At 40.2% G+C, this 135,436-nt stretch overlaps 1 protein-coding gene across 2 annotated transcripts; it reads left to right on the forward strand.

The window, feature by feature from the left end:
- Positions 1-3,594: 3,594 nt before the first annotated feature.
- On the forward strand, positions 3,595-109,933 carry arhgap44a (Rho GTPase activating protein 44a). 2 transcript variants are annotated; one of them, XM_057861254.1, is made up of 22 exons: positions 3,595-3,891; positions 45,771-45,810; positions 45,893-46,012; positions 46,088-46,164; positions 49,301-49,412; positions 49,475-49,551; positions 58,291-58,405; positions 58,488-58,556; positions 58,639-58,720; positions 62,427-62,554; positions 64,421-64,532; positions 67,666-67,747; positions 67,835-67,915; positions 68,154-68,267; positions 68,331-68,422; positions 72,817-73,003; positions 82,112-82,129; positions 82,233-82,418; positions 85,955-86,458; positions 93,204-93,349; positions 94,165-94,581; positions 108,790-109,933. In XM_057861254.1, the coding sequence occupies exons 1-22, from the start codon at positions 3,839-3,841 to the stop codon at positions 108,933-108,935; spliced, it is 2,958 nt and encodes a 985-aa protein (XP_057717237.1). In that variant the 5' UTR covers positions 3,595-3,838; the 3' UTR covers positions 108,936-109,933. The 2 variants fall into 2 exon arrangements, with proteins under 2 accessions (XP_057717237.1, XP_057717238.1); XM_057861255.1 differs by lacking the exon at positions 85,955-86,458 and having other exon boundaries at positions 3,596-3,891.
- The last annotated feature ends 25,503 nt before the right edge of the window (positions 109,934-135,436 follow it).

Here is a 135,436-nt window from a genome sequence, read left to right on the forward strand (position 1 = left end):
AAACTGGTGTGGACATCAACTTCCGTATTTTCAAACGAGAGCAACCAGGGGCGCGTGGGTGACGTAATTACAGCGTTACGAGGCTTCAAAGATGATATGCGTAAACGTGTCGCATCCGACACGTTCGGTGTTAAAGGGTTAAAATACTGTACAAACACACACAACAAATATTTACTATCGTATCGTTTTTACTCTATCGAACCGTATCGTTCTTACACTGTATCGAATCGCTCGGCCTTAAAAATGTATCGTTTTTTAATCGAATCGTAATGTATCTAGATACATATCAAATCGGCTTCATGCCAGAGATTCCCAACCCTAACTAAAACATCTTTGCTTGACAGTATCAAGCAAAGATGAATCAGCGGAGTTTACCTCAGTGAAGTAGGACCCCCATCAGATGCAAATATGTATTTCCAATAGATGCCAATAGTTTGTGCTACTATCGTTTTAAAGTGCGTACGACAGGAGGAAAAAAAAGTCTTTAAAAAATTATGTGAATTAGAATCATATTTTGAGACGATTCAACTATACAGTAATTTGGCAAAGCGCAGATGACTGGAAATTAGTCTTTTAATCTACCGGTTAGCCACGCCTACCATTATAGGGCTCTAGCATACCCAACAGGAGGATGACGTCGGCAGGGTCATGGTTTCACCTGATTTACAATTCAGCCCATTGAGGGGGAATTATTCAGAACGAGGAAAATGCGACGAAGAGAGCCGCAAAATGTCATTGTTTCAATCTCTTTACTCCAATATTTTTACAGGATATTCTTTTTATCCAAGTATTTTCCCCAATAGCTAAATAAATGGTATGGTCATGACAAATACGTCTTGTGCTAAATGCAATATGAAATAATAAAAATGCATTTATTCTGTACGACATGGCAAAATTACTCCATAATGGTCAAAACTGTCGACTTCACCCTTACTTCCGCACCTCCTGAACGATATTTTATGCCACCATAGTTAGTCGGGCTTTTGTCATTTCCCTGGCCCCGCTTTGGAGAATGTAAACGAACCAATTAGGAGGGGTGACAGCTAGCCGACATGCTAACCCGAACCGAGTGATGTTTCAAACTCTTCGAAACGAAAAATCACACATTACTAGCCCGGATTATTTCACATGGCGGCGGGGTTGTCGATTGTGTTTGCCGATTGGCAACCCGCCCGGCGGTGAGCAAGTTAGAGCTCGTCGTTCCCCTGCTGAGGGCAGAGGGCTCGTTTGCGGGGAAGCAGCTGGACAATGACCACCGGACAAACCGGCCGATGTCGAAGGAGCGCGTAGCTGCCACATGGACAACACGAATATGGCGTAAAATAATGCTTTACTGCACGGCGAAGACAGTGAGAGAGTCATAGGAGAGTGGCTGCAGTTGTTGTGCAGCTAACATGGCAAAATGTGTCTGAGGAGAGCTTTTCTACATTTGTCCAAGATCAAACGTAAGTAAATAATCCTTTATTTAAAGAAAGTTTGTAGTGTTTACTTTGTAATCGCTGTATTCGCAGCCATTTTTACCATAAAGTTGCTATTTCTAATTGAGTCGAAAATTTGACAGTACACCGGGCTCACGAAGATGGCAATAAGCCGAGTATAGTGCTCTCCCGGCGGGGGGATGTGGGACAAGCCGCCGGTAGTCGGCCGAGTGGACAAGGAGCATGTCAGCCACAAATGCAAGCCACCTCCGTATTAAAACGTGTGCCATGATCCCAGTATTTGACATAATACAAAATACGATGTTTACTCACTTCCTTGTAAGTCCAATGGTCCCACAGTTGTCAGACACTTGTTTTGGCCAATCTCAGGGAGAACAGGAACTTTCTGAAACCCCAAAAGGCTCACACGCCTCTCCCTGGTGCAGCCACAAAAGCCTGCAGCCGTTTAAATAAACAAATTTATCTGCAAAATCAGCAGTCCATCTGCATGCTATTATGTAATGCTGTATTGTGAGATGCTGACCCGGGTGACGTCACATTCGCATTCATCCTAAACCCGAGACATGCTTTTTGGTGTCATACGCACTTTAAAGATAGTTACAATTCTATTATAGGTTAATCTGAGGTCAACCAGCACCCTATTTTGATTAAAAATAGCCAAAAAAGGTGTCAATCTTTTGTGCTGTAAACATTGTTGTTTGCGTAATGGCGGAACTGACCCGCAGTGATGCCATTCATTTGTGCTTGGTTTGTGCTCATTTGTGCGGTAAAAAAATCATTTGTTCTGCTATCGCGACAGTAATACGAGTAAAAGCAAGATTAAGCAGGAGAACAACATATTGACAGATAAAAACTAGGATTGTTCCGATCATGTTTTTTTGCTCCCGATCCGATCCCGATCGTTTTAGGTTGAGTATCTGCCGATCCCGATATTTCCCGATCTGATTGCTTTTTTTTTTGCTCCCGATTCAGTTCCAATCATTCCCGATCATATACATTTTGGCAATGCATTAAGAAAAAAATGAATAAAACTCGGACGAATATATACATTCAACATACAGTACATAAGTACTGTATTTGTTTATTATGACAATAAATCCTCAAGATGGCATTTACATTACTAACATTCTTTCTGTGAGAGGGATCCACGGATAGAAAGACTTGTGACTTTGTATATTGTGACTAAATATTGCCATTTAGTGTATTTGTTGAGCTTTCAGTAAATGATACTGTAGCCATGCCCAAATGCATTATGGGAAGTGGAACCATGACTGTGCGTAGTGCTACCAATTGATATATCTTCTCTACGTTGGGAAATAACATAAGGTGTTAAGAAAAAGATCAATTGCGACCTTTCTTCCCCACATGATTCCATGATATTTCTAATCGTAGGGAGAGGGATTGTAAGGCTTTAGCCAATTAAAAAAAGGCTCCAAAGGCTGCCAAAACTCACTCTACTCATTTTACACTGCCTTTTATCTCTCCATATAGGTAAAACGGCGCCATTACAGATTGAGCGCGACAATGTGTGAGTGGGTCATGCAGCGCATGCATTAATTGTGTTAAATATTTTAATGTGATACATTTTTTTAAAAAATTCATTACCGCCGTTATCGGGATAAATTTGATAACCCTATCTTAAGCCTAAACTAAAATACTCTGGATGAGTGTAACATATTATGTCTGTAACGTTAAATACAATTAGAAAACGATTTAATTAAAAAATATATATATTGAAAAAAGGCATGGCCGATATTTTTTTGCCGATTCCGATACTTTGAAAATGACGTGATCTGACCTGATCGATCGGGACATCTCTAATAAAAACCAACAGTAAGAGCAGCGCGCTTTCAGACGGGTGCTGCACACTCTTGTACAGTAGGTACACACATTTTTGCATCAGTCGAAAACACTTTTACTTTTTACATGTAAATTTTAAAACGAGTACTTTTGTATTTTTTACTTGAGTACATTTTCTTTTGTACTTAGCTAATGTTTTCCCCGTGTATCTGTAGTTTTACATAATTAAAAAAAAAAAAAAAAGAAGAAGAAGAAGAATTGAGTACTTCATCCACCACTGTGCAAAACTCACTCTTGTTCACAGACTCCCAGACTCCATTTCCCACAATGCATTGTCGCGCAGCCTCTTGCGCTCGCTCGCTCTTTCTGTGTGTGGCGGAGCAGCTCCGGCATCCTTTGCACGGCGGCGTGTGAGCTCGAACATGTAAACGCGAAGCGCGAGTTCCGAGCGGGGCAGCATGAGGCGATGAGGACGGCAAATGACGTGTTTGGATTTCGGGGCCGCTGCACCCGCTTTTGTCGCTTTCTTTTTTGCATCATTTTTTTGGGGAGTGTGCAGTAATGCGGAATAGTGGGCGTTGACCGTGGGACGATTCAAGATGAAGAAGCAGTTCAATCGAATGAGGCAGCTCGCCAACCAAACGGTGGGAAGGTAAGAAGCGCGCAGGAGTGTGCGCAGCTCATGTGCGCCATTCCGCACCTTTTGCCGCTAATTCCCAATTTCCACAAACGACGCGATGGTGTTTTTAAATGCAAGTATAATGCACGTGCGTGCGCGTGAATGAGCCACCGGAACGTGCTACCGCAGCGTGTGGGAGGCGCATCGCCCCCCACGCAGCCTGCATGCCCACGGAGATGCACAACACGCCGCATCTCCAAGCTCGGATCGTATTGAACGGACGCCGCGTGCGTGTGTTTTATAGCTGATGCATTAAGAGGATGGCGCAATGTTTTCATTAGGCAGTCAGCTGTTTGGAGGGGAACCACCCCCGCACTCCCACTGCCACCCTGCATGCGTGGGATGGCAGGATTCCTGAAGGTCGACATTTGCGTCAGTCTCGCACTTAAGTTCAATAAAATGCAAAGGTGGACAACCTAAGGTGGGTGGTCTCCAAACAAACGCAATCCTCAGCCCGTGTAGCCCCGCATTAGAGCTTTTGCAACCAGCAGGTGTGGCTCAACGTTTATGACGGTGACTTGCGAAACACATCACAGACGTTTGCAATTCAGGCTGCCGCTTTTACCCCTTTTATAGGGCAAGTGAGTGTGTTTAATTATTCAATAAATACATGAATAAATAGCTTAATAATTAATGACCTGGCCTCCACATTCGTTGCCTCCTATTTGAGGTCATGTAGGTAAGAGGTGTCAACGCTCCGGCCCGCGGGCAGGAAACGGCCCACCAGCGGGCTCCGTCTGGCCCACCAGGTTGTTCTGCCTGACAGGTGTAGTTCATTCATATCCAGCATGGGTGTAGGTGTGGGGGTGGGGGGGGAGCTACAATGCTCAACTGGTCGAAATCCAGCGTAGGGCTACTGCACCTTAAAACATGTTTTGTTTTCTCCTTGAGATAACCGTTGTTGTGATGTGGTCTAAACAAATAAAAGTCGATTTAATTTTATTTGACTTAGAACCAGGGGTGAAAGTGGCTAGAGTTTCTTGCCGGAACTCCCCGGCGTGAAGGTCGCCACGGAGCCAGAAATTTTTTTATATTCATCATATTATCATTTATCATAAGGAAATGAATAAGTAGCATAAGTCAAAAGTGCACAATGACAGCTCCCCATCAGAGTAAATAAAACTTAATATGATAAATAAGCCTCCTCAACTCTTTCGTTGCTCTTAAAGATTTGATCCATTTAATGTTGCATTTCCCTTTTTTTGTCGCATCAATTCAACTAGATTTTTTTCCCCTTTGCTGTTCCAGAAAACATGCACATTTGAACCAATCAGAGCAAACCATCTCTGCTGATCACATGTCAGTATGTCAGCAAATTTCGGAATCAAAGCACCGTGTACCAGAACAGCATTCCGGCCCTGAATCTTACACCGGAACTGCGTTCTGGCCATGAATCTTATACCGGAACTGCGTTCCTGACTGTTCTGGCCCACTTTCACCCCTGCTTAGAACACATCCATAACTGAAGAGTATGGACATGCAGGTGACAATGGTTTTTTTGGGGGGGTAACCTATTGTGGTTCCTCAGTTTTATTATTATTAGGGCCCGAGCACCAACTGGTGCGAAGGCCCTATTGTTCTGCAAAGGATTATTATTATTCTTTTTTCATGGCAAATGAAAATGGCCAATCGGGAGGTCTTAACATGCTCAAAAACTCACCAAAATTTGCAATAACATGCGGCTTCGCCAAAATTCGATAATTTGGCAACGTAGAGAAAAAGCACCTCCTCGAATTTTTAAAAAAAGGCCTCTCCAAATAAGGTTTTTTCAACGTAGAGCGATGAAATTTGCAGAGATGATACCTTGTGCAAAAATGCTTCAAAAAGTCTCTTGCACCCATATTCCAGACCAAACATGAACATTGAATGTTGAAAAACATGCCATTTTTGTCGAAAACCAGGGTGCACATTTGAGACCATTACGCCGAGGCAGTTAGTTGGATCCTCCTCAAAATTGGTGACACTCTTCATGAGACATATGAGATGTCAAGATATCAAAATGGTGAGTTTTCATTCATGGGCCTGACCTGGGCGGAGTACCAAACTCGGGTTTATTTGGGGATTAGGGTTAGGGTTTAGGGTTGGGGCTTCTTCAGGGCAAATGAAAACGGCCAATTTGAAGTTCTGAACATGCTTAAAAACTTAACAAAATTTGCACACATCCAAATGGTGAGTTTTCATTCACGGGCCTGACCTGTGCGGGGTACAAAAGTTGGGTGCTTTTTGGTGTTCACGGTTAGGGCTTAGGGTTAGGGCTTCTTCATAGTAAATGAAAATGGCCAATTTATTCATTAATTATTATTATTATTAGGTGGTTGTCATTACTTTTTCATGGCAAATGGAATGGCCAATTTGAAGGTCTTACCATATTAAAAAAAACACCGAAAAGAAATTGGAGGAATCTGTAACGAAGCATTGAATGATCCAGTTGGATTAAAAAAAACTTAAATCCAAATAGATATGTTTAGACGTAGTAACGGGAAATACACCGGAAATATTTATTTGAAAAGCATAATAAACATATTTAAAAGACATTTTGCAAACACATATAATGTATTATTTTCTTGCTTTTTTGACATTACATCGAAGAGTAAGCCAAATGTATTTAGCATCCCAAAAAAAATCATAGAAAAGAATTTGGATAAATCGATACGTTCCCCGAGGGCCCGTTGAGTCCTGCTTGCAGGGCTAGTTATTATAGTTATTCTTTGTTCCGCAGCCCCTTTGAGCTCGATTTAACCCCCTGAGAATGCTTCAAAATGCACCAAAATCGGCAGGCAGGTCAAGACAGGTGCGAGCTTTGATACCGTGTAAAGACAAATTCCAAATACACTATATAGCGCCCCCTATCAGTCATTATTTGTCCCGCCGACGCTTTGAGCCCTACTTTGACCCGCTCAGAATGCTTCAAAACTCACCAAACTCAACAACCAGGTGAACACTGGTGCAAACTTTGATAAAATGTATAAAAAAAAAATAAAATCAAATATGCGTAAATGTGTGTAGCGCCCCCTAGGAACAAAACCAACATTTCATTTCATTTTTTTTTTTTCTGTGTGTAAAGGTGAAAGAGGAGGTAACAACCTAAAGGTCAAAACTTAGAACACATCAGTACTATAGATTGGGATACCATACACAGACTTCCGTTAGTACGACATCCAGTTTTCTATGGGTGGACAGAGCATGTCCGTGGGTGGGCGCTGCACTTGTACTAACTTTCACACTGCAAATTTTACAATATAACGTGTTAATCTGATAATTTTTCTTAAATCTAGTCAAATAATTTTTTTCTTCAAGTTTTGAGTTTTAAAGGCTACTAAACAGATAAATGCGTCAGATTGTTCCACTTATTTTTAGTAAATATTATGTGTTTTTATTAGGCCCATGTATCTAAAAGTCAGTTTTTTTTACCTAAATCAAGAAAAAAATGCTTTGAAATAATGTTTTGAACAATATCTATTCTTGAATTAAGAACATTTCTGACAAATACGTTTTTTTAAGATTAAATATACAATTTTTGGTTTCAAATAAGTTATTATTAGCTCGCAATTTTTATTTCAAGAAATCTGAGTAAAATTTACATGAAGCACTGGCATATAATTTCACTTATTACTTGTAGATTTACACTGAAAACAAGGGAATTTAAGTTTTTTTTCCAGTTGTAAGGATTTTTGCAGTGCATATGTATTGGTGCAGGTGATACACCATTTGATTGTACCTTTTGTTTTCATAAACCACTAACGACACTGTTTTGTGAAATTTCCGGGTTCGCGGTGAGTCAGCAACCAGCACACTTTTGCTCAATAGACGATGTTTATTGATTAGAAAATGCAGAATAAATGAGATTTATTGATTACAATCCCACAAGAGCAGGCGACAAGTATCAAGAACAAGCATAACAAGTGGTAACGATGACGTTAGATCTAGTTTGTCAATCCCAGTATCCCCGCGTTACCGTTACAGCACAACAAACTTTTCCTTCACAACTAAAATCGCTTACCGTTGACAAATGAGCGGGGAGCCAACGCTCTGGCAAAGCGGCAAAGGAACAAAGCCATGCGACCCGTACGTAATCCTCTCGCAGACTTCGGGGGGGTTGGGGAATCTCCCGACTCTTATAGGCACGTCTGACACGGGGACGCGGGTGGCCACTCCACGCCCCCACGAAAACGCACCACCCGAACTCGTGAGACCCCCCCCCCCAGGGTATGATATTCCCCCCCAGTTGAGGCCCCCAGCGGTTAAAGTAGAATTTTTATTTAAGTTATCTCGTGAGATTCCCCTACTAACTATGGAACTCAAGCGCGTACTATGGTGCAAAACAAGTTATCTCGTGAGTTTCCCTCCTAACTATGGAACCCAAGGTGAAAAACAATACCAAGTTGTTACAATCTAGGTCACAGAGGCAATCATACATCACAAAGGCAGAATGTGCTAATGTTAAGGCATCACATAATATTTTCTCCCATCATTCCGCCCTTTGACCTGGATTGAATTTATCATAAGGCATAATGTGCTAATTCACTTCGGGTCACATAATGTTTTCCCCATCAGACACATTTTGAAAACTTCCAGAATAAATGTCTATAATTAGCTAATTTAAATTGCATTTATTGAACACACATTGTACTAACATACGGAGGAAATTCAAATAAGTCTCATAAGTATACAGGAATGCAAAAAAAAAAAAAGACATTTTTCTTATTACCACTCATAATTGTCTTTCTAAATAAATTAAATATAACAAAAAAAAAAGTTTGTTGTCATGGAATAACAAAAATAAATAAAAATGGATCCTTCCTTCAGGATGACCATTACTGTTTTTGTCCACAAACACAGCCAAACTCCAAGCTTTCTTGGGCTGCTTTAAGACCACATATGTAAATAAGAAAAATGAAAAATGGGGAGGAGGGGATAAACCTTGGTTCACTACATTTGTCACAGTTAAATTAACACTAACAGTACAAAACACATACAGGAGGATATTTCTGTCAAAGCAGCTTCTTACTCGAGTTCGGGAAATTCACACAGATTAATGTAATGCTAACTCTGATGCAGGTCGGATTTTCAGTTGCAAAATTAGTGGTGTGTTCCCCACCTCCAAAACAGTGACGTCCTTCCTTACAGTGGCTGCTGCTAGCAGGAAAAAAAAAACTTATAATATTCCTCGTCTTCAAAGGGGGCGGAGGAGGCAGCATGTGATATTTGTGTTGGGGCTGTGATTGCGTTTGGCTGTCCTTGTGGTAAAAAGCAGTAGTGTTTTACCTGAAGGAAGGAAGGCTCCATTTTTATTTATTTTTGTTATACGCTAGTTTTTTAAGTTACATTTTATTTATTTATTTATTTAGCCAGACAATGTTGAGTGGACTTAACATAAATGTTTACTTGTTGCATTCCTGGATAGTTAAGAGATTATTAACAGGTTTCTATTTATTGTGTATGCTAATATAATTTATGTTCAAATATTGCTAATAAAATCCAGACATTTATTCTGGAAGTTTTCAAAATGTTTCTTTAGTGGCTTTTGAAAACTAAGGTTTGAATTGAACAGTGTCTCACCTGAACCAACACATACAGCAACACAATACAACAATACAACACTAAAGTATCTGAATCTTTTGGAATTTCTCACATTTCTGCATAAAATCTCCATCAAATGTGATCTGATCTTTGTCAAAATCACACAGATGAAAAAACAATGTCTGCTATAACTAACACCCAAACATTTATAGGTTTTCATATTGTAATGAGGATAGTATGCAGACAATGACAGAAGGAGGAAAAGTAAGTAAGTGAACCATCATTTAATATTTTTGTGCCCCCCCCCCCCCCCCCCTTTGGCAGCAATAACTTCAACCAGACGCTTCCTGTACCTGCAGATCAGTCTGGCACATCAATCAGGACTAATCTTGGCCCATTCTTCTCTACAAAACTGCTGTAGTTCCGTCAGATTCCTGGGACGTCCGGCATGAATCGCTGTCTTTAGGTCATGCCACAGCATCTTAATGGGGTTCAAGTTTGGGCATGGCCACTCCAGAACATGTATTTTGTTCTTCTGAAACCATTCTGAAGTTGATTTACTTCTGTGTTTTGGATCATTGTCTTGTTGCAGCATCCATCCTCTTTTTAGCTTTAACTGTCTGACAGACGGCCTCAGGTTTTCCTGCAAAACATCCTGATAATCTTTTGAATTCATTCTTCCATGAATGATTGCAAGTTGTCCAGGCCCTGAGGCAGCAAAACAGCCTTAAATCATGATGCTCCCTCCACCATGTTTCACGTTGGGGATGAGCTGTATCATTTTTCCTCCACACGTGGACGTTGTGTGTTACACCCGAACAGTTCAACTTTGGTTTCATCAGTCCACAAAATATTTTGCCAAAACTTCTGTGGAGTGTCCAAGTGCCTTTTTGCAAACATTAATCGAGCAACAGTGGGTTTTTTTAGACAGCAGTGGCTTCCTCCGTGGAGTCCTCCCTTGAACACCATTCTTGGCCATAGTTTTACATATAGTTAATGTGTACACAGATATATTAGACTGTGCCAGTGATTTCTGTAAGTCCTTAGCAGACACTCTAGGGTTCTTCTTTTTACCTCTCTGAGTATTCTGCGCTGAACTCATCTTTGGTGGACGGCCACTCCTTGGGAGACAAGCAACAGTGCCAAACTCTCTCCATTTGTAGACAACTTCTCTGACTGTCGATTGATGAACATCCAGACTTTTAGAGATGGGTTTTGTATCCTTTCCAGGTTTTGTACAAATCAACAATCCTTGATCGCAGGTCTTCAGACAGCTCTTTTGACCAAGCCATGATGCACATCAGAAAATGCTTCTCATCAAGACAATTCTTACCAGGTGTGTGTTTTATAGTGGGCAGGGCAGCTTTAAACCAGTCATCAGTAGGGATGGGAATTGATACGATTTTTACGATTCCGATTCCATTGTCGATATTGCTTATACCAACGTCTTCTGTATCGTCTTTTGGGAGTTTAGCTAGCTGTTTAGCCAGGACTAAGCCTTAGCGTCTCGGTGAGGACATTGCAGTCGTATTACCTCCCGATGCAGTTATCTCCACCTTGCAATGACTGCAAGTCGCTTTGTTGTAATTTTTTCTCAATAAGTGAAGACACACTTTCGAGCGTTTGAACCAACGTGCTGTCATTGTTGTTTACGGCTGCAATGCTCTTGCTAAACCATCGTAACCTTTAATTTTCACCCTCTTTCCAGGTGAAGTGTAGCCAAACTTTGGAACGAGTGGTTCTTGGCGCCATGGTAGTTTGATGTGTCTGGACAACAAGACACGTCATGACACAATATGCGTCTTGAGGAATCGTTAAAGGGATTGTTAAGGCTTTTTCATTGAGATGTCGAGGCCTCGAAAAACTAGGAACCGGTTCGGAATTGGAATCGGATTTCGATTCCCATCCCTAGTCATCAGTGATTAGGCGCACACCTGACTTAAGTAGTGTGGTAAAAATTGGTTTCAATTGCTCTTTAAGTTGCTTTGGCAGAGGGTTCATTTACTTATTTTTACCTCTTCAGTTATCGTTTGCATGCTATCCTCAATAAAATATGAAAACCTATAAATGTTTGGGTGGTTTTAGTTAAAGCAGACACTGTTTTTACATCTGTTTGATTTTGACAAAGATCAGATCACATATGATTGTGATTTTATGCAGAAATGTGAGAAATTTCAAAAGGTTCAGATACAGTGCCTTGCAAAAGTATTCGGCCCCCTTGAACCTTGCAACCTTTCGCCACATTTCAGGCTTCAAACATAAAGATATAAAATTTTAATTTTTTGTCAAGAATCCACAACAAGTGGGACACAATCGTGAAGTGGAACAAAATTTATTGGATAATTTAAACTTTTTTAACAAATAAAAAACTGAAAAGTGGGGCGTGCAATATTATTCGGCCCCCTTGCGTTAATACTTTGTAGCGCCACCTTTTGCTCCAATTACAGCTGCAAGTCGCTTGGGGTATGTTTCTATCAGTTTTGCACATGGAGAGACTGACATTCTTGCCCATTCTTCCTTGCAAAACAGCTCGAGCTCTGTGAGGTTGGATGGAGAGTGTTTGTGAACAGCAGTCTTCAGCTCTTTCCACAGATTCTCAATTGGATTCAGGTCTGGACTTTGACTTGGCCATTCTAACACCTGGATACGTTTATTTTTGAACCATTCCACTGTAGATTTGGCTTTATGTTTTGGATCATTGTCCTGTTGGAAGATAAATCTCCGTCCCAGTCTCAGGTCTTGTGCAGATACCAACAGGTTTTCTTCCAGAATGTTCCCGTATTTGGCTGAATCCATCTTCCCGTCAATTTTAACCATCTTCCCTGTCCCTGCTGAAGAAAAGCAGGCCCAAACCATGATGCTGCCACCACCATGTTTGACAGTGGGGATGGTGTGTTCAGGGTGATGAGCTGTGTTGCTTTTACGCCAAACATATCGTTTTGCATTGTGGCCAAAAAGTTCAATTTTGGTTTCATCTGACCAGAGCACCTTCTTCCACATGTTTGGTGTGTCTCCCAGGTGGCTTGTGGCAAACTTTAAACAAGACTTTTTATGGATATCTTTGAGAAATGGCTTTCTTCTTGCCACTCTTCCATAAAGGCAAGATTTGTGCAGTGTACGACTGATTGTTGTCCTATGGACAGACTCTTCCACCTCAGCTGTAGATCTCTGCAGTTCATCCAGAGTGATCATGGGTCTCTTGGCTGCATCTCTGATCAGTTTTCTCCTTGTTTGAGAAGAAAGTTTGGAAGGATGGCCGGGTCTTGGTAGATTTGCAGTGGTCTGATGCTCCTTCCATTTCAATATGATGGCTTGCACAGTGCTCCTTGAGATGTTTAAAGCTTGGGAAATCTTTTTGTATCCAAATCCGGCTTTAAACTTCTCCACAACAGTATCTCGGACCTGCCTGGTGTGTTCCTTGGTTTTCATAATGCTCTCTGCACTTTAAACAGAACCCTGAGACTATCACAGAGCAGGTGCATTTATACGGAGACTTGATTACACACAGGTGGATTCTATTTATCATCATCGGCCATTTAGGACAACATTGGATCATTCAGAGATCCTCACTGAACTTCTGGAGTGAGTTTGCTGCACTGAAAGTAAAGGGGCCGAATAATATTGCACGCCCCACTTTTCAGTTTTTTATTTGTTAAAAAAGTTTAAATTATCCAATAAATGTTGTTCCACTTCACGATTGTGTCCCACTTGTTGTTGATTCTTGACAAAAAAATGAAATTTCATATCTTTATGTTTGAAGCCTGAAATGTGGCGAAAGGTTGCAAGGTTCAAGGGGGCCGAATAGTTTTGCAAGGCACTGTACCTTTTCATACCACTGTATTAACTGCAAAAACAGACCTCCTTAAAACTAGTTAAATTACCTTGTTTTCAGTGTAAATCTACTAGAAATAAGTGAAATAATCTGCCAGTGCTTCAAGTAAATTTTACTCAGTTATAATTCTTGAAATACGGAAAAAAGCTCGCTGAAAATAAGCTCTACTCTGGTGCTGACTCGAGCTGTCATTGGAGAAGGAAACGCTTTTAACCTTCCTTCACCTCACAGCTATCTCGGTCGAGGCTCAACCTCTCTTCAAGCTTGCAAAAAAAAAAAAACTATCCTTTCTTGTTTAATGAGAGCACTTAAAGTGACATATGTGTGTTTAAGTGTTTCCAAATGGAATGATTAAGCCGGTATATTTCACTTTGCCATGGACTGGTGAGTCAGTGATATTGAAGGCCCTTTTAGTGTGTATGTCAGAAGGCATCAGGTGTGCTTCGTCAGCATCTCCGCGGCCGCCCGAGGCAACATCCGCGTCACGTGATCTCACACTTGACCAATGGCCTCCGTGCAGCAATGCTCGACGCCGGGGGACGTGCAGCCACGCGTGTGCGAGGCGCAGCGGCAAAGGGGTGAGACGCGTGAGAGGGCACAGTGGGAGACGGCCAGCTAGGGAACGTGGCCGACTTCTACCTCCTTGGCTTCCTAATTCAACTTTTACTAAGCTTTCCTCAAGAAGTTTACAGTAAAACTGACTCAAAATAAAAGAAAATGAAACTTTGTCTAGAGCAGTGTTGTTTTCGTCACCAATGACGATAACGAAAATATTTTCTCAACAAACAATTTTTTTAACTCATTCACGCCCAGCCATTTTCACCGGTGCAACCCCCTATGCTCCCGGCCGTTTTATTGGATTTTGACTGATTTTGCAAGGCCCACAGAAAATTCTGTTCTATTGCTATATAAAGATAGAACTAGGAGTGGGAACCTCTTGGTACCTCACGATACGATTCAATTTGCAATATAAAGCTCACGATAATGATGATCTGACGATATGGCGATACAGCGACTAGTGATACTTTGGTCAGGAAATCATTCTATGATATTCTACAAATGACCAATAAACAGAAAAACAAGGTTTTGCTGTGAATTGGAATGAGTTTATCACTAGTAGACGTCCAATCCATTTAAACTGGGAGGATGGCAGCGAATGAACGAATGTTCATTCGCTGCCATCCCTCCCACTTCAAACGGATTGAACGTCTATGGCCGTCAGTGGCAGCCAATGCCAGGCAATTAGGTAATTTTGGGTCTTTTAAAGGGTATGTCATGCCCTGGGAAAATGTTAATATTCCATCATTTATCCATAAACGCATGCCTTTTGTATTCATATCATGCCACTTCGTGTAATTACACACAAGAAAATGAGAGAAATATGGCTCGATCTTCAAGCTAAAACGACTGGCGCCCGAGATCTGGCAGATTTTGAGCGTGACGTCATGACAAGTGAAGAGAGTGCCACCGGCCACTAGGGGGGCGGCGCCTGTCTGCATCAATATAATTCCTTCTAGTGAGGGGAGAATTAGGGGTGTTTTGAGCTGTTTATGCTGATGCATTGTGTTCGTCCTGCACATATTCCAGGTTCCCTCATGAAGAAACACCCCTCTGTCAATAAAAGAGAATTCAGAATTGACAGTGAGGGGTGTTTCTTCAACAAGAAAAAGGCTTAGTGCTTTAATACTGAATGGCGGTGATGATGGCAGACAATTTCGTTTCTAGTTTCAGCGACGAATCCGACGTAGAAGGACGTAACGAATGTTCATCTAATGGTGACGAGGAGAGTTACGAAGCTTTAATCGGTGTTTTGGATTCCCAATTTGAGCCCAAACGAGCGCCAATGCAGCGTAATGAAACGGTCATTGAGGGGAGCAATGACACTGATGAAACATCGGCAGCAGATCGTGTGGGAAACACCAATGATTTGTTTTGCATTTCTTTTTGTGAAGCTGATACACCGTGGCTGCAAAATAAAGGAATGCATAGAATAATTATCATTTATTGCGCTATCATAGCTTTTTGCTCTGCCAACAGACACAAATATGAATGGGATCAGAGGATTTGATCTATATATTTTACGAACGATAATTTATACATGTGTCCAGTCCTGTATCCAATGCGTGACATTTTTTAATTATAAAAGAGTACTCACTCTGGCCATTTCGAGCTTGGCTGCTCCCCTCCTTTGCTTAGCCTTAGCTTCCCTTGCCAGTAATCGTCCTCTTTCTTGATATCTCGGGACATTTAGGTGGCTGCGCGTGTATGGTCGGCACCGCATCTTCTTTGAGCAGCAATCTTTTAGCAAAACCCGATTTCACTTGTCCATAGTTGGAGAAGCTTTCAGGTGGAAAATGCGCACCATAGAAAACCGTGCCGGAGGCTGTGACTAGAAAATTAGCCCTCTTTGCACGGACGAACTTTACCCATTGTCTGTGTAGTCCAGCTTTTCTTTTTTCGCGTTCAGGAACTCATGGATACTATATTCCGATAAATAGCTATTTGTACACCACATAGCACAGCAGTTTTGAACCATTCTAGTGATGTTTTGGTCAAACAAACCCGAACGCTACTCTCTCGTCGATAAAAAACAATGGCACCTGGCTCCGCCTCGACTTTCATTCACTTGTCGTGACGTCCCCGCCCCATTCAGCTGTTTCCGGAACACTTTCGGAAATGTTCGTCATTTTCGATCTATTTTCGATAATTGCTCATTAATGTGATTGATTTTTTTTGGTTAACTTTATCAATATTTGTTATCTTGGCACTTAACGGTTCTATTGATGTCTCACACCCCCTTTGCCGCAACATACTCTTTAAGGTCATTTATCTGTTGATTTTCAGTTACTTCCTGTAGATTTTGGGGTATTTTATGGGTCACTTCCTGTTTATTTTGAAGGAAGTAACCTGGGAATCACCCAAATGAATAGGGAATGACTCAAACTCAACTGGAAATGACCTAAAATGAACAGCAAGTGACCTGTAAATGCCCTGAAAATCGAACAGAATGACTGTGAATGCTCTGGTTAAGAATGAATGAACGTTTCTAGTCTAAATGGATTGGGCGTCAAGCACTGTCAATGCAGCCTTAGTTAACTGAGACACTACGTGACACATTATGTTGGAAGATTTTGGTAGCAACTTGTTGGTTCCATTTTATTCTTTTTTTTTTTTTAGACATTGACACCTTTTTGAAACGATATCTCGATTCTTGGCAGCAGCATATCGATAACCTTTGGGGATACAAAGTATCACCATTTCGATATTTTGTCACACCCCTAGATAGAACCCTCCAAAAGAAAGATTACACTCTTTTCTTTCAGCAGGAAAAAAAAGTTGGTTCATATCTTTTTCCATTCTTTAGATATCAGCATTGGAGAATAGCTTCGTTTGAGCAATTTTCCCATTTCTGATGAAAAAACAGAGAAATTGAGCTTTTTGTAAGAGCATACATTACAACTTTGACTTTAACACAGCTATTTTTTGCTTTTGTGACATCCCAAACATCTGAATAATGTTTTCCTTCTACAAAATAGCATAAACAACAAGACAAATAGAGCTTTTGATTGCAAAGTAACAATTTAGTTACACATAACTAAACTAAACTATTGAACTGAGAGATGACGCTGTTGTGCGCGTTTCCGGCTGAGTCACGAGACACTAGAGTCACGAGAGACACGAGCGGCCGAACACGGCAAAGCGAACTCTACTCAATGAGCAACACAGACTCAACAACATCATCCGCTACACTGGTGATCCCGATCGTTCTGCTCGGTCATCGAACGCCTGGCATCCCGGATGTGCTCCCGATTTTACTGTTCGGTCGTCCGCCGCTTGGCGTCCTGGACGTCCTCCTGGTCGTCGCGCTTGGTCGTTCATCGCCTGGCGTCCTGGAGTCCTCCTGGTCATCCGTTCGGTCGTCTACCACCGGCGCCCCGGCCGTGAGGCCCGACCTTTCATTCCGATAAATCGGGTTACGCCTGGCGTCCTGTGTGGGTGGATTCTGGGGGGGGGACCTGTGTGGTGACCGCTGCCTCATGGCAGAGTTCACCTGGCGAGCTTGTGTGGGGTATGTTATGTCCCATGCGCATTTCCGGCTGGGTCGTTCTCCACATTTTTCTCACGCTTCTTGCTTCTTGCGACTTCCGTTTCCTGACATATGACTTCTTACCAAATGCGCTACTGCCCTCCAGTGGCCAGTTTTATTGCTTTAAAATGAATTTGACCATTGTGCTTTGGAGCGAAGGTGCATCAGAACCTAGAGATGTTTCTTGTGAAAAAAAACATAAAAGACGTACAAATACATTTTTGGGACACTGTAACAATTAAAAGTAGAACGTATTTATACGTTTTTGGGAGCAAATGAGTTAACGACGTGACGACGAGCGAAAAACATAACAAGATGGACGCCAGTTGTCGTCTTAATAGACGAGAACGTGATGAAAATTTACCTCATAAGTTCAGAATGTGTCACATTTTCTCACCATATGTGTAGTTAGCACGCATCCCCCGCCCACACACACACCGCGCCGTTAACGTCAGCACTCGTACACGTCACATTGGGGTTGCGCAGCGGTGCTACTAAACATTAAAAACAGCGAATATGGCGGAATGTCGGCTTTAATTTACTGTTTTAATAATATTTTTATATTAAATATGTTGAACGTTTCAATTTTTGTGCCTTTTTGAACAAAAGAAAAATGCCATTGCTTCGAGTGGGCGGGCATATTTTTTTCCGGGCTGAGCGAGCTTGGTGGGTCAAAGTGCATCATTCTCTGTCGCCCTGTAAATCTGCACTGCCCCCTAGGGCCTGGCATGAATACTACATCGTTTTCATGCGGAATTGCGACATTGTTCAAATGGAAATGCAAATGCAAATTTGACATTTTTCGTATTCTCGGAGAGTCATCATGTAAACGGCCCCTAAGACAAAAATGAAAATGGCTGCGAAAAACAACACAGCTTTCCAGTTACAGTGCCCTCCATAATTATTGGCACCCCTGAAAAAGATGTGTTTTTTAGCTTCTAATATTTTTTTTAATTCAAATAATATGGGACCTTAATGGAAAAAAGGGAAAAATCCAACCTTCAATACAAGTGCATTCATTCAGTGGGGAAAAAATCCCACATAAAGAAAAAAATATTTGACATCAAATAATGTGTGTCACAATTATTAGCACCCCTGGTGTTAATACTTTGTACAACCCCCTTTTGCCAACAAAACAAGGTCTGGGGACTTAGATGGCCATGGGAGCAGCTTGATTTTGTGTCTGAGGAACCATTTCTGTGTAGATTTGGCCATATGTTTAGGGTCATTGTCTTGCTGAAAGACCCATTGACGACCCATCTTCAGCTTTCGGGCAGAGGGCAACAGATTTTGATTTCAAATGTCCTGGTATTTCAAAGCATTCATGATGCCATGCACCCTAACAAGGTTCCCAGGGGCTTTGTAAGCGAAACAGCCCCACAGCATCACTGACCCACCCCCATACTTCACAGTGGGTATGAGGTGCTTTTCAGCATGCGCATCTTTCGTGGCACGCCAGACCCACTTAGAGTGTTTTTTTGCCAAAAAGATCAATCTTGGTCTTATCTGACCAAAGCACAACTGGGACCGTGTGTATGTTTTGTGTGCCAAGTTGTCATTTTTTTTTTTTGAATGACAACTTGACTCGCCGAAATGCCGAAATTGCAAGAAAAGCACGTCAACTCAAGAAAGCTGGGAAAATAGCCAACACCTGGGTCTCGGATTGCAGGATCCTTGTCAAGATGCAATATATGAAGATTAAAGCTATCACGAGTCTTGACCAGCTGACGAAAATTAATGATGACATCTGAAACCACACTTTGGACCACAACTTCTACAATAGCTGGATAACTGTAAATACTACACAGCAGACCAGTATAACAACTCGTGGATGTGGACGGTAAACTGAAACTTATCAACGGCAGGAGTCTCTACAACAATCTTGAACACATTAAGGATTATCTACTAAAGATAACAAAGGCTCTAACTTTAATTTGCACGGATATAACATGACACGTAAAAACATAATTATCTGCTGTGTCTACCTAGCTCCTGATTCAAATGTCTAGTTTACTGAGTTTATGGAAAAGATACTGTATAAAAAGAATAATAAGCATGTTTTTCGCTGTGGAGACGCCATGTCTGATGAAATTGTTACAGTGATCTTTGTGTGCGCCAATTGTTGCCACCATGTACACCTTAGCAAGAGACTTAGAAGAAAAGCATTTTGAGTCGCTACTCCCAACAGCTGTGATAACACACAATCACTTTTGCCACACACATAGCCACAACAAAATGTTCCAACAGAAAACAGATGCAAAAATGTCAGTGACATGACAAGTTGACATGTACACCCTGAAATTAATCGTGCTGCTTGACTGGACGCTGAGTTACTAAACCCAGATTCTTTATTGTACAGTTTTGTGGCCATCTGATGTATGTACTATGTCTGAATGTGCATCTTTAGTTGTATTGGGGACGGGAAACTGATAAGCATATGCTTCTTCCCATCCGCCTTTGTCTTCTTCTTCGGGTCCTTCGGGCAAATCATATCACATTTTGTAATTGTCAATGATTGTCGATGATAGCGATGATGATGCTTTGAAATACCAGGACATTTTAAATCAAAATCTGTTGCCCTCTGCCCGAAAGCTGAAGATGGGTCGTCACTGGGTCTTTCAGCAAGACAATGACCCTAAACATATGGCCAAATCTACACAGAAATGGTTCACCAGGCACAAAATGAAGCTCCTCCCATGGCCATCTCAGTCCCCAGACCTTGTTTTGTTGGCAAAAGGGGGTTGTATAAAGTATTAACACCAAGGGTGCTAATAATTGTGACACACATTATTCGATGTCAAATATTTTTTTCTTTATGTGGGATTTTTTTCCCCACTGAATGAATGCACTTGTATTGAAGGTTGGATTTTTCTCTTTTTTCCATTAAGGTCCCATATTATTTGAATTTAAAAAAATTATTAGAAGCTAAAAAACACATCCTAGCCAGGGGTGCCAATAATTATGGAGGGCACTGTATATGACGGCAACACTAGCAATACCCTCCTTGGACAAGAGCTAGTGCTCACCACAGGCACTATTTTCAAATGCATTAATGGATTCAACCACAGCTCGCTGGCAAATGGCTGCCATTTTCTGATAACCGCATTTGTCGAGTGGTGAGCTGATGCCTAATCCTAAAGGCAAAAAGAGGAGGAGAACGAAAGCTATTTCCACGCAGTGGGGGAGCATCACACAGGTGAGTGCTCGGGGTGGGGGTTGGAGAGAGACAAAGTACCGACGGCCTCGGTGAAGACGGGAGGAAAACAATGGGGTTCATGCGTGCTAAGAAGAGGATTCGATTGTACAGTGCCACATGAGACCTAACTAGGGCGACGGGTTGGGACTGGAGAAATGGGTTACAATAAATGGTGTCAGCTCTTAGGTTTGCCTTGTAGGAGGGCAAAAATAACTCCATGGATTTTAAAGAAACCGCAACTAGAACAATGGGAGTTTAACCTGCATGAGCACAGACTGGTCAACAAGTTGTCCGAGTGCTTAACATCCTCTACACATACTGACCAGGAAAGCCAAGTGGCTCTGCTTTAGACTGGCCTGTGTTATAAGAAGACGCTCGCCATTCTGAAGCTAATGGCGCTGCGAATTAAGAGTGTGACAATATCTCAATACAGCGATATATCGCGATATTTTGCAACCCGATCGGTTATCCATATGCTCCTGCCAAGTATCGATACTTTTATTTAACATATTGGCCATACAATGGAGTCTTGATGCTGTAAACTGCTCAATGTTTGTTGAGCAATTCCTTGGCGGTCCACTAGGGGCGCTCGGGAGTGGCGGTGAAGGTAAAGTGCACACAAGTCGTCTAGAGAAGAAGAGAGGAAGCTCCAAAAAGCTTTGTGAGAACGGTGGAGGAAAAATGAGAAAAATATTGCTAAAATCACACATGGGGAAACACTTTAGATTTTACACCAACAAGAAAGGAAGTAAGGTGAACAAGGACTTTGCTGTATGCAAGAATTGTCTAACAAAAATAAGGTTCACTGGGAGCTGGTGACGAAGATCACACCGGATTTCTTCAATGTTTCGCAAACAGTATTTTTTCTTTTTTGAAATATCTTTTTTTTTTTTTTTCGTTTTAAACAGTTGTATCGTAGAATATCATGTATCCAATTTCTGACCAATATATCGATAATAGCTGTATCGTGATATCGTGAGATAATCGTTATCGTGAGCCTTGTATCGCGAATCGTATCGTATCGTGAGGTGCCCTGAGGTTCCCACTCCTACTGCGAACGCTATGCTAATGCTCGGATTACATTTAGCGTCTGATGATCACTCAACACAGCTAAAGCACATTGCATATTCTCTCTTCCAAGATAAGAAACACTCGCTCAATTTCATAGACGCTGCGTAGCTGTCCGTCTTCTTCTGGCGTGTGAGCGCTCTTCTTTACGTAAACAAGTGCGAGTGCGCCCCCACGTGGGCGTGAAAGCGCCACAAACTAAAAGGATGCATTTCAATATAAAAAAGTCAATAATACAATTGAACACACATTGCCAAAGGCACAACGCGAATGTGGCCATAGCTATTAAGTAGAGATGTCCCGATCATGCCGATCGATCGGGTCCGATCACGTCATTTTCAAAGTATCGGAATCGGCAAAAAAATATCGGACATGCCTTTTTTTAATATATATATATTAATTGAATCGTTTTTCTAATTGTATTTAACGTTACAGACATAATGTGTTACACTCATCCAGAGTCTTTAGTTTAGGCTTAAAGTAGGGTTATCAAATTTATCGCGTTAACGGCGGTAATTAATTTTTTCTAACGCAATTAACGCATGCGCTGCACGACCCACTCACGCATTGTCGCGTTCAATCTTTAATGGCGCCAATATACCTATATATAGAGCTAAAACGCAGCGTAAAATGAGTAGAGTGAATTTTGGCAGCGTTTGGAGACTTTTTTTAATTGGCTAAAGCTTTACAATCCCTCTCACAACGATTAGAAATATCGTGAGACGCAATGTGGGGAAGAAAGGTAGTAGTCGATCTTTTTCTAAACACCCTATGTTATTTCCCAATGCAGAGAAGATATATCAATTGGTACCACGATGCACAGTCATGGTTGCACTTCCCATCATGCATTTGGGCAGAACAGTAAATGGCTACAGTATAATTTACTGAAAGCTCAACAAATACACTAGATGGCAATATTTAGTCACAATATACAAAGTCACATTTATCCTTTAAGAATTACAAGTCTTTCTATCCGTGGATCCCTCTCACAGAAAGAATGTTAATAAAGTAAATGCCATCTTGAGGATTTATTGTCATAATAAACAAATACAGTAGTTATGTACTGTATGTTGAATGTATATATTCGTCCGAGTTGTATTTATTTTTTTCTTAATGCATTGCCAAAATGTATATGATGGGGAAAAATTATCGGGAATGATTGGAATTGAATAGGGAGCAAAAAAAAATACTCAGATACTCAAACTAAAACGATCGGGATCGGATCGGGAGCAAAAAAACATGATCGGAACAACCCTAATTAAGAGTTATTCAGATAACTATAGCATAAAGAAGATGCTAACAAGTTTACCAAACCATCAGTGTCCTCTCCAAAACACTAAAATAACATGTGAAATGATATAATAATGTGTTGATAATTTCACACATAAGTCGCTCCTGAGTATAAGTCGCACCCCCAGCCAAACTATGAAAAAAACTGCGACTTATAGTCTGAAAAGTACGTTAATGTTAACGAATGAGGCTAAACGAACACGTCACCTCACGGAATTAATGTGCAACACGAATATGAGTTAAACAATGCTTGCCAACTTGGCTCACTGACTACCTGCAACAGCAAAGCTACGAAACGCATGTAGAGGGTCCAATCTATCGCTGGAACCTTCCAGAATGAAAGAAAAATACGTTCATTCGTGGACATATACAGATCAACATTCCCTCACACATCTCACACGCCTTTCTCAGTCCCAAAACACTTGTCGCACGTGACTTGAGACAAAGACAGAAAGTAAGTGTGAGCGGTTACCATGGAAACAAACACGTAGCGGGAACTTTTCTCATATTTTCCATTCAAAATCAGGGGTGAAAGTGGCTAGAATTTCTTGCCGGAACTCACTGGCCTGAAGGTCGCCACGGAGCCAGAAATTTTGTTTATTTATTTTTTCTTTCTTTCTTTTTTTTTTTTGTCAAACCTCTTAAACTACTGAAATGCAAAGAAAACTGTTTTAGCACAGTTATTTATAAAACACATACAAAAACTGATTTTCATTCAAAGTTGTATTTTTTCAATGATTTGCAAAATAAAAGTTAACAAAAACAGCAATAACCCCAACCTCCCTCCAGCCCCTAAATTTTCCCTCATTTCCTCACATACTAAATGCCAAATCTCAATTTTAACTACTTAAGAACGTAGGATGTATATTAAAATTGAAGTCATGTAAAGTGATGTAAACATTCACTTTTTTTTTTTTTTTTTTTTAAATAATAAAAATATAAGTAACATACGTTCAGAAAAATAAGTACAAATGACTTATAACATTCAGAGTGAAATGGAATATATTTTGAAGATTGGAAATCATAAGGAAATTAATAAGTAGCCTAACATAAATAAACAAATATAAGTCCAAAGTGCACATTGACAGCTAAGATGTTCTAACTAATTATGATAAATAAGCCTCCTCAACTCTTTCGTTGCTCTTAAAGATTTGATCCTTTTTTTTTTTTTTTTTTTTTTTTTTTGCTGTTCCAAAAAACATGCAAATTTGAACCAATCAGAGCTAACCATCTCTGCTGATCACACGTCAGTATGTCAGCCAATTGAACTGATAAATGAGTCCAGGCGTTTTCCTTTGCTGCGTGCATTCGCACATTGACGTGACTCATCGTCAGACTCAGATAACTGCAGCAGCTGGAGAAACCTCCATGCCGTCCGGGGAATAAAATAAATAATAAATATCGGTGGAAATGGATTACGCTACACAAGCACTTTATTACACTTGTTGTTCACACTTGTGTATGTAAATCTGATGTTGGTAGATTGTTTTCTTCTTGGAGATAAAATGCATGTGTGGCATCTTAGCATTTTTTTGTTTTTTTTTAAAATAGCGTTTGACAGTTGCCGTCATATTTTCGGAACTAAAACACCGTGTACCAGAATAGCATTCCGGCTCTGAATCTTATACCGGAACAGCGTTCTGGCCCTGAATCTTATACTGGAACTGCGTTCCTGACCGTTCTGGCCCACTTTCACTCTTGTTCAAAATGCTCTTTGTACATGACTACAATATTCTTCATTCTACATACATTATGAGGCAATAACAAAATAATAACGCACATAGACTAAGAAAATTAACTTAAATCAAAGATTACTGGTTTGGAAAAATGAATGCGTTAGATTACTCGTTACTGAAGAAAGTAATCAGATTACAGTCACGTAACGCTTTAGTGACAACACTCATTATAAAGAGGTATCGCCGCGTTTCTGAGAAAAAAAAAGACAAAACAAAATAACAGGCTTTTCCAAGGTTTAAAAGTCCCAGACCGTGTGCGCACCCTGGGCTATTTTAATAGCATCCACAAAATGCTGTTATGTAAACTGTCCTTGCCTGCCTTCCCACCTCTTGGTATGCAAGTGTGTCACACTCTCAAGGAGCATATGGTCGCCGACAGCTAACATGAGCGTAGCTGGCCTTTGCTGAGGTAGCAAAAGCTGCTCACTTTTGTAGTCCTGTTCAGAAATTCATACATTTTCCCTGTGATTATTTGTTCTAGAACGCCATCGGTGCCTCTCAGAGAGTGACACATTAGCCATAAAGAGTCTTTGTTTTGGGTCGCCAAAGGACAGATGATGCCATGTCGGTCCCAATCGCCGTTTAACAGCTTCTTCCTCTCTTAAAGAGCCCACGCCCACTTGAAAATGAAAAAGAGGCGAAGTGAGAGGAGCAGCACAGCCAGGACAGATGGCGCTTTTGATTTGGTCTCGGCACACATTTCAAGCCTGTCGCAAACGATGCGAGTCGCAGGTGTCGAGGCCGACTTGTTGGCTGTGAGATCAACTCAAAAGGAAGTGTTGATGCGTAACATAGAACTTTGGCTTAAGAGTCAAAACCTTTAACTAAGTGAATGATCACACTATAAAATATACAATGGGGCAAATAAGTATTTAGTCAACCACCAATTGCGCAAGTTCTCCTAGTTGAAAAGATTAGAGAGGCCTGTAATTGTCAAAATGGGTCAGCATCAACCATGAGAGACAGAATGTGGAAAAAAAACAGAAAATCATATTGTTTGATTTTTACAGAATTTATTTCCAAATTGGAGTGGAAAATAAGTATTTGGTCACCTATGTTGAGGTAATTATCGAGGTTTGATTGATTAAATATTTGCTTGATTGATTGATTGAATATTTGCTTGTGCTCATATATACCATAGACACTACATATTGCCATATTTTTCTTACTAATATAACCAGTAAATGATTATTGCTTGCTATACCAGGTTGTAGTATAATGCTTAAGTGTTACAAAGAGTAAAAGAGGGTCAGGATGACAACTGCCTTGCTTCATGGCCGCATCATTGCGTAACTAGACCTTCCGAGGCATCTTCAGCACCTGGCGTCTGGACTTTCATCTAGACCTTCGAGGACGATTTTCCATCCGAGGACATCTTCCATGGCCGCAGCGTTACATAACTGAAGTGTCTGGGTCATTTTGACTGTTTACATGATTGTTTTGACTGTTTACATGATTGTTTACATGAGCTCTTGCTTACACACGTGTATTTACTTAGTTCCACCTACATGAACACACATATCCAATCGAAAACCACATGGGTGTCTCCAGCTTGCTCTCCCCTCCCTTAGGGCGACACCCCATTTTAGGACAAACCCCTAAATAAAATACCAAGGAGGATTTTTTTCTTTAGATCAATTTTGGTGACTGTCACTAGTCACTTTTTGCTCTCCTTGGCCAAGAAAACTGAGTGTCTTCTCTCCTAATTTTTGGGTAATTTTACAATGTCTACCTAAGGATCTATTTTTGAACTTGACAACCTACAAACAAGCAAGATTTCTGGCTGTCAAAGAGGTCTAACGAGGTCTAACGAGGCTCCACTCGTTACCTGTATTAATGGCACCTGTTTTTAACTCATTATCAGTGTAAACGACAGCTGTCCACAACTCAGTCAGTCACACTCCAAACTCCACTATGGCTAAGACCAAAGAGCTGTCGAAGGACACCAGAGAAAAAATTGTAGACCTGCACCAGGCTGGGAAGACTGAATCTGCAATAGGTAAAACATTTGGTGTAAAGAAATCAACTGTGGGAGCAATTATTAGAAAATGGAAGACATACAAGACCACTGATAATCTCCCTCGATCTGGGGCTCCATGCAAGATCTCACCCCGTGGCGTCAAAATGATAACAAGAACAGTGGGCAAAAATCCCAGAACCACACGGGGCGACCTAGTGAATGACCTACAGAGAGCTGGGACCACAGTAACAAAGGCTACCATCAGTAACACAATGCGCCGCCAGTGACTCAAATCCTGCACTGCCAGACGTGTCCCCCTGCTGAAGCCAGTTCACGTCCAGGCCCATTTGCGGTTCGCTAGAGAGCATTTGGATGATCCAGTGGAGGACTGGGAGAATGTGTTATGGTCAGATGAAACCAGAGTAGAACTTTTTGGTACAAACACAGGTTCTGGTGTTTGGAGGAGAAAGAATACTGAATTGCATCCGAAGAACACCATACCCTCTGTGAAGCATGGGGGTGGAAACATCATGCTTCCTGGCTGTTTTTCTGCAAAGGGACCAGGACTACTGATCTGTGTAAAGGTGAGAATGAATCGGGCCATGTATCGAGAGATTTTGAGTGAAAATCTCCTTCCATCAGCCAGGGCATTGAAGATGAGACGCGGCTGGGTCTTTAAGCATGACAATGATCCCAAACACACAGCCAGGGCAACAAAGGAGTGGCTTCGTAAGAAGCATTTCAAGGTCCTGGAGTGGCCTAGCCAGTCTCCAGATCTCAACCCCATAGAAAATCTTTGGAGGGAGTTGAAAGTCTGTGTTGCCCAACGACAGCCCCAAAACATCACTGCTCTAGAGGAGATCTGCATGGAGGAATGGGCCAAAATACCAGAAACAGTGTGTGGAAAGCTTATAAAGAGTTACAGAAAACGTTTGACCTCCGTTATTGCCAACAAAGGGTACATAACAATTTATTGAGATGAACTTTTGGTATTGAACAAATACTTATTTTCCACCACGATTTGCAAATAAATTCTTTAAAAATCAAACAATGTGATTTTCTGTTTTTTTTTTTCCATATTCTGTCTCTCATGGTTGAGGTTTACCCATGTTGACAATTACAGGCCTCCCTAATATTTTCAAGTGGGAGAACTTGCACAATTAGTGGTTGACTAAATACTTATTTGCCCCACTGTATACTGTATAGGGATCTAGGAGGCCATGTCTCGGCACACTTGCTGCTTTTATGAAGCAAAACAAAAGTTTACGTATTCAAAACAAACAACCGAGCAAAAAAACTATTGCATGTCACACTCAGCACTTTATTTGCTGAGTATATTATTTATTTATTTGATTAAACTCACCTGAGCGCCACGAAAGAATGTTTTCCAAGAGTTTAAGAAGACACCAAGTCACCGCGCTAAATGCTAATGCTAAAGCTATGCTAAATCTTATGTCTCAATCCAAAAATAAGTTGCTTCAAAAAATATACATATTTTCAAAAATAAAAATAAAACATAACTAAAATAAATAAAAATAACTTAAATTTTAAAATCTTTTAAAATATTTTAAAAATATATATATAATATATATATATATATATATATATATATATATATATATATATATATATATATATATATATATAAATTAAATATACATATTAATTTAAAATATTTTAAAAACAATTATTAAATTTGGATCTCACAGCACCACTAAATTTGCTTGTTATGTAACATATTTTTGTATTTGAAGTACATTTTTTTGTTCAATTTTCACACTACTCTCTGTAGGCGACAAAACTTTTGTCTTGCCAAAATTTGACCTTTATGTCTTCATTAAATCTAGGAGGCCATGTCTCGGCACACTTGCTGCTTTTATGAAGCAAAACAAAAGTTTACGTATTCAAAACAAACAACCGAGCAAAAAAACTATTGCATGTCACACTCAGCACTTTATTTGCTGAGTATATTATTTATTTATTTGATTAAACTCACCTGAGCGCCACGAAAAATGTTTTCCAAGAGTTTAAGAAGACACCAAGTCACCGCGCTAAATGCTAATGCTAACGCTATGCTAAAGCTACAAGTTAGTTTAGGGTGTAATGATCACTCAGCACAGACATTTAAAGGCTAAAGCAACATTACATAGCCAAGACAAGAAAACAAAACTTACCAAGCAGCACCTGACACGTTTCACAAATTAAGCCTGGAATGAGCACACGCCTGTGTGTGAGGCGCGTTATTAATTATAGTACTCACTGACAAAAATAACGCCATTAGTAACGCTGTTATACTCTAATGCCTTTATTAACAACACCGGGTGTAATGATAAACAGAAGTCCGTGGTTCGGTACTTAACTCGGTTAGGGGGTCACGGTTCAATACAATAGGAAAAACAGACTTTTTTAAAATCACATTTGTATTCCGTTGAAGGGTGCCAGGCCATTAGCAGTCAATAAAAGCCAAGAAAATGTTTGCTTTCTGCTACCATCTAGCGCTCGCATCTAGAGATCTCAATTATTCCGACGTAGAAGCGTGACCTACTTTTGCTGGACAGATACAGTAAAGTGGCTTTTTCTGTTTTGGTGGCCGCGAATCCCCTCTCCGGTTCGTCCGTGCGGCATCTCTCGGCACGCGTGTCTTTTTGTGTCTGCGTGCGCATTGTTGGCTCTAGATCTCATGCCAGTCGGTGCCCTGGGCTGTGGAACCCTGCTGAGGCCCAGGGCCATCATTCTGCTCCACTGCCCTCCTCCCCTTGAAGCGTAGGACCAAATTGGTGGGTGCTCAGGCCCGCCGAGGCCTTCTCTGCTGGCCTAAACACAAGAGGAGCTGACCTACATTGATGAGCTAAATTTTGATATTTCTTAGGCCACGTTTACACAAGAACGCAAAAGTGGCGTTTTGCCGTTATTTTAATTCCGTGTTTACACGACCGTTACGTGTGGGGAAAACTGCGTGCATACGGAAGTGCAAAAGTGCATGAAACCTCAAATTTGCCGATGTAGTACTCATTCCCAATGTGCAGGTGGCAGCATACGCGGAGTTTGGCTTTTGGGACAGGAGGGGCACAACATGTTAATGACCCCGAAACGCAGTGTCAGCAATAAAATTAACTTACAAGAATATTTATAATACCGAATTGGCCCGAATATAAGACGGTGTTTTTTGCATTAAAATAAGACTGAAAAAGTGGGAGTCGTCTTATATTTGCTGTCTAGACGTTATACCCATTCACGACGCTAGATGGCGCCAGATATCATTGACGCGATGTTCTGTCATGACCGATCTCAGCTACTCTCAAGTTTAACCCGTTTGCATTATTTTATTGCAATGTTTTTACTTATTCAGATTTGTTTCAAGACTACAGTTAGTTAGACTTCACTTTGATGGTTAATGCAGTTATTGCAATTTTTTGTTTTATCACAATAGATTGGTTTATTTACATTTCAAAAACCGGAAGCCATTCGTTTATGAATGTGATTACACTTTAGTTTACATATTTAAATGTTCAGATATTAAGATTTGAATGAGGCAAAATACCATGCTTTTTCTCTCAAATATATTGTTATAATCCTTTGTTTCAGATGTACTGTAATTATTTTCTCTTTGAAAATTAATTTGGTGTTCAAAAAGTCTTTTTCAAACTTTAGTCCTGAAAAGAGGGGGTCGTCTTATAAACAGGGCCGTCTTATATTCGGGCCAATACGGTATGTTCAATGAAAAAAAAAAGTCGCTTCAATCAACAACAACAACAAAAAAAATGTGTTTGAATGCAAAAATACATTTGAAACTCAAAAAAATGCTTTTTCTGCGATTTTTTTCTTTTTTATTGGAGTCAAGTTTTTTTTTTTTTTTTTTTTTTTTTTTTTTTTGATTGAAGCAACTTTTTTGATTGATTTGATTTGTTTTTGGGCCACATTTTGGCTGGGATGTTTTTATCTTAATCTTTTGTCTCAATCCAAAAATAAGTTGTTTCAAAAAATATATATATTTTCAAAAAGAAAAACAAAACATAACTAAAATAAATAAAAATAACTTAAATATTAAAATCTTTTAGAATATTAAAAAGAAAAAGAAAAAAAAAAATATATATATATATATATATGTAATAAATATATATATATGTCATAAATATAAATTAAATATATATATTAATTTAAAATATTTTTAAAACAAATATTAAATTTGGATCTCACAGCACCACTAAATTCGCTTATGTTATGTAACATATTTTTGGATTTGAAGTACATTTTTTGTTCAATTTTCACACTACTTTCTGTAGGCGACAAAACTTTTGTCTTGCCAAAATTTGACCTTTATGTCTTCATTAAATGATAAATCTTTTTTCAGTGAAACAAATATATTTTTGTACATTCAACATCATTTGGGAGGGTCTTAGCTTTCATGTGAGCCATTTCTGAAACCAATTAAATAAGTAAATGTCAGTTTTTTAGCAATTGTTTCCACAAAATGGATAAGCAACAAGACTTTTGTCAGGGACTGTATTGACAACTTTCACTAGGCAAGGCAAGGCAAATTTATTTATATAGCACAATTCACCATAAGGTAATTCAAAGTGCTTTACATCACATGAAGATCATAAAAATCACATTTAAATTAGGGCTGTCAAATTATCGCGTTAACGGGCGTTAATTATTATTTTTTTTATTAATCACGTTAAAATATTTGACGCAATTAACGCACTAGGCCCGCTCAGACAGATTTAAATGTCAGTACAGTGAAAGGCCAACTTGTTAATTGTGTTTTATGGAGTTTTTCCGCCCTCTGCTGGCGCTTGGGTGTGACTTGCATATGTTATGTGGCGTAATGTCGCCCTCTGCTGGCGATTCAGTGCAGCTGATTATTTGGGTTTCGACGCGCTTTTCTGACGTGATTATATGTCGACGCGAACTCACACTAATAGACAGTGCTATTCAGACCAGCTAACGTCCGCATCCAGTATTCAGTGGCAGTTCTCATAGCCCCATCACACTGTTTGTGTCTAATACATGCATCGCTTGTGAGTTATATTCCTCCTTTGTTTATATTCATGAGCATTAGATAGTTATTGATGATGTGTATTTGAATTTGTTCACATATATGGTGAAAAGCAGTTACATTGTTAGATGCTTGTGAGCTAATTGGCTATTGCTACTGCTCAAATGGACACGTGTGTGTACATTTTATGTTATTTTGTGATTTATGCAAGTTATTGACACATTGCCTTGTTATTTTCAGTTTTACAAAAATACAAGAAACATGCTCCTGTCAAAAAGAGATGACTTCAGTAAAGCCCATGCAACTTTGCCACACCGTCTGATTTCTTTTTGGAACTCATGTTCTTTATCTGTCAATTTGTGTACTCACACACTTTGAGGACAGAATAGGGCTACTAGTTTATTTTTTGATTGAAAATTTTACAAATTTTATTAAAACGAAACATTAAGAGGCGTTTTAATATAACATTTCTATAACTTGTACTAATATTCATCTTTTAAGAACTACAAGTCTTTCTATCCATGGATCACTTTAACAGAATGTTAATAATGTTAACGCCATCTTGTTGATTTATTGTTATAATACACAAATACAGTCCTTATGTACCGTATGTTGAATGTATATATCCATCTTGTCTTATCTTTCCATTCCAACAATAATTTACAGAAAAATATGGCATATTTTATAGATGGTTTGAATTGCGATTAATTGCGATTAATTACGATTAATTAATTTTAAAGCTGTAATTAACTCGATTAAAAATTTTAATCGTTTGACAGCCCTAATTTAAATCAATACAACGTAAAAACCAAGACAAAAGATCTCATTTAATCACCAATTGAATGGAAATAAATAAATAAAAATAAAACAAAAACTACTACTACTAATAATAATTGAAATCAGCAATGGAGAAAGCACAAGAGGAATAGAAAACAAGTAGATTGAAATATGTAGACAGTTATGAATATGCAGTGCTAAACAAAAGCGTTGTTAGCCCTGATTTAAAAGAGCTAACAGTTTGAGCATACTTCAGACGTTCAGGTAACTTGTTCCAGAGGTGAGGAGCATAATAACTAAATGCTGCCTCACCCTGCTTGGTTCTTGTCCTTGGAACATGCAGAAGAACGGTTCCAGACGACCTTAGGGGTCTAGATGTTTCATAGGAATCTAACAAGTCAAGCATGTATTTTGGTCCAAGGCCATTAAGTGTTTTGTAGACGAGCAGTAGTGTTTTATAGTCTATCCTTTGACTCACTGGAAGCCAGTGTAGCGATTTCAAAACCGGTGTAATGTGGTCCAGCTTCCTTGTATTTGTGAGGACTCTGGCTGCAGCATTCTGTACTAGCTGCAGCTTCCTGACTGATTTTTTATCAAGACCTGTAAATATACCGTTGCAATAGTCCAGTCTACTGAAAATGAATGCATGCAAAGTTTTTACATGTCTTGTTGAGTCAGAAGCCCCTTAATTCTGGTTATATTTTTTAGGTGGTAATAAGCGGATTTAGTGACAGACTTTAGATGGCTATCAAATTTTAGGTCTGAGTCAATAATTACGCCAAGGTTTCTGACTTGATTTGTAGCTGTAAGTGACATTGTGCTAAGGTGCCTGCTTATCTTTGACCTTTCCTTTTTTGGCCCAAAAATGATCACCTGTCTTCTCCACATTTAACTGGAGAAAATTCTGGCACATCCATTCATTGATTTGATGAATGCATTTACTCAGGGAGACTAAGGGACTACAATCATGTGGGGACACAGAAATGTACAGTTGTGTGTCATCTGCATAGGCGTGATAGGAGATGTCATACTGTTCCATTATCTGAGCTAACGGAAGCATATAGAAGTTAAATAAGAGTGGTCCACGAATTGACCCTTGAGGGACTCCACACGTGAATTTGGTTCGTTCTGACTGATAGTTTCCGATTGACACAAAGAAATCCCTATCATGTAAAAGGATGTGAACCACTGAAGAATAGGGGTGTACTCACTTTTGTTGCCAAGGGTTTAGATATTTATGGCTATATTTTGAGTTATCTAGAGGGGAAAATAAAATGAACTCTAATATATAAGCTGCACACAGATTACTTTTCATTGTGTCAAAGTGTCATTTTGTCAGTGTTTGCCCATGAAAAGATATACTTAAATATCTGCAGAAATGCGAGGGATGTAATCACTTTTGTGATACACTATATCTAATTAAGTTGGTAATATTGCATTTATTTGCTATCATACCTCCTTAATGTGGTCATTTAGGAGAGTCCCTCGTTATATAAACGGCCTGTTGTTGTTATGTTGACCTCTTTTAAGTTGGGGCCCAAGAAATTTTGTCTAACTTCTTTTGTGATTTGATTAAATTGAATATTTTTGAATCACTACAGTGGTCATGATAAAAATAGGACATTTTCAGAAGAACTCTGGTTCGTCAATGAGTTAAAAGGTGGAACAAGTCGCTTCTGAGCCCCCATATGGATTATTATGTGCGCTTTGGTGAAGTGTGAGCAGTGCTGCAGGGGCTGAGCAGGCAGCTGACCAACAGTAATTTATAGAGAGACATTCCTTACATAACAAGTGTCGCGCTTCGTGCGCGCATCGCTCAGATGCTCACTGGAAATGACTTACAGTGACTCGGAATGCGGAGCTGTTTGCCTCACGGTTCTGGGTTAGAATTGTCCTGTCACAGCTTTGACCTATTAGATCACAATCTATAAAATTACCCAGCAAATCGGTGGCATTCCTTGTGTACGTATCTTCTTATTGAACGGTTGCAGCCGGCGGGGGCTAGCTGGATTTCCTTGTGTAAATATTATCCCGACTAATTTGCTCATCGCGCCATTGATCGTTCGGTTGAGCTGTTCAACGCACTCCGAACGAGATTTTAATGCACTAATATAGACAAATGTGGGCACTCCAGAATCAATCAGGAGATATGGCTGAAATCCAACTCTTAATTCCTCAAGACATTTTGGACAATTTAGTGTTTCCAATTTGGTGGGAACACATTAGCAGGTCTGTATTGGTTTGCACTCTTACATTCTTAAAGGGAACCTCGGACTTAAAGACTTGCAGGCTCTAATAAGCCACAATTGTTCTCTTTTACTAAACTATGTTATGAGAAACACATAAACTATTGCCATTGATTTAAAAATCTATCATTTTTAGTACATTTTTTGACCTACGGAGGGCGGCATGTTTTATGTGCCTAATGGACGCTCGGGGTGATCACGTAGTTTGTCAGTTACTAGAGGAACAATACCGATCTTCTGTAATTCCTTCAATGCGGCAAGACGTCCAACACATACAGTGGGGAGAACAAGTATTTGATACACTGCCAAATTGGCACTGTATCAAATACTTGTTCTCCCCCACTGTACGTACATCAGTTAAAAGCGACAAGTACTCACTATTTGTGTTTTTATTGAAAAATACTTTTTGCATGTCTTTCCCTCTCTTACTTTTAAGGATTGTGTTTTCTTGTGGTAGCTTTAAAGCAGATTGTTGATCTGTTGACCACATTAGTCACGTAATGTGTTTAAACAACCCTTATTTGATATGACTACACTACCGTTCAAAAGTTTGGGGTCACTTAGAAATTTCCTCCTTTTTGAAAGAAAAAGAGTTTTTTTTCAATGGAAATAACTAGAGATGCCGATCGATCGGGTCCGATCACGTCATTTTCAAAGTATCGGAATCGGCAAAAAAATATCGGCCATGCCTTTTTTAAATATATATATATATATATATATATATATTTTTTTTTTTTTTAATTAAATCGTTTTCTAATTGTACACGTAAATTTTACAACGTTTTTAACGTTTCAAACATAATATGTTACACTCATCCAGAGTCTTTAGTTTAGGCTTAAGGTAGGGTTATCAAATTTATCCCGATAACGGCAGTAATTAATTTTTTAAAAAATGTATCACGTTAAAATATTTAACGCAATTAATGCATGCGCTGCAGGACCCACCCACGCATTGTCGCACTCAATCTGTCTTGGCGCCGTTTTACCTTTATAGAGAGATAAAAGGCAGTGTAAAATGAGTGGAGTGAATTTTGGCAGCCTTTGGAGCCTTTTTTTAAATTGGCTAAAGCCTTACTATCCCTCTCCCTACGATTAGAAATATCATGGGAAGCAATGTGCGGAAGCAAGGTAGCAAATGATCTTTTTCTTAACACCATATATTATTTCCCAATGCAGAGAAGATATATCAATTGATAGCACTACGCACAGTCATGGTTCCACTTCCCATCCTGCATTGGGCATGGCTACAGTATCATTTACTGAAAGCTCAACAAATACACTAGATGGCAATATTTAGTCACAGTATACAAAGTCACAAGTCTTTCTATCCGTGGATCCCTCTCACAGAATTAATGTTAATAATGTAAATACCATCTTGAGGATTTATTGTCATAATAAAAAAATACAGTACTTATGTATTGTATGTTGAATGTATATATTCGTCCGAGTTTTACTCATTTTTTTCTTAATGCATTGCCAAAATGTGTATGATCGGGAAAAATTATCAGGAATGATTGGAATTTAATCGGGAGCAAAAAAAAAGCAATCGGATCGGGAAATATCGGGATCGGCAGATACTCAAACTAAAACGATCGGGATCGGATCGGGAGCAAAAAAAACATGATCGGAACAACCCTAGAAATAACATTAAACTAATTAGAAACTGCAATTTCTGGAGAAATTACTCTGGGTCTTTGCTGTGTGGAGATACAGATCTTAGCCACACCCAAGTTGATTTGGGGACATTTGTGGGGCGTGGCCTGGTCATATCAGGTCATTTGGGGACATTTGTGGGGCGTGGCCTGGTCATACCTGGTCATTTGGGGGCGTGTCCTATTGATATCTGGTCATTTCCTGTTGATTTGGTGAGATTGATTTTTTTTGCCATTGAAAATGAAAGGGAAAAAATTTGGACGTCCATGGCCGTCAATGGCATCCAAGTACATTGGCATCAACAGAATGGACAAAAATGCCAGTCAATGGCATTAAACAAAGTAAATGCCATTAGAAATGAATGGGAAATTTGGACGTCCATGGGCGTCAATGGCAGAACCCTCTATGAGTGTCAGTGGAATTTGGGAAGTTTGGTGAACATGTCCTATTGATGTCTTGTCATTTCCTCTTGATTTGGGGACATTATTTTGTTTTTTTGCCTTTGAAAATGAATGGGAAGAAATTTGGACGTCCATGGCAGTCAATGGCATCGACTTACATAGGCGCCAATGAAATCCAAGTACACTGGCATCAACAGAATGGACAAACATGCTCATCAATGGCATTAAACAAAGTAAATGCCATTGGAAAAGAATGGGAAATTTGGACGTCTATGGCCGTCAATGGCAGCACCCTCTATGAGTGTCAATGGAATCGGGGAAGTTTGGGGGACACATCCTATTGATATCTGGTTATTTCGTGTTGATTTGGGGATTTTTTTTCCCATTGAAAATGAATGGGAAAAATTTTGGACATTCATAGCCGTCAATGGCATCGAGTTACATAGGGGTCAATGGAATCCAAGTACATTAGCATCAATAGAGTCGACATACATGGCCGTCATTGGCATCAATGCAATGTAAATTCCATTGGAAATTCCATTTGAATTGAATGGAAAAGTTCCCATTAAAAATGAATAGGAAAGTTTTGGGAAAATTTCCGGGGAACCGTAAATTTTTTCCAAATTCTGTATGCAACTTTTTTGCCCTTTTTGAAACTTTTTCTTTTTTTCGAAAAAAAAAAAAAAAATCACTAGTGTTTTGTCAAACTACAGAATTGCACATTAATTTCACAAAAGCAATAAATGCATTTAAAAATGAATGAAAATACCTGAACTTAACCCTAAACAGTAGGGGGAAAAAATTAGGATCTAAGTAAAACAAACAAACAATTGGCTAACTTGTATTGCAAAAACCGCTGGCTTAATTGCTATGAAATACTAGCGTTATTTTGTACAATGCCCTTAACAAATCGTTCAAACACATATTCCCAAAAAATGCAAAATATGCCTCTAAACTAAATAACGAATGCATAAACAAACATATTAGCTCAAACACAAACACACCTTATGTTGGTCTTAACAGGGAGCAGCTGGATCCAGCCATGTTAGATGAGTTACACCGTAATGGCCCGAATATAAGACGGTGTTTTTTGCAATGAAATAAGACTGAAAAAGTAGGGGTCGTCTTATATTCGGGGTCTAGACATTATACCCATTCACGATGCTAGATGGCGCCAGATATCATTGAAGCGATTTTCTGTCATGACAGATCTCAGCTACTCTCAAGTTTAACCAGTTTGCATTATTTTATTGCAATGTTTTTCCTTATTCAGATTTGTTTCAAGACTACAGTTACAGTTAGACTTCATTTGATGGTTAATGCAGTTATTGCAATTTTGTTGTTTTATCACAATAGATTGGTTTATTCACATTTCAAAAACCAGAAGCCATTCATCTACGAATGTGATTGCACTTTAGTTTACATATTTAATAGAGCTGTCAAAATTATCGCGTTAACGGGCGGTAATTAATTTTTTAAATTAATCACGTTAAAATATTTGACGCAATTAACGCACATGCCCCGCTCAAACAGATTAAAATGACAGCACAGGGTCTTAATGCACTTGTTACTTGTGTTTTTGGGAGTTTTATCGCCCTGTGCTGGCGCTTGGGTGCGACTGATTTTATGGGTTCAGCACCATGAGAATTGTGTAATTATTGACATCAACAATGGCGAGCTACTAGTTTATTATTTTTGATTGAAAATTTTACAAATTTTATTAAAACAAAAACACTAATAGGTGTTTTAATATAAAATTTCTATAACTTGTATTAACATTTATCTTTTAAGAACTACAAGTCTTTCTAACCATGGATCGCTTTAACAGAATGTTAAAGGTAATGCCATCTTGTTGATTTATTGTTAGAATAAACAAATACAATATTTATGTACAGTATGTTGAATGTATGTATCCGTCTTGTGTCTTATCTTTCCAATCCCACAATAATTTACTGAAAAATATTTTATAGATGGTTTGAATTGCGATTAATCACGATTAATTAATTTTAAAGCTATGATTAACTCGATTAAAAATTTTAATCGTTTGACAGCCCTAATATTTAAATGTTCAGATATTAAGATTTGAATGAGGCAAAATGACATGCTTTTTCTCTCAAATATATTGTCATAATCATTGGTTTCAGATGTACTGTAATTATTTTCTGTCAAAATTAATTTGGTGTTCAAAAAGTCTTTTTTCAAACTTGAGTCTTGAAACAGAGGGGGTCGTCTTATAATCTGGGCCGTCTTATATTCGGGCCAATGCGGTGTATATATATATTAGGGGTGTCAAACGATTAAAAATTTTAATCGAGTTAATTACAGCATAAAAATTAATCATAATTAAGCGCAATTAATCGCAATTCAAACCATCTATAAAATATGCCATATTTTTCTGTAAATTATTGTTGGAATGGAAAGATGAGACACAAGATGGATATATACATTCAACATATGGTACATAAGTACTGTATTTGTTTATTATAACAATAAATCAACAAGATGGCATTACCATTATTAACATTCTGTTAAAGCGATCCATGGATGGAAAGACTTGTTGTTCTTAAAAGATAAATGTTAATACAAGTTATAGAAATTTTATATTAAAACCCCTCTTCATGTTTTCGTTTTAATAAAATTTGTAAAATTTTCAATCCCGCCATTGTTGATGCCAATAATTACTTACACAATGCTCATGGGTGCTGAAAACCATAAAATCAGTCGCACCCAAGCGCCAGCAGAGGGCGACAAAACTCCGAAAAACAAAAGTACACATTTCACTGTGCTGTCATTTTAATGTTTGAGCGTGGCATGTGCGTCAAATATTTTAACGTGGGTGATTAAAAAAAATAATTACCGGCCGTTAACGCGATAATTTTGACAGCCCTAATACATACATATATATTTATATATATATATATATTTTTTTTTTTTTTAATACCCCCCAAAAATAATCACTTGCCCTAAAAGGGTTTAAACTGACACCTAGTCGAGACTATTTATCAAATACATCTTTCACGAGAGGTTCCCACTGTATTCTATGTACTGTAAAGCCTGGAAGCTTACGAATAATTCCAGCCCCACCCCCCATCCTAAATGTGTGCGCCTCTGTTGAGTCATCAGCAGCCTCAGGTAGAAGAATGGCAGATGGTTGGCGTTAATAATGAGCACACACTCGGCTGCTACGTCTCCCACATGTTTGCTTTCCTCCCAGGACTCATTCCGCGTTTGTATTGAGGTACTTCTCACTTCCAATAACAGAGACAAACACACTTCTGGAACTGTAATTGGATGCATTACCAGTGTCCTAAGAGGAATCACCATGCTAAGGTTGAAAGGCTTGTTCATTAAACGTCCCGACGCGTAGTAAGGCAAGTCAACGCCATTAAAAACCACGAACCACCTAAAGTATGTCTATAACCTAAAGTCTCATATTTTTTCAAGATTTTTTTTCTCTATGCCGTAGCGCTAAAATGATTCATCTGAACATGGAAAGGATTTTTTTGGCTTGCTCTTGGAACATTCCCCCAAAAGCAGCGTGCCAAATTTCTCTGATTTATTTTGGTCCCCCGCTCTTTTTCACAGCAATCTGCTGTCATTTTGTTTTCTCACACATTTCCTGCAGTGACCGAAGCAGCCTGGTTGTAGGTTGAGTCACTAATTTTGTAGCTCTACACTGTAAAAGTGTAATGTTCTATAAGTCAAGCAAATTTTTTAAAACTTTGAAGTAGGCTTAACTCAAATTCTTCAGTTTCCTTTTTAATATTCGTCTGAATCGGATAGACGATTATCAATGCATGAAATTGACGGCAAGAGACATCCAATCTATTTAAAAGTTATATTTTTCGGACATAGGTCTGAAGTAAAATATGCCGTGGCTGCAATGGTGTGTCAGCGCGACTTTTCTATTAGTGCGTTCAATGTGCCAATGCGATAAAAAAGAAATGTGACTTACCAAATCAAAATGCGACATACCAAATCAAAATGCCACATACCAAAATCCATTTTGCTACATAACAAAAAAAAAGTGCCCCCAACAAATAAAAAAGCCACATACCAAAATCCATTTTGCCACATAATAAAAATGCCACATATCAAAATCCATTTTGCCACATACCCAAAACAAAAAAAACCAAAAAAAAACAACAACAAAAAAGCCACATACCAAATAAAACTGCCACATACCAAAATCAATTTTGCCACATACCAAAAAAAAGCCAAATACCAAATAAAAAAGCCAAATACCAAAATCCATTTTGCCACATAATAAAAATGCCAAATATCAAAATCCATTTTGCCACATACCAAAAACGAAAAAAAAAAAAAAAAAAAAAAGCCACATTCCAAATAAAACTGCCACATACCAAAATCCATTTTGCCACATCACAAAAAAATGCTACATATCAAAAAAAGTGCCACATACCAAAAAAATGCCACATACTGTAAATAAAAATGCTACATACCAAAATCCATTTTGGCACATACCAAAAAAAAAAAAAAAAAAAAAAGCCACATACCAAATAAAAAACCCACATACCAAAATCCATTTTGCCACAAAAAGTGCCACATATCAAAATAAAAATAAAAGAAGCCACATACCAAAATCCATTTTGCCATGTCATAAAAATGCCACATAACAAAATAAAAAAAATGCTACATATCAAAATAAGTGCGACCCCCCCCCCCAAAAAAAATAGCCACATATCAAATAAAAATGCCACATACCAAATAAATTTTGCCACATCACAAAAAAAAAAAAAAAAAAATGCTACATATCAAAAAAAGTGCCACATACCAAAACAATGCCACATATATAAAAATGCTACATACCAAAATCCATTTTAGCACATACCAAAAAAAATGCCACATACCAAATAAAAACCCCACATACCAAAATCCATTTTGCCACATCACAAAAAAATGCTACATGTAAAAAAAAGTGCCACATACCAAAAAAATGCCACATACTGTAAATAAAAATGATACATACCAAAATCCATTTTGGCACATACCAAAAAAAAAAGCCAAAATCCATTTTGCCACATAACAAAAAAAAAAAAAAAAAAAAAAAACCAAAGTGCCACATATCAAAATACAAAAAAATGCCACATACCAAAATCCATTTTGCCATGTAATAAAAATGCCACATACCAAAATCCATTTTGCCACATAACAAAATTTTTAAAAAATGCTACATATCAAAAGAAGTGTAACATACCAAAAAAAAAAAATAATAATAACAAATAAATAAATAAATGCCGCATAACAAATAAAAAGGCCACATACCAAAAAAATGCCACATACCAAAATCCATTTTCCCACATACCAAATGCTCTGCTGCAATACTCAGAGCAAAATACACACAAGCGATTCGTACCATATTTTCCAGACTATAAGCAGGGGTGAAAGTGGGCTGGAACGGGTCGGAACACCGTTCCGGTATGAGATTCTGGGTCGGAACGCTGTTCCGGTATATGGTGCTTTGATCTCGGAAATATGACCTCAACTGTCAAAACCCTTTGTAAAAAAAAAAACAAAAAAAAACTGCAAGGCTGCCACACATGCAACTCATCCCTAAGAAGAAAACAATCTACCAATCAAACAAACCAAGCCAAACATGTTCATTCAAGTCTAGCCAACCCAGTTCAAATGCAATTGACGTTAAAGGAATCTGAAAAAGAATCTGACCTTTTAGCCAGATTGCCGGAATCACGCCAGCCGAACTGCCGCCACCACGCTAGCGCAATTCCACCGCCCCGGGGCGGCAAAACTCCGACAACCTTGCCAAAAGGCCAAACTCTGCACGTTCACCTTAACGCCGAGTTATGCTTCTGCGGCAGACCTGCGCCGTCAGAGCAGACCCGATTTACGACCCTTCGCCGTAGTCTCTCGTGTTCCTCCACAATTTTCTGACTTGTGCGGCGTCAACGCATGGTGACGTAGCGCAAATTGACTGTGATTGTTCCGCTCAGACTGTTGTTTCCGGTTCAGCACGAAATCACCGCCATTGTCAAACATTATTCTGCTACACACAAAAAATTGACCAAATTTTGACTGATTTTGCAAGGCCCATAGAAAATTCTGTTCTATTGCTATATAAACATGGAACCCACCAAAAGAAAGATTTTCTCTTCTTTCAGCAGGAAAAAAGTTAGTTCATATCTTTTTCCATTCTTTAGAAATTAGCATTAGAAAATAGCTTAGTTTGAGCAATTTTCCAATTTCCGATGAAAAAGGAGAAATTGAGCTTTTTGTGAAAGCATACATTTCAAACATAATTTTGACTTTAACACAGCTATTTTTTGGTTTACTTACATCCCAAAAATCTGAATGTTTTCCTTTTACAAAATAACATAAACAACAAGACAAATAGAGCTTTGATAGCAAAGTAACAATTTATTTACACATAACTAACTGAGAGATGACGCTGTTGTGGCCGCGACAGCGGGGCTAAACTTTTCCCTCATCGCCGCCTGTCTCTGCTCGGCAAGCAGCACGGACTCAACGGCATCGTCCACTGCACTGGTGGTCCTGGTCGTTCTGCTCGGTCACCCAGCGCCTGGCATCCCGGGCATCCTCCCGGTTGTTCTGCTCGGTCGTCCGCCGCCTGGCATTCTGGACGTCCATTCGGTCGTCTTCTGTCGGCGCCCCGGCCATGCGGCCCGGCCGTTCGTTCTGTTACATCAGGTTGTGGGTCTTACCAAAAGCGCTACTGCCCTCTAGTGGACAGTTTTATTGCTTTAAAATTGATTTTCTGCATTGTGCTTTGGAGCTAAGTTGAATCAGTACCTAGAGATATCGCTTGTGAAAAAAAAAACGTAAAAGACGTATAAATACTTCTTTGGGACACTGAAACAATTACAAATAGAACGTATTTATACGTTTTTGGGAGCAAATGAGTTAATGTGTGCATATGTCTGCAGTGAGTGTGACATGTCACACTTCAAGTATATGAAGAATAAAGCACAGGTTTGGTGTCAAAAGAGTTGTTTTGCTGTTTAATTTTCAACAAGACAGTTCACACACTTGATACATCATCACTGATTGAGAGTGCCTCTGTGCTTTTATGATAACGTGTTTACCATCAAGGCTTCCAACACAGTTTGGGAAGTTCCATAGCCGCCAGAAATCTGCTATGGCTTGCCACTGGCTGGTTGTAGGACACAGCAAAATAAAATCGGGCTGGAGTGCTGTCCGACACCAGTATGAAGCTAGCCGCCACAGCTTGCTAGCTTCCACCCGAGACTAGAAGTCTCTGTGCTGCATCAACAGTCGGACAGACCACCTCCGAAACCATCTTCTGCGTCACCTGCTCCTCAACATTTGTATGATCAACATTTGTTGTTCAATGTTGATAAGCTGGAGATCCACATTCAAGCGTTCCAGCTCCGTTTGCATTATTTTGTAAACGGAAGAAAACTAGAGGAAGTCGACAAGTGTCCCCCAAAACCCTACAAACACAACACCACACCCCTCTAGAGGCTAGGTGGTGAATTACAGAGCAATGCGTTCCCTTGCCGCAGAACTATCGACTGCTCATTGACACATAGTCGCTTTGCGGTCACCGCAACGCAGAAGCATAACTCAGGTTTTAGTCTTAACCACTTGAACTGACTCCATTTTCAAAGTTGGAAAAAGGCTTCGAAGCACAAGTTGACACTTTATTCATGACGACAGCGATCAAACGACAAAGCAAAAAACAGCAAAGAGACCCGGGCGTGGAGGCAAACTGGATCCAGGGCCACTATATCACAAGTCAACAAAAGGTTTCCGAGAAAAATGACAACGATTAGTTAAACATTCAGTCTTTTAAAAGCTCTGGTGAGGCGGGCTGTGGTCCGAAAGAAGGGTGTGTTTGGGCGTTGTTTAGCATTATTCTCTGTTGTGGATTGGGTGGGAGAGTTTCGGGGGTTACTGTATCAGGGCAACGAGAGTTGAGGATTTTGCCATCTTCAGCACCACGTGAGTGCTGAGTGTTCACTTCGTGGTTGTGGGTTCCTCCATATCAGATGATCCTCGTGGCAAGATGAGATTTCCCACCATTTGTTCTGGACTGTCCGGAAGAGCTTTTTGTGGGATTTGGTGGTGCAGACGTGGGCTTGTAGATGTCTTGCCTATCACCTGGTTGTCTTCCGTATCAGATAATCTTCGTGGCAAGACAAGATGTCCCACCATTTGTTCTGGACTGTCCGGAAGAGCTTGTTGCGGGATTTGATTGTGCAGACGTGGGCTTGTAGATGTCTTGCCTATCACCTGGTTGTCCTCCGTATCAGATGATCCTTGTGGCAAGACAAGATGTCCCACCGTTTGTTCTGGACTGTCCGGAAGAGCTTATAGCGGGATTTGGTGGTGCAGACGTTGGCTTTTAGATGTCTTGCCTATCACCTGGTTGTCACTGTCAATCTTGCTCAGTCAGCTGCATGACGCCCGTGTTGGGCTTCCCTGGTCAGAAGGCGTCCTGTATCTTTCTGTCTTTATCTGCCCGTTGTGTTGGTGCTGCCAGTTCTAATCGTTCCAAGTCTAATTGTTCTTGATATCAACTACATTCTTTTTTTCTTTAACTATGATATAAATGCTATTTATTTTAGAGTGGGTTAGAGTAATACAAACAGTTGAAGGAGATAGTACCTTTTCTCGTAGGCACTGTAAAAACTGTTTGCATGATTCTAACACACTTAATATAATTAATCAGGGAATAGTATTGTTTCTCGTATTTACTGTTTGACTGTTTATATTACTTTAACACACCCAATATAAAATAAATAGCACTTATACCATAGTTTAAGGAAATCAAGCTGAATATAGGGCATAAGAGATACATGACACCTTCTTATCACGGAAGCCCAACGTGTGCTTCATGCAACGCTGACGCTGACAAGCCCACGTCCGCACCACCAACTCTCGCAATCAGTTCTCCCAAACAGTCCAGATCAAATGGCGGGATGCCCTGTCTTTCACTTTCAATCGCTTTGAATGAGTTACAGTAGGTCAATGTGTCATTTAAGAATGTGGAAATGGGAAATGCTCAGAATCTAATCTCAAACCACTCAAGTAAAGTAAGTTAACTGCTTGACTTTTCTGTTTCCAGAGCCGAAAAAACAGAAGTGTTAAGTGAAGACCTCCTGCAGGTAAGGAGTGCAACGTGATCGCACGCTTATGTGAGGCGTCTGCACGTGGTCTGGGCGATTTTAAAAATGTGCGCTTTTGCAGGTGGAGAAACGTCTGGACCTGGTCAAGCAAGTGACGCACAGCACACACAAGAAGCTGACGGCTTGCTTGCAGGGTCAGCAGGGGGCCGACGTGGAGAAGAAATCGGTCAAGTCGCCTTCTGTGAGTACTGCGGATAGCAGAAAATTCTGAATTTGCCATGACTGTAAATTATTTTTTTTCCCTCTTCTATGACAGAAAAAGTTACCACTCACCATTCTAGCACAGTGCATGGTGGAGGGAGCGGCAGTATTGGGAGACGACTCCCTCTTGGGGTAGGGATTTTTTTTCAAGAGAATTTTCAGTTGGCCAGAAATACCTCCGTGAAGTTGGCCACCATAAGACACAAATTTTTATCAAAATTTTGTCAATTGTTTGTACTATGGTTGTGTTTGTTGGTGCTGCTATTGTTTTTAAGATATTTACAATTCAATCTGAGGTCAATCAGCCCCCAATTTTGGCTAAAAATGGTGTCAATCGTTTATGCTTAGTTTGTGCTGTCAAAATTTTCGTTTGTGCTGCTATCGTTTTTTAGATATTGCGATATAAATTTCAAGTGATGACGTCAGGCAGCTTCCATCTACGGAGGAATGATGCCATATGTTTGTGCTAGGTTTGTGCTCGTTTGTGCTGCTATCACGTTTGATAGATACAGGTAGTCCCCAGGATACGACGTACCCAACTTAAGTGATTTCGACTTTATGACACCAGAGTCCGCCGTCTTGTCGCCAGTCTTTTTTTTTTTTTAAAGTCGCGTAACAGTGTCTTTTCCGCCACCTCTCAGTATTGATGATAAGTACAGTACAGTGATCCATCATTTTTTCGCGGTTAATGGGGACCAGAACCCGCCGCGATAAGTGAAAAACCGAGAAGTAGCGCCCACCCTAAAAAAAAAAAAAAATTCTGTAAGTCACGTCATCACTCGAAATTAATATCTGAAGCTCCCAATTTACTGCAAAATGGACCTGAAGGGGTGCCATTTGTGTGCTACGCAAAGACTTCACTATCAGCTGACAGGACAGGCGGCCAATCTGTAGAGGGCCTAATTTCAAAGACTTAAAACTAAAATATTTTCAAAACCAAAGCCGCTAGCGACCTAAACCTGAAACAGACACCTTAGGCATATGTGAGTCTCCATGAGCAGCGACTTAAAACAATTCAAAGTCGTTCCCGAATAAAATCCCAATTAATTATTTTTTCATACAAGTATAACAAAACTTGAAATGGCTATAAAATGCTCAAACTTTATGGTAGATGCACAAAAATCCCCAAATGCAGAGATAATCACCCATATTTTAGGATCAATAGCAATATGTAACATATACAGTATAAGTTTTTGCTCAAAATAGCAACTTAAAGTTTTCAATAGCTAATAAATCACTCAATTTCCACATCAGAAACTTAAACCTTGAGGAAAGCATGCAGAATCGTCTTGATTTTACTCAACAAAAGCAAAATTAGCATTTTTCTATGTACAATCTCAATTTATTTAGGTTGAATTCCGCTATTGTGTTGAGTAGAGATACAAAATCCAACATGGCGGCCGTCACAAAACAAAGAGCTTCTTAAGTAGATAATTCTTTAAAATAAATGCATAAATCGCGGAATTTCAATAGATATGAACGTAAAACAGTCTAGATTCTTGGTTAAAAGCAAAAAAGAACGGGCAGTTATCGTTCACTTTACGTAAATATTTCAAGCCAAAGTTACGGTATTGTTTAATCCAACATGGCGGCCTTTACAAAATAAAGAGCTTTTTAAGTTGAAAATTCTTGCAAATAAACGTTTAAATCGGGGAATTTATCTAGCTATGAACGGAAAACTGTCTAGATTCTTGGTTAAAAGCAACAACAACAACAAAAAAAAACGGGCAGTTATCATTCATTTTACGTATATATTTCAAGCCAAAGTTAAGGTATTGTTTAATCCAAAATGGCGGACTTCACAAAACAACGAGATTTTTCAGTTGAAAATTCATGGAAATAAAATCTTAAATTGCCGAATTTCTGTAGAACGTGAAACAGTCTAGACTCTTGGTTAAAAGCAAAAAACGGGCAGTTATCGTTCATTTTACGTAAATATTTCAAGCCAAAGTTACGGTATTGTTTAATTCAACATGGCGGCTGCATGAAACAAATAGCTTTTTAAGTTGAAAATTCTTGCAAATAAATGCTTAACTCGCAGAATTTCTATAGATATGAACGTAAAACAGTCTAGATCTTTGGTTAAAAGCAAGTAAAATGGGCAGGTATCATTCATTTTACGTAAATACTTCTAGCTGAAGTTAGGCTAATTTTTTCCATTCATTTCATTGTATTCACAACATTTCACCAGCGCATGCATGGTGCGAAAAATATGTAGTATTTACCTTGAATCCTCGACCAAATTACTCTTAAGACACTCCTGGCTGCTTGTATGCAGTAAAACCTTCGTCCTAATTCCACCTAAATCTGGTATTAGAACGCAGCGTGTGTTTATCACAGTGAATAGTGAAAGCCACCTCAACGCTCAATGGGTCGGCCCCCTACGGGAAGGCGTGGTGCAAAGTCTGTGGGAGTTGTCTTGTCAACTGATGTTGGAGTCTACGGTGCTACGTTTGCGATAGCTGTTGGGACACCCCTCTGTTTTTGAGAGAGTTGGTACACTCAGTCAGCTTTTTTGTTTGTTTTGTAGCACAAACCAGCACAAACAAAGCGTAAACGATGGACACCATTTTTAATCCATTTTTAATCAAAATGGTGTCATGTCTCGTAGTTCTTGTTAATGTTTCGTTCTTGTTCATGTAGGATTTTCTGCTTTTATTTTGGTAGTTGCGTTCCTCCTTGTTTTAGCTTTACTTCCTGCTCTTTCCAATCATGCTGATCGTATCCACCTGTGACCCTGTGTATAAATAGTCTGAGTCTGCCCTTGCCCTTTGTCGGTTTGTCTGGTATCCTGCCATGTCCTATGCCACCACCTTATGTAAGCTTTTTTTGACTAAAGATTTATGTTTGAAATCAATGCCTTTTTGTTACTTTGTGGACTATACTCGGTTTTTGGTGTCCAGCAATTACTGTTATTTTTTGTTGTCTCCTGTTTTTTTCACCTTATGGACTGGGAAATAAAGATTTTTGTCTGAACTGAACATTCGTGCATTGGGTCCTTGGTGCAACCTTGTCAAATAGGGGGGTGGTTGACATCTGATTGACTTGTAAAAGAATTCGAAATATCTTAAAAATGATAGCAGCACAAAAGATTGACATCATTTTAATATACTGTAAATTTGCATCTGATGGGGCAGCGGGCAATTTCACAGAGGTGCCAGACATCCATCTACCGGTATTTGTGAATGTGAACAATTTTTTAATTTTTTTAACTGTGTCCCTTTTCATTGCATACCGTAAATTAATCCTGTTTTATTTGTCGCAACAGAAAGATGCTGAAAATGTGCGGAGAGACGGAGGAAAAGTTGGCCCAGGAACTTATCGATTTTGAGTTCCAGATTGAGCGAGATGTGGTAGAACCGCTCTACGTGCTAGCTGAGGTGCGCTGACAAGCCACACCTAGCTGGATTCTCAATTCTAATCACCTCATCTTCTTTCTAAGGTGGATATTCCAAATCTACAGAAACAAAGAAAGCACCTAGCTAAACTGGTTTTGGACATGGACTCATCTCGGACAAGGTGACACATTAACCTGACCCTGCTATTAACTCTTTGACTGCCACTGACGGCGGTAGACGTCCCATCCATTTGAACTTGGATGATCTTTCAATCGTTCACTGTCAGCCCCTCCCATTACAAGTGGACACTTCCATAGGACATCTATTGCTGTAAATAGCATTCAAAACATGATCAATTATGGGAGTGTAACGGTACACGCAAGTAACTCTCCGGTACGGGGGTCACGGTTTGGTATGGGTTCGGTACAACATGAAAAAAGTGAAAGTTTGTTATATTAGCTAAAACTAAAAAGGAGCTCTTATTAAAGTGCATAATCAATAGCGAAAAACTATTCAATTTCAATTCAATTTATTTGTATAGCCCTAAATCACAACAATGTTGTCTCAAAGGGCTTTGCAGAGGTAATATGATACAGTCAGAAACCGCAAATGAAGTATACAAAGATGAATAGATAAAGTTCAAGTCCTGGGCATCCCTCATCCTTGGACCCTCCATGTCGGCAAGGAAAAACTCCAAGCTCTTTGGGAGAAAATGAGAAACCTTGGGGAGTACCACAGTCAGGAGAGATCTACTTCCAGGACGGATAGGCGAAGTTACAGTCCGTAAAAATGCGGTGGAGTAAAGGAACAAGAAGAGGTCCATCTAGCCAGATGAGACGGGGGTGGCAACGAGGACGTCCATCCAGCCAGGGGTCCGGATAGTCAGAAGGCTGCAGCTGAAAAACAGCCCCTCCCCAGAAGGCAGGAGGAAAGGGGACACCGGGTGACTAGTGATGAAGAGACTAGTTAACTAGATAATAACACTGGAAAATAGAAATAAAGTAAGGCAAGTGGTAGGTAGAGTGAGAAAAAGGAGATAGCACTCAGTGGCTGTACTTCCCCCAGTATGATAGCTTCTAGTGCATCTTAGACTGAACTGTGAGTCTAATCCGACATCAACTAGCCTGACCATAAGCTTTGTCAAATAGGAACGTTTTTATCTAATCTTAAATGTGCAGACTGTCTCAGCTTCTTTAAAGAGCATACGACAGGATAAAAAAAGTCTTAAATGGCATTATTATGTGAATTAGAATCCTATTTTGAGACGATTCGACTATATACAACAATTTAGCAAAGCGCAGATGACGAGAAATTAGTCTTTTAATCTGCCGGTTAGCCACGCCTACCGTTATAGACCCTACTCACATGACGTCACAACCACGCCCCCGCGCCATATTGTCCGTCAACTCGTTGTTGTTGATGCATTACCGCTACGTAAATTCCTCCTATTATGGCGTGTTTTTCTGCTCGTTAACATTAATAATCAAAATGGTGAAGGCGTGTGTGGCGGTCGGTTGCAATAACAGAGTAGATAGACGGAGAGACTTGAGGTTCTACCGTATTCCGAGAGACCCGGAAAGGAGAGCGAGATGGACTGCTGCAATTCGACGAGAAAACTGGGCTCCAAACGATTTCCACAGATTACGTAGTGGTCATTTTATATCTGGTAAGATGCATTTAATATATATTTAGATGGTTTTGGGCTGACAACAACAATTAAGATCATTGCTAGGCTAATCGCCGACAACATACCGTTTCAAATTCTAGATGCTTATTTCTTCCACCATCTTTATTTTTTGAATAATATTTAGCTGGTAACAAGTGAAAGAAGCCGGCCTCGTCTACGGATCATCGGTTAAACAGGGGTGTCCAAACTTTTTGCAAAGGGGGCCAGATTTGGTGTGGTAAAAATGTGGGGGGCTACCTGGGCTGATTTACGTAGAACAATACATTTAAAGAAATTTTAGCAAGCCCTTCTGTGTGTCACATTTGCTTTATTATTATTTTTTTCATTCATAATTTCAACAATCTCGCCTTTGTGGCGTTCTTTTTCGACCCTCGGGCTCTTGCGAAATACTGCTGCTGTGAAATTAAATTAGCTTCAAGTTGCTATAATTTCTCGCTGCGTATCTTCCCTGTAATGTTATCATACATGTTAGCGTGTCTTGTTCGGTAATATTATCGCGTCACATCGAACTCTTTAAAAACAGCGACTGTCTCTTTGCAAATGAGGCAGACACAGTTGTTGCGTGTTTTATTGAAGAAATAGTCCAATATCCACCTATCCTTGAAGCGTCGGCCATTGCAGTCAACTTTTTTTTTTTTTATTGATTGTCGCCATTTTAGAAAATTGGGTCACATGGGATAATGTTGCTGAGAGTGCTGCTCTTAAAGTATTTCAAACTTTCGTGAGAATAGGCTGATTTTGTGTGGACAAGTTAGTTGTAGATATCAGGGTAGCAGATGTCAGGCAGAGAGGGCGAAGACAGCGGGTCGAAAAATATCGATTTAGGCATCAAATATGGATCTGGCGAATGGATAGACTGAAGCTTTTCCACATAACGCCTTTTATGCAACGCATCCAATGTGTTTACAGCGTCTGAAAGCACCGGGGCTTTCATGAATTGCTCTATAAACTGAACGACTAATTGAAACCATTAAGAATAGGCCTAAACAGAGACGGGCAATATGGCAGCCGGATACAGCGACACGTCATTCTGTGACGTTGGTGAGTAGGGTCTATATGGCTTTAGCGTCCCCCAACAGGTGGAGGACGTCAGCGGTAGACTGGGCTCATCGTTTTTACTATTCAACCCATTGAGGGGGAATTATTCAGAATGAGGAAACGCGAAGAAGAGAGCCGCAAAATGTCATTGTTTCAGTCTCTCTACTCCAATATTTTTACAGGATATTCTTTTTATCCAAGTATTTTTCCCCAATAGCTATATAAATGGCTTGAGAAGGACCAGTCAGCCCGTCGAGGGGGAACTATTCACAACGAGGAAAACGCGACAAAATGTCATTGTTTCTGTCTCTTTACGTCAATATTTTTACAGGATATGCTTTTTATCCAAGTATTTATCCCAATTGCTAAATAAATGCCATGGTCATGACAAATAAGTCTTGTGCTAAATGGAATATGAAATAATAAAAATGCATTTATTCAGGACGACATGGCAAAATTACTCCATAATGGTCAAAACTGTCGACTTCACCTTTACTGTCGCACCTCCCGAACGATATTTTATGACACCTAAATCGGACATATGTCATTTCCCTTCCCCGGCTTTGGGGACTGTAAACCAACCAAAAGGCGTGACAGCTAGCCGACATGCTAACCCGAACCGAGTGATGTTTCAAAGTCTTCAAAGCGGAAAATCACACATAACTAGCCCGGATTATTTGACATGACGACTGGGTTTTCGATTGTCTTCGCGGATCGGCAAACCGCTCGGCGGAGAGCAATTTACAGTTAGTTCCCCGGAGGAGGGTGGCTGCAGTTGTTGTGCAGCTAACGTGCAGCTAATGTGCATGAGGAGAGCTTTTTACATGCCTATCAATGATCAAACGTAAGTAGTCCTTTATTTAAAGAAAGTTTGTAGTGTTTACTTTGTAATAGCTGTATTAATATTTGACATAATACTAAACAAGATGTTTACTCACTTCCTCGTATGTCCAATGGTCCCACAGTAGTAGGGCTTGTTTTGGCCAATATCCACGGTGAATGGGAACCTTTTGAAACTCCAAAAAGGCGCATACGCCTCTCCCTCATACAGAATGATTTTTCTGCAGCCGTTTGGCTGGCGTGATGCGAAAAATAAACGTATTAATTCGCAAAATCAGCTGAATCCTTCATCCTCAACCACAACAGTACGCTGTATAGTGAAAAGGATGCCTTCTACCGTACACGTCACAGCGCCCTCCTCAATGCAAGACCGAAGCCGGAAGTCAGTCATTTTCATGGCGTGGGATTCAAAAAACTAAATAAATATAGCGATCGTTTCCACACACATCCAAGCGGTCCATATCATTCAGGAGCATTAAATACTGCGTTTATCATCAAATATGCTTTTTCGTGTCACATGCACTTTAATATTAGCTGGAAGCTGATTCCATAAAACAGGGGCCTGGTGGCTAAAGGCTCTAGCTCCGACAGTACTTTTAGAAACCCTGGGAACTACCAGTAGACCTGCATTCTGAGAGAGGAGTGTTCTGTTGGGGCGGTATGGAACCAGAGCATCGGTGAGATAAGATGGCCCCAACCCATTAATGGTCTTAAATGTAAGAAGGATTTTAAAGTTAATTCTAAACTCGACTGGAAGCCAGTGAAGGGCCTGGAGCACAGGGGTGAGGTGCTCTCTTCTATTAGTTCCTGTTAAAAGTCTTGCTGCTGCGTTTTGGACTAGCTGAAGACCTTTTAGAGAACTTTTAGGACAAGCTGCAAGTAGGGAGTTACAGTAATCCCATCTAGATGTAACGAATGCGTGAATTTTTCTGCATCGTTTTTAGATAAAATATTTCTAATTTTGGCTATGTTGCGCAGTCAAAACGTCAAAATTCTAAATGTGGCAAAAATAGACAACAACCCCTTATTTGTTGATATTGACTGAGGTAACAATTAAAGTCAGGGAGCACTCACCAGCTAAAAATAAGATACAGGTAGTCGAATAAACAGTACCTTATATATGATCTTTATTCAGGAGTCGCATAAGGTGTCCATAGCACACAAACCAACAGAAAAATGAGATAAGAAAACACAGTAACAGGAAAACCACGAAGTAGCGCGCCCGCCATTTTTGTGTGTGTGTGTGTGTGTGTGTGTGTGTGTGTGTATGTTCATTGTATTTATTTAGATGTCGAATTGGAAAGCGATGCATATAAGACATATTTTTCACTTTTTTCCCCCAAGTATAATTTTTAAAAAATGTATGTGTATATATGTATTAGGGCTGTCAAACAATTAAAATTTTTAATCGAGTTAATTACAGCTTAAAAATTAATCGCAATTCAAACATTTATAAAATATGCCATATTTTTCTGTAAATTATTGTTGGAATGGAAAGATAGACACAAGATGGATATATACATTCAACATACGGTACCTAAGTACGGCATTTGTTCATTATAACAAATCAACAAGATGGCATTAACATTATTAACATTCTGTTAAAGCGATCCATGGATAGAAAGACTTGCAGTTCTTAAAAGATAAATGTTAGTACAAGTTATAGAAATTTTATATTAAAACCCCTCTTAATGTTTTCGCTTTAATTAAATTTGTAAAAAATTCAATCAAAAAATAAACTACTAGCCCGCCATTGTTGATGTCAATAATTACACAATGCTTATGGGCAGGGGCGGACTGGGACTAAAAAGCAGCCCTGGACTTTGACTCAGCCCAGCCCACAAGAGTCACTATACGAAGGGAAACACAGACCCCCTAGGGGGGTCCGGGGGCATGCCCCCCAACCCCAAGGGGCGATTAAAAATTTTTTTTTTTAACATTTTATTGTAAAATGCATCAATTTCGTGCACTTTGAGAGAAAATGAAGAAAATGTGTCTAGCCTGTGACTCTCTGACTTAGGGCACTTAAAGTACTGCAAGGCTGAACTGGAGTTGGGTTAATTTTCTGGTCTAGCTCTATGGTCAACCTGAATAAACAAATGAAATAATTTTTTTCTTATAATTTAAGTTTTATGTATCCAATGGATTATAATATATCTCTATATATCTCTGTCTATAAAATGATTTCATTATGCCATAATTCAGTGGTCTCCAAACTATTCCACATAGGGCCGCAGCGCGCGCAGGATTTAATTCCTACATAACAAGACAACACCTATGCACCAATCTGGTGTCTTAAAAGTGTAATCAGTTGATTGCAGTCAGGTGCTGCTTGTTTTAGCAGAAACTTCATTGGTTAAACTGTTGGTACTCGATGGTTGAAACGAAAACCAGGGCCACAGCGGCCCTTGAGGACCGGTTTGGAGACCCCTGCTATAATTAATCTTGCCATACAAATAATAAATTTCAATGAAAATACAATAAACATTTCAAGACAAATCCTGTATACATAACCTTTATTGGAAAGTATTAACCAGAAAACAAAACGATATATAAATGATTAAAAATATATATCATATCAATTTAACTACCTAAACTTTAAAGTGAAACCATTCATTTTATTAATATTTTGTTATATTTCTTCTGAATTAATATTGCTGCTGCGTGTGCATACGTTGTTTTACATCTAAAATATTTTTTCTGAGGAGAATGATAGTAGGACTAGCTAACTTGACACGATTGCAAACGGGTACATGGACTCACTGGCACTAACCCTTTAATTGTCATTTATTTCATTTAAAATGTAGCTACCTGGTGGATAACAATTGCCAGTACACCGAGCAAGTGACCCTCTTCATCCCTTTTTACTTGCCCTGCGCTTGTCTGAGGAACTTCCACCAGCTTGTCATTGCCCCCTTCCTCTTCTTTTCTCTCTCCCTGTACCGGTTGCACGTCACAGAGCGGCTCCCGCTCCCCCTCTCACCATCGCCGGGGGCTGGGCTGCTTTTACCCGACCTGGCCGTTGCAGCCAGACTGCTGCTTGCGAAAATATTTGTCAACTTATGACATTTTAATGCTTCGCTCTCCAGTTTCTTTAATTTTTTTTCTCCCTAAACTTCTCCGCGCCACCCTTCTTTTTTTCTTTTTTGCCACCACCATCCATATTGTGCATTAACGCTCGTCGCTATTTTGCTTGCAGAAGGAACCAATAAAGGCTACTCAGTGCTTCCTTCGTTCTTCTAACAGCCAGGCGCATTGCTGCCACCTGTCGGATTGGATGCGAACTGTAGATAATCAGAGGCTAGGGGGGATAAAAACAGTGATGAATAATGAATGGCGGCCGCCGGCCGTCCAGTGCACCGGCCGTTCTGTGATCCTCCAGAACCCACAGATTACCAGTCCGCCCCTGCTTATGGGTGCTTAAGCCCATAAAATCAGTCGCACCCAAGCGACAGCAGAGGGCGACAAAACTAAAAAAAAAAAACACAAGTAACTAGTTGGCATTGCACTGTGCTGTCATTTTAATCTGTTTGAGCAGGGCATGTGTGTTAATTGCGTCAATATTTTAACGTGATTAATTAAAAAAAATATACATACTTTTTTTTTTTTTTTTTTTTTTTATAAATGGTTTTTAGGCAGTTCAAATGTCATAATTATGATGAGTTTCAAACATGTTACTGTCCCACCAAATTATTTTTAAACAAGAATAGCGTAGAAAAATAAGCGCTTGCCTTTATTAAATGCTTCATTGAGTGAGTCCACTTAAATCTGCTCACATTGCTCACTAACACACAATGAGTTGCCACAGCAAATGTTTAACAAACTAAACGATGATTGACACATGCAGCGCCTTCAAGTTTTGGCTTCCAAGCTTCCCTGGCAAGCTCAAACCTTACATCCTGTCAATCATTGTTAACTTTAACAAGCACCTCCAGTCTGCACAGCCTGACCAAGAAAAACAGCAGGGGGCAGAGTGAGAGACTACGTGATCGGATTGGGACAGCTCTGTAAAATACTGCATTTATTTATGTTTTAATTGAAAAAAAAAATCTGCGATGGACTGAGGGCACGAAGGTTGAAGCACGAAGTAGTGAGGGATCACTGTATTTGAAACGGATAGATTTGTTTTCAATTCTTGGTTGGAAGTGTCCCCCCCCCCTCCAGTAGAGGGCATCCAATGATTTTTTTTTTGGCCTAATATGGTCATGTAATAGGTTGTAGTGCAGTATTATAATAACAGTTCATATAGATGCTGTGCTGAAAAACAAAATGCCATTGTTTAAAAAATAAAAAAAAAATCAATCTGTAAGCATTTACTCACAAAGTTACTCATGACTTGAGTATTCTTTTCACCTGTTACTTTTTTAGTTGTACATTTTTGGGATGACTACTTTTACTTGAGTAATATTATTTTGAAGTAATGCTACCCTTGAGTACATTTTGGCCATTCTACCCAACACTGGTAACTCACTGACAGTGATAGACATCAAATCCATATTAACTGGAATGACTAGCATCAAATGATCATGTTTCACTATCATTAACTGGGAGCTGGCAGCGATCGAAAAATGTAAAAAATATATATACTGTATAAGAGTTGTCAATATTATCACGTTAACGGGCGGTAAATTTTTTCAATTAATCACGTCGAAATATTTGACGCAATTAACGCACAAATGCCCCGCTCAAACAGATTAAAATGACAGCAAACTGAAATGTGTACTTGTTGTGTTTTTCGGAGTTTTGTCGCCCACTGCTGGCGCTTGGGTGCGACTGATTTTATAGGCTTCAGCACCCATGAGCATTTTGTAAGTAATCATTGGCATCAACGATGGCGGCCTACTAGTTTATTTTTTGATTGAAAATTTTCCCAATTTTATTAAAACGAGAACATTAAAAGGGGTTTTAATATAAAATTTCTATAACTTGTACTAACATTTATCTTTTAAGAACTACAAGTCTTTCTATCCATGGATCGCTTTAACAGAATGTTAATAATGGTAATGCCATCTTGTTGATTTATTGTTATAATAAACAAATACACTACTTATGTATGTTGAATGTATATACGCATCTTGTGTCTCATCTTTCCATTCTAACAATAAATTACAGAAAAATATGGCATATTTTATAGATTGTTTGAATTGCGATTAATTACGATTCATTTTTAAGCTGTAATTAACTCGATTAAAAATTTTAATCGTTTGACACTGCTAATATATACATATATATTTTTTTTTTTTTTCTTTTTTTACCCAATTCCAATCCTCTGAAAATAACGCATTCTGTCCCGATTTCTGATCACGTGATCAAATCGGTGACATCCCTCGACTGAATTCTACCAAACTCCTCCAGATATCAGCAGTCGTCAAAGTCGTCCAGTCACCCGAGCAACCTTCAACCCGGCACAAAGTCTGAATCGCTCCGAGAGGAAATGGAAGAGGCGGCCACTCGGATGGAGATCTGCAGGGTCAGCTTCATCAAGCCTCCGTTTGTAATGTAGGACCTTTTTAAAACTCATTGCTTTTATGGCTTTTCCTGTTTTCTTTCAGGATCAGCTGTCTGCAGATATGTACAGTTTTGTGGCCAAGGAATTAGACTATGCAAATTACTTCCAGACAGTAAGTACAGCGTCGCATGTTGGCAGCTGCCATCGCGAGTACTATAACATTCTTATTTGTGTTTTGTTTAATCCATTCACAGCTCATAGAAACGCAAGCGGAATATCACAGGAAGTCATTGGAGATTCTAAATGGTATCCTGCCCCAAATTAAAGCACACCAAGGTCAGCATTGCATCGAGTGGGAGAGAGTGCGTGTGCTTATGCGTGTCAATATCTGCCCTGGTCGCGCACCAGAAGCAACATCTCATTGACGACTAATAGAATTAGCAGCCCGGATTTGCCAAACAACTGTCTCATTAAAATGAAATTCGAAACCCGCCCCCCTAATTAAAAAGACAAATAAGGATTAGGTTTCAGCTTTTCTCTAATTGTTTTTTGATGTGAAAGCAAAAACTCAGCTGATCAATTGTCAGTTGAGTTTTGCTCAGATGGCTCAAAAAATATTTTTACAGAGATTAGAACAAAGCTTCTTGGAACAAATGTTTCAAAACTTGTCTCCTTGCATTAGTCATATCTAAAGAGGATTTGACAGCATCATGCGAATCTAGATATAGGAAAAAACCGACATTGTGACTGGAGTTGTCGGATATTATCTACTGATCAAATGATATTGGAAGATGTTGATATTTTTCTTGAGAAAGAAAATTTGTGCAAGGTTGGTCACAGTAGCATAAAATAGCTAAATTAAGATGCTTGAGATTTGTTATGTGAGCAGACCAAAAAATAGTTGATTTCATTCACTCTCAGCCATTTTCACCGGTGCAACCCCCTTCGCTCCCGGCCGTTTTACTGGATTTTGACTGATTTTGCAAGGCCCACAGAAAATTCTGTTCGATTGCTATATAGACATGGAACCCACCAAAAAGAAAGATTAGACTCTCTTCTTTCAGCAGGGAAAAAAGTTAGTCCATATCTTTATTCATTCTTTAGGAATCAGCATTAGAAATTAGCTTAGTTTGAGCAATTTTCCAATTTCTATTGAAAAAACGGAGAAATTGAGCTTTTTGAAAAGCATACATTTCAAACATAACTATTTTTTAGCATAACTATAAACAGCTATTTTTTGCTTTTGTGACATCCCAAACATCTGAATAATGTTTTCCTTTTACAAAATAACATAAACAACAAGACAAATAGAGCTTTTGTTTGCAAAGTAACAATTTATTTACACATAACTAAACTATTGGACTGAGAGATGACGCTGTTGTGGCCACGACAGCCGGGGTAAACTTTTCCCTCACCGCCGCCTGTCTCATCAAGATGAATTTTTTGGAGTCTTTCTTTTGTGGTGACCACTGCCTCGTGGCGGAGTTTGCCTGGTGAGCTTGTGTGGGGTATGTTGTGTTTCTGGGGGGGAACTCTTTTGGCTTTGCGCGTTTCTGGCTGAGTCGCGGGACACTTAAGGGTAGCGGGGACACGAGCGGCCGAGCACGGGCTCTGCTTGGCGAGCAGCACGGACTCAACGGCATCGTCCGCTGCACTGGTGGTCCCGGTCGTTCTGCCCGGCCATTCATTCCATTGAATCGGGTTGCGGGTCTTACAAAATGGGCTACTGCCCTCCAGGGGCCAGTTTTATTGCTTTAAAATGAATTTTCAGCATTGTGCTTTGTAGCTAAGTTGCATCAGAACCTAGAGATGTCTCTTGAGAAAAAAAAAAACATAAAAGACGTATAAATATGACTTTGGGACACTGAAACTTTTAAAAATACAACCTATTTATACGTTTTTGATGAATAATAATGAAATATAAACTCATTACAATTCACTACTGCATTACCAGAAATAGTCGCTAAGAAAACTAGAAAAGTAATAAAATACAAACATTTCTTTGGCTAAGCCTAGTAAAATGAATCTTGGGAATTGTCATTTCATTGGCATGTAATATGATTGCTTGCCTGTATTTGTAATGCTTTGGTCGCCCCCTTGTGGGTGTTTGGGGCAAATTGTAAATGATTCCTTTTATCTAATGATGGACGTTTAGGCTCTTTTGGATTCATATTATTTATATGGGAGATGCATTTTCGATAACTTCAGTTGAAATTGCTTTTATTTTTCACAGAATGTTTTATTTGGAAAGCCTTGAAGTTGTTACATTTATCATGGTTAAAGTATCCAGTGGGGACAACTCTAGTTGGGACTTTTTGGAGGTTTGCCATATATTTACAAAAAAATTCAGCAGATGTGATGATGATGAAGACTGTGGTTGACTCACGCCGAGCCCGTTCCATTGACCGTTTCTCTGACTTCTTGAAATGTGAACTGGCATTCACCTCTGCTTCCCAATATAAAAGCAACGCTCACAACTAACACAAAATAACGCTGGCGTGACGTCAAACAAGTCCGAGTGCAACAAAGGAAAGCGGACTGCACTTATTCTGTAGTATAATGAAAGACCAAATATGCATAGAAATTACTGTGGAGATCAACCATTTAGACGAATTACACCTAATAAATAAACCTATTAAATAAATAATATACATAATATACTGTTCTTACCGTCAATGCTGAGAGGTGGCGGATGAAACACTGTTACGCGACAAACAAAAAAAAAGAAGGAAAAACAGCGGAAAAAACACGTGTCGTTAAGTCGAAATCACATAAGTCGGGTACATCGTAACCCGAGGACTACCTGTATTCCCTTCAAAAATAATATTTTATTATAGCTTCCTGACTTAACTGTACTGTAGTCTACAACTGTACTCTTTCAAGTACATAAAACTTAAAGTTTTAAATTTATTTTAATAAAGGTTCTGAGTATAAAACAAAAAATTCTCAGAAAAAAAGTACTGTTCGTTTAATTTTTTTTTTTTAAATGCTGCTGATTGTCTTCTTTTTTTTTTTTTTTACCTTGTGGGAAAACCGCTGATATAAATTGTGTAAATGACTCATTTATTTTCTTAAAACTAAACAAAATCGAATACGGAGGAGGCAGACTACTGAATTAGTTTTTTTTTTTTGGTCTTGTTTTTTTTCTGTGTGTAACAGTTGTTGATAAATACAATCCAAATCCAATTTCAAAGCACACTCTCTTGTATGACAATTTACAATTTGAGTTTGTGTTGAAAGGAGACTCTAAGCTGTTATATAAATGTTTATGTGTGTGGTTTCTTTATAAAAAGTAATGAGACAACTTTACTATCTAACAATAACTCAAATGCTAATATGCTTCTCAAAAACACAATACTGACACTTAAGACAGTAATTAGCATAATCGCTAACTAGCTTACAATACAAAGAATACAGTTGGTTTCATTTACTCACCTATTATTGATTTAACAACCCAACCTAATTGTAGCAGTGAACTCTCTCTCTCTCTTGCTCTAATGACTGGCGCTCGCTTAGCCTCACATTACACACAAACAAAGAGCCAAACGGGACTGCCCATAGCTGCCGGCAAAATCGATGATCAAATTAGTTGGCAGCTATTTAATTAATCGATTAGTTGTTAAGGTCTTATTAAACATATTTTCAATAACAAAACAAAAAAAAAAAAGAATAGGTGCTCCATAGTCCATACAGCCTAGTACACACTAAGACAGTTTTTACATACCCTAATCGTACAGATGCATGCTAAAAAAAAAAGTAAAAGGCAAACAAACTGAAAAAATAATTCTTGCGATGGGACAATTGCACATCCGCACATCGCCACCTACTCTTAATTTTGGATACCTGACACAAAATGCAGCCCAGGTGTTTTCAAGGCTTCACCAGCCTGACTGTTTTTTTTTTTTTTTTTTTTTTTTTTTTTGTATGTTGGTAAACTGACAAATTCAGCAGGGGATCCGATGATAATTTCCCCCGCGGTTCGAAAGTTACACTAGCACGCATTTGTTAATAACGTGACTGTTGACGCGGCTCTGCATTGCAGAGGCGTGGGTGGAGAAGCCGTCATACGGGAAGTCCCTGGAGGAGCACCTGAACATTAGCGGCAGGGAGATCGCCTTCCCCATCGAAGCGTGTGTCACCATGCTGCTGGAGTGCGGCATGCAAGAGGAGGTAAAGCATAATCTCCACCGATTGTCATTTGTCCACATCTGAACTTGTTCTGCCAAAAAAAAAAAAAAAAAAAAAAATGGATGCTGGAAAGAGATTGGGCTGAATTAAGGATGGGGCTTTTGTGTTTTCCGCCATATTTTTTTTTTCCCTATCATTTTTGGGGACCACATAAAGGTTTCGGTCTTAAAAAATCTGAATTTACTCTTCATTATTTCTTGTGTCTGGCATTATAAGGCCAAAAAAATATATCATTCATTATTTTAAATATTTTATAAATTATTTTTATTTGAAAGTTTTTATTGTCCATTGTTTTGTTTTTTTAATGTATGTGTTCATTTTCGTTTTTTATATATTACTTTTTTTGAAAGTGTGCACTGGAATAACACACCTCCTTAAAACTAGTTAAATTATTTTGTTTTCATTGTAAATTTAATAGAAATAAGTGAAATTATCTGCCAGTACATCAAGTAAATTTTACTCAGATTGCTTGAAATAAGAAGGTAGCGAGCTGAAAATAAGCCTCATAAACTTATTTTAAGCAATAAATTAGTATATTCAATCTTTAAAAACGCTGGTGTGTCAGAAATCACCTGAATTTAAGAATAAAAATCGTTCAAAACAATATTTGAATGCAAAATTTTCTTGATTTAGGTGAAAAATTACCAACTTTTACATGTATGCGCTTGATAAGAACATACTGTATAGTAATATTTACTTAAAGTGGAATAATCTGACGCATTAATCTGTTAACTAGTCTTTAACACTCAAAACAAGATGGACAAAATGATTAGGCTAGACTTAAGAAAAATAATCTGATTAAGACGTTATAAATTAAAATATAAAAAAAATTAGGGCTGTCAAACGATTAAAAATTTTAATCGAGTTAATTACAGCTTAAAAATTAATGAATCGTAATTAATCGCAAGTAATCGCAATTCAAACCATGTATAAAATATGCCATATTTTTCTGTAAATTATTATTGGAATTGAAAGATAAGACTCAAGATGGATATATACATTCAACATACGGTACATAAGGACTGTATTTGTTTATTATAGCAATAAATCAAGAAGATGGCATTACCATTATTAACATTCTGTTAAAGCGATCCATGGATAGAAAGACTTGTAGTTCTTAAAAGATAAATGTTAGTACAAGTTATAGAAATTTTATATTAAAACCCCTCTTCATGTTTTCGTTTTAATCAAATGTGTAAAATTTTCAATCAAAAAATAAACTAGTAGCCCGCCATTGTTGATGTCAATAATTACTTACACGATGCTCATGGGTGCTAAAGCCTATAAAATCAGTCGCACCCAAGCGCCAGCAGAGGGCGGCAAAACTCCATTAAACACAACAAGTGGGCATTGTACTGTCACTGTACTGTCATTTAAATCTGTCTGTGCGGGGCATGTGCGTTAATTGCGTCAAATATTTTAACATGATTAATTTAAAAAATTAATTACCGCCCGTTAACGCGATAATTTTGACAGCCCTAAAAAAATATATATATATATTTCAAATTATTATCTAAAATAATTTTTATGTTTATATTTTGCCAATGGTAAAATTCACATGGCCAAACTAATTCAACAACTTGAGTTTGAGACCCCTTCTGTAAAATGTCCATTTTGATTTTTATTTTCTATTTTGATTTTTGCCATTTTTTAGGTCATGGCTTTTTTGTCGATCTAATTATGAACAGACATGACAATCAATTTCATGTTGCTAAATGGTTACTCGGTGCAGGTTAAATGAGCGCATTTGTTAATTAAAATCACGTCATGTTGCTTTATTAACAAACAATTAGGTTTCATTTCACGTATAATAAGGTGCATTTTAATATGTGTGTGGGCTGCACGCAGGGCCTCTTCCGAGTGGCGCCGTCAGCCTCCAAACTGAAGAAACTGAAAGCCTCCCTGGACTGCGGCGTTCTGGATGTGCAAGAGTATTCCTCCGACCCGCACGCCATCGCAGGTTAACGCCTACGCTGACTCCAACGATCATCTCCATAGCGACGACAGCCCGTGCTTGCTTTTGAAAAAGATTTCTTTTTCCCCCAACAAATGAAAACAGTTATTAACCGTGAGGTCTGGCAGTGAATAATCATGTGTCATTGACAGCAATGGACATCCAGTCCATTTGAACTGGAAGGGCTGGCAGTGAATGATCATCGGAACGTTCATTGCCAACTAGTGCTGCAACGATTAATCGATTAACTCAAGTAATTCGATTCGAAAAAAGCTTCTAATCCAAATTTGATGGTTCGAGGATTCATTTGAGTAGCGTTGCAATGTTTTTTGTTGTTTTTTGTTTTTTTTAAAGTGTTTGCATTTACACTGCTGGCCAAAAGTATTGGCACCCCTGCAATTCTGTCAGATAATGCTCAATTTCTCCCAGAAAATGATTGCAGTTACAAATGCTTTGGTAGTAATAGATTCAAATTAGGGGTGCCAAATGATTAAAATTTTTAATCGAGTTAATTACAGCTTAAAATTGAATTAATCGTAATTAATCGTAATTCAAACCATCTATAAAATATGCCATATTCTTCTGTAAATTATTGTTGGAATGGAAAAATAAGACCGAGATGGATATATACATTCAACATACGGTACATAAGTACTGTATTTCTTTATTATAACAATAAATCAACAAGATGGCATTACCCATACCTGTTAAGTTGTAGAAATTGCAAATAGGGAGATTTCTGTTTGCCAACCCCGATGCGCGCGCACGCGACAATCGCTAAGACAAAATGCAACCATTTTTTTTCAAGTTCATTTTGGTCACAACACTTGTGTAAAAATTAACTACACTGTCAAAGAACCTCTTTTTGGTGGCATCAGAGATAGTCTTCAACTTGCTCCATGTATTCTCTGGCATCATGTGATACTGCTATGTTGCCTGTGTCATGCCAGTTCTCCTTGTTCCTGTAATCAACATCTAAGATATCCTCAGCTTTCCTGATCACATCCATTTGCACAAATTTGGACATCAGCTTCCTCAGCAGCCTCTTCATCTCATCAACCATCACTCCAATTAGGGTTTCGTCAGACTAAATCAGCAAGATTAAAAACATTAATTACATCATTTAGAAAATTAATCATATTTGTTTTTAAAAGTATCTTTGTCATGGCAGTTTTTTAATTGAATTGTAACCTAGAATTGAAACTTTATATATTTTTTTCAGCACAGTAATAATGATATAATGTAATAAAGTGTATAGTATACACTTTAGCATAATAGCGAATCTAAATGATTAAACTTCAAGTAAGTAACGATATGCTTTCTCACTTAAATTCATATATTGTGGGGGTAGGACCGCAGTGGTTTAATATTCCATGATGTTTGATCCACGAAAACACAGAGTAAAGCAGCGACTTCTTCCTCATCGTTCTCCCATCATTAGCTCTAATGCTATTAGCATTAGGCTAGTTAGCTATCGCTGGCAGGTAAGACTTACGGCAATTACGTTGACGAACGTCGTTTTTCCCGAATACTGGAGGCTGACCAGGGTCAGCTCCATCTCTTCCTTCCAAAATACAGACTTGAACCAGTCTAAAAGCCGGTTTATTAGTGCCAGCATCTTGGGAAGTCGGTGGTGCTTCGCCTCTTCCCTCCCTGTCAGATGATTGGTTGGGCTTTTCCAGCTCTGAAGGGGAGTGAGGGCGGGGAAGTCGGAGACGGCCAGGCTGTTCGTTGTTGGTCACTTTCCGAATCGGGCCGAATGGTATCGTTACAAAACGGTGACAAACAAAAACGTAAAAAAAAAAAAAAAAATTGACATTTTTGGAAAATCGGGAGATTTGGCTTTCTAATCGTGAGGCGTGAGCATTGGGGTCAAAATCGGGAGTCTCCCGACCAAATCGTGAAACTTAACAGGTCTGATTACTATTATTAACATTCTGTTAAAGCGATCCATGGATGGAAAGACTTGTCATTCTTAAAAGATAAATATTAGTACAAGTTATAGAAATGTTATGTTAAAACACCTCTTAATGTTTTTGTTTTAATAAAATTTGTAAAATTTTCAATCAAAAAATAAACTAGTGGTCCGCCTTTGTTGATGTCAATAATTACTTACACAATGCTCATGGGTGCTGAAGCCTATAAAATCAGTCGCACCCAAGCGCCAGCAGAGGGCGATATAACTCTGAAAAACACAACAAGTACACATTTCAGTTTGCTGTCATTTTAATCTGTTTGAGCGGGGCATTTGTGCGTTAATTGCGTCAAATATTTTAACGTGATTAATTTAAAAAATTAATTACAGCCCGTTAACACGATAATTATGACAGCCCTAGTTTTAATATAAAATTTCTATAACTTGTACTCACATTTATCTTTTAAGAACTACAAGTTTTTCCATCCATGGATCGCTTTAAGAGAATGTTAGTAATGTTAATGTCATCTTGTTGATTTATTGTTTTAATAAACAAATACAGCACTTATGTACCGTATGGTGAATGTATATATCCGTCTTGTCTTATTTTTTCATTCCAACAATAATTTACAGAAAAATATGGCATATTTTATAGATGGTTTGAATTGCGATTAATTACGATTACATTTTAAGCTGTAATGAACTCGATTAAAAATTGTAATGGTTTGACAGCCCTAATTTTAACGTGATTAATTTAAAATATTATTCACCGCCCATTAATGCAATAATTTTGACAGCCCTAATTATATTATTATTATTTTTTATTTTTATTTTTTTGCTTTTGTTCCGTGAAGAATCCAGAAAGGGTTATTTGATTGTGGTTTTCTGAAAAACAATATTTTTTTACATTTAGGCACACCTGCAATCGTCACACTTTTTCTGTTACACACTGACCCAGCCCCTCATCAGAGAAGGGAAAAGTTATGTGGCCCTCACAGGTATAAGTTTGGGGACCCCTGACTTAAATAATAGATAGTTGAGATTTTGGCCAAGGTGATTGTTAAAATTTGAGTTCGGATTCAAATCTCTCATAAGAAAGTCTTAAATTTTCCTTAATGAAACCTGTAAAAACCCTGAATGCTAGCATTGCATTTTCCAGAAAAAAAAACAAAAAAATAGTTCTGTTCTCAAAAACCTTTCCGATTATGCTTCTCTTGCCTGCAGGCGCTCTCAAATCGTACTTACGAGAACTCCCCGAGCCGCTGATGACGACGGAGCTTTACGACGAATGGATCCAGGCCTCCAAGTGAGTTTCGGAACTTTTCCCAGCTCACCCCAGACCGGTTGCTAGCTAAACGCTAATTTCCCAAATTACACATTTTCCTTGTCCCAGCATTCAAGATATGGACAAGCGACTCCAAGCATTAATGGCGGCGTGTGAGAAACTGCCCACAGACAATTTAAACAACTTCAGGTTAGTCACCTTCTTGCTTTTTCCCTGTTTGTACCGCCACAAGGGAGGACAATAAATTTGGATTAACTGCCCAAAGATAAAAGCAACATTATGTTTTAGTGTGCAGGATTAGCCTGCTTTTTCAGGCAGGGTGTTTCTGTGCGGTCGGGAGATAAGCCTTCTAAATGAACTGCAAGCTGCCCCCGTTGTGCCAGGAAAAACACGTTTTAAGATGTCCTTTTGTGTGTGAACACCGCAGATATCTGGTCAAATTCTTAGCCAAGCTGAGCGAGTACCAGGACGCCAACAAGATGACGCCCGGGAACATGGCCATCGTCCTCGGCCCTAACTTACTCTGGACGCACACCGAGCCGTACGTATCTGTAGCGACGACTACCTCGGAATCAGATGTCTTACCGTGCCGCTGTTTTGGCAGGGACATGACGGAGATGATGACAACGTTGTCGCTGCAGATTGTCGGAATCATCGAGCCCATTATCCAACATGCCGACTGGTTCTTCCCAGGAGGTGTGGGCTTCACACTGTCACACTATCCATTCTAGAAGTATTAATTCTGCTAAAGATGTCGGGTCTGATCACGTCATTTTCAAAGTATCGGAATCGGCAAAAAAATATCGGACATGCCTTTTTTAAATATATTTATATTTTTTAATTAAATCGTTTTCTAGTTGTATTTAACGTTACAGCCAAATGTCTTTACTTTTGGCTTAAAGTAGGGCTATCAAATTTATCGTGTAAACGACGGTACTACTAATTTTTTAAAAATTAATCACGTATAATTATTTAACGCAATTAACGCATGCGCTGCGCGACCCACTCACGCATTATCGCGTTCAATCAATAATGGCGCCGTTTTACTTACATATAGAGCTATAAGATAACGTAAAATGAGTAGAGTGAATTTAGGCAGTCTTTGGAGCCTTTTTATAATTGGCTAAAGCCTTAAAACTCTCCACAATTAGAAATGTCGTGGGACGCAATGTGGGGAAGAGAGGTAGTAATTGATCTTTTTCTTAACACCCTATGTTATTTCACAACGCAGAGAAGATATATCAATTGGTGCCACTACGCACAGTAATGGTTGCATTTCCCATCATGCATTCGGGCAGAACAGTTAAATGGCTACAGTATCATTTACTGAAAGCTCAACAAATACACTAGATGGCAATATTTAGTCACAATATACAAAGTCACATTTATCCTTTTTTTACAATTACAAGTCTTTCTATCCGTGGATCCCTCTCACAGAATGTTAATAATGTAAATGTCATCTTGAGGATTTATTTTCATAATAAACAAATACAGTACTTATGTACTGTATGTTAATTGTATATATTCGTCCGAGTTTTATTTAATTTTTTTCTTAATGCATTGCCAAAATGTATATGATCGGGAAAAATTATCGGGAATGATTGGAATTGAATCGGGAGCAAAAAAAAGCAATCGGATCGGGAAATATCGGGATCGGCAGATACTCAAACTAAAACGATCGGGATCGGATCGGGAGCAAAAAAACATGATCGGAACAACCCTAAATTCTGCATACGGAATTTTTCGGATTTCATACAGCGGTATGAAAAAGTATCTGAACCTTTTGGAATTTCTCACATTTCTGCATAAAATCTCCATGAAATGTGATCTGATCTTTGTTAAAATCACACAGATGAAAAAACAACATTGTCTGCTTTCACTAAAACCACCCAAACATTTATAGGTTTTCATATTTTAATGAGGATAGCATGCAAACAATGACAGAAGGGGGAAAAATAAGTGAACCCTCTGCCTAAGGAGACTTAGGCCATGTCCACACGTAGCAGGATATTTGGCAAAAAGAAGAAATTTTTCTACGGTTTGGCCTATCATCCACACGAACACGCACATGTAAACCAGGGTTCTTAAGAACGATGGGGAAAGTGAAGAAGTGCGAATTCTGCGTTTGTGGCCCCACCATGTGGACAATGATAACCGAAGATTTTTTGTCTTCACGTCACACATGAGACCAATGTTTAAAATTAGAGTAAATTAGACAGCCATTTTTTTGCTTCCATTTTTTTTACAAACTCTTGCTATGCCTCTTATTGAAGAATGGTATTATGGACAATTATTTTATTGTTATAAATGTACTTAAAAATGAATGAAAGCGGTTGGCTGTTGATTTTTACAAACGTGCAGAATCCTCGCTTTTAAAAAAAAAACTGCTAGGTGTGGACATGGCCTTAAAGAGGAATTGAAACCAATTTTATCAAACATTTTAAGTCAGGTGTCAGCCCAATCACTGATGAGTGGTTTAAAGCTGCCCTGCCCACTATAAAGCGCACACCTGGTAAGAATTGTCTTGATGGGAAGCATTGTCTGATGTGCAAAAGCTCGGTCAAAACAGCTGTCTGAAGACCTGCAATCAAGGATTGTTGATTTGTATAAAGCTGGGAAAGGATACAAAACCAATCAAATCAATCGGCAGTCAGAGAAGTTGTCTACAAATGGAGAGAGTTTGGCACGGTTGCTTCTCTCCCAAGGTGTGGCCGTCCACCAAAGATGACACCAAGAGTTCTGCCCAGAATTCTCAGAGATATAAAAAAGAACCCTAGAGTGTCTGCTAAAGACTTACAGAAATCACTGGCACACTCCAATATCTCTTTGCACACATAATCTATATGTAAAACTATGGCCAAGAATGGTGTACATGAGAGGACTCCACAGAGGAAGCCACTGCTGTCTAAAAAAAACATTGTTGCTTGTTTAATGTTTGCAAAAAGGCACTTGGACACTCCACAGAAGTTTTGGTAAAATATTTTGTGGACTGATGAAACCAAAGTTGAATTGTTTGGGAGTAACACACAATGTCATCTGTGGAGGAAAAATGGAACACTTCACCAACCTCATCCACATCATGAAGCATGGTGGAGGGAGCATCATGATTTGGGGCTGTTTCGCGACCTCAGGGCCTGGACAACTTGCAGTAATTAATGGAAGAATGAATTCAAAAGTGTATCAGGTCGTCTGTCAGACAAAGCTAAAAAGAGGATGGATGCTGCAACAAGACAATGATCCAAAACACAGAAGTAAATCAACTTCAGAATGGTTTCAGAAGAACAGTATACACGTTCTGGAGTGGCCAAGTCAAAGTCCAGACTTGAACCCCATTGAGATGCTGTGGCATGACCTAAAGACAGCGATTCATGCCAAACATCCCAGGAATCTGACTGAACTACCACAGTTTTGTAGGCAAGCATGGGCCAAGATTAGTCCTGATCGATGTGCCAGACTAATCTGCAGCTACAGGAAACGTCTGGTGGAATTAATTGCTGCGGGGGGGTGCACAACATATTAAATGTGCTAGTTCACTTATTTTCCCCCCTTCTGTAATTGTTTGCCTACTATATTAAACGTGCTAGTTCACTTACTTATTTTTCCCCCTTCTGTAATTGTTTGCCTACTATCCTCATAAAGTGTGAAAACATGTAAATGTTTGGGTGGTTTCAGTTCAAGCAGACAGTGTTTCCATCTGTGTGATTTTGACAAAGATCAGATCATATTTGATGGTGATTTTATGCAGAAATGTGAGAAATTCCAAAGGGTGCAGATACTTTTTCATACCACTGTAACTGCTTATTTATTTTTTTAATTGTATTTTTTTTTTTTAAAACTGTTGTTATATTGATACTGTACACCTGCTCACCTACCTGTACTGTACTTTTGAGCACTGGTTTTATAATGGACTTTTTTCTTTCTATAACTTTTTGTAAGTTATAAATAAGATTTCTTTTTATTTCTAAGGGACAGATGACTTGAAATACAAATGAGATGCTTGCAAATGAACTCCTAAGTCAAGGCAGCACTGTATTTCAGACTATTTTTGAGTACCGTATTTTTCGGACTACAAGTCGCTCCTGAGTATAAGTCGATCTAGCCATAAAATGCCCAACGAAGAGAAAAAAAACATATACAAGTCGCATCGGAGTATAAGTCGAATTTTTGGGGGAAATTTACTTGATAAAATCCAACACATAGAACAGACATGTCATCTTGAAAGGCAATTTAATATAAAAATACAATAGAGAACAACATGCTAAATAAATGTACAGTGTACAGTGCATGAACAACGAAATGTGAATATACTGTCCTACGCTACGGCCTGTCCTGGCTATACAGCAAACTCCCAAAAGACAATGCTGGACGTCCGTATAATTTGCTGAATCAATTTGGTCCTCGATAGAAAACAGGTTCGCATCAACGTAAATAAATGATAATTAGGTACTATTAGTAATAAGTAACAGGTTAGCATGCGTTCGCTATCATTAGCACATCGTTCAAACAACCACACAACTGGCTCTAAGTGTCCGATCGCGGGTGGAAAACACACAACAACAACAGAAAAGATGATACACGCAGGCGTTGCCTCTGTAGAGATGATTTAAAAGCATAAACAACGAAAGTAGGTTCGCATCCGTCTATTCTCTCTAGCTAACTCGCCCACTCAGAGCTACGTAGCTGTCCGTCTTCTTCTGGCGTGTCAAGTAAACAAGTGCGAGTGCGCCCTCACGTGGGCGTGAAAGCGCCACAAACTAAATGCATCCATTTCAAGATAAAAAAGTCAATAATACAATTGAACATACACTGCCAAAGGCAGAACGCGAACGTGGCCATAGCTATAAAGAGTTATTCAGGTAACTATAGCATAAGAACATGCTAACAACTTTACAAAACCATCAGTGTCACTGCAAAACACCAAAGTAACATGTGAAATTATATCATAATGTGTTAATAATTCCACACATAAGTCGCTCCTGAGTATAAGTCGCACCCCCAGCCAAAATATGAAAAAAAACGCGACTTATAGTCCGAAAAATACGGTATGTTGCCTAACATTGATGCCTCTTCCCCCTCTTCCATCCACTCAGAGATTGAATTCAACCTGACCGGCAGCTACGGCAGCCCCGTCCACACCAACCACAACTCCAACTACAGCTCCATGCCTTCCCCCGACATGGAGCAGTCGGAACGCAAGCAGCCGCACCACGACCAGAGCCGGCGCCCCCTCAGCGTTGCCACGGACAACATGATGCTGGAGTTTTACAAGAAGGATGGGTAATAATGACGCTCACGCACACACACACAAAAAAAAAAAAACATTACTCGAGGTGTATTATTTGCACCGTCTTGCTTCCGTCACCTGTTCTACCCATTCTATATACTCCCCCCACACACTTTCAACAGCACCCATCTGGCTGGAATGCATGCATGAATGACACTGTCTCCATGGCGACGCAGCCCTGTTGAAGTGGCCGCTTGTTGCCTGGTTTGCTCATTAAATATTTCTCCCATCCTCCCACCGCCGGCTCCTCCTACGCAGTCTGGCGACACCGCGTACAGCTGGTGGAAAATAACAGGGGGAAAAAAATTGGCCTCCCACGAGACGTCGGGGTGTCAAACTCATTTCTGACTGGGAAAATGGATAATCACCTCATGTGTATACAAATGGCTGGCTGGCTGGCATTAAATGATCACGCGTCAACACCATTGACGCCGATGGACGTCCCATCCACTTGGACTGGGATGGCTAGAAGTGATCAGTCGAAATATACAGTGGGGCAAATAATTATTTAGTCAACCACTAATTGTGCAAGTTCTCCCACTTGAGAATATTAGAGAGGCCTGTAATTTTCAACATGAGTAAACCTCAACCATGAGAGACAGAATGTGGGAAAAAAACTGAAAATCACATTGTTTGATTTTTAAATCATTTATTTGCAAATCATAGTGGAAAATAAGTATTTGGTCAATACCAAAAGTTCATCTCAATACTTCGTTATGTACCCTTTGTTGGCAATAACGGAGGCCAAACATTTTCTGTAACTCTTCACAAGCTTTTCACACACTTTTGCTGGTATTTTGGCCCATTCCTCAGTGCAGATCTCCTCTGGAGCAGTGATGTTTTGGGGCTGTTGTTGGGCAACACAGACTTTCAACTCCCTCCACAGATTTTCTGTGGGGTTGAGATCTGGAGACTGGCCAGGCCACTCCAGGACCTTGAAATGCTTCTTACAAATCCACTCCTTTGTTGCCCTGGCTGTGTATTTGGGATCATTGTCATGCTGAAAGACTCAGCCATGTCTCATCTTCAGTGCCCTTGCTGATGGAAGGAGATTTTCACTCAAAAACTATCGATACATGGCCCCATTCATTCTTTCCTTTACACAGCTCAGTCGTCCTGGTCCCTTTGCAGATAAACAGCCCCAAAGCATGTTTCCACCCCCATGCTTCACAGTGGGTATGGTGTTCTTCGGATGCAATTTAGTATTCTTTCTCCTCCAAACACGAGAACCTGCTTTCTACCAAAAAGTTCTATTTTGGTTTCATCTTACAATAACACATTCTCCCAGTCCTCTTCTGGATCATCCAAATGGTCTCTAGCGAACTGCAGACAGGCCTGGACGTGTACTTTCTTCAGCAGGGGGACACGTCTGGCAGTGCAGGATTTGAGTCCCTGGTGGCGCATTGTGTTACTGATAGTAGCCCTTGTTATTGTGGTCCCAGCTCTCTGTAGGTCATTCACTAGGTCCCCCCGTGTGGTTCTGGGATTTTTGCGCACCGTTCTGGTTATCATTTTGACGCCACGGGGTGAAATCTTGCACGGAGCCCCAGATCGAGGGAGATTATCAGTGGTCATGTATGTCTTCCATTTTCTAATTATTGCTCCCACAGTTGATTTCTTTACACCATGCGTTTTACCTATTTCAGATTCAGTCTTCCCAGCTTGGTGCAGGTCTACAATTTAGTCTTTGGTGTCCTTCGACAGCTCTTTGGTCTTGGCGATAGTGGAGTTTGGAGTGTGACTGACTGAGGTTGTGGACAGGTGTCTTTTATACCGATAATGAGTTAAAACAGGTACCATTAATACAGTTAACGAGTGGAGCCTTGTTAGACCTCATTAGAAGAAGTTAGATCTCTTTGACAGCCAGAAATCTTGCTTGTTTGTAGGTGACCAAATACTTATTTTCCACTCTAATTTGGAAATAAATTATTTAAAAATCAAACAATGTGATTTTCAGTTTTTTTCCACATTCTGTCTCTCATAGTTGAGGTTTACCCATGTTGACAATTGCAGGCCTCTCTAATCTTTTCAGGTAGGAGAACTTACACAATTGGTTGTTGACTAAATACTTATTTGCCCCACTGTAAACCCATTGGGATGTTTCAGCAGTTAGTAACATTATTATTCACCTGATAGCTTCACGCGCGGTAAAGAAAAAAAAAAAAGAAAAAAAAGAAAAATACTTTCTAAATCTTGATCCGGTTTTACTCATCTGTTGTTTGCGTTGTCAAAAACTTAACAGTGACAGATGTTGGTCTTTCAATGAGGGGGAAGCTCAAAGTGTGTCTGCTTGTGAGTGCTTTGTGACAGTGGAGTGGCTCAGTGGCCCCCGCTGCTCGGTAGGGAAAGAAACTAGAGTGCCAGAAGTTAAGTCTCCAAACACAAGCAGAGTAGCGTTTCTTGAAAATCAAATTTTGTCAGAGATTACAATAAGTAACACAAACCCATTGTTTTGGTTGCTTTGCTGACTCGTTTTCAACCATCTTACTTCTTTTTGAAAAAAGACAGTAAATGCATATGTCTTTTTGGCATGTTGAAATAACATTTGATCCTGGCTGCTTGCTCCCCAGATGCCGCAATAATTTTTATGTCGGGGCGTGATTGTTGGGCCAGCTTTTCAGTGCATCAACAAATCTGATTCTTTCAAATGATGTAAAATTTTTATAAACAACATGCAATTCCTGGGATTTGTTCTATAAATCAATTTATACATATTATTTTATACTGTAATGTCCGTAACTATGCACGGTCCCTATAAGAGACGCTGGGACTGGAGAGCTGTGAGATAGTAGGAAGCGAGGGAGAGACGGGCGAGAAGCGAAAGTGGTAATGGTGTTGTACTTGTATAGCGCTTTTCCACCTTTTAAGGTGCTCAAAGCGCTTTACACTAAATTGCCATTTACCTACAGGTGACGCAGCACCAGGAGCAATGTGGGGTTCAGTTTCTTGCTCAAAGATACCTAGGCAAGTTCATCAGGGCAGAGAATCGAACCCACAACCTCTGGGTTGGGGGACAACTACTCTACCAGTGAGCCACGCCACCCCAGTTAGCGGTCGAATGTGGCGGCAGTCCGCTGTTATTTTTTTTATTGTTTTCTTATTGTTGCCACAAGAAAGTGAAGAAAGCCATCAACGACTCCTCTTCTTCTTCCCCCCCATACAGGGCTATTAGATTAAATAAAAAAATTTCTTAAAAGTTTACATATTATTATTATTTTCTATACACAAGAGGTGCCGGATCTGCCCAAATAAGTCCTGGAACACAGTGGCCAAAATCAAGAGGTGCCGGATTTTGTTCCGGCAGGATCTGGCACAAATTAACCCCTGGTTTGGAGACTTGACTTCTGGCACTCTAGTTTCTTTCCCTATTGATCAGCAGCTCCACTGTCTCAAAGCACTCATAGGAGGACACGCTTTGAGCTTCCCCTCATTGAAAGACCAGCATCCACCATTGGTGTGAACTTAACTTTATTTTCACGTGAAGTTTACAACAATAGTCCAATTTACATTTGGAAGGGATTTGGTGTGGGGAAAAGATGTTTGAATACTTGGCAAAAATGAAAGAAAATTTGCCATTTTAGTGCAGGTTTTCAGCAAAAGAATTTTTTAAAATCCATTTAGCAAGAAACATGATGTTTAACTTTAGTGTGTATTTTAGAAAAAATATGCAGTGGCTATATCTGGCATTGAGTTTGGTGTTCAGGGTGTTTTTCTGTGTTTCTGCCAGGTTTCGTGACTAAATTGTCCACTGAAGTGAATGCTAGTAATAATCCATCATGGTGGGTGGGTGGGTGGGGACATTCAATCGTCTTGTCCTGCACCTTCCTCAGCAGATTGAATCAGTGTTGAATCAGCATCAAAGGCCACTCGGGAGAGGGATTATTCAGATTGTATCAACACGTACTCATCAATGCAATTGCAAGGCACTGCCATCTCTTCCAGTCATCTCCCTTCAAAATGGCATATACTGTAATTTGCCAGCTGGCTGAGGCATTCATTTGCATTTTATTGCAGATGGAGTTCGCATTCTCTCCTATACATGTTTCACAGGAGCTTCTGAATAGACCAAAAACATGTCTTTTTTTTCCCTCCGTCCTATTTTTAAATGATTCAACACCGAGCTGAAAGTATAGAATCACCAATCTCGGACGAGCGTTCACTCAGACATTTTATCATGTAGAACAAACTCGGATAAAAAGCTTGAAAAAATAATGAATTAGTTCAGAAGTGCAACTCTTTCGCATTCAGAAACACTAAAAGAAATGAATTAAAAACATTGTAGTGGGCAGTAAATGTTACTTTTATAGAGCAAGTGCAGGGAAATATATATGGAATCACTCCATTCTGAGGGAAAAAAATATGGAATCATGAGAAACAAAGAAATAACAATCAAAACAGCTTTTGCCTAACATGCAGCCCTATATCATCAAGGACTGAGGGAATTTAGATGTTTTCTTCAGGCAGTCATTTTTGTAAATCTCACTGGAACATTACCAAACAAAAGTTCCAGCATCATCACCTTGTCCAATGCAGATTCTTGACTCTTGACAAATGTTTTACAGGATAAAATGTCTGAGTGAGTGCTTGTTCGAGACTGGTGATTCCATACTTTTTGCTAGGGGTTGTACTGATCATCATGATTTCAGTCATGGAAAATAACACATCATTTGCACACATCCAAAGTCTTGTATGTAGGGCTGCAGCTATTGATTATTTTGGCTATCGATTACTTTGAATAATTGGATTACAAACATTTAATGCCTTGTAGAATAAATTGTAGGAGATATAAAACAAATAAACAAGTGTTTATGCTTGCAATAACATTTATTTTTGGCTTGCTAAGAGTGCACTTGCGAAAGAGCAGTAAATGCAAAAAATAAAAATTCCCGAGTGTTTCTTCAAACGATGCAAAATTGCACTTCACAAGAGCAATAAATGCATTTCAAAATAATTAAATTACCTGAGCTTAGCCTCAAATTATATATATATATATATTTTTTTTTTTTTTAAATCAGGATCTAAGTACAACAAAAGAACGATTGGCTAACTTGCATGGTAAAAGTCCGCTAGCTTAAATGCTATGAAATGCTAATGTTTTTTTTGTTTGTTTTCACAAAACTCTTCACAAATCATTCAAACACATACAGGTAGTCCCCGGGTTACGAACGAGTTCCGTTCTGGCGAAGTAACCCAAATTTTCGCGTAAATTAGAATGAACCCTTTAAATACCCCATTAAATACCCCCAACATCTAAAAAAAGAAAAAGGCCAAAAGTATTGTATTTTGTTTAATGATGGAGGTTATACTGCCCTCTGGTGGCAGCTTTGGGTCTGGCTGGACTGTCGCCTTGTATGACTGAGAAGCAGACTCAGACATCTGACATGGATAAAGGATAGCTGCACTCTGGTTTGACCCACATAAGGCTTTAAGTTGTTTCAGCTAATATATGTTTGCGTATGCATTTGTAATATAATGTAAGTTTAAAGCTACAGTTTGTGGAGTTAAGTGTGAGAGATTTGCTATGAGAATTGTAAATGCTTTAGCATTCATATCACTTAAACTAGCGAACCTTTGATGGGAAATTGGGCTAATTTAATCTACTAAATGTACATATTCATCAGACGAGATGGACGTTTGAACACCATTTGTTTTTTTGTCAAGTGTTTTATTGTTAAAATGCGTGTTATGAAAATACTGTAGTGTACATATGTGTCAGGGAATGCGGGCAGGCAGGTGGTGTGTGGACCCAAGTGCAGGGAAATAGAGGTGAGGCAGAAAAAGCGGTGCAATAATGTTTTAATTAATGCCAACATAAACAAAGTACTAACAAAACGACCGGGGATCCAAGAACTCTTAACGAAAGCAAAAAAACAGGCTAACAAATCAACTCACTTTCACAGCAGGACGAGGAACACGAGGAACTGGGGAAAACGCTGACACGAACGTGGACATGCACATTGAAAATGTCGTGACAAGGAGTGAAAAGAAACTGGGAGCTTATATACACACACAGATAAGGGGTAACGAGACAACGAGGAACAGGTGGGTGGCACAGGAAGATGCAGGTTGGAGGATACACTTGGAGCAGGCACAACAAGTGAAATCAATGGGCAATCACAGGGACACACTAGGAGGTAACCAACTCGAAACCTAACACATATGTGTGTTACAGCTTTACAAATTGTCAAAAGTGAAGCAAGTAAAAAGCTTCAAAAAGCACAACTGCCTAGTTTGCTGTCTGTAGAGCTGAACAACTTAACGTTTAGTGAGGACTGAAAACCATATTCTAACTAGAAACTGCAATGTCTGGAGAAATTACACTTATCTTAGCCCCGCCCAGGTTGCTTTGTGGACATTTTGGGGAATATATCAGGTTACTTCCTGTTGATTTAGGGACATTTGCGGGCGTGGCCTAGTCATATCAGGTCATTTGGGAACATGTTGGGGGCGTGGCTTTGTCATATCAGGTCATTTGGGAACGTTTGGGGGGCGTGGCCTAGTCATAATAGGTCATTTGGGAACGTTTAGGGGGGCGTGGCCTAGTCATATCAGGTCATTTGGGAACGTTTGGGGGGCGTGGCCTAGTCATATCAGGTCATTTGGGAACATTTTGGGGGCCTGGCCTAGTCATATTAGGTCATTTGGGGGTGTCGGGCTGCGCGGCGCGCCGAAAAAACGCGGAGAATAAGATGATTAATAATAATAATAATAAAGTTGCAGAATAACATTATCTGGCTTTGCCAAAAAGGCAAAGACCAGATAATAAAGTAAAGTAAAAAATAAGATACTGTGATGTCCAATAAGTTACTGTTTACGCGACAAAATAAAAATGACTGGAGACAAAATGGCAGCCGAAACTCAGGCGTCGTGAAGTCGAAATCCCGTAAATTGAGTACGTCGTAACCCGGGGACCAGATGTATTCCCACAAAAAAAAACGCTAAATACACCTCTAAATTAAGAATGCAGAAACTAACATTAGCTCAAACAAAAACTTACCTTATGTTGGTCTTAACAGGAAGCAGCTTTATTCAGCCATGTTAAATGAGTTATGTCATATTCATTGTTGCCATAAGAGGGCAGTGTATCCATCCAAATCAATAAAACAATGTCATACTTTCAAAACAAACCATTACAACTAGAGATGTCCCGATCCAATATTTGGATCGGATCGGACGCCGATATGGGCAAAAAAATGTGCATCGGTATTGTTTTTTTGCAGTCCGGTCCAGGTTTTCCAGCGCACCGATTTACATAATCCATTCATAATCCATTCCAGTTTTTGCTTCGGTTCCCCTAAAACCCGGTCCGCATTTTACGGCACACCTTCAACACACTACATTTACCTTACCGTCTCCCAAATTAACCGAGAGACTATCGGTAAAAATGTCAGCTGTGTGGGATCATTTCACTTTAAAGGACAACAAAGACGAAGAGGCAGAGTGCAACATATGCCACAATAAAGTCAAGCGTGGTGGTAAAGCTGTAAGACGTTTTAATACAACCAACCTAATCAAGCATTTAGCGAAATACCACCACAAACAATATGAGGAGTATGTTAAGAAAACCGAAGACAAAAAGAAAGGTCCTACGCAACTAACACTGGCAGAAACTTTTGCTATGCGTGACAAACTGGCACTCGACAGTCCCAAAGTCCAGGGAATAACAAGGGTCATTGCCGAAGAATTCATTCTGGATGACGAGCCATTATCTCTCGTGAGTAAAGACGCACCATCCAACACTTAGAACCACGGTACAACATGCCCAGCCGTCATTACATCCTTGAGCGCTTCGGCCGTGGAAGATTCGAGAACGATTCACAAACATCCAAATTCCAATTATTGAAATATGTCAAGTAAAGCGGAACTAATACACAGCGCGGTCTTCGGGACGCAATGATAAACGGACCGCATTGTGTCCCGAGAGTAAACATCATTCTTGTCATAGACCCGGGTAATGCCAATGCTCAACTCAAGGCTTTAGCTCAACTCGTGCCGCTGGATAAAAAAACACAAGAATACCTGACTGCTGCTGACAGCCGCTACAAGGTACGCAACATCGTTTTACTGTAGATAATAGATATCATATGTATATAGAACTAGATGCAAAATGACAGACTCGACTGCGTTAGCAACATTGAAGTATTGATAACTAGTTGCGTTTGTAAACAGCCGCCATCTTAAAGCAGGAGACTTCCCTAGTAGGCTGTTGTGAACCTTCCAAGCGAACCTAATTAACTTTTTATCTAAAATACTCCTAAATCGGCAAAATCATGACTTGAATCTATCTTCAAAACAGTTTTAAAACTTTCACATGTCGAAAGTAGACAGAAGGGAAATTATGGAATAACGGGAGCAATTTTTACAACTTTAACAGCTGATTCGCAAAATTAAATGAATTGCATGTAGTTTAAAGCTGCTGATACAGAATGGGGACTTGAGTATTTTATTTACTGTTTTAAAATGTTAACTTGATACTGAAATAGTCGTTTATTTAAACCCGAGAGGCTTTTTATACAATTTTTGTAACTAATGCATGAAACATTAAAAGCATCTAATAGCTTGGGGTGTTTGTGGGATTTTCCACTGAGGTTGATTGTGTGTTTTACTTTTTTAAGACAGTTTACAATATTATTTGCACGTTTTACTGACTGACTATGGCATTTCTGTTTGTTATTTATAATGTTTTGTGTTAGTCACTGAATAAACAGGTCAGTTTCTTGTTACCAACCGTTGTGTGTTATTCAAACTCACCTAATTCAGCTGGCTAGTTGTTATCAAGAGTACTAAAACCTTTTTCAACATGAGTCAGACAACTAAGTAAGGAGGCTAAATAATGTTAACACTTGCTCAGATAGGCCGGTATCGGCCAGTATCGGATCGGAAGTGCAAAACAATATCGGTATTGGATCAGAAGTGCAAAAACCTGGATCGGGACATCCCTAATTACAACGCCACTCTAATTAAACGAATCCTCAAAACTGTTTTCCAATCGAATTACGTGAGTTAATCGATTAATCGTTGCAGCACTACTTGTATGTAAATGAAGCAAGTTATTGACATCATATCCCCTTCTTTCCCTCTGTTTTCCCTTACTAACGCAGCATTAGGAAAATCCAAAGGTACTGTATCATGGCCTCTCCCCTTCCTTCCCCGCATCTCCATTTCGGCGTAGAGTCATTTTTCAACACCGCTGAGCTTTTTCTGCTCTGTGTGTGCGTGCAGCATGGGCGTACGGGTGATGGATACTTCCTGGGTGTCGCGTAAGGGTTCGTCCACGTTGGCCCGAAAGACCTGCTCCACCCCGCCGGGCGTCTACTCCATGCCCGCCGACTCGCTGGTCGCCGCCGAGCAGCCCGGGGAGTTTGCCGCCTCGCCGGTCGCCACGCCGCCACCCGTGGAGAGGATCGGGTAAGGCCGGCGCGTTGATTATCACCGCTGCTGCTTTTACCCCTTCGTCCTCACACATCATCATCTTTGGCGCTTTCACTAAATTCATCAAATGTTCCAAAAGGATGGTAAAGTCACAGGATGTCATGCATGCTAAGGCAGTGGTACTTTGACTTACGAGTGACTCGACGTAACAAGTTTGAGTTAAAAGAGCGATAACGGATCAACAAATTTCTCAAGATGCTTTTGGTAGTGAGTAATTCTTCAATTCTGCTCTGTTTACCAGCGGAAAAAATACATATGGCGGAAAACACTCAGGTGACTTGAGGTTCCGCTCTGAGACACCCCAATTTGGCCAAATTCAAAACTGTCCTAGGTCAATGTGTGATACATCATTGGAAAGTATAAAATCTCCATTTTCTGGGGGAAGGAAAAATTCTGAAGTGGAGGGCATTTTAAAAAAAAAATATTTATTTTTTTTAAACTGCAAAACCCTAACTGGAATTGAGAGCACGCGAGAGCAGAATTAAAGACGCCATGATTTTCATGAGAAATTATCACGCACTTACCTTGTTTGGAACCAAAAACTCCATGTAGCATGTATCACTGAGTGTCGAGACACAGCTGTTAATGGCCACAGCCGGATTTGGGGGGGATTTTATGGGTGAAACATGGTCATATAACAAGGGTCGCGATGCAGAAATCGCACACATCAAAGAGTGGTCGAGATTTTCTTTTTCCATATATTTACTAGGGCTGTCAAACGATTAAAATTTTTAATCGAGTAATTACAGCTTAAAAATTCTTTAATCGTAATTAATCGCAACTCAAACCATCTATAAAATATGCCATATTTTTCTGTAAATTATTGTTGGAATGAAAAGATAAGACACAAGACTGATATATACAGTACATTCAACATACGGTACATAAGGACTGGATTTGTTTATTATAACAATAAATCAACAAGATGGCATTAACATTATTAACATTCTCTTAAAGCGATCGATGGATAGAAAAACTTGTAGTTCTTAAAAGATAAATGTTAGTACAAGTTATAGAAATTTTATATTAAAACCCCTCTTAATATTTGCGTTTTATTAAAATTTGTAAAATTTTCAATCAAAAAATAAACTAGTACCTCGCCATTGTTGATGTCATTACACCATGCTCACTCCCCAAACCCATAAAATCATTTGGACCCAAGCGCTAGCAGAGGGCGCCAAACAACAAAAAACAAGTAACAAGCGGACATTACACTGCTGTCATTTTAATCTGAGCGGGGCATGTGCGTTAATTGCGTCAAATATTTTAACGTGATTAATTAAAAAAATTAATTACCGCCCGTTTACGCAATAATTTTGACAGCCTTACTATTTACCCTTTTAAGCGTTTTTTTTTCTTCAATTTTCTTTTCTTTGGATCGAGCATATCGGAGAAAATGCGACAGTAACAAAAAAAACAAAAAAAATTAAGCGATAGTTATGAGGTAGATATCCGTGACTTATGTACAGACACTATTTTTTTCATTGTGACGTAATTTGTTTAAAAGTTTAAAATATGCGAGTGAATAATTTTTTCAAGATGTTTTTATTTTCCAACGAAATATTCGATATCGATTAATGATTCTAATAATAATAATAATAATAATACATTTTATTTGTAGAGCGCTTTTACCAATGCTCAAAGACGCTTTACAGTAGGAACAGAAACAGCAAACAATGTGGACAGAACAAAACAAAAAAAATAATTATAAGTTAAAAGCTTGTTTAAAAAGGTGAGTTTTTAACAGTTTTTGGAATGTGGTCTGAACATGAACGAATGGGTTTTGGGAGTAAGTTCCAAAGGGAGGGGGCGGCAGCGGAGAAGGCTCTGTCCCCCCTAGTTCGGTGTGTTCTTTGTTTGGGCGGTGCGAGGATGTTTCCATTAGAAGAGCGGAGGTGACGGGAAGGGTTGTGACAGAGAGGGTCTGTGAGGTAGGGCGGGGCCAAGTTATTGAGTGCTTTGTAAGTGAGAAGGATGATTTTGAACTGAATTCTGTATGAAATAGGAAGCCATAGCAGTTTGTGGAGGACGGGGGTAATGTGGTTCCTGTAGGGGGTCCGGGAGAGAAGGCGTGCAGCGGAGTTTTGGATATATTGTAGTTTATTGATGAGTTTGGATGGAGAACCGAAGAGAATGCTGTTGCAATAGTCAAATCTGGAGGTTATGAAGGCATGGATGAGGGTTTCGGCAGTAGAGAAGGTGAGGGAGGGGCGAAGACGAGCTATGTTCTTGAGGTGGAAGAAGGCAGTTCTGGTGATATGGTTGACGTGGTGGTCGAATCTGAGTTTATTGTCAAAAATGATACCAAGGTTGCGGGAATGTGTTGAGAAAGGCAGGGTGCAGTTGTTGAGGGTGAGGGAAAATGGACTGCTAAAAATGACAGACATTTTGAATAATAAATATTAGGGGTGTCAAACGATTAAAATTTTTAATCGAATTAATTACAGCTTAAAAATTAATTAATCCTAATTAAACGCAATTAATCGCAATTCAAACCATTGTTAAAATATGCCATATTTTTCTGTAAATTATTGTTGGAATGGAAAGATAAGACACAAGATGCATATATACATTCAACATACGGTACATAAGTACTGTATTTGTTTATTATAACAATAAATCAACAAGATGGCATTACCATTATTAACATTCTGTTAAAGCGATCCATGGATAGAAAGACTTGTAGTTCTTAAAAGATAAATGTTAGTACAAGTTATAGAAATGTTATATCAAAACCCCTCTTAATGTTTTCGTTTTAATAAAATTTGTAAAATTTTCAATCAAAAAATAAACTAGTAGCCCGCCATTGTTGATGTCAATAATTACTTACACAATGCTCATGGGTGCTGAAGCCTATAAAATCAGTTGCACCCAAGCGCCAGCAGAGGGCGGAAAAACTGCGGGGCATTTGTGTGTTAATTGCGTCGAATATTTTAACGGGATTCATTTTTAAAATTTAATAATTTTGACAGCCCTACTATGAACCATTGTAATTTGGAAAAATCATTTGAAATACAGATGTTGTGTGTTATGAGTGTGCTCATAGAATACATTTACCTCTCAAGTCAAGGCACCACTGTATTCACATCAATGCAGCTTTGCTTTCACAGCTACTTTATTTCTGTTCACTAAATTCCGGTATTGCCGTCAAGACAAAACGCAAAAGGGCGTTTGTGTTGCACTCTGCCATGCTACTGTGGGTCATGTAGTGTTCAGGGCACGTGACGGGTGGGCAAAGTGTGGCGCAGTGGGGACACACCCTCACAGCTGACACAAGGCAACGCAGGCTCAGGCGTTTTAGCACTTTCTTTGCGCTTGTATGTCGCTGGTTTTGTTGGTGCCACGGGCGCACGCACCGCTGCGCACCTGAACGTCTATTTCTTTTGTCTTTTTGCCCACTCCTTCGCCCCTGCTTTTCCCGCTCATCCGCACAATTTGTGGCTGCTTGGCATCTCCCTGTTCAGTCATGAGCACCGTGTCTATTGTGCTGTCTATTCTCTTAATATCTCCAGCTCGGACGCCTCGCCCAATCGGCCGGACGGCTCTCACGGCCAGCCGGCCCCGGGGGAGGAGCGTCCGCCCCCTCCTTACCCGGCCGCCGCCCATCACCACTTTTACCCCAAGCCCCCTCCCTGCGCTCGGCCGGTGGCGCCGGGTCCGGAGTCGCAGCCCCCGGCCTCGCCGCCGCCCCCGCAGCGCTGGTCGGGTTTCGCCCCCCCGGCCCCGGTCCCACTCCCGTCCTCCTCTTCTTCCTCCTCCTCATCCTCACTCGACATCAATTCCAACCCCAAGCCCAGCTGCCTGCACTTCCCCAAGCATAGCCCACCCGGCGATACGTCGCACGCTCCCCCGCTCGACGCTAACGCTTCGCCGCTGTACGTGAAAACCCCGCTGGCGCCGGGCCGCCACGAGCAGCCCCTCGGCAACCCCCCTAGCCTCCCTTCCTCGGCGCCCCCGCCCCCGCCGTGGGCTGCCTGCCCGTGCGCCAGAGAGAGAGGACTCCCCAGGCTGACTAGGTAAATATGACACACTGACAGCAAGCGGCGCCCTACGTACTTCCTCTCGCCTTGCCTGCTCGCTTTTCCTTTGGCTTTCCTCGCCCCTTCCGACGATGCGCTTGGCACGCTGTAACCTCTCCGTTGAGTTGTGAGCGACCCAAGGATGTTACACGTGGCTAGTCAGACAATAAATACACATGGCTTTCAAATAGCGTATGTACGTATTTATTGCACAGATTCCACTCCATTTTTCCAACCAGCAGACCGAATAGGGAATTCCATGTACCTTTAGGTAAGGACAAGGGATGGGAACCTCCTGGTACCTCACAATACGATTGGATTTGCGATACAAGGCTCACGAAAACGATGATCTCAAGATATGGTGATCAGAGGTGGATAGCAGGGGTTGATTATAGCCGGATCTTGCCGGAACAAGAGCCGGCACCTCTTGATTTTGGTCTCCCTGTGTTCCAGGACTTATTTGGGCAGATCCGGCACCTCCCGTGCATAGAAAATATATAATAATAATTGAAGATGTCCCGATCGATCGGGTCCGATCACGTCATTTTCAAAGTATTGGAATCGGCAAAAAAAATATCGGACATGCCTTTTTTTAATATATATATATTTTTTTTAATTAAATCGTTTTCTAATTGTATTTAACGTTACAGACAAAATGTCTTACACTCATCCAGAGTATTTAGTTTTGGCTTAAAGTAGGGCTATCAAATTTATCGCGTTAACGGCGGTAATACATTTTTTAAAAATGAATCACGTTAAAATATTTAACGCAATTAATGCATGCGCTGCACGACCCACTCACGCATTGTCGCGTTCAATCTATAATGGCGCCGTTTTACCTTTATATAGAGCTAAAAGGCAGCGTAAAATGAGTACAGTGAATTCTGGCAGTCTTTGGAGCCTTTTTTTAAATGGCTAAAGCCTTACAATCCAATCCCTCTCTCGACAATTAGAAATATCGTTGGAAGCAATGTGGGGAAGAAAGGTAGTAGTTGATCTTTTTCTTAACACCCAGCAGAGAAGATATATCAATTGGTGCCACTACGCACAGTCATGGTTGAACTTCCCATCATGCATTTGGGCAGAACAGTTAAATGGCTACAGTATCATTTACTGAAAGCTCAACAAATACACTCGATGGCAATATTTAGTCACAATATACAAAGTCACATTTATCCTTTAAGAATTACAAGTATTTTTATCCGTGGATCCCTCTCACAGAAAGAATGTTAATAATGTAAATGCCATCTTGAGGATTTATTGTCATAATAAACAAATACAGTACTTATGTACTGTATGTTGAATGTACAGTATATATTCGTCCGAGTTTTATTCATTTTTTTCTTAATGTGTTGCCAAAATGTATATGATCGGGAAAAATTATCGGAAATGATTGGAATTGAATCGGGAGCAAAAAAAAAAGCAATCGGATCGGGAAATATTGGGATCGGCAGATACTCAAACTAAAACGATCGGGATCGAATCAGGAGCAAAAAAACATGATCGGAACAACCCTAATAATAATTACAGTGGGGCAAAAAAGTATTTAGTCAACCACCAACTGTGCAAGTTCTCCTACTTGAAAAGATTACGGAGACCTGTAATTGTCAATATGGGTAAACCTCAACCATGAGAGACAGAATGTGGAAAAAAGAAAAGAAAATCGCATTGTTTGATTTTTAAAGAATTTATTTCCAAATTAGACTGGAAAATAAGTATTTGGTCACCTACAAACAAGATTTCTGGCTGTCAAAGAGGTCTAACTTCTAACGAGGTCTAACGAGCCTCCACTCATTACCTGTATTAATGGCACCTGTTTTAACTCACTATCGTTATAAAAGACACCTGTCCACAAACTCTGTCAGTCACTCTCCAAACTCCACTATGGCCAAGACCAAAGAGCTGTCAAAGGACACGAGAGACAAAATGGTAGACCTGCACCAGGCTGGGAAGACTGAATCTGCAATAGGTAAAATGCTTGGTGTAAAGAAATCAACTGTGGGAGCAATTATTACCCTCGCTCGATCTGGGGCTCCATGCAAGATCTCACCCCATGGCGCCAAAATGATAACAAGAACGGTGAGCAAAAATCCCAGAACCACACAGGGGGACCGAGTGAGTGACCTACATAGAGCTGGGACCACAGTAACAAAGGCTACTATCAGTAACACAATGCGCCGCCAGGGACTCAAGTCCTGCACTGCCTGACATGTCCCCCCTGCTGAAGAAAGTACACGTCCAGGCCCGTCTGCGGTTCGCTAGAAAGCATTTGGATGATCCAGAAGAGGACTGGGAGAATGTGTTATGGTCAGATGAAACCAAAATAGAACTTTTTGGAAGAAACACAGGTTCTGGTGTTTGGAGAAGAAAGAATACTGAATTGCATCCGAAGAACACCATACCCACTGTGAAGCATGGCGGTGGAAACATCATGCTTTGGGGCTGTTTTTCTGCAAAGGGACCAAGGACAACTGATCTGTGTAAATGAATGAATGAATGGGGCCATGTATCAAGAGATTTTGAGTGAACGTCTCCTTCCATCAGCAAGGGCATTGAAGATGAGACGTGGCTGGTCTTTCAGCATGACAGTGATCCCAAACACACAGCCAGGGCAACAAAGGAGTGGCTTTGTAAGAAGCATTTCAAGGTCCTGGAGTAGCCTAGCCAGTCTCCAGATCTCAACCCCATAGAAAATTTGTGGAGGGAGTTGAGAGTCCGTGTTGCCCAACGACAGCCCCAAAACATCACTGCTCTAGAGGAGATCTGCATAGAGGAATGGGCCGAAATACCAACAACAGTGTGTGAAAAGCTTGTGAAGAGTTGCAGAAAACGTTTGGCCTCTGTGGGTACATAACAAAGTATTGAGATGAACTTTTGGTATTGACCAAATATTTATTTTCCACCATCAAATCACAATCAAACAATGTGATTTTCTGGGTTTTTCTTCCACATTCTGTCTCTCATGGTTGAGGTTTACCCATGTTGACAATTACAGGCCTCTCTAATATTTTCAAGTGGGAGAACTTGCACAATTAGTGGTTGACTAAATACTTATTTGCCCCACTGTACGTCACCACGGAGCATATGAAGTCACTCTAAAAATAGTCGATGTAACTGTTGGGTTGTTTTGCATTTATGACCTTGAAGTGTACAGTACATACAAATATTTATTTATTTCACTGTAATCCCGCCATATTTGTGTTACGCATCCTTAACGTAATGTCCTGTAGACTCATGCAGCCAGTTCACGCTACGTCGAGTCCGGCAGCGTCCCGTCTCATATGAACCCAACCGGACTGCGGGAATTGTTACATCATGTTTGTGTCAGCGGTGCTCACGAACGGGCTGGCGTGATCGCATTTCCTCTCACGGCTCGAAGAGGCTGGAGACGCGCAACTCAAGTGACAGGGCGATCAAGTCGCGCTTAATTAGATGTCACGTGCCACCATGTGAAGAGCGTACGTTCAGCAATATGATGATGAGTCACTTTGGAGGACTTTCTTTAACTAAATTAAGTGACGCCGCACTTGTACACTTTCATTCTTGTGCCAGGCCTTTGTGAAGTTGGCCCCCCATCAGACGCAAATTTATATAAAAATTATGACATTCGTTTGTGCTACGTTTGTGCTGGTTTGTGCTGTAAAAAATATCTTTTGTGCTGCTATAGTTTTTGTGATATTAACAATTCTTATATAGGTCAATCTGAGGTCAACCAGCCCCTCATTTTGATTAAAAATGGCTAAAAATGTTGTCAATCGTTTATGCTTCGTTTGTGCTGGATTGTGCTGTAAAATGTTCGCTTAAAGGGTATGTAGTGCCCTGGGAAAATTTTAATATTCCATCATTTATCCATAAACGCATGCCTATTGTATTCATATCATGCCACTTCGTGTAATTACACACAAGAAAATGAGAGAAATTTGGCTCGGTTGTCAAGCTAAAACGACCGGCGCCCGAGATCTGGCAGATTGTGTGCGTGACGTCACGACAAGTGAAGAGAGTGCCACCGGCCACGAGGGGGGCAGCGCCTGTCTGCATCAATAGAATTCCTTCAGTGAGGGGAGAATTAGGTGTTTTGAGCTGTTTATGCTGATGCATTGTGTTCGTCCTGCACATATTCCAGGTTCCCTCATGAAGAAACACCCCTCGTTGTCAATAAAAGAGAATTCAGAATTGACAGTGAGGGGTGTTTCTTCAACAAGAAAAAGGCTCAGTGCTTTAATACTGAATGGCGGCGATGATGGCAGAAAATTTCGTTTCTAGTTTCAGCGACGAATCCGACGTAGAAGGACGTAACGAATGTTCATCTAATGGTGACGAGGAGAGTTACGGAGCTTTAGTCAGTGTTTTAGGTTACCAATTTGAGCCCAAACGAACGCCAACGCAGCGTAATGAAACGGTCATTGAGGGGAGCAATGACACTGATGAAACATCGGCAGCAGATTGTGTGGGAAACACCAATGATTTGTTTTGCATTTCTTTTTGTGAAGCTGATACACCGTGACTGCATAATAAAGGAATGCATAGAATAATTATCATTCATTGCGCTATCATAGCTTTTCGCTCTGCCAACAGACACAAATATGAATGGGATCAGAGGATTTGTTCTATATATTTTACGAACGATAATGTATACATGTGTCCAGTCCTGTATCCAATGCGTGACATTTTTTTATTATAAAAGAGTACTCACTCTGGCCATTTCGAGCTTGGCTGCTCCCCTCCTTTGCTTAGCCTTAGCCTCCTTTGCTAGTCATCATCCTCTTTCTTGATATCTCGGGATATTTAGGTCGCTGCGCGTGTATGGTCGGCACCGCTTCTCCTTTGAGCAGCAATCTTTTAGCAAAATCCGATTTCACTTGTCCATAGTTCGAGAAGCTTTCAGGTGGAAAATGCGCACCACAGAAAAGCGTGCCGGAGGCTGTGTCTAGAAAATTAGCCCTCTTTGCACGGACGAACTTTACCCATCGTCTGCGTAGTCCAGCTTTTTTTTTGCGTTCGGGAACTCATGAATACTATATTCCGATAAATAGCTATTTGTACACCACATAGCACAGCAGTTTTGAACCATTTTTGAGATGTTTTCGTCAAACAAACCCCAACGCTACTCTCTCGTCGTTAAAAAACAATGGCACCTGGCTCCGCCTCGACTGTCAATCACTTGTCGTGACGTCGCCGCCCCATTCGGCTGTTTCCGGAACACTTTCGGGAATGTTCGTCATTTTTGATCTATTTTCGATAATTGCTCATTGTGATTGTTTTTTTTGTTAACTTTATCAATATTTGTTATCTTGGCACATAACGGTTCTATTGATGTCTCACACCCCCTTTGCCGCTACATCCCCTTGAAGCTGCTATGGTTTTTGTGATATTGAGATACAAGTAGTCCCCGGTTTACGAATGAGTTCCGTTCCTGCACTGGTGATGTAACCCAAATTTCCACCTAAATTGGAATTAACCCTTTAATAACCTCAAAACGCCCTATAATAAAAAAAAAAAAAAATCTATCAAAAAGCATGTTTCATACATCACTGTACTGTCCTCGCCAAGACAATGGAGCTAAGTCCTAGCTAGACGGTGAGCTAAGCTCCGAAATGACGATGTCAGACGTCCATGTGGTTGGCTGACTTTATTCAGCTGTTCATGACATCAACACGTGCAGAATGAAACTAAAATAAAATGAAATTAAATCAGTCTCATCTTCAATAACAGCGATTCAAATTTAGTTTACAAGCAGCTGCTGATGCAGCAATAACAAACTATTAGCATGTATCAGTTAGCGTTCGCACATCATCAAAAACAATCACATAAACTCGCCCCAAGTATTCAACCACAATTCAAAACGCCCTATAAACAGTCCAAAGAAGTCTGGAGGCTTCACAAGCAACAAATGTGTGCGCAGGCTGTCACCTCTGTTATGGCTGCTCTGTCTGTGCGTGTGTGGAGTGGACAGGCGTGTCTGTAGATGCGCTCGCTTCCTGTTACTGCGCTAAAATAAAAGCATGCATCAAAAAAAAAAAAAAAAAGTCAACATAAAAATTAAAAACAATTAAAAAACGACGAGACACGGGCCAACTTCACGGAGGTATGTGCCAGTTGTCCTCGGTGGGCAGAAAATACTTCTCAGCAGTGTTACAGTGCCAATGACAATGTATTGCTGTTCATGGCAAACAATGAGTTCAAAGGTGTGCATGGTACAAATGTGTAAGTCAGCAGGCAATTTATTAGGTAGGGCAGTGTAAGTGTCTGAGGTTGGGGTCTACTTCTCAAGGTGTTCTAAAAGGTTTTATGTCATAACATTTCTTTTTTTATTTGTATATATTTCACTGTATTAACCATTATGTCATTGTTGGAAAAAATTTCAGTGCAAATGATGGCTATAGATGTAAAAATTCCATGTAAACTGGGATTTGTTTTGTAATGGTGACAGGTCCTGCATGTGTTTAATATGTCAATGACATACAATAGTCAAAATTAACTTGCACATCATGAAATTACATCTTTATTGTTGACATTTTCAAGCTGCAAAAATCGGTTTTAAAGGAAATTAGTAAATAAGCTTTTTCAAATGATTGGTATTTTGTATAGCATCTTTTTTTTTGTCTGAAATAATCCATTACCAACATGTGATATTTTCTTTATAAAATATGAAAAACATTATTTTTACTAAAGGATATAATGTTAAGAATTGAAAGAATGTTTGCTGCACACTCTGATCTCAATATGTTCCTGCCTTTTCTAGTTCATTGAAGAGTAAAGAGCTTTCGCCTGTCATTGGCCATAAAGGCATCCAAGTGGCAAGTCCAACAGTGCCCCCTAACTGCAGTCCGCAGAGCTTCAGCCAGTGCCCCCATTCCGCAGAGCACAGCCCGCACACCCTGCGAAAAGGTCAGTTTCAACTTAATTTTCTATTACAGTGATGCCTCGCTATATCGCGCCCTCCGTCCATCGCTTATTTTTTTAAAATTCAAAACAAAATATATTTATACAGTAATCAAAATTGTTAAGCTATATGCGTGTATATATGTACAAATCATTGTTTTCTTTTATATATATATCTCATTTATACTATGATTACCTTTTTAGTGCTTAAAAACCGTTTATTGAAATATACATAAGGTTTTTTGTTTTGTTTTGTTTTGTTTTGGGGTTTTTTGCACTGATTATTACTGTACTCAAACACCAGAACAAAGTGCAATTTTTTGGTCTGGGATATTTCGTGCTTTTATTTGTTATTTCTAATGGTGATTTTAATGTACTTTTATTGGGAAATGAGCACTTTACATTATTCTTTTTGAAGTTGCATTTGGTCAGCCTTTTTCAAAGAGCCAAAAATAGCAAACCTCATGCACCAATAGTGCCAAACCTCATGATTTGATTTCGATGGGTAAAGTTTCATCCAATCATCTCCCAGAAGGGGCAATAGCAACTAAATTCAGTGTATTTATTGGATTAGAGACGAGAACGCATCCTTTAGCAGCATGCTTAGGTCTGAAGAGGGTTAAATGTACTGCAAGTCTTTCCAATGCTGTTAAATCTGAATAAGTACATTCTTTTTTTTGGGGGGGGGGGGGGGTTCAATGTAAATAAGTTCCGCCTCTATTTTGCGGATTTTTGCGGGGGCGATCCCCATTAACCGCGAAAAATGAGGGATCACTGTATTATGGTAAGATTAAATAGAATAATGTGATTTCTGTTCCCAGGTTCCAAAAAATTGGCCCCCGGGCCTCCCAAAGTTCCGTACTGTCAGTCGGGCGCAATGTCCGACCACTCCACCGGTCAGCCGTCACCGGTCAGCCTGTCCCCGACCCCGCCCAGCACCCCCTCCCCTTACGGACTGATCTGCAGTCCCGGTCAAGCGCTGCCCCCGTCCTCGCCCGGGCAGACCCCCTTAGGCCCGCCCCACTCGCTTTCGTCCCCGCCCTCTCTGACGGGCACGCTCACCAAGTCCCGGCCCGCCCCCAAGCCCAGGCAGAGACCCAGCCTACCGCCGCCTCAGCCGCCTAGCATCCCCGTGGGTTTCGTCGGACATACCCCGGCTCCTGTCCAGGTCCCCGTGCCCCAGCCGCCGGAGCAGGGTCTCGCCGACGGACTGTCCCCGGGGGAGAGCATGTCTACAGGTAAACACCAGACACAGGCAGAGCCACAGAGACCCTCGCTCAGACTGGCTGTGGCGCTCTCCGGCGGCGATGCCGGACGAGTTTAGCGTCTCCGCAGACTCAAGAAAATGTTTGAGTACAACATCCCGAAATGAATGTTTTTGAATAACAGTGGCCTTTTCCGCACATGAGGCTGGTGTGTGGGTAGACAAAATGAACAGAAGTATTGATACATAATCACTCTATACATATTTAGCACTTAGATATTTTTTAATCAATTCCGTGACTACACTTTAACTCATTCACTGCCATTGAGGGTGAGAGATGTCCAATCCATTTGACCTGGGAGGGCTGGCAGCTGTCAATGGCAATCAATGACTTAATAACTAGGGTTTTAAATCAACAATTTCATGATGATTTGCTATTGAATCTTGCTACAATAATACACAACGTAGCACAGAGGTGGGTAGTAACGCGTTACATTTACTCAGTTATATTTACTTGAGTAACTTTTTGAGAAAAATGTACTTCTAAGAGTAGTTTTACGAAGCCATACTTATGAAGAAACGCTACTCTTACTCTGCTACTTTGGGCTTCACTAACCGTTACATTTTTCCTCTTTATGAAATATTAGATTTTACTTTTTTTGAGAGACTCCAACAGTGGCTCTACCAGTTTCACAAATGAGACGTCGCAACAATAAACACATGACTCTAGTGCTGCAGCTATCGAATATTTTAGTAGTCGATTAATCGACGGACTAGGTAGTTTGAATAATCGAGTAATCGGATAAGGAACATGAAAAATTTAAATACCTGAGCTGAGCCTTAAACGGTACAAATTGTTTTGTTTTTTAAATAAGGATCGATGTACAATAAAAGAACAATTGGCTGAGAAAAAGTCCGCTATCTTAAATGCTATAAAATGCTAAAGTTTTTTTAAAATGCTCTTAACAAATGATTCAGACTAGGGCTGTCAAAATTATCACGTTAACGGGCGTTAATTAATTTTTTTAAATTAATCACATTAAAATATTTGACGCAATTAACACATGCACTGAATGACCAGCTCGCACATTGCCTCAAACAGATTACAATGAGGCCGTTTATGGGCATCAAGAGTGAAGAGAATGCCACCGGCCGCTTGGGGGCAGCGCCGTTCCATACTGATGTTATTTCTTCTAAACGTGGGAGAATTAGTAGTTGTGAGATGTTTATGCTGTATGCGCAATGCAATGCAAATTGCTATTTGTGCGCCACACATATTTCGGTAAGTTTTCTTTCTTTTAGTGGCAATTATGTGTCTCGAGCAGCAAAAGCAAAATGAACAGGAAAGATGGAATGATACTAGACGAGAGTCGGGAAAAAAAAAACTGCTATACCGATGAAACGTCCTACAAAAGGCGAATTTGACAACTGAAGTACTACCGCACGCTTTCAAGTTGTTTTGTTTAGATGCATACAGGCAGAACATACTGAAGAATTCTTAGGAAAATTCTTAAACGTAGTAATATCAAATGAGGGTGGTTTAAATATGCTACGTGACAAATGTGGTCAACAGATCAACAATCTGCTTTAAAGCTACCACAACTGAATGCTTACAAGTATGAGAGGGAAACACATGCAAAAAGTATTTTGAGGCAATGAAAAGGTAATAAAAAAACAAATAGTAAGTACTCGCCGCTTTTAAGCGATGAGTGCATGTGTTGGACGTCTCACTGCGTCGAAGGAATTGCAGTAACAATCTACGTCATCACCCCGACTGTCCATTGTGCGCTTAAAACATGGTACCCTCCATAGGTCAAAACATGTACTAAATATTATAGATTTTTAAATCAATGGCAATATTTATGTGTTTCTAATAACACATTTTAGTAAAAAAAGAACAATTGTGGCTTATTAGAGCCTACAAGTCTTTAAATCCAAGGTTCCCTTAAAAGCACCATGAAAAATTAAGTATTTGACATAGAGCCCTTGTCGTCAATATGACCCGGAAGTACAGATTTTAACCTCTCTCCGAGTTTTGGCACTGATTGATCACGGAAAACTGGAGATAGCCAAGAAATATGTTTTCTCCACTAGAGGGCAATCATGCTCTTTAGACATATGATTCATTTCAGGAGTTTTTCTCTCTCACAAGAATTCAATGATTTTTTTTTTTTTTATTATTCCTTAGGCATAATTTGGTGATGTAATAAGTTATAGTACAGTATAATAAAAACAGTTCATATAGATAATTTTGTGCTGAGAAAAAAATACCATTGTTTAAGAAAAAAAATCAAACATCGTAAGCAGTTACCCACAATGTCACTCATGACTTCAGTTTTTTTTCACCATATTCCTTTTTACTTAGTTACAGTATTTCTTGGATGACTACTTTTACTTGAGTAATATTATTTTGAAGTGACACTATTCGAGTAAAATGTTTGGCTACTCTACCCACCTCTGATGTAGCGATATCACAAAGTCTCAACTTAATCACTGCCGTTGACGCCGCTAGACATCCAAACAATTTGAACTGTGAGGGTTGGCAACAAATGATCATTCACTGCCAACCCTCCCAGTTCAAATTGATTGGACGTCTATCCCTGTCAGTGGCTCTGAGAACATGATCAGATTCATTTTCTCACATTTCAATCGTCTAAATACTTTTGTCCACAGGGTGTATTTGTCAGCCAGTGTTCTGAGTTGAGGATTCTTGTCTTTTTGCAAGCATGGCTTGTGTTATGTGGGGATGTTTTTCTTGCAGAAACATCCGAGGAAGCGTCTTAGCTCGTCCCACTTGTACGACGCTGTATATCTGTGTCAAATACACACACTCTCTCTTATATCCGCTATATGATGTTTTGATGATGAGCTATTCTGTCACTATACACTGAGGGAAGTAATGGCTTCATTCCTGTTTGAATCTAGATGTCGGCTGAAGGTGAAAAACAAAACAAGTCTCCAATTTGTGTAGGTAATAGACAAAATATTAGTCAAAAATGAAAAACACAAAATGTAAATGAATCCAGGCAATGTTGACGGCAGAGGCGTCGCGTCCCATTAGGCAAACCAGGCAATTGCCTAGGGCCCCCAGCCAGCAGGGGCCCCCAGAGGGCCAACAGATTTAGCACACGCAACTTTACTGCACTGTCGCAGCGACACGTGTAGGGAGCTTTTCAATACCATGGAATCATTTGGCAGATTATCTAACGATTCTGTTATTAATCCCAATCAGCACTAACCATTTCACGTAGATTATACATGTTGAAGAATGTCCAATCAGCTATGAATACCACATGATTGTTTAAAGAGTGACTCACCAAGTACTCTCTGGAAAGTCCTTGCTGAGTTGTTTTACGTTGATTTTCACAGGCCACCTCATTATTCATGTGACTACTTAAAGAAATAGTGATTTTTCCAAAAAAGTCTATTAATGGGTCTATCGTATTCCTCGTCGAATGCTCTATAAGATAAATACAACATATATGCATCTAAAATAATCCTAAACGATTTTATTAGCAATTTTAATACTCCTTTTAGCAAGGTTCCTTGGGTATGAGTACATCCCCATAGCAACCAGTGCTGTTATTGTCCTACGTCACAAGCGCTGCGTATTCTGGGGGCAAGAATAGACGTAAGGTGCGCATTTCGAGCAGAGGACGGCCACCAAGTTAACATATAGCAGTAAACAAATATACAAAAATAACAGTAAATAAAAAAACTCCAGTCCCCATTCTGTAACAGCAGCTTTAAACTACATTCAATTAATTTAATGTTGTGAATCAACTGTTAAAGTTGTTAAAATTGCTCCCGTTTTTCCATAATTTCCCTTCTGTCTACTTTCGACATGTGAAAGTTTTAAAACTATTTTTAAAGATAGATTCAAGTCAATATTTTACCGATTTAGGAGGATTTTAGATAAAAAGTTAATTAGGTTTGCTTGGAAGGTTCGCTACAACAGCCTTGCAGGGAAGTGTACTGCTTTAAAATGGCGGCCGTTTACTAACGCCCGCATCTAGCTTTTTGTAGATGTGCTGCTCACCCTACCGAATCAATGGTGCATCTAGTTCTATATAAATGATATCTACCATTACATTATGTGGATGACATACTTTATAGCAGCTTTTCGGCAGCAGTCAGGTATGTTGTTGTGTTTTTTTATCTCGTGGCATGAGTTGAGCTAGAGCGAATCGCGAATAATCTAAGAATCGGAAATTTTGCACACCTCTACAGACTAGTAGTAGTATTTTTATGTCGTAAACCAATTAACTGCCTTGACTTGTTGTAACTAGCTTGTTAGCGTTTGCTAACAGCATTGCAGCATGCTAGCGTTATTAGACTTTTATTAAATATGCTATTGCTCCAAGTCAAACTGTCCCACTTACTTGTACACGCTCGAAGGGCCCCATGTTGCTTGTTGCCTGGGGCCCCCGGGGACCCCTGCTACGCCTCTGGTTGACGGGATCATATTTCAGTAACATCTGCCTCAAACTGTAGAAAGACAAACAAACAAAAAACATTTCAGTTTATTCTATTGTAAAAACTTGAGTAATCCTACTATTCAACCAACGATTTATACTGTATTAGGTAATCTTGCCTTTCGAGTGGGGCAATGTCCTCTTTAACGAGATCGATGGTGCAATCGCCTATCTCAGTGTTTTTCCAACCTTTTCTGAGTCACGGCACGTTTTTAAATTGGAAAAAATCTTGCGGCACACCACAAACTAAAAATGTTCTAAAATGAATTTCTGTTGGGGGGTTAGCCACACGAAGCTCAACGGTTGCTAACTTTCATATACTATTGTTTAGCCACAACTGGATTCATTACTTTATTACTATTCATTCTTTACATAGCTGTTTGAAACAGAAATGTTGTTTAATCCATCTGCAGGCAACCGGGAGATTGATTTTTGATTGATGGATGATTATGCGACACCGTGCGGGTGTGCGATGGTCCTCATGGGAAACGCAGTCTTCCTTAAGGCAAAACACTACCGCTTTTGTCCACAGGCGTCGCCAAAATTGACCAAAACTGAAAAGTTACCAATTGTTGCTTTAAACGTGTTGTAACCTGAAAATAACGTTTGTAGAGACGTTTGTAAGTAGAGGTACACTGCTAGCCAAAAGTATTGGCACCCCTGCAATTCTGTCAGATAATGTTCAATTTCTCCCACAAAATGATTGCAATTAAAAATTCTCTGGTAGTAATATCTTCATTTATTTTGCTTGCGATGAAAAAAACACAAGAATGGAAAAAAATCATTATCAATTTACACAAAACTCCAAAAAATGGGCCAGACAAAAGTATTGCCACCCTTTGAAAAATCCTGTGAATCTTCTCTAATTTGTTTAATTAACATTGACAATAAGTAAAGCACACTTTCAGTCAGTTAAAATGGATTAAAGTTGACTCAACCTCTGTCCTGTGTCCTTGTGTGTACGACATTGAGCATTGAGAAAAGAAAGAAGACCAAAGAACTGTCTGAGGACTTGAGAAGCAAAATTGTGAGGAAGCATGGGCAATCTCAAGGGTACAAGTCCATCTCCAAAGACCTGAATGTTCCTGTGTCTACCGTGCACAGTGTCATCAATAAGTGTAAAGCCCATGACACTGTGGCTAACCTCCCTGGATCTGGATGGAAAAGAAAAATTGACGAGAGATTTCAATGAAATAATGTATGGTGGATAAAGAATCTCGACTAACATCCAAACAAGTTCAAGCTGTCCTGCGGTCCGAGGGTACAACAGTGACGTCTGAATGAAAAGCGACTCTATTGCAGGATACCCAGGAAGACCCCACTTTTGACCCAGAGACATAAAAAAGCCAGGTTGGAGTTTGCCAAAACTTACCTGAGAAAGCCAAAAATGTTTTGGAAGAACGTTCTCTGCTCAGTTGAGACAAAAGTACAGCTTTATGGGAAAAGGCATCAACATAGAGTTTACAGGGGAAAATAATGAAGCCTAAAGAACATGGTCCCCACAGTCGCACGCGGCTTATGTTTTGGGGTTGCTTTGCTGCCTCTTGCACTGGACTGCTTTACCGTGTGTATGGCATTATGAAATCTGAAGATTAGCAACAAATTTTGCAGCACCAGTGTGAGAAAGTTGGGTCTTCCAGTAGGACAATGACCCAAAACACACTTCAAAAAGCACTAGAAAATGGTTTGAGACAAAGCACTGGAGACTTCTAAAGTGGCCAGCAATGAGTCTTTAGCCAAAGAAGAATGATCTAAAATTCCAGCAGAGCATTGTAAGAATGTCATTGATGGATACAGGGAGCGATTGTTCCCAGTTATTTTGTCTAAAAGTTGTGCTACCAGGTATTGGGCTGAGGGTGCCAATACTTTTGTCCAGCCCATTTTTGGAGTTTTGTGTAAAATGATGATGATTTAATTCTTGTTTTCATTCTCATTTGTGTTTATTTCATTGTAAGCAAAATAAATGAAGATATTACGACTAGGGTTGTTCCGATCATGTTTTTTTTGCTCCCGATCCGATCCCGATCATTTTAGTTTGAGTATCTGCCGATCCCGATATTTCCCGATCCGATTGCTTTTTTTTTTTTTGCTCCCGATTCAATTCCAATCAATCCGATAATTTTCCCGATCATATACATTTTGGCAATGCATTAAGAAAAAAATGAATAAAACTTGGACGAATATATACATTCAACATACAGTACATAAGTACTGTATTTGTTTATTATGACAATAAATCCTCAAGATGGCATTTACATTATTAACATTCTCTGTGTGAGAGGGATCCACAGACAGAAAGACTTGCAATTCTTAAAGGATAATGTGACTTTGTATATTGTGATTCAATATTGCCATCTAGTGTATTTGTTGAGCTTTCAATAAATGATACTGTAGCCATTTAACTGTTCTGCCCAAATGCATGATGGGAAGTGCAACCATGACCGTTCGTAGTGGCACTAATTGATATATCTTCTCTGCGTTGGGAAGTAACATATGGTGTTAAGGAAAAGATCAACCACTTGTTCTTCCCCACATTGCTTCCCACGATATTTCTAATTGTTGAAAGAGGGACTTTAAGGCTTTAGCCAATTAAAAAGAGGCCCCAAAGACTGCCAAAATTCTCTCTACTCATTTTACGCTGCCTGTTAGCTCTATATATAGGTAAAATGGTGCCATTATAGATTGAACGCGACAATGCGTGAGTGGGTCACGCAGCGCATGCGTTAATTGCATTAAATATTTTAGCGTGATTAATTTTTTTAAAAATTAATTACCGCCGTTTACTAGATAAATTTGATAGCCCTACTTTAAGCCAGAACTAAAGACTTTGGATGAGTGTAAGACATTTTGTCTGTAACGTTAAATACCATTAGAAAACAATTTAATTAAAATATATATATATATATATTTTAAAAAAGGCATGTCCGATATTTTTTTGCCGATTCCGATACTTTGAAAATGACGTTATCGGACCCGATCGATCGGCATCCTAATCGATCGGGACATCTTTAATTACTACCAAAGCATTTGTAATCGCAATCATTTTCTGGGAGAAATTGGGCATTATCTGGCAGAATTGCAGGCATGCCAATACTTTTGGCCCGCATTTTACCACTGTACTGTGTTTTGAAGCGTCAAAATGAAAATTGGAGACTTGTTCAATAATCAAACCGACCCATCAAGCAAATGATGAAACAATTATTTCCCTCACTTTATACAGTATACAGCGCTCACTCATCCTGTAATCTTTTTCTATATTTATGGTTCTCTTGTTCCCCCTGCTACTATGTCGTACCCTGCAGCTGTGTGAGGCCAGGGCTTCACTGTGGGCTAAGTGTGAGGGGGACATTTAGGGTAAGCCGGCCCGAACCGCCCCCACACCCCTTGCGCTCCATCTTTCACTGCCTGGCCTGGTGCCGCGGCTGCCTCTGGGCTTTCCTACTGCCTGCCTCAAAACGCCACAGCCTTGTTCAATCCAGCGCCCCCTCTTCTAGGGCGGACGCCATTTACTTTTCGCTCGGCTCAAGGACTTCCCAGAGTGCACCGCTACGCGCTCACATCGCAGACGCTTAACTGAGGTTCATCTGAAAGAACGTTTTTTTTAAACCGTGGAACCTCGGAGGTCCAACGCAATCCAGTGTTAAGTCTACTAAACACTATATGAAAAATATTTTTTATACAGTGCCTTGCAAAAGTATTCGGCCCCCTTGAATCTTGCAACCTTTCGCCACATTTCAGGCTTCAAACATAAAGATATGAAATGTCATTTTTTTGTCAGGAATCAACAACAAGTGGGACACAATCGTGAAGTGGAACAACATTTATTGGATAATTTAAACTTTTTTAACACATAAAAAACTGAAAAGTGGGGCGTGCAATATTATTCGGCCCCTTTACTTTCAGTGCAGCAAACTCACTCCAGAAGTTCAGTGAGGATCTTTGAATGATCCAATGTTGTCCTAAATGACCGATGATGATAAATAGAATCCACCTGTGTGTAATCAAGTTTCCGTATAAATGCACATGCTCTGTGATAGTCTCAGGGTTCTGTTTAAAGTGCAGAGATCATTATGAAAACCAAGGAACACACGAGGCAGGTCCGAGATACTGTTGTGGAGAAGTTTAAAGCCGGATTTGGATACAAAAAGATTTCCCAAGCTTTAAACATATCAAGGAGCACTGTGCAAGCCATCATATTGAAATGGAAGGAGCATCAGACCACTGCAAATCTACCAAGACCCGGCCGTCCTTCCAAACTTTCTTCTCAAACAAGGAGAAAACTGATCAGAGAAACAGCCAAGAGGCCCATGATCACTCTGGATGAACTGCAGAGATCTACAGCTGAGGTGGGAGAGTCTGTCCATAGGACAACAATCAGTCGTACACTGCACAAATCTGGCCTTTATGGAAGAGTGGCAAGAAGAAAGCCATTTCTCAAAGATATCCATAAAAAGTCTCGTTTAAAGTTTGCCACAAGCCACCTGGGAGACACACCAAACATGTGGAAGAAGGTGCTCTGGTCGGATGAAACCAAAATTGAACTTTTTGGCCACAATGCAAAACGATATGTTTGGCGTAAAAGCAACACAGCTCATCACCCTGAACACACCATCCCCGCTGTCAAACATGGTGGTGGCAGCATCATGGTTTGGGCCTGCTTTTCTTCAGCAGGGACAGGGAAGATGGTTAAAATTGACGGGAAGGTGGATGCAGCCAAATACAGGAACATTCTGGAAGAAAACCTGTTGGTATCTGCACAAGACCTGAGACTGGGACGGAGATTTATCTTCCAACAGGACAATGATCCAAAACATAAAGCCAAATCTACAATGGAATGGTTAAAAAATAAACGTATCCAGGTGTTGAAATGGCCAAGTCAAAGTCCAGACCTGAATCCAATTGAGAATCTGAAGACTGCTGGTCACAAACACTCTCCATCCAACCTCACTGAGCTCGAGCTGTTTTGCAAGGAAGAATGGGCAAGAATGTCAGTCTCTCGATGTGCAAAACTGATAGAAACATACCCCAAGCGACTTGCAGCTGTAATTGGAGCAAAAGGTGGCGCTACAAAGTATTAACGCAAGGGGGCCGAATAATATTGCACGCCCCACTTTTCAGTTTTTTATTTGTTAAAAAAGTTTAAATTATCCAATAAATGTTGTTCCACTTCACGATTGTGTCCCACTTGTTGTTGATTCTTGACAAAAAATTAAAATTTTATATCTTTATGTTTGAAGCCTGAAATGTGGCAAAAGGTTGCAAGGTTCAAGGGGGCCGAATACTTTTGCAAGGTACTGTATCTCAGACCAACTGGATTTGCAATACCATCAATGGCAGTGAATGAGCTAAATCCACGACTGTCTCCTAAAAATTGACCTTTTTTTGTGCCATGTTGGACTTTGGTGGTTCCAATTTGTGAACACATGAGCCTAACATTAGGGAACACTGCCCTCTAAACAGCCGCCAGTGTATGATGTAGTTGTAGGGGGGTTGGGTTGATCCACTTTTTTGAAGGGGGTGCGGGTATAGCACTTCATGGGAAATTCATCACTCTATAAAATATTAGCAGTACTTAAAATTAGTTATTTAGAACTGGGATTCTTAAACTTTTTGGCTCTCGAGACTTACACCGGCCGCATTTTGTCGCTACACCTTTTGCCCGCCGCACAATGGAGGATTGATGTCCAAAAATGGTAATGCAACTAGATCAAAATACAGGTAGTCCCCAGGTTTCGACGTACGATCAGTGTTGTCACAGATTACTGGAAAAAGTAATTTAATTACTGGGGCTGTCAAAATTATCGCGTTAACGCGCGGTAATTAATTTTTTAAATTAATCACGTTAAAATATACAACACAATTAACGCACATGTCCCGCTCAGACAGTATTCTGCCTTTTGGTAAGTTTTACAGCAGGCTTTTTGTGCTGTCTAACAGCGAACTCTTGTGGTCGCTTAGCGACATGGTTTTTTTTTTTTTCTTGCCAGTTCAATATGGCTGCACGACGTCTCGGGCTAACGCCTACGTTGTAATGTTGTGCTTATATGATCCTTGGACAAGATTTGTCCCTAAGTATGGTTGTTGTAAAGAATGTACATATTATGTTAGTAAGCGAAATGTTCTATTTTTTGTATGAGACGCTTTTTGTTTATGTTTAGTGAACCTGTTTAGCGTGCTAAGCTAACGTTGTTGCTAATGCAATGCTTGTATACTTTTTTTTTTTTTGTTGTAGTTTTACGACGGTCTAAAGAGGACAATGGTTTGAGGCTATTTTATTAATAAATCAGATGAAAAAGGGAGAAGTCTGATTATCAAGGCGTCGTTCACTAGCTGTCTAGCTTTGGAAAAAGTAGACGCTTCGGAGTGAGGACAGCATAGACAGATTTAAATGACAGTAGAGTGAAATGCCCACTACAGTCCTTATGTACCGTATGTTGAATGTATATATCCATCATGTGTCTTATCTTTTCATTCCAACAATTTATTTTACAGAATATATATATAATTTACAGAAAAATATGGCATATTTTATAGATGGTTTGAATTGCGATTAATTGCGATTAATTATGATTAATTATTTTTAAGCTGTAATTAACTCGATTAAAATTTTTAATCGTTTGACAGCCCTGTTAATTACTGATTACGCCTCAAAAAAGTAATCTAGTTACTTTACTGATTACTTTATTATCAAAGTACATAAGTTACTTTAAAAGTAATTTGTCAGTTACTTTTCCCAATATTTCTCCCTTTGCTGCCTCAACAGAAAAATTTCATCGCATGTAATTGAATTTTTCAGATAAGGCTTTATCTTCGAGTTAGCAGGGGTTTAGTTAGTCGATGGAGTTGATATCAACCACCATTGACTGCACGGAATTTGTTCAAAACAACTCCAACGACTAATTAAATCCCCGCTAACTCGAAGATTAAGCCTAATGTCAAAAATTCAAAATTCAATAAATTTGACAGCCCTAGTTGTGCCTTATGTTGGCTCAACATGTGTGCTTTATGTTAAAAGAACACAATTGCTAAATGCTGAAGGAAAGCAAAATTATCAGGTGCAAATTCTTTCCATAATTTTTTTACGTCAGTTCAACACCCCATTTTTTTGAGTGCTATAGCTTTGACATGAGCGTGTGCCGTCTTCGCCTGTTTATACTAAATGAAGCTCGGTTCCGTCTGATAAGGCATGACACAAAGAAGTGTCACGTCAATAGGTAATGATGTCTATGTGGTAGCGTTATTGACAGTCCAGCTAGACCCAACCCTGCCACCAGAGGACAGCCTATTTTCCACCATTAAACAAAATGCAGTGCCTTGCAAAAGTATTCGGCCCCCTTGAATCTTTCAACCTTTCGCTACGTTTCAGGCTTCAAACATAAAGATATGAAATTTAATTTTTTTGTCAAGAATCAACAACAAGTGGGACACAGTCGTGAAGTGGAACAAAATTAATTGGATAATTTAAACTTTTTTAACAAATAAAAAACTGAAAAGTGGGGCGTGCAATATTATTCGGCCCCTTTACTTTCAGTGCAGCAAACTCACTCCAGAAGTTCAGTGAGGATCTCTGAATGATCCAATGTTGTCCTAAATGACCGATGATGATAAATAGAATCCACCTGTGTGTAATCAAGTCTCCGTATAAATGCACCTGCTCTGTGATAGTCTCAGGGTTCTGTTTAAAGTGCAGAGAGCATTACGAAAACCAAGGAACACACCAGGCAGGTCCGAGATACTGTCGTGGAGAAGTTTAAAGCCGGATTTGGATACAAAAAGATTTCCCAAGCTTTAAACATGTCAAGGAGCACTGTGCAAGCCATCATATTGAAATGGAAGGAGCATCAGACCACTGCAAATCTACCAAGACCCGGCCGTCCTTCCAAACTTTCTTCTCAAACAAGGAGAAAACCGATCAGAGATGCAGCCAAGAGGCCCATGATCACTCAGGATGAACTGCAGAGATCTACAGCTGAGGTGGGAGAGTCTGTCCATAGGACAACAATCAGTCGTACACTGCACAAATCTGGCCTTTATGGAAGAGTGGCCAGAAGAAAGCCATTTCTCAAAGATATCCATAAAAAGTCTCGTTTAAAGTTTGCCACAAGCCACCTGGGAGACACACCAAACATGTGGAAGAAGGTGCTCTGGTCAGATGAAAGCAAAATTGAACTTTTTGGCCACAATGCAAAACGATATGTTTGGCGTAAAAGCAACACAGCTCATCACCCTGAACACACCATCCCCACTGTCAAACATGGTGGTGGCAGCATCATAGTTTGGGCCTGCTTTTCTTCAGCAGGGACAGGGAAGATGGTTAAAATTGACGGGAAGATGGATGCAGCCAAATACAGGAACATTCTGGAAGAAAACCTGTTGGTATCTGCACAAGACCTGAGACTGGGATGGAGATTTATCTTCCAACAGGACAATGATCCAAAACATAAAGCCAAATCTACAATGGAATGGTTCACAAATAGACGTATCCAGGTGTTAGAATGGCCAAGTCAAAGTCCAGACCTGAATCCAATCGAGAATCTGTGGAAAGAGCTGAAGACTGCTGTTCACAAACACTCTCCATCCAACCTCACTGAGCTCGAGCTGTTTTGCAAGGAAGAATGGGCAAGAATGTCAGTCTCTCGATGTGCAAAACTGATAGAAACATACCCCAAGCGACTTGCAGCTGTAATTGGAGCAAAAGGTGGCGCTACAAAGTATTAACGCAAGGGGGCCGAATAATATTGCACGCCCCACTTTTCAGTTTTTTATTTGTTAAAAAAGTTTAAATTATCCAATAAATTTTGTTCCACTTCACGATTGTGTCCCACTTGTTGTTGATTCTTGACAAAAAAATTTAAATTTTATATCTTTGAAGCCTGAAATGTGGCGAAAGGTTGCAAGGTTCAAGGGGGCCGAATACTTTTGCAAGGCACTGCACAATATTTTTGGACTTTTTGGATAGTTATTTTGAATTTTTCAAGGGCTGATGCCGATTTACGCGGAAATTCAGCATACGTTGCCAGCAATAGGAACTAATTCACAACCAGGGGACTACCTGTATCTCAATTTCTATAAAACAATAGCAGCACAAATGAGCACAAACGTAGCATAAACGAATGGTACCATTTCAGGTCCATTTTGCAATAATTGGGGGCTGCGTGATGTCATCGCTCAAAATGAATTTCTCAATATTTCAAAAACGATAGCAGCACAAACGAAGCTTTTTACAGCACAAACGAGCACAAACTTGACACAAACGATTGACATCATTTAATATAAATTTGGGTCTGATGGTGGGGGCCAACTTCACGGAGGTTACTCGATTACTATCAAAAGTAATGCAAAATCAAATTTGACAACAAATACTGTAAGTGAGTAGCGATTCTTTTTTTGATCAAATATCGCATAGGGATAAAACATAAAACAATTCCGTATCAATACTTTTGACAACCCTAATCGGTAGACACTTTGAAAATGTAGATTTTGTGCAACCCCAGTTTCCATCCAATCCCAGCTAGTGTCTCTCTCACACTAAAAACACATCTTGTCGCCTTTGTGTTGCCCTTTTGTCGTCCCAAGTGTAACGTGTCATTGTACGACCCCTCAAACCGAAGCCCTTCACGGTAGACGTGTTTAGACTTCATATGACCTCGAACCCCCCGAAATAATATTTCTGCTCTCTTCCATTTTTTTTCCCCACTGTACACTTCATCGCCATCCTCGTTGTCCCACTTGTCGTTCATTGTCGTCATTCGCCCGTCACGCTTTAGACATCTTCAATTACGAAATCCCCTCCATCAATGTCAATCTGGACAGCCTCATCGACGAGTTCAGCGGCGCCCCCTGCAGGAGGTCCCAATCGCCGCCGTCGGGCGAGGCCCCGCGCGAGGAGGAGCGGCTGGCGACCACTCTATGATGTCGCCAATCGCCACGGGAGGCCGACACACCGTTTGGCCTCATCTATTGATTCGTTGGCTGCCGCTGACATCGATAGACGCCCGATCCGTTTATCGCCGTCGATGGCAGTGAATAAGTTTTAAAAAATGGTAATCATGAGAAAATCTGCATCCAGAACTGAAAGAAAAACACCAAAATGCCACATAGGACAAACCAATGCCTTTAGAAAGATTATTGATCACTTCTTATTTACTGTTTTGTTTTGTGCTTTGTTTAATCATGATGATTTGTTTTTGTTTGTTTGTTTTAATTTGCCTTAAATGCGATATAGTTGTATGATTATCATATCGCTTTTATTGAGCCGGACATGGATGGGATACATTTGCTTCACAGGGTAACTTTAATTCTGACTTTCCTCAAATAGTGGCCATGAAAAAAGGAAGGGTAATGAGGTTTTCTCAGATTACAAGTAGAGCAGTTACAGAAGTTACAGTACACACATACAGTGCCCTCCATAATTATTGGCACCCCTGAAAAAGATGTGTTTTTTAGCTTCTAATAATTTTTTATTAATTCAAATAATATGGGACCTTAATGGAAAAAAGAGAAAAATCCAACCTTCACATGCACCCTAACAAGGTCCCCAGGGCCTTTGGAAGCAAAACAGCCCCACAGCATCACCAGTTCAAGCCTGGGACCATGTGTATTTTTGTGTGAGACCAAGATTGAGCTTTTTGGCAACAAACACTCTAAGTGGGTCTGGCGTGCCACGAAAGGTGCGCATGCTGAAAAGCACCTCATACCCACTGTGAAGTATGGGGGTGGGTCAGTGATGCTGTGGGGCTGTTTCGCTTCCAAAGGGCCTGGGAACCTTGTTAGGGTGCATGGCATCATGAATGCTTTGAAATACCAGGACATTTTAAATCAAAATTTGTTGCCCTCTGCCCGAAAGCTGAAGATGGGTCGTCACTGGGTCTTTCAGCAAGACAATGACCCTAAACATATGGCCAAATCTACACAAAATCAAGCTCCTCCCATGGCCATCTCATTCCCCAGACCTTGTTTTGTTGGCAAAAGGGGGTTGTACAAAGTATTAACACCAGGGGTGCTAATAATTGTGACACATTATTTGATGTCAAATAATTTTTTCTTTATGTGAGATTTTTTTTCCCCACCGAATGAATGCACTTGTATTGAAAGTTGATTTTTCTCTTTTTTTTCCCATTAAGGTCCCATATTATTTGAATAAAAAAAATATATAAACTAGAAGCTAAAAAACACATCTTTTTCAGGGGTGCCAATAATTATGGGGGGCACTGTGTATCATACAACATAGCAGGGATATGACACGACGCACAGGTCACGTGCAGGGATTTTTTGTACGGAAAAAAAAAACTACCAGTCATGGCTGGAGGAAGGGGGTGGGGTCAGTGATCGTAAGAAAAAGACGGTGGCGGACTTTATATTGGTATGCTAAGCAGGCACAATTGACTCGTGCTATCTTAGCCACTCCATAGCCCTGAAACTATGAAATAACTAAAAAACTGCACGGAATTTGTTTAAACAACTCCAACGACTAATTCAACACCTGCGAACTCGAAGATTAAGCCTTATGTCAAAAATTCTGAACTTTCCCTTGAAGACATTTAAAAAAAAAGACAAAGCAAAACAAAATCCACGAATTTGTGTTAATTTCTACAAAGTGGAAATGTGGAATGTGTGTGATGTAAGAATGCAGCGTATTGAATAGTGTACTCACGCGACACCACTACAGCGCAGACACAGACCACAAGCCGAGTTGAAGCGTTCTTGTTAGCATTAGCATTTAGCGTGGCGAGCATCAGTTTAAACTCTCAGGCAACCACAACACCTCTGCTTTCATGGTTGCTGTGGACCCAAACGATGTGCGAGGATCTACTCTCGCTAATCCATTAGCAATAGTAGCTGGGCTGGGCAGCAATAGCAGCTAGCTGGCTAGTATTAGCTGCTGTCGCTTCGCTTACATTAGCAGCTTGCTAGCTGGCTTTAGTGTCTGTCTCTAGGTTCGTGAACAGCTGGCTGTCTTATTCAGGCAGATTGGAATGAGCTGGCAATGGAGGGAGTTTGTTTCTTTCCTCTCATGGATGTTATGTGCTTGGACGATTTAGCATGGGACTCTTCATGCCCATTGTACCCAGTTGAATCTTTTTTTTTTTTGGGATACGATGCAAAAAGCCTCGAACACACCCTATCCGCTGGTTAGAGCCAAAGGCACAACGGGAACCTATTTGGCCGGAGGTCACTATTTGAGGAAGTCCACGATTTTTAACATAATCTAAATATATATTTACTTTTTTAGTACCAGCACAGTGTGGGAAAAAAATTTGTACATCCGTGTTGTGTCAGCCACTATCAACAAAGGCCATTTTTGGTGGTAAATGACTGAAAAAGGATGACTCGTCACTGCTTTTCATGTTCAGGTAACCTCGTTCAAGTGCTTCGGGCTTAGTCAACTCATTGGCTGACATTGACGTGGATAATGATCATTCGCTGCCAGCCCTTTCAGTCCAAATGGATTGGACGTCTATCCCCTTCAATGGCTGCCGATGAGTTTACATTCAACACCACCCTGCGTGTAAATACAGCAAGCAAGAGTGTACATAATTAGATGTGTATAAATCTGAGAGGAAAAATCTATATGTATAAGGTGTATCTCCACTATGTGTATATAATGTGCTGATATTTATCACATGTAGACAAAGTGAGGTTATTTTTTTCCCATGTTGAACAAAAATGATTTTATTTATGTATTTATTTATTTATGCTACATTGACTTGCGTATTGATTTGATGAATATGCTCCGATGAGAATGCCTCATCGCTGAAAGTGGCAAGTTTGAGCTGTAAAAAATGAAATTGTGCACATTTATTCACTTTTTGGTAACACTTTATTTGGCAGTGGGTTCATAAGACTATCATAAAACCGTCATAAATATGACATGACACTCTCATGAGCGTTAATGAATGGCTTATGATGTCACTTTTGAATGGATGTAAAAGATGTAACTGGAGTTATTGACATCATTTGCGGTCATAAGACAGTCATAAATATGGCATGACACTGTCATGAGCATTAATGAATGCTTATGATGTCACTTTTGAATGGATGTAAATGATGTTAGTGACACTTGCTTCATGGCACTGTCACGAGCATTAATGCTTATGATGTCACTTTTGAATGGATATATAAGATGTAAATGAAGTTAGTGACATCATTTGCCATCATAAGACCGTCCTAAATATGACATGACACTGTCATGAGAAATTAATAAATGCTTATGACAGATGTCATTATATGTCATCTGGAAAATGATGTCGCTTTTTAGGTTAACGTGAAAGATGCAAATGAAGTTAGTGACATATTTGCCGTCATAAGATGAATGAATGCATCTAATCTCAGTTTTGAATGGATGTCAATGATATAAATGATGTTAGATCATTTGCCGTCATAAGACCGTCATAAATATGACATGACACTGTCATGAGCATTAATGAGTGCTTATGATGTTACTTTCGAACAGCTGTAAAAGATGGAAATGGAGTTAGTGACATCATTTGCCGTCATATGACCGTCATAATTTGACATGACACTGTCATGAGCGTTAATGAATGCTTATGACAGATGTCATTAACTTTCATCCAGCAAATGATGTTGCTTTTGAATGGATGTAAAACATTTCAATGGAGTTAGTGACATAATTTGCCGTCATATGACTGTCATAATTTTGACATGACACTGTCATGAGCGCTAATAAATGCTTATGACAGATGTCATTAAGTGTCATCCAGCAAATGATGTTGATTTTGAATGGATGTAAAAGCTGTAAATGAAGTTAGTTACATAATTTGCTGTCATATGACCGTCATAATTATGACATGACACTGTCATGAGCGCTAATGAATGCTTATGACAGATGTCATTAAGTGTCATCCATGTCAAATCAAATCCAAATGGAGTTAGTGACGTCATTTGCCATCATAAGACCATCATAAATAACCCATGATACTGTCATGAATGTGATTGGAGTTATTGACATCATTTGCCATCACAAGACTGTCTTAAAAATGACATGACACTGTCATAAGCATTAATGAATGCTTATGATGTCACTTTTGAATGGATTTAAAAGATGTGGAGTTAGTGACATCATTTGCTGTCATAAGACCGTCATAAATATGACATGACACCGTCATGAGCATTAGTGAGTGCTTATCAAGTCCCTTTTGAGTGGATGTAAAGATGTGAATGGAGTTAGTGACTTCATTTGCCGTCATATGACTGTCATATTTATGACATGGCACTGTCATGAGCATTAATTAATGCTTTTGATGTCACTTTTGTATGGATGTAAATAGATTAAGTGACATCATTTTCTGCCATAAGACTGTCATAATTATGACATGACACTGTCATGCTAATGACGGATGTCATTAAATGTCATCTGGCAATTTATGTATCTTTTGAATGGATGGAAAAGATGGATGAATAAATGGAGTTAGTAACATCTTTGCCAGATGACACTTAATGACATCTGTCATGAGCATTCATTTACGCTTATGACAGTGTCATGTCATAATTATGGTCATATGACAGTCTTATGATGCCATTGTCAAATAAAGTGTTGCCCACTTTTTTTTTTTTTATCAGTTATTCACTGCTTAACAGACAGTTCATTAGACTTGAGTTTAGTTTTTTTTTTTTTTTTAAGTCAAAAGTTCTTAAGTGCAATTACAGTCATAACATTTCCATTTTTTGTAAAAGTAGAGTGAATTACCGGAATTTATTCCGTTTTAGCTTGTATTTTGGAGAGCCTCAACATTCCCGAAAGATCACCAATTTTTGCAACTGCGGATATCCGAGTAAAAAATGTATATTTTTAGGGATGTTTCCAAGACTACCCCCAAACTCTTTATATTTCTTTTTCTTCAAACCTTCACCGATCGTCACGGAAATCACATCAAAATTTGGAAATGCTGCTTTCATTTTTAATTTCCTGTTTATTCAAGGGGGCCACGTGTAAAAGTGATGTGTGCTAAGCGTCGGTTTGTGTGTGTTAATGAAAATTTTGTTGATCATATTTATTCTCTAAGTAGTTGTGGTTTATAATATGCAACAATGCGAGGGCACTCTTTATTTTGTATCAACTACGGGCATCTTTATTCATTATTTTTGGTAACCTGCTAGGCTGACTGAATGTGACTCATTTGAAAAACATGATTTATTATTATTATTATAGCCCGTACAACTTGCTGGCATGTATGAACATTATGAGGAGTATTACTGTAAAGCTTTGGTGCATCATCTGCCTACACGCATGCACTCATATTCACACAACAGGCTGCTCTTACACAACAAGGCACAAATCGTCATTTTCAAGAGCTTCTTTCCTCCCTCAAACCCGTTCACTTTTCTACCAGAACATTTTTACGCCGTTTACCCAACTATCATGTTTTCATTTTAAGGGCGAGGTTTGAATTCAACGGGGAAAAAAAGTGAGGAGGACTGTGGAAAAGCATGCACCTAGATAGTAATTTCAAAGGTTTTTGTCTTTTTAGGGGTGCGGGTTCAGTGGGCACTTTTATGAATGACAATGTGAACCATAATGACGTTTTAGAAGGGGAATAAAAAGGTCCTACGTGAGGTTTAACGAGGGGGAGCCTGTGTTGTTGCCTGTGGGTATGCAGCCTCCTCACACTAGTCAAAAAGAAGCACCCAACACCCCCTTCATCCTGTGCTTAGCATATCAAGTGAAACACAGTGTGTACTGTGAAGCCGACCTGCAATCCTTATCAGAATGTCAGAAATAAATAGATCTATATATATTAAACTCTACGTTTTTAATAACATTACGTTTCTGGTGTTTTTATTGAAAACTTCGAAGTGGACTCATTAACCTTTGAACGGGAATCTATCATATACTTCACCATCAGTTGACAAGACGGCTCCTACAAACAGACCCAGGCAGAGCTGAGTTGGCTTTCAATGTGATAAACGCAAACATGCTGCGTTCAAACGCCAGATTTAGGTGAAGAAAGGACATGTTTTACTGCATAAAAGCAGGCAGGGGTGTCTCAAGAGTGATTTGGTCAAGGATTCAAGGTAATTCTTACATAAAAGAGCCCCATGCATGCACTTTGAAACGTGAAAAAATTGCATGGAAGAAGACTCAAAAATTGAGTCATAAAGTGTCTCTCAAAAGTTAGTACACCCGTCGCATTTCTGTAGATATTGAAGTATATCTTTTCATCGGACAACACTGACAAAATGACACTTTGAAATAATGAAAAGTAATCTGTGTGCAGCCTATATAATAGAGTTCAATTATTTTCCCCCCAAAATAACTCAAAATATAGCCATTAATATCTAAACCCCTGGTAACAAAACCGCATGGGAACTACGTACAACCCTAAATGTCTAAATTGAGTACTGTTTGTCAATTTCCCTCCAAAATGTCATGTGACTCGTTACAGGAGTGCTGTCAGCATTGGAGCAGAGACTGAAGTGGTGGGGGGTCAGCCTGTTTGTACTCAGACCATACGCCGTACTCTACATCAAATTGGTGTGCATGGCTGTCACCCCAGGAGGAAGCCTCTTCTTGAAGACAGTACACCAGAAAGCCCGCAAACAGTTTGCTGAGGACATGTCAACAAAGCACATGGATTACTGGAACAGTGTGCTATGGTCTGATGAGACTAAATTTAATTTGTTTGGTTCCGATGGTCTCAAGCATGTGTGGCAGCGACCAGGTGAGCAGTACAGAGATAAATGTGTCATGCCTACAGTCAAGCATGGTGGTGGGAATGACCCCCCCCCCCCCCCCCCCCCCCCCACCACCACCAACTCTTCAGTCTCTCCAGCATTGCTGAAAGCACTCCTGCAACGAGTCACGTGACATTTTGGAGGGAAAATGACAAGCAGTACTCAATTTGGACATTTAGGGTTGTACGTAGTTCCCATGTGGTGTACTCACTTTTGTTGCCAGGGGTTTAGATATTAACAGCTATATTTTGAGTTATTTTGAGGGGAATACATATATATGTATGTATATATATATATATATATATATATTAGGGGATTAATCGAGTTAATTACAGCTTAAAAATTAATCGTAATTAATCGCAATTCAAACCATCTATAACATATGCCATATTTTTCTGTAAATTATTGTTGGAATGGAAAGATTAGACACAAGATGGATATATACATTCAACATACGGTACAAAAGTACTGTATTTGTTTATTATTATTGTTTATTATTGTTTATAAAAGATAAATGTTAGTACAAGTTATAGAAATTTTATACTAAAACCCCTCTTCTGTTTTCGTTTTAATAAAATTTGTAAAATTTTCAATCAAAAAATAAACTAGTAGCCCCCCATTGTTGATGCCAATAATTACTTACACAATGCTCATGGGTGCTGAAGCCTTTAAAATCAGTCGCACCTAAGCGCCAGCAGAGGGCGACAAAACTCAGAAAAACACAAGTACACATTTCACTGTGCTGTCATTTTAATGTTTGAGCGGGGCATGTGCGTTAATTGCGTCAAATATTTTAACATGATTAATTTAAAAAATTAATTACCGCCCGTTAACGCGATAATTTTGACAGCCCTATATATATATATATATATATATATATTTTTTTTTTTTTTTTAAACCTGTCCTGTTCAGCTGTTTGACACGGAGAATGGAAGTCTAAGTGCCCGGTTGGTCTGAACAGTTTTAATGTTTCACATTGAGAGTATGACATACTCCCATTGTGATCATTCAACATACCTCATTTATTATGACAAAGCAGTGAACAGGAAGGGGGTATGAGGGAACAGAAGAAAAGACACACAAGAGAAGAAAGAAAAGAAACACAGACAACAACAAGAAATACATTGAACGTCTACATTAACTACTAGTATGATGGTTCTCTCATCAGCTAGATGTATTTCAGGTTAACACCTTGTGGGGGGCCTGCGATCTGCGATGCAGCTCTGTGATCTAGAACCCAGTAATTGTGTGAATCCCTTGTGAGTGTAAGCCCATTGGCGACCGACCCTACGCCGCCCCATCGCAAATCCCGGCACTGGGACAGAGGGGAAAATAAATGAACTCTATTATATAAGATGCACACAGACTACTTTTCATTGTGTCAGTGTCATTTTATCAGTGTTGCCCTATGAAAAGATATACTTTAATATCTGCAGAAATGCGAAGGTTGTACTCACTTTTGTGATACACTGTATGACTGTTTTTGAGTCTTTTTCCATGCATTTTTTTTTATTATATTGACGGGTCACAGTCGAAATACACTGCGCCATGCCTTTAAGTAGTGGGCCATCCCACACTCCGCTTCAGTTATTCGCAGTCAATCGCAGCGACACATGCAACGATCCAACGGCAGATTTAGGTTGAAAAAGTACGAAAGCTGTACCGCGTACAAACAGGAAGGATTGTCTCAGGAGTGATTTGTTCGAGGATTCGAGGTCATTATTATATTTTTCGTACGATGCACGCATTTTGAAGCGTTGTGAAAAAAATCAATGGGAGAAATTCAACGCGACGGCGTTGGAGTCATTTTTCGACATATTTATGTAAAATAAATGCGAACTGCCCGGTTTTTTGCTGTTTTAACAAAGAATCGAGACTGTTTTACATTCATACCGATAAAGAATTGGGGGATTTAATCATTTATTCACAAGAACTTTCAACGTAAAAAGCTCTTTGTTGCAAGGCTGCCGCCACATTGCCTAACAGACTAATGTCGTACTTCGACATATTTACGGAAAATAAATGCTAACTGCACGTTTTGTTTTGCTTTTAACGAAGAGACGTCCATATCTTTAAAACATTCAGGGATTTAAGCATTTATTCACAAGAATTTTCACAGGAAAGGCTCTATTTTCATAAGGCGGCCGCTACATTTACTAACTGACTGAAGCCAAGCCGAGAGAGAGAAATGCTAATTGCGCGTTTTTTTTTCAATTTTATTTTAACCAAGAACCGAGACTGTTTAATGTCCATATCTACAATGCTGGCCAAAAGTATAAGCACCCCTGCAATTCTGTCACATAATGCTCAGTTTCTCCCAGAAAATGATTGCAATTACAAATGCTTTGGTAGTATTCATTGATTTTGCTTGCAATGAAAAAAAAAAAACACAAAACAGAATGGGGAAAAAGTATTGGCACCATTTGAAAAATCATGTGATGCTCCTCTAATTTGTGTAATTAACAGCACTTGTTCCTTACCTGTGGCACATAACAGGCGGTGGCAATAACTAAATCACACCTGCATCCAGTTAAAATGGATTAAAGTTGACTCAACCTCTGTCATGTGTCCTTGTGTGTACCACATTCCGCATGGAGGAAAGAAAGAAGACCAAACAACTGTCTGAGGACTTGAGAAACAAATTTGTGAGGAAGCATGGGCAATCTCAAAGTTACAAGTCCATCTCCAAAGACCTGAATGTTCCTGTGTCTACCGTGCACAGTGTTATCAATAAGTGTAAAGCCCATGGCACTGTGGCTAACCTCCCTAGATGTGGACGGAAAAGAAAAAAATGACGAGAGATTTCAATGAAATAATTGTACGGATGGTGGATAAAGAACCTCGACTAATATCCAAAAAAGTTCAAGCTGTCCTGCATTCCGAGGGTACAACAGTGTCAACCCGTACTATCCGTCAGTGTCTGAATGAAAAGGGACTCTATGGTAGGATACCCAGGAAGACCTTAGTTCTGACTCAGAGACATAAAAAAAGCCAGGCTGGAGTTTGCCAAAATTTACCTGAGAAAGCCAAAAATGTTTTAGAAGAATGTTCCCTGGTCAGATAAGACAAAAGTAGAGCTTTTTGGGAAAAGTCATCAACATAGAGTTTACAGGGGAAAAAAACTAGGCCTTCAAAGAAAAGAACACAGTCCCCACAGTCAAACATGGCGGAGGTTCCCGGATGTTTTGGGGTTGCTTTGCTGCTTCTGGCACTGGACTGCTTGACAGTGTGCATGACATTATGAAGTCTGAAGACTACCAACAAATTTTGCTGCATAATTTAGGGCCCAGTGTGAGAAAGCTGGGTCTCCCTCAGAGGTCATGGATTTCCAGCAGGACAATGACCCAAAACTAGAACTAGCACAAGAAAATGGTTCAAGAGAAAGCACGGGAGACTTCTAAAGTGGCCAGCAATGAGTCCAGACCTGGATCCCATAGAACACCTGTGGAGAGATCTGAAAATGGCATCTTAGATAAGGAACCCTTCAAATCTCAGAGACCTGAAGCAGTTGGCCAAAGAAGAATGATCTAAAATTGCAGCAGAGCATTGTAAGAAACTCATCGATGGATACCGGAAGCAGTTGGTCGCAGTTATTTTGTATTTTATATTATGAAGTGTATGCCTAACTGTAGCATGAAATATTTACGTAAAATGAAAACTGCCCGTTTTTTTCCCTTTTAACCAACACTCTAGACTGTTTTACGCTCATATCTATAGAAATTCCTTGGATTTACGCATTTATTTACGAGAACTTTCAACTTAAAAAGTTTGTTTTGTGACGACCACCACGTTGGATTACACAATAGCGTAGTTTTAGCTTGAAATATTTACGTAAAATGAATGATGAGTGAATTTTAGTTTAGTTTAGTTTATTCACACATCGTATCATGGTACACACATGAACATGGTCATATATACAAGCAGTTCATCTGACAAGATGTATGAAAGGGACACTCCGAATAAGCTATTTAAAGCTTTTAGTAGGGGCCCAATTAAACAACACACACATACACACATTCATACACATACATGCAATTAACTATGGGAATTTTTTTTAAATTCTGATTACATCGGATTTGACATGTGATACCTTAGGAATGTGATTCAAAGACAGCATATTAAACACATAGCAAGGAGATGAGTTTTCAGTTTTTTCTTAAAAATAGAGATAGAATGCCTTTTTTTTTTTTTTTGCTTTTAACCAAGAATCTAGACTGTTCTATGTTCATATCTATAGAAATTCTGCATTTGTTAACAAGAATTTTCAACTTGAAAAGCTCTTTGTTTTGTGATGGCCGCCATGTAGCGTAACTTTACATTCAAATGATTCGGCCATTTGCTTGTTTTATGGCCAAGAAGTAGTAATTTAGACATTTGTGCCTCCATACAAAAAAAAAAAATCACTAAGGTATTTACAATTGTGATAGCAAATCGCTCACACGTAACTCCACAAATTGTAGCTGTAAACTTAACTACAAATGCATAAAAAAACATAGATTAGCTGAAACAACTTACAGCCTTATGTGGGCCAAACCAGAGCGCAGCTATCCTTTATCCATGTCAGACATCGGACTCTGCTTCTCAGGGGCAGTTTACATGACGACTCTGCGACACAAAGACGCAATGACTGAGTAGCGGACTCGCCTCGCGTGCATATGTTGTCGGCGAAGACGAAAAATTCTGAATCCTGCCTCCAAAGTGGAAGAATCCGATTGCCGAGGATTGAGGATTGAGGGTGGCTTCCTCGGCATGCATATCAAAGACTCCCGCGGCGCGGTCGCCGTAAACATCAGCACTCGTACACGTCACATTGGGCGTAAAAACAGCAAATATTGCGGAATGTCAGCTTTAAATTACTGTTTTAATAATATTTTTAAATTAAATATGTTGAATGTCTCAATTTTGTGCCTTTTTGAACAAAAGAAAAATGCCATTGCTTCGAGTGGGTGGGCATATTTTTTTCCGGGCTGAGGGAGCTTGGTGGGGTCAAAGTGCATCATTCTCTGTCGCCCTGTAAATCTGCACTGCCCCCTAGGGCCTGGCATGAATACTACATCGTTTTCATGCGGAATTGCGACATTGTTCAAATAGAGACGCAAATGCAAATTTGAAATTTTTCGTATTCTCGGAGGGTTACCATGTAAACGGCCCCTTAGTCATACAAGGCAACAATCCAGCAGGACCCAATGCTGCCACCAGAGGGCAGTGTATCCACCATCATTAAGTAAAATACAATACTTTTGGACTTTTTGGATAGTTATTTTGAATTTCCTTAAAGGGTTCATTCCGATTTGCGTGAAAATTTGGGTTACATCGCCAGCGTAGGAACGGAACTACCTGTATTTAAATGTCATGGAAATGTCCTGTAGGTACAGTCATTGGAGTTTGACTTTTGGGGGGGGCGGCAAAACATGGTGATGACCTCAAACGCACTGCCAGTTATGAATTATTTTACAAGATATAAGTATAAATATATGTGATTAGGGCTGTCAAAATTAACGCGTTAACGGGCGGTAATTAATTTTTTAATTAATCACGTTAAAATATTTAACGGATGCGCGGAACGACCCACTCAAGCATTGCCGTGAACAGACGACAATGGCGCCATTTGAAGTATATTGAGAGCTAAGGGCAGAGACAAGCAAGTGGAGTGGACGCAGGTGTTACCGGCACCCGTCGAGGGGGCCGCTGTTATTTTCAATGTGACCGGCATTGTCAGATTGAGCAGTAAGGAAGAAAGTGGCGCTTGAGCGAGGGACCGAGAGAGTAGAGAAAGTGCGCAGTTAGCACAGGCCCGAGTGCTGCGTTCCCCACATGCTTTTGTTTTGTTACTAAAAGTATTCATAAAAAGCCATCTAACAGCTCTCGGTGTTTATATCTTCGCCGCCGTCAGTCTCAGGAGGTAATCGGACGAACCGAGCCATCTGACGACAATGAGCCAACATGATTAACCGGTCCAATAGGGTCCATAGCACTACCAATTTCCTAGCAGGATGAATTGGTAATGCAGACATTTATTGGAGCCGCGCTATTTAATGGGTTACGCAGTAGCATCTCTTCCACAATTACTATAACTATTGTGGCAAGTAACATGATCTTTTACTTAACACTATGTATTGTACTCAACGCAGAGAAGATATATCCTTTGCAGCAACTGTGACTCGTGGGTGCTCAAATTCCCATCATGCATTTGGGCAGTTAAGAACATTTAAATCGCTACAGTATCATTTAGTGAAAGCACAACAAAAATAATATTCCTATCCCTCAAAAATAAAATAATGTTCACAAAAAGAAAAGCGCTCAATGCAAAGAGATCCGGCATTCCCAATCAAAATAGCTATGCAAAATAATACGCTATTCAAACATTAAGTTTAGCTTAAAAAAAATACACTAGATGGAAATATTTAGTCACAATATACAAACTATCAAAATTACTATAACTTGTACTTACATTTATCTTTTATGAATTAAAAGTCTTTCTATCCGTGGATCCCTTTCACAGAAAGAATGTTCATGTTAATGCCGCCTTGTGGATTGATTGTTATAATAAACAAACACAGTACTTATGTACAGTATGTTAAATGTATATATCCATCTTATCTTTCCATTCCAACAATAATTTACAGAAAAATATGGCATATTTTAGAGATGGGTTGAATTGCGATTAATTACGATTAATTTTTAAGCTGTAATTAATTCGATTAAAAATTTTAATCGTTTGACAGCCCTAGTGATTATACATGCTGCTGCCACCACCATGCTTCACAGTGGGGATGGTGTGTTTTTGGTTGTGTGCAGTGTGTCTGTTGGACAATTATGTGTAATTTATTTTGATGTTTTGAAAAAAGGAATGTTTAACTGAGGCTTGTTGGCCCTTTTAACTTTTTCTCGGCAAATGAAAATGGCCAATTTGGAGGCTTGAATATGCTCAAAAACTCACCAAAATTTTAACATTTTTTGATAATTTTCCAACGTTGCAAAAAAAAAAAAAAAAAAAAAAAAAAACAAATGCAACAAAATGGCTCAGTGGTGCCCAATTGAAATTTTAGAATTGGCCTATAACATTAGGGTTTGTCAGCGTAGAGCAATGAAATTTGGGGAGTCCTTGTCCAAAACTGCTCCAAAAAAGCATTGGCACCCATATTCCAAACCTAATAGGAAATCAGTTATATTGGATCAAATGTGAAATTTTTATCAATTAACAGGGTGCACATTTGAGACCTTTTTGCTGAGGGAATTAGTTGGATCGTCTTCAAAATTGGTGAGACTGTTCAGGAGACATATGAGATCTTACATTTTTAAAATGGTGTGTTATCATTCATGGGTCTGACCTGGGCGTGGTGACAAAGTCGGCCATTTTTTCTGCAAAATGACAAATTCAGTAAATGACTAATAGCTCCTTGACACAATGTTTAATCTTTTTCATATCTTGCATGAATGTGCGGTATCCCACCCTTAATACAGTTCCCTAGTGCGAACTGTAAATGCATTTTTTTTTTTTTTACGAGACAGGCTCCTCCTCCAAGGGAAAAATATCTATTGACCTCAAACTTGCATCAGGGGAGCCTTAAGACATGTGTTCAGGTGCTTGATTAAAAATATTGAGGTTTGGTTGAAGCAGAAGGGTCCAACAGGAAAGTGAAGATGAATGTCAACATTTTGTCTCGCCAAAAATTTTGAACAGTCGTAACTCGGCAGACATACAACATATCTGCGCCAAACTTCCCGTGCTTGTTGAGAGTCGTACTCTGACGTGTCCTGTAGGGGTCATTTGCATCAGCCCTACAACGCCAACTAGTGGTGACAGAAAGGAGTTTTAAAAAAGGCCTCTCCTATTAGGTTTTCTCAACATAGAGCAATGAAATTTGAGGAGCCGATACTTTATGCAAAACTGCTCCAAAAAGTCTCTTACACCCATATTCCAAATCTAACAGGAAATCGGGTATTTTGCATCGAATGCGAAATTTTTATCGATTTAAACTGACCAAATTTTGCACGTACATGCGGCTTTGCATAAATTTCGATAATCTTGCGACATTACGAAAAACCGTAACAAAATGGCTCAGTGGCACCCCCTTGAATTGAGGTGAGTTTCAAGCAAGTTAGGTTCTCATGAGATTGCGAGAGGGGTGCAATCTGACCTGACCTGCATGTCGGCCGACTTTGCGTGACGTCCAAGTTGCGCCAAACTGCGAGGGCCCGTTCAGTCCTGCTTGCAGGCCTAGTACAGTGCCTTGCAAAAGTATTCGGCCCCCTTGAACCTTGCAAACTTTCGCCACATTTCAAGCTTCAAACATAAAGATATAAAATTTTTATTTTTTGTCAAGAATCAACAACAAGTGGGACACAATCGTGAAGTGGAACAAAATTTATTAGATAATTTAAACTTTTTTAACAAATAAAAAACTGAAAAGTGGGGCGTGCAATATTATTCGGCCCCCTTGCGTTAATACTTTGTAGCGCCACCTTTTGCTCCAATTACAGCTGCAAGTCGCTTGGGGTATGTTTCTATCAGTTTTGCACATCGAGGGACTGACATTCTTGCCCATTCTTCCTTGCAAAACAGCTCCAGCTCAGTGAGGTTGGATGGAGAGTGTTTGTGAACAGCAGTCTTCAGCTCTTTCCACAGATTCTCGATTGGATTCAGGTCTGGACTTTGCTTTGGCCATTCTAACACCTGGATACGTTTATTTTTGAACCATTCCATTGTAGATTTGGCTTTATGTTTTGGATCATTGTCCTGTTGGAAGATAGATCTCCATCCCAGTCTCAGGTCTTGTGCAGAAACCAACAGGTTTTCTTCCAGAATGTTCCTGTATTTGGCTGCATCCATCTTCCCGTCAATTTTAACCATCTTCCCTGTCTCTGCTGAAGAAAAGCAGGCCCAAACCATGATGCTGCCACCACCATGGTTGACAGTGGGGATGGTATGTGTATATGGTATGAGCTGTGTTGCTTTTACGCCAAACATATCGTTTTGCATTGTGGCCAAAAAGTTCAATTTTGGTTTCATCTGATCAGAGCACCTTCTTCCACATGTTTGGTGTGTCTCCCAGGTGGCTTGTGGCAAACTTTAAACGAGACTTTTTATGGATAGCTTTGAGAAATGGCTTTCTTCTGTCAGGGAATGCGGGAAGGCAGGTGGTGTGGACCCAATTGCAGGGAAACAAAAAGCAGCAAGGCAGGTGGAGGAGAACTCAAAACACGTTTTAATAACAACTGACCAAAAGCACAAAGTACAACCAAAAGGACTGGGGATCAAAAAGGCAATGTTCAAACAGAAACTTATTTAAACGGAGGGACTGGTACACGAGGGCTTGGGCAGGTCTTGACTTTGGCAGACGAAGACATAGACACTGACATAGACAATGACGCAACAAGGGGTGACAAGGAACTGGGTCATTATATACACACGCAGACAAGGGGTAACGAGACGAGGAACAGCTGGGTAACACAGGTGGATGCAGATTGCAGGATACGCTGGGAGAACACACACAGGTGAAATCAATGGGTAATCACAGAGACAAGTCACACTAGGAAAAACCCAACACAAAACCTAACATCTTCTTGCCACTCTTCCATAAAAGCCAGATTTGTGCAGTGTACGACTGATTGTTGTCTTATGGACAGACTCTCCCACCTCAGCTGTAGATCTCTGCAGTTCATCCAGAGTGATCATGGACCTCTTGGCTCCATCTCTGATCAGTTTTCTCCTTGTTTGAGAAGAAAGTTTGGAAGGACGGCCGGGTCTTGGTAGATTTGCAGTGGTCTGATGCTCCTTCCATCTCAATATGATGGCCTGCACAGTGCTCCTTGAGATGTTTAAAGCTTGGGAAATCTTTTTGTATCCAAATCCGGCTTTAAACTTCTCCACAACAGTATCTCGGACCTGCCTGGTGTGTTCCTTGGTTTTCATAATGCTCTCTGCACTTTAAACAGAACCCTGAGACTATCACAGAGCAGGTGCATTTATACGGAGACTTGATTACACACATTTGGATTCTATTTATCATCAACGGTCATTTAGGACAACATTGGATCATTCAGAGATCCTCACTGAACTTCTGGAGTGAGTTTGCTGCACTGAAAGTAAATGGGCCGAATAATATTGCACGCCCCACTTTTCTGTTTTTTATTTGTTAAAAAAGTTTAAATTATCCAATAAATGTTGTTCCACTTCACGATTGTGTCCCACTTGTTGTTGATTCTTGACAAAAAAATTAAATTTCATATCTTTATGTTTGAAGCCTGAAATGTGGCGAAAGGTTGCAAGATTCAAGGGGGCCGAATACTTTTGCAAGGCACTGTAAGATATATTTTTTCCCCCTTTTGTCACTGTTTGCATACGATCCCCATTAAAATATAAAAACTAGGGTTGTTCCGATCATGTTTTTTTGCTCCCGATCCGATCCCGCTTGTTTTAGTATCTGCCGATCCCGATATTTCTCGATCCGATTGCTTTTTTTTTGCTCCCGATTCAATTCCAATCATTCCAGATAATTTTTCCCAATCATATACATTTTGGCAATGCATTAAGAAAAAAATGAATAAAACTCGGACGAATATATACATTCAACATACAGTACATAAGTACTGTATTTGTTTATTATGACAATAAATCTTCAAGCTGGCATTTCCATTATTAACATTCTTTCTGTAAGAGGGATCCACGGATAGAAAGACTTGTAATTCTTAAAGGATAAATGTGACTTTGTATGTTGTGACTAAATATTGCCATCTAGTGTATTTGTTGAGCTTTCAGTAAATGATACTTTAGCCATTTAACTGTTCTGCCCAAATGCATGATGGGAAGTGCACCCATGACCGTGTGTAGTGGTACCAATTGATATATCTTCTCTGCGTTGGGAAATAACATAGGGTGTTAAGAAAAAGATCAATTACTACCTTTCTTCCCCACATTGCTTCCCATGATATCTCTAATCGTAGGGAGAGGGTTTGTAAGGCTTTAGCCAATTAAAAAAAGGCTCCAAAGGCTGCCAAAATTCACTCTACTCATTTTACGCTGCCTTTTAGCTCTCTATATAGCTAAAACGGCACCATTACAGATTGAACGCGACAATGCGTGAGTGGGTCGTGCAGTGCATGCGTTAATTGCGTTAAGTATTTTAACGTGATACATTTTTAAAAAATTAATTACTGCCATTAACGGGATAAATTTGATAACCCTACCTTAAGCCTAAACTAAAGCCTCTGGATGAGTGTAACATATTATGTCTGTAACGTGAAATACAATTCGAAAATGATTAATAAAAATATATATATATTAGGGCTGTCAAAATTATCGCGTTAACGCGCGGTTATTAATTTTTTAAATTAATCACGTTAAAATATTTGACGCAATTAATGCACATGTCCCGCTCAGACAGTATTCTGCCTTTTGGTAAGTTTTACAGCAAGGCTTTTTGTGCTGTCTAACAGCGAACTCTTGTGGTCGCTTTGCGACATGGTTTATTTTTTTCTTGCCAGTTCAATATGGCTGCACGACGTCTCGGGCTGACGCCTACGTTGTAATGTTGTGCTTATATGATCCTTGAACAAGATTTGTCCGGAAGTATGGTTGTTGTAAAGAATGTACATATTATGTTAGTAAGCGAAATGTTCTATTTTTTGTATGAGACGCTTTTTGTTTGTTTAGTGAACCTGTATAGCATGCTAAGCTAACGTTGTTGCTAATGCAATGCTTGTGTACTTTTTTTGTTGTTGTTGTTTTATGACGGTCTAAAGAGGACAATGGTTTGAGGCTATTTTATTAATAAATCAGATGAAAAAAGGAAGAAGTCTGATTATTAAGGCGTCGTTCACTAGCTGTCTAGCTTTGGAAAAAGTAGACGCTTCGGAGTGAGGACAGGATAGACAGATTTAAATGACAGTAGAGTGAAATGCCCACTACAGTCCTTATGTACCGTATGTTGAATGTATATATCCATCTTGTGTCTTATCTTTCCATTCCAACAATTTATTTTACAGAATATATATATAATTTACAGAAAAATATGGCATATTGTATAGATGGTTTGAATTGCGATTAATTGCGATGAATTACAATTAATTAATTTTTAAGCTGTAATTAACTCGATTAAAAATTTTAATCGTTTGACAGCTCTAATATATATATATATTAAAAAAAGGCATGTCCGATATTTTTTTGCCGATTCCGATACTTTGAAAATGACGTGATCGGACCCGATCGATCGACATCTCTAATAAAAACCTATAAATGTTTGGGAGGTTTTAGTGAAAGCAGACACTGTTTTTTCATCTGTGTGATTTTGACAAAGATCAGATTACATTTGATGGTGATTTTATGCAGAAATGTGAGAAATTCCAAAAGGTTCAGATACTTTTTCACACCACTGTAACTGCAAACCATTGCCAGTGAACATACACGCCCACATAAGATATAAGATAAGACAAACTTGTCAACATCATTCCTAGAAAATCACAACGTGGCAACACCTTCCATCTCAAAACACGCGACATGCCGACATTGGAACATTTGACGACTTTCCATTGCAGATCGCCACAACAAATTATTGATGCACCTGATGCGGCGGTATCTAATGGAGACCTTGTAAGCAGATACACAAGTGTTAGATTACACTGTGATATGACATAACCCGTGTTGAAACGCAGTGGTAAACATTGCAAGGGCCAAATTGGTCCACAATTAAAAACATTTTTAAAAAACCACAGAGAAATTAAAAGGCAAGAAATATGTCACAAATGTCTCCACCCTCGACCTTAAAGGGCAACTGATTGCACAAGGGTGCGATTCGGCGATAAACTCCATTGCCCTTGTGTGTCATCCCGCTCGGCCAGTCCTACTGGTTACACGGAAGAACGAACGTTACTCTGAAACTGAACACACCAAACCTTAAGTGCATCAATCAACCAGTAAGACAGGATTGTAAAAAAAAAAACGCATTTGGAAGCCAAATACACTTTGGCCTTGTTTAGACTGGCAGGCAAAATCAAATTTTTTGCCTCTTTTATAGTCTGAACAGTCGCAAAGCACAGAAATCTGAGTTTTGCGAGATGAATTGAAGCCACATACGTGAGGTGGTTTCATATCAGATACTGACGAGATGCTCCTCAGTCCGCTTTAGAAAAAAACAAGTACCGTATTTTCCGCACTATAAGGCGCACTTAACTCATTCACTCCCAGCCATTTTCACCGGTGCAACCCCCTTCGCTCCTGGCCGTTTTACTGGATTTTGACTGATTTTGCACGGCCCACAGAAAATTGTGTTCTATTGCTATATAAACATGGAACCCAACAAAAGAAAGATTAGACTCTCTTCTTTCAGCAGAAAAAAAGTAAGTTCATATCTTTTTCCATTATTTAGAAATCAGCATTAGAAAATAGCTTAGTTTGAGCAATTTTCCAATTTCTGTCATATCTGTATGCCTTCTCAGTTCTTTTTTCATTCCAGCATCTGATTCAGCTGGATGGGCGGGGCCGTTGCAACACACCTGTGGCGCATTTGGAGCGCTCATTATTTAAGGACTCCGGCCACAGTCTGCGAGTGTCGGACTATTGCTTGTTTGCTTGCTACTTGCCTTGCTTACCGCCTGTGTGTTCATCGTCAGCCTTCGAGTTTCCCGACGTTCTACGGTCGTATTTTGGTTTGGTCATCTTTACACTAGTGCTCTTTTGGGCTTGGTAGTTAGATTCTTGTACTGTTATATTCATGCATTTTTCGCGTGCTCCCTTTGTTGTACTGTATTATTATACTCGCGTTTATTGGCGTGCTCTCTCAGTTTGTTATATCCGCATTTTTCGCGTGCTCCCTTTGTTGTACTTTATTATTACACTCGCGTTTATTGGCGTGCTCTCTCAGTTTGTTAAACCCGCATTTTTGGCGTGCTCCTTTTGTTGTACTTATTAAATACAAACGTTCTCTATTTCTGTTTCTTGGTCTGTGATTTGGATCCGCCTCAACGGCTTGCCGTTCACAACAGAATAGTCCGACCATATGGATCCCACAGACTCGGAAAGTATTCGACATGTGCTCGCGGAACACGGGCATATGATCAGCAGGAATGATCAGTCATTGCGTGCATTAGTGAATGTGATCGGCTCGCTAACTACAAGAATTGAGAATATGACGTCACCTGTACAGCCCGTTGACGCTGCCGCGGCGCCCGATCTATCCACCCCGTCTCCAGTGGGCTCGCCGGCGGCTTTTCGGGAGCCGTTGTTGCCACACCCCCATCGTTATGAGGGAGAGGCAGGTGCTTGCCAACTATTTTTGCACCAGTGCTCCCTTGTGTTCGACCAACAACCTCAAACGTTTGCGAGTGATAGATCCCGTGTAGCGTATGCAATGAGCCTCCTTGCCGGTAAAGCTGCAACATGGGCCATGGCGGTAAGCAACTCAAGACCCGCGATCCGTCATTCATTTGAAACTTTTAAGACTGAGCTCGTGAGAGTTTTCGATCATCCGGTTAAAGGCAAGGAGGCAGCCAGCCGCCTGCTGGATTTTTCCCAAGGCGATCTGACCGTAGCGGATTACTCTATTCAGTTTCGCATTTTGGCCGCGGAGTGCGGTTTTGAGGAAGCAGCGCTGTGTGGTATTTTTCGGCGCGGGCTGTCTTCGGCGGTTAAAGACGAGTTGGCGGCCCGGGATGACTCATCGAATCTGCAGGAGCTGATTGAGTTGTCCGTAAATTTGGGTCATCGTCTAAAAGAGCGTGAGAGAGAGAGAGCTGCGGAGCATCGGGAACGTCGCGGGTCAACGCCGCATAGCAGCCCGACGGCGGCCGGTCCGGACGGCTTCATCAAACCACCGTTGGTCTCTACGTCGACACGTAGGCCGGTACCGACGGGGAAGGAGCCAATGCAACTCGGCGGCGGACATCTTTCTGCGGCGGAGCGACGAAGACGGATGATGGCAGGCTTGTGTCTGTTTTGTGGCTTGCCGGGGCACCGTGTCGCCGCTTGTGACGCCGCCCCTTCGCATCGACTGGAATCTTCGTTGCCTGGGGCTCCCCTCGCCCGAGGGGGTACTAGTACGAGGTTCGTACAAGACAGCAATCCCTCAAGTGAGTTGCCTTTGGACGAGTTGAAGGAACAAAGAGACTCCCAAGGTGTGGTGAGACTGCAATTGCCGGGAGAAGTGTCGCACGGTGGGGTTCACTTTAGTTTTACTGCTCTAATTGATTCAGGGGCAGATGACTGTTTTATAGACCAGAGTGTTGTTGGCGCGCTTAAATGTCCTTTAATAAGACTCGCTAGGCCCAAAAGGGTTTTAGACCTCAATGGGCGCCCTCTGGCGGACGTGAAGTTTATTACGCCCCCGCTCAAATTAAAGTTGTCTGGGAATCATTTTGAGGCCCGTAGCTTCTGGGTTATGCCGTGCAAATCGGCTCCGGTCGTGCTGGGACTCTCCTGGTTGAAAGTGCATAATCCTAATATTGACTGGGCGAAGACTCAAATAGTTGCTTGGAGTACGTTCTGTTATGCGCACTGTTTACGTTCGGCGTGTCTACTTCCCGGTCAAGAAAAAACTGCTACCGAGCCTGCTAATTTGAAAAATGTTCCCGCCGAGTATCATGATCTCCAGCGTGTATTCAGTAAAGAGCAGGCTGGTACCCTGCCCCCGCACCGTCCTTACGACTGTGCCATTGATCTGCTGCCCAATGCACCGTTGCCCAGTTCGCGATTATACAAGGTCTCTAGACCGGAGCAGGAAGCTATGAGGGAATACATCTCCTCTTCCTTGGCTTCGGGCCTTATTCGCCCTTCGTCCTCTCCTTTGGGGGCGGGGTTTTTCTTCATTGGCAAAAAAGATGGGGGACTTAGACCGTGCATCGACTACCGGGGTCTCAACGAGATTACTGTTAAAAATAAATACCCGTTACCGTTGTTGGATTCGGCTTTCGCGCCGCTAAAATCTGCCACCATTTTCACCAAATTAGACTTGCGCAGCGCTTACCACTTGGTCAGGATTCGTGAAGGAGACGAGTGGAAAACCGCATTTAAAACCCCGCTTGGGCATTTTGAATACTTGGTCATGCCTTTCGGTCTGACAAATGCGCCCGCAGTGTTTCAGAGCCTCATTAATGACGTATTGCGGGACATGCTAAATGTGTTCTGTTTTGTTTATTTGGATGACATCTTAATTTTCTCCAGAAGCTTGCAAGAACATCGCCAACATGTCCGGATAGTTCTGCGAAGACTGTTGGAAAACCGGTTGTTTGTTAAGGCCGAGAAGTGTGAGTTTCACCGTGAGTCAATGCAGTTTCTCGGTTTTGTTGTGGAAAAAGGGCAGCTAAGGCCTGATCCAGCAAAAATTCAGGCGGTGGCAGAGTGGCCCACCCCCACCTCACGTAAACAATTACAACGTTTCCTCGGGTTTGCTAACTTTTACAGGCGTTTTATCCGCAATTATAGTATGAGGGCCGAGCCCCTTACCAGGTTGACCTCTAACAAGCGACCATTTGTGTGGTCCTCTGTGGCAGAGGCCGCATTTGTAAGCCTTAAACGAGCGTTCACAAACTCACCTGTCCTTGTTCATGCTGACTCAGATCTCCCTTTTGTGGTCGAGGTTGACGCATCGAGTTCCGGAGTGGGGGCCATCCTTTCCCAGAGGTCTGCAGTCGACCAGAGGCTGCACCCCTGTGCATTCTACTCCCGCCGCCTCAGCCCGGCCGAGGCGAATTATGATGTTGGCAACAGGGAGCTGCTCGCTATAGTCCAGGCATTGCAGGAATGGAGACACTGGTTGGAGGGCACTGAGGTACCGTTCCAGATATACACAGACCATAAGAACTTGGAATACCTTCGTGCAGCCAAGCGCCTCAACTCTCGCCAGGCCCGCTGGGCATTGTTCCTGACCCGTTTCAACTTCCAGATTACCTACCGTCCAGGGTCAAGGAACGGGAAGCCCGATGCGCTGTCAAGGCTCCATGAGGCAGCGGAGGAGGGGTCTTCAGAGGAGTCTATTGTTCCCGAGAATCTGATCGTTGGCGCCCTACGTTGGGAAGTAGAGCGTCTTGTGGAAGAAGCCTTACGAGGGGTTAGGGTACCTGGGGGCTGCCCTGCCGGCAAGTTGTTCGTCCCAGTTGCTCAGCGCGCAGGAGTGCTGAAGTGGGGCCACTCCTCGAAGTTTGCCTGCCACCCGGGTGTGTCCCGCACATTCTTCCTCGTTTCCCAGCGGTTTTGGTGGCCAGGCATGCGCAAGGACGTCACTGACTATGTCTCTGCTTGTTCCGTCTGTGCTCGGGGCAAGCCAGTCCATCGTGCTCCAGCGGGCTTACTCCATCCGTTACCTGTTCCAACTCGCCCCTGGTCACATGTTGCGCTCGATTTCGTCACTGGTCTTCCACGATCCAGGGGTTGTTCGGTCATCTTGACGGTGGTGGACCGGTTTTCCAAGATGGCGCATTTCGTCGCACTTCCCAAGTTGCCTTCAGCCCTGGAGACCGCTGACCTGCTGGTGACACATGTTTTTCGGGCTCATGGCATCCCGTGCGACCTAGTCTCTGATAGAGGGCCCCAGTTTGTCTCACAGGTCTGGGGAGCGTTCTGCAAGGCTTTGGGGGCCACCTCAAGCAAATCTTCGGGTTACCACCCACAATCCAATGGGCAGACGGAACGGGTCAACCAGGAGCTAGAGGCCGCCCTCCGTTGTGTTTGTGAACTGCATCCGGCCTCCTGGTCATCGCACCTCCCATGGGTGGAGTATGCGCGCAACACCCTTGTTTCCTCTGCTACTGGGAGGTCACCTTTCATGACCGCATATGGGTACCAGCCTCCACTGTTTCCTTCCCAAGAAGCCGAAGTCATCGTGCCATCTGTCCAGGTGCACCTGCGGAGGGCCCATAGGGTCTGGAGGGACGCAAGGGCTGCACTAGTCCGCACGGCGGCCCGCAACCGGCAGATAGCTGATCGCCACCGACGGCCCGCTCCAGTCTATCGCCCAGGCCAGATGGTCTGGCTGTCAACGCGGGATTTACACCTGGCTGGGACTTCTAAGAAACTGGGCCCTCGGTTCGTGGGTCCTTTTGCTGTTGATGCTGTGGTGAACCCTGTGACTGTAAGGCTGAAGCTTCCCAGCTCGATGAAGGTTCACCCAGTTTTCCACGTCTCTCTGCTCAAGCCAGTCTCCACCTGTCCCCTGAACCCTCCGCCAGTGCCTCCTCCTGCTCCTCGCGTAATCGACGGTGGGCCGGTGTACACGGTACGTGCCATTCTCGACTCAAGGAGGAGGGGTAGGGGGGTGCAGTACCTGGTCGACTGGGAAGGTTATGGCCCTGAGGAACGCCAATGGGTCCCCCGCTCCTGGATCCTCGATCCGTCGCTGCTGCGGGATTTCCACTCTCGTCATCCCACGAAACCAGGTGGTCCGCCAGGGGGCGTCCGTTGAGGGGGGGGTTCTGTCATATCTGTATGCCTTCTCAGTTCTTTTTTCATTCCAGCATCTGATTCAGCTGGATGGGCGGGGCCGTTGCAACACACCTGTGGCGCATTTGGAGCGCTCATTATTTAAGGACTCCGGCCACAGTCTGCGAGTGTCGGACTATTGCTTGTTTGCTTGCTACTTGCCTTGCTTACCGCCTGTGTGTTCATCGTCAGCCTTCGAGTTTCCCGACGTTCTACGGTCGTATTTTGGTTTGGTCATCTTTACACTAGTGCTCTTTTGGGCTTGGTAGTTAGATTCTTGTACTGTTATATTCATGCATTTTTCGCGTGCTCCCTTTGTTGTACTGTATTATTATACTCGCGTTTATTGGCGTGCTCTCTCAGTTTGTTATATCCGCATTTTTCGCGTGCTCCCTTTGTTGTACTTTATTATTACACTCGCGTTTATTGGCGTGCTCTCTCAGTTTGTTAAACCCGCATTTTTGGCGTGCTCCTTTTGTTGTACTTATTAAATACAAACGTTCTCTATTTCTGTTTCTTGGTCTGTGATTTGGATCCGCCTCAACGGCTTGCCGTTCACAACAATTTCTGATGAAAAAACTGAGAAATTGAGCTTTTTGTGAAATCATACATTTCAAAAATAACTTTGACTTTAACACAGCTATTTTTTGCTTTAGTTACATCCCAAAAATCTGAATAATGTTTTCCTTTACAAAATAACATAAACAACAAAACAAATAGAGGTAGTGATAGCAAAGTAACAATTTATTTACACATAACTAACTAAGAGATGACGCTGTTGTGGCCGCGACGGCCGGGGTAAACTAACCCTCATCGCAGCCTGTCTCATAAAGATGGATGTTTTTCAGTCTTTCTTTTGTGGTGACCACTGCCTCGTGGCAGAGTTCACCTGGGGAGCTTGTGTTCCTGGGGGGAACTGGTTTGGCCGTGTGCGTTTCCGTGCAGGACACTGGAGGGTGCGGGGGACGCGAGCGGCCGAGCACGGCGGCGCGGGCTCTGCTCGGCGAGCAGCACGGTCTACGGCATTGTCCGCTACACTGGTGGTCCCGGTCGTTCTGCTCGGTCGTCCAGCGCCTGGCATCCTGGGCGTCCTCCCGGTTGTTCTGCTCGGTCGTCCGCCGCCTGGCATCCTGGACGTCCATTCGGTCGTCTTCCGCCCGGCCGTTCGTTCCGTTGAATTGGGTTGCGGGTCTTACCAAATGCGCTACTGCCCTCCAGTGGCCAGTTTTATTGCTTTAAAATGGATTTTCAGTATTGTGCTTTGGAGCTAAGGTGAATCAGAACCCAGACACCCTTTGAGACACTGAAACAAT

Source organism: Corythoichthys intestinalis, chromosome 16 (assembly GCF_030265065.1).
Source record: "Corythoichthys intestinalis isolate RoL2023-P3 chromosome 16, ASM3026506v1, whole genome shotgun sequence".
NCBI lineage: Eukaryota > Metazoa > Chordata > Actinopteri > Syngnathiformes > Syngnathidae > Corythoichthys > Corythoichthys intestinalis.

What these genes read in the sequence shown, in the direction of transcription:
- arhgap44a (XM_057861254.1), top strand. Translation starts at nt 3,839, where the DNA reads ATGAAGAAGCAGTTCAATCGAATGAGGCAGCTCGCCAACCAAACGGTG. An exon ending in CTCGGATGGAGATCTGCAGG is followed by an intron (nt 58,406 to 58,487) that starts GTCAGCTTCATC and finishes GTTTTCTTTCAG; the next exon opens with GATCAGCTGTCTGCAGATAT. An exon ending in GACAATTTAAACAACTTCAG is followed by an intron (nt 67,916 to 68,153) that starts GTTAGTCACCTT and finishes TGAACACCGCAG; the next exon opens with ATATCTGGTCAAATTCTTAG.